Source organism: Scyliorhinus canicula, chromosome 20 (genome assembly GCF_902713615.1).
Source record: "Scyliorhinus canicula chromosome 20, sScyCan1.1, whole genome shotgun sequence".
NCBI classification, from domain to species: domain Eukaryota; kingdom Metazoa; phylum Chordata; class Chondrichthyes; order Carcharhiniformes; family Scyliorhinidae; genus Scyliorhinus; species Scyliorhinus canicula.
Genome location: NC_052165.1, coordinates 67,759,878 through 67,886,156, shown reverse-complemented (window position 1 = coordinate 67,886,156; position 126,279 = coordinate 67,759,878). Strand labels below are relative to the sequence as shown.

The window sequence follows — 126,279 nt, the reverse complement described above, 5'->3', positions numbered from 1 at the left end:
AGGGCCCGCAATGGAGACTGGATGGAGACGCAGTTGAGGGGGTGTGCGGTCAGGTGGGGGAGGCCACCCAGAATTATTTGGAGATAAATGATACGGGGGAAGTTCTGGCAGCAACGGTGTGGGAAGCGCTGAAGGCGGTGATGGGGGGAGCTAAATTCGATACGGGCTCATTGGGAGAAGGTGGAACGGGCAGAGAGGGATAGATTGGATATGGAGAGACTCCAGGTGGATAGAAGTATTCTGAAGCCCTGGAGGCAGGGTTATTGAAGGAGCAGCAGAAGCTGCAGATGGAGTTTGGGCTGTTATCTACAGGAAAGGCGGTGGGGCCGTTGAGGAAGGCGAGAGGGGCGGTATATGAGTATGGTGAGAAGGCTAATAGGATGCTCACACACCAGCTAAGGAAAAGGCCAGGGAGATAGGAAGAGTGAAGGACAGAGGGGGGAACACAGTCTTGGACACAGTGGGGGTGAATGGAATGTTTAAGGGGTTTTACAGTCAGCTGTATGAATCAGAGCTCCCAGCTGGGGTGGAAGGGATGAGGCAGTTCTTGGAAAGGTTGAAGTTTCCGAAGGTGGAGGAAGGGTTGGTGGAGGGGCAGGGAGCCCCGATCGGGATTGAGAAAATACTAGAGGGATTGGAGGCCGTGCAGTCGGGCAAGGCCGGGACCGGATGGCTACCCAGTGGAATTTTACAAGAAGTTCTCTGGGATGCTGGGCCCTCTGCTGGTGAGGGCATTTAATGAGGCAAGGGAGCAAGGTGTCCTTCCCCCAACAATGTCACAGGCCTCGATTTCACTGATCCTGAAACGGGAAAAGGACCCAGAGCAATGTAGGTTATACAGACTATGCTCCCTATTAAATGTTGATGCCAAATTGCTGGTCAAAATCCTGGCCTCGAGGATAGAGGACTGTGTTCCGGGGGTGATAGGGGAAGACCAGACGGGATTTGTTAAGGGTAGACAGTTAACGCCAATGTTAGACGGCTCCTGAAAGTGATCATGATGCCCTCCGAGGGGAGGGAGGTGGAGGTGGACCTCCACTCTGGACGCGGAGAAGGCCTTCGACAGGGTGGAATGGAAATATCTGTGGGAGGTTCTGGGATGGTTCAGGTTTGGGCAGGGCTTCGTTGACTGGGTTTGGTTGCTGTACCAGGCACTAGGGGCGTGCGGACGAACCGGGTGAGCTCGATTATTTTAGATTGCACCGAGGGATGAGGCAAGGATTTCCCCTCTCCCCACTGTTGTTTGCTTTGGCTATAGAGCCATTGGCGATGGTGCTGAGAGCATCAAAGAACTGGAAGGGGCTAGTCCAGGGGGTGCGGGGGGGGGGGGGGTGGAACACAGGGTCTGGCTATATGCAGATGACCTACTATATATTTCCGCCCCATTAGGCGGAATGGGGGAGATCATGCGGATCTTACAGGAATTTAGCCTAATATGGGTAAAAGTAAGGTTTTTGTGATCCAAGCGAGGGGCCAGAAGAGGAGACTGGAGGAGGAGTTGCCGTTTAAGGTGGTGGGAGGTAGTTTTCATTACCAAGTGTGGTAGTCACCACTGTTGTATTGTGTACACTGCATACAAGGGTATTACAGTAAGGCCCCTGTACTACAGGTACGGGGATAGATCCCTGCCTGCTGGCTCCGCCCAGTAGGCGGAGTATAAATGTGCGTGCTCTCCGAGCTGCAGCCATTTCGGCAGCAGATGTGGGAGGCTACACATCTCTGCTTAATAAAGCCTCGATTACTCTCTACTCTTGTCTCGTCGTAATTGATAGTGCATCAATTTATTACGCAGAGATTTTAAAATGATGGATCGCCTCATCAAGCCTGATTGCCTGCAGCTGCACCCTCAAGCAGACAACGCCAAATCGGCCTTCGCACATGGATCTGCGACTGAACCACCCTCAAAGGCACAGAAGCTCCAGATCCTCTACGCGCGGCTGAGCTCAGATATCTTCCCCCTCATCTGGGACGTGCTGACATATGCTGAGGCCATGGCGCAACTGAAGGAGAACTACATGCAGCAGACCAACAAAATCTACGCCAGGCACCTCCTCTCCATGCGGCATCAACTCCCCGGTGAGTCTGTGGAAGATTTCTGGCGTGCCCTGGAACTCCTAATGAGAGATTGCGATTGCCAGGCCGTTTCGGCCGCTGAACATTCTGACCTGCTACTTAGAGACGCGTTCGTTACAGGCATAGGGTCGGCCTTCATCTGCCAGCGACACTTAGAAGGGGCTACTCTCGACCTCGCGGCGACCGCTCACAGTCGCCTCACGCAATATTCAGGCGTATGCCCCCGACTGCACGGCCCACCCCTCCTGGACATTGTGGATCCCACCAGCGAACACCCTACCGTGTACTCCACCAGCGACCTCCCCCAGCCAACCCCAGGCTTGCGCCACGCGGCAACCAAATAACCCCGGGGGACCCAAGTGCTATTTCTGCAGACAGTCAAAACACCTCGACGAGATGCTGCCCTTCTAAGTCGAGAGCGATGCATCAGACGTCGCTCTGGCCGCCGCCCACAACCAGGCAGGCAGGCCCGTGGCATTCTTTTCCCGCACCCTCCACGCCTCCGAAATTCGGCACTCCTCCGTCGAAAAGGAGGCCCACGCTATCGTTGAAGCTGTGTGGCATTGGAGGCATTACTTGGCCGGCAGGAAATTCACTCTCCTCACTGACCAACGTTCGGGTGCCTTCATGTTTAACAACACACAGCGGGGTAAGATCAAAAATGATAAAATCTTGAGGTGGTGGATCGAGCTCGCCACCTACAATTATGAGATTTTATCACTTCATAAAAACCCGCAATCTGCCCTATCACCAGAGACTGCCAGGTCTGCGCGGAGTGTAAACCGCACTTGTACCGGGCAGACCGCGCGTGCCTGGTGAAGGACTCCCGCCCCTTTGAACGCCTCAGCGTGGACTTCAAAGGGCCCCTCCCCTCCACCGACCGCAACACATACTTTCTCAATGTGGTCGACGAGTACGCGAGATTCTCCTTCACCATCCCATGCCCCGCCATGATGTCTGCCACCGTCATCAAAGCCCTCAACACCATCTTTGCTTTGTTCGGTTTCCCCGCCTACGTCCACAGCGACCGGGGATCCTCATTTATGAACGATGAGCTGCGCTGCTCAACAGGGACATTGCCTGGAGCAGGACGACCAGCTACAACCCCCGGGTGAACGGGAAGGTGGAGTGGGAGAATGGGACGGTCTGGAGGCCGTCCAGCTGGCCCTATGGTCCAGAAATCTCCCAGCCTCCCGCTGGCAGGAGGTCCTCCCCTGTGCCCTTCACTCCACTCGGTCACTCCTGTGTACTGTGACTAACAAAACTCCCCAGGAACGTCTCTTTGCCTTCCCCAGGAAGTCCACCTCCGGGTTTCACTCCCAACATGGCTGGCAGCTCCAGGACCTGTTCTCCTCTGCAAGCACGTGTGGCTCCACAAGGCGGACCCGTTGGTTGAGAGGGTACACCTACTCCACGCGAACCCACAGTACGCCTACGTAGCGTACCCCAACGGCTACCAAGACACATTCTCCCTCCGGGACCTGGCACCAGCTGGGTCCCCACACCCCCCTCTCTGCCCTGGCACCACCCCCCCTCCCCCCAGCGCACCCCACCACAGCCCCCGCTCCAGGATTATCCGCCCTCCCCTTGGCCCCATCCATGGATGAAGAATGAGGCCGACACGCTCCTGGAGTCACCGACAACCGAACCGACGCCTGAATCCACACCACCACAGCGGCGCTCGCAACGACGGATCAAGGCACCCGACCGTCTAAATTTGTAACCTCTTACTTTTAAACAACCAGTAAATTGTTTAACAACCTATATGTAAATAGTTTCCAACACCCCCGCTGGACTCTTTGTTTAACAGGGGGTGAATGTTGTAGTCACCACTGTTGTATTGTGTATACTGCATACCAGGTTATTACGGTAAGGCCCCTGTGCTACAGGTACGGGGGTAGATCCCTGCCTGCTGGCTCCGCCCAGTAGGCGGAGTATAAATGGGTGTGCTCTCCGAGCTGCAGCCATTTCGGCAGCAGCTGCGGGAGGCTCCACATCTCTGCATAATAAAGCCTCGATTACTCTCTACTCTCGTCTCATCGTAATTGATAGTGCATCACCTGGGTATTCAGGTGGCACAGAGACGGGAGCAGCTACACAAATTAAATCTGGGCTGATTAGTGGAACAAATAAGGGGGACTTCCGAAGATGGGACATGCTCCCGTTGTCACTGGCAGCGAGGGTACAGACCGTAAAGATGACGGTTCTCGAAGAGTTTTGTTTGTTTTTCAGTGTCTCCCTATTTTTATTCCAAAGGCCTTTTTTAAGCAGGTGATCAGGGTGATATCTGGGTTTGTGTGGGCAGGTAAAACCCCGCAAGTAAAAGTGTTGCTGGAGAGGAGCCGAGGGGAGGGAGAGCTGGCACTGCCGAACTTTAGGAACTATTACTGGGCGACAAATATAGCCATGGTTAGTGGGTAATTGGGGAGGGGTAGGTGTGGAAGCAGGTGGAGGCGGCATCATGTAAGGGCACAAGTTTGGGGCATTGGTAACGGCACCTCTGCTGTTCTCGCCGGCCCGGTACTCCACAAGCCCAGTGGTAGTGGCGGCCCTGAGACTCTGGGGGCAATGGCGGAAGTATATGGGAGTAGAGGGAGTGTCGGTGTGGGCTCCAATCTATGGTAATCACCGGTTTGTGCTGGGCAAGATGGATGGGGAGTTTTGGAGGTGGCAGAAGCAGGTATTGAGTGGCTGGGGGATTTGTTTATTGATGGGAGCTTTCCCGGTCTGGAGGATCTGGAAGTGAAGCTTGAATTGCTGGGAGGGAATGGGTTTCGATATCTCCAAGTAAGGGATTTTGTGCAAAGGCAGGTTTTTACCTTTCTGCTCCTTCCGCCACACGGGATACAGGACAAGGTAGTTTCTAGAATGGGGCTAGCGGAGGGGAAAGTATCGGAAATTTACAAAGAACTTATGGAGTGGGAGGAAACCCAGATAGTGGAGACAAAACGTAAATGGGAAGATGAGTTGGGAAAGGAGTTAGAGGCGGATCTGTGGGAGGATGCCCTGAGCAGAGTCAATACGTCCTTATCATGTGCCATGCAAAGCCTGATACAATTCAAGCTGGTTCACCGGGCACACATGACGGTGGCCCGGATGAGCAGGTTTTTTGGGGTTGAGGACAGGTGTGGGCGATGTGCAGGAGGGCCCGCAAATCATGTCCACATGTATTGGGCATTCCCGAAGCTCAGGGGATTCTGGCAAGGATTTGCAGAGGTCATGTCCAGGGTGTTAAAGGTGAAGGTAGCACCGAGTCCAGAGGTGGCGATTTTTGGAGTGTCGGAAGACCCGAGGGTCCATGGGCAAGAGGGGCTGATGTTTTGGCCTTTATCGCCTTGGTAGCCCGGAGACGGATCTTACTAGCATGGAGGGACTCGAAGCCCCCAAAAACAGGGGTATGGGTTAGTGACATGGCTGGGTTTCTCAGGCTTGAGAAAATCAAGTTCGCCCTGAGAGGTTCATCATTAGGGTTCGTTCGGAAGTTTCTCGACTTCTTCGGAGAAAATTGAACCGTCAGCAGATTCAATAAAGCTGTTGTGGCGGGAGGTTAGGGAGCAAGGGGAGGTGTAGGGGGGGAGGGTTAGACTATGTCAGTCTAGCTTAGGCGAGAATTGTGGGAGATGGAGGGGTGTGTAACGTGTTGAACTATGTTTATATCTATACTAGTGTCTTTTGTTATTTTAAACCATAAATGCCTTAATAAAATGTTTTTTTTTAAATGCTTCGACATACCAAATCCCAGAAGGGAAAATGTAATTAGGTGATCATGTTGAAATCAGACAGTTACCTGCTGAATTTTGCTCTGGTTCCCAGAATCATTCGATCTTCCCAGTGTAGATGGCGGCCATTTGGCCCGTCGAATCTTCACTAGATCTCTGAAAGAGGATTCTACCTAGTCCCACTCCCCTGCCATGTTCCCCTAACCTGGCACATTCTCTCCTTTCAGATAGCTATCCAATTCCCTTTCGAAAACCTTGATTGAACCTGCTCCGCCCCTCTCAGGAAGTTGGTTCCAGACTCCAACCAACCTCTGGGTGAAACATATTTTCCTCAAATCTTTTCTACCCTTGAGAGGAAACAGTTTCTCAATATTTACTTTGTCCCTAATCCTCAGGATCTTGAATACCTCTATTAAGTGTCCTCTCAGCTTTCTTTTCTCCAAGGAAAATAGTGCCATCCTCTCAAATCCATCCTTTTGGCTGCAGTTCTTTATCCCTGGAATCATTCTTGTGAATGTCCTCTGTACTCTCTCCAATGCCTCACATCCTTCCTCAAGTATGGTGCCCAGAACTAGACACAGTACTCCAGATGAAGCCAAACTAGTTTCTTACACAAGTTCAACACAAGCTCCTTAGTCTTGTACTCTATGGCCCTACTAATAAAACCTAAGATATATATGCTTTATTAACTGCTCTCTCAACATGCCCTGCCACCTTCAGTGACATATAAGAACTAGGAGCAGGAGTAGGCCATCTGGCCCCTCGAGCCTGCTCCGCCATTCAATGAGATCATGGCTGATCTTTTGTGGACTCAGCTCCACTTTCCGGCCCGAACACCATAACCCTTAATCCCTTTATTCTTCAAAAAACTATCTATCTTTACCTTAAAAACATGTAATGAAGGAGCCTCAACTCTGTACTCTGATGTCCCTTTGTTCCTTTTTGTGCAAGCAGTGCCTCACCTCCCCACCTCTACCCACTCAGGACCGACTTTTGCATTGTGATCAGGATCCTTGGTTTACAAAACCATATTCCGTCAAATTAGGTGCTGCGTCCCCACTTTCAATAATACAAAACCTCTAATATATTTGCTTTTCTGGCTACTGCTGTTATCTTCAGTTATTAATATTTTGACTTATTTAGCCTGTTATAACTTTTGAGTTTTATCGATCTGTTTTTTTGTCTCGACTGATTTTCAGCAACAAAGAAACAGCTTTACTGTTAACAAGTACAACATCGTAACTTGCTTCCTGAAATCTGCCTCTACTTTCCAACTAAGTAACCCATATATTTCAAATACCTATCAACAATAAAGTTGTTTTTGTTGCTGCTTGCTTGATTCTGTGTTCAAATAAAAGTATGTTTTGATATAAAAACTGTCTACTGGTCAGTGTCATTACTCCTGTGGTACAGTAACATTTCTTCAGTTTTACCAAATGCAAATAGAAGGTTCTAATCCGGGATCTAAACCAAATTGGGGTTCTGGTCCGGATCTATAACAACAGTTGCGAGTGATATTGTGGTTGGGTTTTTTCATTTTAAATCTGAATAACTATGTTTAATAACATTTTTTGGCACTTGCTTAGATTTCCTTCCATAGTCCTCAACCAGGGAAGTTTCACAGCAAGTACATTCTGCCGTGCAGTCCATGGTCACATTAATTTAAAATGTTCAGCAACGTTTCCTTAAATGAATCCTTAGAAGGCATGAAGATTAAGGCTTGCACAAGATTTCATTTCACAAAATAATATTTTACCTTGTTTTCAACTCTCCTCCCACAAAAAAATAAAAGGTACAGATAAAGCTTTTATAGCAGTGCTTTGAATAGGGTTTAGGCAATAAATACAGTCAGAGCCATTTCTGTTTGGCCGCCAACCAAATACTTGAGTTGTTAAGGCTGTCGACATTTTCCACCCAGTTATTTTATTTTCCAAGAGATAAAGGGTCACGTGACGCTGTAACTTGTGGTACCGCAATCCACATGAATGATTTTTAGTGCCAAATCATTCTGGTGTCCATCAAGAACTTGAGCTCTGCAACATGATTCACAAAGCACCTCTGCACACAAACTTCCAGCTTTAGCTGAATGAGTCTAAAACAGTCATTAAGCATTTAATTTTGAGATGGTACTCCGGCGTCGCTGGGTTGAACGTTTACTGCTCCAAGATTTGAACACATAAGTCAAACAACCCTTCCATCCGTTATTTGAGAACGTGCCCTTTAGAAAAGATATAAAATTATCTATAATCTGTAATTATCAATATAGAAGCCAACTTTTTCTTTTGATCTGGTTCCTGTCCCTCTCCACATTCTGAGGTCACTTTATTTGAATTCCTTCTTATTTGTGTTTGTGCGAACATTACATTCCCGGTGACACTGAATGATGTCGAGTTTGCCAATCACCATGGAAGATTTCCGGCTGAATACTCACTTGGTGATAGCTGAAAAACAAATTTCCTGTTTTCAGGGTCAAAATAAGTCAACTGTCTATGACTATTGAAGTTTTTTACCACTTTGATTTGTTACATTAACCTTTTTTCTATACACAGTTTCTCGCTTTTTAAAATAAAAATTAACTCCATCTGACTGATACGCATTTCCGCCGGAACCGGGATACTGAATCCATTTATTGCTGCCACGGAACAAATGGTGTTTTATTTTCTATGACTGAATACAGAGCCTTTTATGACCCGTAACCACCCTAATGGAAGTCTGGCTATATGCATGTTTTCAGCTGCATTGAGGAATCTTGAGCTTTGTGGAGCGATAGTGATTACCCGATCCACAAATATGGTGTCAGAAATGGGCCATTTAGCATGCTTTAACCTATTCTGCTGCCATTCATTGAGATCATGCCTGGAATTCTCCAGCTGTTGCGGTTTACTTTTTCCGCCAGCGGTATGATGGTGGGGTGCGGTGGCTTCAATGGGAAATCCCATTGGCAAGCTGTGGGAGGCAGTGGCGTAATGGTATTGTTGCTGGACTAGTAATCCAGAGACCCAGGGTAATGTTTGAACCCTACCATTGCAGATGGTGAAATTTGAATTCAATACAAAAAATCTGGAATTAAAAGGAGATCGATGACTACGAAACCATTGCTAATTGTCATAAAAAATCCAACTGGTTCACTAATGTCCTTCAGGGAAGAAAATCTACCCTCCTTACCTGGTTCTGGCCGACATGTGACTCCAGACCCATAGATTGATGCGGCTAACTCTTAACTGCCCCGCTCTAAAATATTCAAGGGCAATTAGGGATGGGCAACAAATGCTGGCCCAGTCAGCGACGCCCACATCCCAAGAACAAATTTTTAAAAAGAATCCCTCCGGGCAGCACAGTGGTTAGCACTGCTGCCTCGTGGCACCAAGGTCCGAGGTTCGATGCCGGCTCTGCGTCACTGTCCATGTGGAGTTTGCACATTCTCCCCGTGTTTGCGTGGGTTTCACCCCCACAACCCAAAGATGTGCAGGGTAGATGGAGTGGCCACGCTAAATTGCCCCTTAATTGGAAAAAATGAATTGGGTACTCTAATTTTTTTTATATTTAAAAAAATTTAAATTTAAAAAAAGAATCTCAACACCAGCGAACGGCGCTCTGCTGAGAAACACACACTGGGGAACCAGAGAATCCTGCCCAATATCTGTTTATTGGCTGAACTCCACAAACCAGTTTTGCCCGATGTTCCTTAATAACTTTGGTGAATTAAAAAATTATTAATCTCAAATTTAGAATGAACTATCTTTTGTATTTGATATATCCTGTGGATCTCCTTAAATATATAGCTTTGTTTGGCAGTTCTCTCTGATTTGAAGGGGAATTTCACGCCCTTTCTTCTGCGGCATCTTCTAATTTGGAAGGGCTCCTTGGAGTTTACTTTTACCAGGTGGTCAGACAGCCTAAAGCAGTGTTCAAACTTTTTTTCCGGGGACCCATTTTTGCCAACCGGCCAACCTTCACGACCCAAGCCGGCCGACCTTCACGATCCATGCTGGCCGACCTGAGCGACCCACCATTTTCTCTTACCTTGTTTGCTGCTGATAAAAATGGAGGAAATGGTTTTGGGTCCCTTTGGCCCTCGTACACACTCCTCCAATGGAACCTGTTGGATGACGGTGAAGCCTTCCGGTGTCAGAAAGTATGGAGTCTCCATCTGTCCAAAGTTCTGCATTTTTTTCCTGTAAAATTTTATCAAATAAACCCCCCCCAAACTTGTAAAAATAAAATAAAATGTAAAAATAAATGAATAAAACGACCCGAACTCGTAAAACAAAAAGCTGCGACCGTTTAAAAAAATAGCGCATGGACAATGCGGCCGAATTCTTTTTTTACATGTTCACAGCCATTTTAAAGGCCGCTTGCAAACGGCGTTATTAAAAGCCAGCTGCTGCGCACGGATATGCGCGATCGGGAGTGCCGCGAAGGGCGGCTCCGTGACCCTCCTGACACGCCCCCGCGACCCACCTGCGGGTCGCGCCCCGAGTTTGAAGAACACTGGCCTAAAGAAGTCAGAGATTTGAAAGCCAGATAAAGACTGGAGGGCAAAAGGCCAATTTCGTTTTGAGTTTCAGCACAGGAGGGGCACTCAGATATTCCAAAGTAGAATACTAAAACATATATCCACCCATAATTAATGTTGTTACGGATTTATTTACTGTGCAATAAATCTGTTAAATAGTCTCAAGATTTATGGCCGTGCAGTTATACTTACCTACAGAAATGAGGGAAAGTACTCAAGGGGTAAAAAAAAAGCAAGTAAAATAGAATACAGTGACAAGGGTTATCTATTTAATTCTGAGGTTTTCTGTATTCACCTACATATTGGGCAGGTTAAGGCCCACTCCCCAGGTAAGGAACTTATTTATATAATGGTGGACTTCTTTCTGTGACCAAGAATTAACATGATCCCAATACTTTTAACTTGCTGTTCATTGTGATAGGAGTTTCTGTAAACACTCTTTTCTAAATGTTTGCTGGCCAATATTTATCCAACGTCAGAATGGATTACCTGGGCATTATCACAATGCTCTTGGTGGGAGGTTGCGGTTTGCAAACTGGCTGCTGCCTCTCCTTTCACTTTAACAATGACTGCACTTCACTTCATAAGCTTAAAGCATGTCGGGACATCTTGGGATAATGAGAGATACTGTATAAATATTACTGCTTCCTGTAATTACAAGCTGGTGTGCACATATTCATATTGATGGTTGTCAAAGCAACTCTAGTAGCACAGATTTTGAAACTCTTAAAGTCGCCACAATTACCGTGAGACCATAAGACATGGAAGCAGAAGTAGGCTATTCGGCTCATTGAGTCTGCTCTGCCATTTAGCGAGATCATGAATCATCCGATGTGATAATCCTTACCTCCACTTACCCACTTTATCCCCATAATCTTTGATCCTCTTACTGAACAAAAATCTGTCTATCTCAGCCTTGAACGTACTTAATGACCCTAACTCTACAGCTCTCTGCAGTAAAGAACTCCACAGGTTCACTACCCTCTTGAGAGAAGAAATACCTCCTCATCTCTGCTTTAAATGGGCAACCACTTACTTGGAGATTATGCTCTCTGGTCCTAGACTCTTCCCACAAGGATAAACCCCCTGAGAATCCTATATATCTCAATATGGTTGTCCCTCATTCTTCTAAATTAAAGGCCTAACCCACTCAATCTTTCGTCAAAAGAAAATATCTCCATACACAGTGTAAGGGTGCTTCTTGTTTATTCCTATTTCCCCTTTCTTTTTCTTTGCTGCTGCACTTTTGATCCTTGGATGATTAATGGACCTGTGACTTTAAGGCCAGTGGTCTGTAGTTTTAATTCAAACAGAAGAATCAATAAGGCTGTGCTCTGCCCGATAACAGGTGGTGATAGGATTTGATTCCACTGGAATGTTTTCCGAGTCACAAAGTTTTCAGTTTTGTTTCAGTTTGACTCCTGGACACCTAACGAGAAGACCCACTACTCTCTTCCCTCCATTTTTCTCCAGAAAGGCTGTGTTTCTGAGCTGGCCGAAAGCCTGTGCGAATCTGTTTACAGGAGAACCATTACAGGCTGTGCAGGTGAAGTCCAGAATCTGCTAATTCTCTTCAGAAAAGCTGGTGTGAACTGACTATCTTTCCCCAGAAGGCCTGTTGCCTGAGTGATTACTTAATTTGCTAAAACTGCAGAAGCCTTGAGATAGGCCATGAACTGAAAGCAAATTTTGCTGAAACAGAACTTTGTCTCCCCAGGAGAATTGTGAGTACAGGCTGCAGAACAAAGTCTGTAATCTACAAATTTACTGTGAAGAAAGCACACTGAGAACCAGCATCTGAAGCAGACTCTTTTCTCTTTCACTTACCTTGTTCTCCCTTTTTGCACCCCTCTGTGTTTGTCTATCATCTGTATGTGTGCAGAGGCTGGGAAGGTATGTTAGAGTAGTAATTAGTTACTTCTAGGGTTTTTTCCACAGTAACTTCATTTGAAGCCTAATTGTGACAATAAGCGATTTTCATTTCATTTCATTTCATGATTAATATTTAACCAATTGTATTTGCTGCATACTCCCGTTATCGATAAACAAATTAAGTTTAAACTTACAAACCTGGTGACTGTAATTATTGGGCAGCCAAGGGACAAAGATGTCAGGTATTTTTATTAGAATTATTGGTTAATTCACTTGTGTTGTGACTCCGGGGTGAGTGAGGCTGTAATTGACCGCGATTTTGCCCAGTGTCATAACACCAGGATCAACCTAGTGAACCTTCTTTGGACTGCCTCCAATGGCAGTGGGCAGGATGTTCTCCCAATGGAGCTGAATTACATCTGATTTGCATCAGACTGGGAGACTCAATCCTTTGCCACGAAAAGTTATGCATAGTGAAGATTGCAAGGGATTCCCGGTGGAATTCCGCCATCAGGCTGCAATTTTGAATGGACGGCCCAATAGAGAGGTCTACTGGCTTGGCTCCTCCCCCAATAGCGTAATCCAACCCCCATCTACACTGCAATTAACTATCTTTGATGTGATCCAGGAGCTGTCACTCAAAGCTAAATGTTTATAAACATTGTGTGTTAATTTCACAGCTGCGTACTTCAAAGCCACTCAAGTGTGTAGGGAGATAAATGAAACAATGCAGAAGCTGCCAATAACAGCCTAGGGAAGGCAATTTCACAGAGAAATGAATGAAAGGTTTGCAGAGGTTTAAACCCAGCTGACTGGTTCTCTCTTTCCAGGAATTGACAGGTGCTGGTTCCTCTGTCAGAGCCAGCAGGCGTATTGCACAGATCAGTTTTAAAGCAGTGTTTTTTTCACTGCCTCTGTCTGGACTGCTCTCTACCTTCCAGGGAGGTGCCGCTCTTATTTGGGGCTTCCAGACCGGGGTCTCTCTTATTTGGGGCTTCCAGGCAGGGGTCTCTTTTATGGGGCAGGGATCCAGACAGTGGTCTTTCTAATTAAGTGGTCTCTGGTAGAGATGTATCTAATTAGGGGGAGTCTCTCTAACTTGGGGAGAGGTGCGGGGGGGGGGGGGGGGGGGGGGGGGGGGTGGGGGGGGGGGTCTGGAAGGGATGGAGTGGGCAGGTCTTTCATTGAGGTGGGCTGGCCCTCCAATGGACTTTGGGGGCAATTCCTTTAAAGAGTTACCTCCCTTGGTCCACCACGAGGTCCAACACATGAGATCACGTTTGTCAAGACCTGCACCAATTCTCGCCCACGTGATTCCGGGCCATGAGGACCAGAGAATCATGCATGCCTGGCGAATAAGGTGCCTGGCCCGTTAATAGGATGGAAATGGGTCTTAATGACCCACTTGCATCCTCCCACTAGCACAGGAAACCATCTCGATCCCAACACCAGCAGAGGATCGGAGCATTGGAACGGTATCGGTGGCCTTTCTGCCGAACACTGGATTCTCTGCCGTATCGGGAATGCTGCCACCAGCGGCGGGCGACAGAGAATCCAGCCCAGTATATCTGTCCCTTAGATAAATGGACCAAAACTGTTCACAGTATTCGAGGCATTAAAATTTTAGTCCCACTCAGCAATCATTGATTCCATTCTGCAGAAGTAGAATCACTGGCTTATCCAGTGTTCAAATGCTCAACACTTTGAATTCCAATTAAATGAAGTACATTAGGTTCAGTTAATTATGAAAAGCATTGATTAAAATGGCTCATTTACTTTATTGCAATTTAATTTTTGGAAGAGCATGTTTTAGCTGACCCAAGATATAGGTGGACACAGGAAACCTTAGACTATGAGAACAGACCACAGAACAGCAGAAATAGGAGCAAGAGTTGACCACCTGGCCTATCGAGCTTCCTCTACCACTACAATCCTGGCTGATCTTGGGATTCAACTCAATTTTCCCGCCCACTCTCCATCTGTCTTAAATGTATTCTACGATGGAGCCTCCACAACTCTCTGGGGCAGAGAATTCCAAAGATTCACAACCCTTTCGGTGAAGCAATTTCTCTGTATCTCAGTCCTAAATGATTGGCCCCTTATCTTGAGCTTTTGCCTGGGCAGCACAGTGGTGTAGCGGTTAGCACTATTGCCTCACAGTGCCGATGACCTGGGTACGATCCCGGCCCCGGGCCACTCTCCGTGTGAAGTTTGCACATTCTCCCTGCGTGGGTTTCACCCCCACAACCCAAAGAATTGCAGGGTAGGTGGATTGGACACCCTAAATTGCCCCTTAATTGGAAAATGAATTGGGTACTCTAAATTATTTTCAAATCTTGAGCTTGCGCCCCTGTGTCTTAGATTCCTCAACCAGCAGAAACAAACTTTAATTAACACTTTTCATAATTAACAGAATCTAATGTACTTCATTTAATTGGAATTCAAAGTGTTGAGCATTCGAACACCCTACCAAGATTTTGTAGGTTTCAGTGAGGTCGTACCTCACTCTTCCAAATGCCAGAGAATATAAGCCCAATTTACTTAACCTCTCATCATAGGACAACCTGCTCATCCGAGGGACTCATTTAGTGAATCTTCGCTGTATATCTTCCAATCTGAGTATATCCTTCCACAAATGTGACGATTAAATTACACACACTATTCCAGATTTGGTCTCACCAAGACACTATACAATAGCAGCAAAACCTCTTTGTTCTTGTGCCCCAATCCCCTTGCAATAAAGTCCAACATGCCATTTGCCTTCCTAACTGATTACTGCACTTGTTTGCTAATTTTGTGTTCCTTGTACAAGCACACTCACGTTTTTTTTGATCATCAACACTGAAGTTTCACACCTTTTAAAATATATTTTGCTTTTCTATTCTTACAACCAAAGTGAATAACTTCATAGGTCCCTATGATATATTCCATCACATCACTCCGATATTCAAAAAGGGAGGTGGAGAGAAAGCAGGGAATTATAGACCAGTAGGTCTAACATCGATAGTGGGAAAAATGCTTCAATCCATTATCAAGGACTTTATAGCGGAACATTTAGAAAGCAGTGGCAGGATCAGTCAGAGTCAGCATGGATTGATGAAGGGAAAATCGTGCTTGGCAAATCTGTTCGAATTCTTTGAAGAGGTAACCAGTACAGTTGACAAGGGGGAGCCAGTCGATGTGGTATATTTGGACTTTCAGAAGGCGTTTGACAAAGTCCCACATAAGAGATTATTGTGCAAAATTAAAGAGCATGGGACTGGGGGATATGTATTGAGGTGGATAGAAAACTGGTTGGCAGAGCGGAAACAAAGAGTAGGGATTAATGGGTCCTTTTCAAATTGGCAGGCAGTAACTAGTGGGGTACCACAGAGATCGGTGCTGGGGCCCCAGCTATATTAATGATTTGGATGAGGAAACAAAATGTAACATCTCAAAGTTTGCAGATGCTATCAAATTAGGAGGGAGGGTGAACTGTAACGAGGATGCAGGGATCCTCCAGCAAGATCTGGACAGGTTGGGCGAGTGGGCAAATCAATGGCAGATGCAGTATATTTTGCAGAAGTGTGAGGTTATTCACTTTGGAAGCAAAAACAAGAAGGCAGATTACTACCTGAATGGTTGTAAATTGGGAGAGGGAAGTGTGCAGCGGGACCGGGGTGTCCTTGTGCACCATTCGCTGAAGGTAAGTATTCAGATGCACCAGGCGGTAAAGAAGGCTAATGGTATGTTGGCCTTCATTGCGAGAGCTTTCCAGTATAGAGGCAGGGATATGTTGCTGCAATTGTACAGGGCATTTGTGAGGCCACACTTGGAGTACTGTGTGAAATTTTGGTCTCCTTCTCTGAGGAAAAATGTTCTTGCTCTCGAGGGAGTGCAGCGAATGTTTACCAGACTGATTCCAGGGATGGCGGGACTGTCATATGAGGAGAGATTGACTAGGTTGGGATTGCTCTCGCTGGAGTTCAGAAGAATGAGGGGGGGATCTCATAGAGACATACAATTCTAACAGGACTAGACAGGGTAGATGCAGGGAAGATGTTACCAATAATGGGTGTGTCCAGAACTAGGGGTCAGTCTGATAATTCAGGGTAAACCATTTCGGACATAGATAAGGAGACATTTCTTCACACAAAGAGTGGTAAGCCTGTGGATTTCATTACCACAGGAAGTAGTCGATGCTAAAACTTTGAATATATTCAAGAGGCGGCTGGATATAGCTCTTGGGGAGAATGGGATCAAAGGCAATGGGGAGAAAGCAGGATTAGGCTGTTGCGTTGGATGATCAGCCATGATCGTGATGAATGGCGAAGCAGGCTCAAAGGGCCAAAAGGCCTCCTCCTGCTCTTATCTTCTATGTATCTATGTATCTTGTCATTTTGTTGCCCATTCACTACACCTGTCTATATCTCTTTGTAGCCTCTTGGTGTCTTCCCCACAGCTTATCTTCCCACCTAGCTTGGTATCAGCAACAATCTTTAATACATTATCCTCTGCCTCTTCATCAGTCATTAATATAGAGTGCAAATAGCTGAGGCCCCAAAATGGATCCTTGTGACACTCCATTATTCACTGCCTGCCATCTTGAAAATGCCCAATTTATGCCCCCTCTCTGTTTTCTATCCATCAACTAATCATCTGTCCATGCCAAAATATTACCCCCAACTCCATAAGTCCATATCTTGCCTATTAATCTTTTGTGCAGGACCTTATTGAAGGCTTTTATCTACTGGTTCTCCTTTATCTACCCTATTAGTTACATCCTCAAAAATCTCTTAATAAATTTTTCAAACAGGATTTCCCTTTAGTAAAACCATGTTGACTTGTTCTAACCATACAATGTTTTTCTAAGAGCATTGTTAAGAGCATTCTTTAATAACAAATTCCAGTATTTTTCCCAACAACTGATGTTAGGCTGTTTTCTCACACCCTCCTTTCTTGAAAAGTGGTGTAACATCTGTTTACTTCCAAATTAATGGGACTCAAATAATTTTGAGTCAGTACATATGCTGTCTCTGCAGAAATCTATTTTAGTACCTGAGGGTGTAGGCCATCAGGTCCTGGGGATTGGTTTCCTTCATTTCCTCATTCTTTTCACCCCTGGGTTACTGTCTATTTCTGGTATGAAACTGGTACATTTTACTGTGAAGACAGAAACAAGATATTTATTCAATAGCGCACTCCCCACAATTTCTTCTGCCTCTGCCTCTAAGGGGCCAAAGATCACTTTAGCTACTCTCTTCCTCCTTATATATTTATAAAAGTTCTTACAATTTGTTTTTATATTTATGGCTATTCTACTCTCATATTCTATTTAATTCCCCCCCCCCCCAATCTTTTCCACCTTTCCTGCACCTTTCTCCTCTTTGCTTCCCCCTTCCCCTCCCCCCACAACTACAGTTCATCCTCATGTTAGTTTCCCTGCTGTTTGCCCTTTCACATCTTTTGTCCTCTCTGGGGACTGCCATTAACACTCTTTCCCCTTGGTATCACTTCTTCCCTTCACTCCTTCTGTCAGAATTCCGCAGAGACCGTTCCCTCCGAGACAATCTAGTCCACTCCTCCACCATACCCAGTACCTCTCCCATCACCCATGGCACCTTCCCATGCAATCGCAGAAGGTGTAACACCTGCCCCTTTACCTCTTCAATGCTTAACATCCCAGGCCCAAAACACTCATTCCAGGTTAAGCAGAGCTTCACTTGCATCTCCTCCATTTGATCTACTGCATTCGCTGCTCCCAATGTGGTCTCCTCTATATCAGAGAGACCAAACGCAGACTGGGTGATCGCTTTGCTGAGCATCTTCGGTCTGTGCGCATTCAGGATCCTGACCTTCCTGTTGCTTGCCATTTTAACAAAAGACCCTGCTCCCATGCCCACATGTCTGTCTTTGACCTGCTGCAATGTTCCAGTGAAGCGCAATGCAAACTGGAGGAACAACATCTCACCTTTCGGTTAGGCACGCTACAGCCTTCCGGCCTGAACATCGAATTCAACAACTTCAGATGATCAGCCCCACCTCGACCCATTTGTTTTCATTTCATTTTAACTGTCTTTTACCATTTCTTTCTTTCTTAATATACATTTAATTCCCCCCCACCAATCTTATCCACCTTTCCTGCACCTTTCTCCTCTTTGCTTCCCCTTCCCTTCCTCCCACACCTACAGTTCATCCTCTGATGTTATTTTCCCTGCTGTTTGACCTTTCACATCTTTTGTCCTCTCTGGGGGCTGCCATTAACACTCTTTCCCCTTGGTATCTGTGGCCATTAGCACCCGGTTTCCCTGGGTTTCTGTGGCTATGACTCATCTTTCATTCTCACTCCACGGTTTAGATATTTCCCACTTCCGCTGTCTGTTAGCTTTGACAAAGAGTCATTGGACTCGAAACGTTAGCTCTTTTCTCTCCCTACAGATGCCGTCAGACTTGCTGAGATTTTCCAGCATTTTCCCTTTCGTTTCAGATTCCAGCATCCGCAGTAATTTGCTTTTCTCTCATGTTATATTTCCCCCCCCTTTTTATCAACATCTTGGTGGCCCTCTGCTGGTTTCTAAAATATTCCCAATCTTCAGACTTGTTACTTTTTTTTGCAATATTGCAAGTTTTTTCCTTTAATCTAATTCTATTCTTAACCTCCTGAGTGAGACACAGATTTTTTTTTTTTGCTGAGTTTTTGTTTTTCAATGGAATGTATTTTTGTTGAACATTTTGAATGGTTCCTTTATTTGTTTCCCACTGTTCATTTATCTCAATAACTTTTAGTCTACTTACCCAATAAATATTAGCCAGGTTTGTCCTCATAACTATGTAATTGGCTTTGTTTAAGCTTAAGATTCATCTTTGCAAATGGAGTGCGCCATATTCAAACTGAACATGGAATTCAATGATTTTCTGATCACTATTTCCCAATGGATCTTTTGCTATAACAGCACGGTAGCATTGTGGATAGCACAATCGCTTCACAGCTCCAGGGTCCCAGGTTCGATTCCGGCTGGGTCACTGTCTGTGCAGAGTCTGCACAACCTCCCCGTGTGTGCGTGGGTTTCCTCCGGGTGGTCCGGTTTCCTCCCACAGTCCAAAGATGTGCAGGTTAGGTGGATTGGCCATGATAAATTGCCCTTAGTGTCAAAATTGCCCTTAGTGTTGAGTGGGGTTACTGGGTTATGGGGATAGGGTGGAGGTGTTAATCTTGGGTAGGGTGCTCTTTCCAGGAGCCTGTACATGGGCCGAATGGCCTCCTTCTGTACTGTAAATTCTATGAAATTACTGATGGTGCAATATTCGCTGGGTCCTTGAATGATACTCAGGAGGGCTGACAAGCTGCAGCCGCAAATACACATTACAATCCCCACACACACTCAGTGCAGCCAACAAGTTGGCACTGGTTGTGCTGGAGCACGTCCATGCAGCTGATTGGTCAACTGGGGCCAGAGGGCATCTGCAGGTGTGACCTGGGGAGCACCTACATACCACGTGACCCTAAGTTCACAGTGGGCTGTCAGTGACATGTACAGCTGCATGGCTGCCTCTCTGGCTGCGACAATGGTGTTCGATGCCCGGACACCTCAACCCCACAGACCGCCACCTGGCCACGCCCTGCTACTCCTCTGGCCCTGGCAGAAGCTCTCTGACCAGCATTTTTCCCAATAGCTGATGTGAGACTAACTGGCCTGTAGATCACTGTTTTCTCACACCCTCCTTTCTTGAAAAGTGGTGTAACATCATAACTGTAAGCAAACTATGGCGATGTTGGACACCTTCCGTACCCCCACTCTCTCCCTCAGCAGCCACAATGCCGATTTAATGTTTTTTGAAAGCACAAGTGAACCGCACCATTGGGAACTTGGCTAATCAGAGGTGGAGAATCGTGGAGGCCCCGGAGAATACCAGGTCAGGCCCGCTAATGGTATGCAAACGGTGTTTACTGTACATGCATTCCAGATCGCATTGATGCCGCTGTCGAGGCACCGGAGATAAGCGATTTGGCGTCAAATCGGCGCCGCTGTGATTTTGCTGTCGGAATCTATTCTCCACCCAATCGTGTTTCCTAATTTTGGTGTCAGCCAATGGAGAATCTCGCACATAACATTTTACATTCTCACCATATGCAAACTAGCAATCTATTTTCTTGCACAATGGTATGAATATTTACAGCTCTAGTTGTATCATCAGATGTGATGAGCTCCCAGGCAACCGATAACCTCCAAATGACCTGTGAAGTGATTTAGAGGAAATTAAACAGTAAATCTGTGGAGTAACCTTTCTGACACCTAATGGTATGCACTGCAATTACAGTATTCAAAGTTTTAAATTCTGAATAATATATTTAAAACCAAGGGTTTAATTTTCACCATGTAGGTAGAAAATAGAATACAGGGTTGTTTTCAGGGCAGAATTGCATCTCTGGGGGAAATGATTAAAGCTAACGTTTTTACTGGGGTGAATCCAGTTATCTAGTTTGCCGGGTTGCCGCATATCTTACTTATTTATGAGCAATGACTTTACTTCTAAATTCAAACAGTTTATTTACGGAATTTCAAAATATCTCAGAACTTCCAGGATTTCCAACACACAACGTCACAGCTCAAAGCCTAAATCCTTTTTGAAACATTTCCTGTGTGATGTACCTTTTAAAAAAATATTTTACTGGAGGCATTTTCAAATATCTGCCAATAACCCCACATCCAACCTCCACTGTGGTCATTGGGGACCCCCCTCGCCACCCACAAATCCACCCATGTGGCACATGGCCAGACACCATGATTGCTGCATACTCTGATCCAACCACCCATGCCAGCAGTGCCTTGTCCAGGACAAAGAAGTCAATCCAGGAGTACACCCAGTGGAGAAATACGAAAATTACTTCACCCTAGGCCTCTCAAACCTCCATGGGTCTGCTTCTCCTATGCATTCCATAAACTCCAACAGCTCCTTTGCCATCACCAAACCCTTAGGGACTTGGGATACGACCGATCCAGCCTAGGGTCCAATACCATATTAAAATTCCCAACCCCATAATGAGCCAGATGTGTGTGTGTGTGTCCAGATCCGGAATCTTTGTCAATCTGCACCTCAAGAACTCCATGTCGTCCCAACTTTGGGGATACACATTCGCCAGCGCCACAGGAACCCCCTCCATCCTCCCACTCACCATCACAAAACTACCCACAGGTAGATTTTACTAATAATAATCTTTATTGTCACAAGTAGGCTTACGTTAACACTGCAATGAAGTTACTGTGAAAAGCCCCTAGTTGCCACGTTCTGGTACCTGTTCGGGTACACAGCGGGAGAATTCAGAATGTTCAAATTACCTAACAAGCACGTCTTTCGGGACTTGTGGAAGGACACTGGAGCACCGGAGGAAACCCACGCAGACACGGGGAGAATGTATAGACAATGACCCAAGCCAGGAATCAACCTGGGACCCTGGCACTGTGAAGCAACAGTGCTAACCACTGTGCCACCGTGCCGTCCCCACCTCCTTCTACTTCCCACCTTAAAAGCCACCCTCTTATTGATCAACACTGCCACTCCCCTTGTCTTCATATCCAACTCCGAATAGAATAGCTGCTCCACCAAGCCTCCCTCAACCTCGACTGGTCCCCCCACCTTTAAATGCCTCTCCTGAAGAACACGTCTGCCTGCGAACCCCTTAATTGAGCAAAAATGTGAGATCTTTTAATCGTCCCATTCAATCGCATGTTCCATGTAATCAATCAGATTGGGGGGGGGGGGGGAAATACCCCGCTCTCCCCATCCCCAATCAGCCATAAACCCACTTTAACCAGCTCCTCCAGATCCTCGCCTCGTTCACTCTCTGGGCCTCCCCAAGATGTCCACCACCATTTTCCCTCAGCCAACTGTGCCACGCCAACTCTGCCCAAGTCAATTCCCATTCCTTTGAACAAAGAAATAAAAAAACACCCCACCCCACCACCCCCTCCCCAGACCGTCTCCCCACTGCACTCCTATTAACTCGCCTGCTTGCCAGCATGGTGGCTCCCATTCGAAGCAACCATCTATCCCCCTTCCCCTCTACCATGCCTCAACAGCAATTCCCTAAAAACAGTTGGACACACTTACCTAATTCACACCCACACAGAATAAATGCAACAATCCACCCATCATACACACCCGCATTCCCCATACTGCCATCTCCAAAGTTCAGTGTCCTCACAAGCCTTCTCAGTCCATGGTCTCTCATAAAAATACTCGCCTCCTCCAGCATACCAAAATAAAATTAATGACTCTGATATATGTGACCCAACAAACAAACAAGCTGGATATGGAATTCCAAACTTCACTCTTTTCTTGTAGAGGGGTGTCGTTGCCTGTTGCAGGTCTGTAACGTTTCATCGGAACTGAGGAAAGGTAGAAATATAATAGGTTTTGCGCAAGTAAAAAGGGAGAGGTGAGGGGGTGAGGAAGGGAAGGGGAGAAGTACAAAAGGAAAAGTCTGTGAAAGGGTGGAAGACAGCCGAGATTAAATGACAGACGGTTTCAGACTACAAGCCAAAGAGAGTTGAAATGGGTAAAGAAACAAATGATGTGTCTAGTTGAGATGCGATTGGTTGCTTAGAAACCTTCTGAATGCAAAGTGAAAGAAAAAGAACAAATCAGCAAAACAAAAACAAATAAATAAAGGCAGGGTCATGATCTAAAATTGTTGAACGTTGAATCTAGAAGGCTGTGGGAGTGGCAAGTTGAAAGATGACAGGGCAGCACGGTGGGTCACGGCGCTGAGGTCCTAGGTTCGATCCCGGCTCTGGTTCACAGTCTGTGCGGAGTTTGCACATTCTCCTTGTTTTGCATGGGTTTCGCCCCCACAATCCAAAGATGTGCGGGTTAGGTGGATTGGCCACGCTAAATTGCCCCTTAATTGGAAAAAATGAATTGGGTAGTCTAAATTTTAAAAAGTTGAAAGATGAGGTGTCGTTCCTCAAACTTGTGCTTACACTGTTGCAGTTCAAGAACAGAACGATCAGAATAGGAGCACAGTATACAATTGAAATGACATGCGAAAGGAAGCGATCATGCGTGCAGATTGAATGGGGGGCGATCTGCAAAGCAATTGCCCAGTCTCCAGTATTTGGTCTCCTTTGAGTAAACAAAGACGTACGTGTTGGTTTTGTTCAATAATGCAAAAGGGGTGATAATGAGTCAGCAGCTTGATTTACATGTCTCCTGATTCATATTTCCATTGAAGTCAAAATGAGAACGTACAACATGAAGAAGTCACAGACTGAAATGTTAACTCTGTTTCTCTCTCCACAGATGTTGTTAGGCCTGCTGAGATTTCCCAGTACTTTCGTATTTTATTCCAGATTTCCAGCATCCGCACTATTTTGTTTTTATTACATGTAAAAGATGGGCTTTGACTCATTATCGCACCTTTTGCACTTTTGTACCAAGTCATGATCTACCTCAAACTATAAAATAATAACCTTTATTCGTGTCACAAGTAGGCTTACACTGCAATGAAGTTACTGTGAAAATTCCCTCATCGCCACACTACCTGTGGCGCCTGTTTGGGTACACTGAGGGAGAATTCAGAATGTCCAATTCACCTAACAAGCATGTCTTTCGGGACATTGTGGGAGGAAACCGGAGCACCCGGAGGAAAACCACGCACAGGGAGAACGTGCAGAATCAAACCTGGGTCCCTGGCACTGTGAAGCAACAGAAGTAACCAGTTAACAGAGAAACACTGGCGTGAAAGTGCCACTTATTCCGAGCCCTGCAGGAGGCTAGCAGAGAACCAGAGTAAATCTAGCAGCTTTTGCTGCAGATATGGGCACTTCTGGGTTGAAGGCTGCGCATTCACACAGTGGCCTCCAGTGGCCGCGCGGTGATCCATGGTGGACTCAGACCATGGAGCTGGACCCTGAACATAGTGTCCCCGATGGCCGGGCGCCTGACCCTGACCACCCGGCCAAACATTGCTCTGACGCATACAAGGCCCCCCAGGGCGGCCGCGGACTGAGTCCACAGCTGCCACGCTAGTATACCGACCGGCAGAACCATGTTAGATACACACCGTCGGAGCTTTGGCCGGTCGGGGGGGGGGGGGGAAATCATGGGGTGGGCCACCAGCAAAGGTCGCAGGTAGGTGATATGCAGCGCTGTGCACTCTCCGAGTATGTCGCTTTTTGGGGCCCAGAGAATCAGGGGACCGGTGCTGGTCCTGATTTCGTGCGTCGAAATGGATTCTCCACCTCGGCACCAGCCACGATTTCGTCATCAGGGTGCGGAGAATCCAACCCGTTAACTTTGATTGCGCAACTGGAAAAAGAAGTGAGTTTAGTATTTAAATGTAGACTTGTCCTTTGCAAGATGACTTAACAGCTGGTCATTACAGGTTCTAATGTGTATATCCAGCTGAATGACAGCTTGCAAAAAATCCATATGATTAATCACCTTGTTGGAACACCCAATAATGAGAGATCCTTAAATGGGATTAACTTCATTATTTAAAAGATAAAAAATATTTTATCCACTCAAAAACAGAACGTTATTTTTGGACTGCCTTTAGGAACATCAGAATCCTGAGGAAAGTTGTGTATGTCCTCGCGAAATGTAATTGAGCGGAGAATGGGTTCTGCCGCCAGAATCAATTTGACACCAAATCGCAATTCTCCGTCACCTCGGCAGTGACCTCAATACGTACCTGAATGCACATACAGTGGACAGGGTCTAGGACAACTCATCGCCGCCGACTCATCGCCGCCGACTCATCGCCGCCGACTCATCGCCGCCGACTCATCGCCAGCCCAACTCATCGCCAGCCCAACTCATCGCCAGCCCAACTCATCGCCAGCCCAATAAAAGCAGTAGTCAACAGACTTCTTAACAGCGCTCTGGAGTGAATGGAATCTATTTAAACCAACAGACTTCTTAATAGCGCTCTGGAGTGAATGGAATCTATTTAAACCAACAGACTTCTTAACAGCGCTCTGGAGTGAATGGAATCTATTTAAACAATTTAAACCTATAGAAAACAAAGGACATTTTAACATATTTTTCAGTAAATTGACTCTATTTAAAAAGTGCCCAATATAAAAATGATTGTATTTAACCAGAGACGGACGGAAAAATGCATCTAAACTTCATTTTACCACTGGTCGGCTGAGACAGACACTCCAATACAAATCAGATACAATGAGAAATTTCTGGTTTGAGAGGTAGAATTTAATAAAGATTTCTGTCACACTGCAAGGTTTGGCAAAATACTCACGGTGTTTTGTAGAAAAAAGTTTGTCCTTACTTATGTCCATTACACAACATAATTATATGTATATTCGCACCTGCCACATATAATTTTGTGCTTTTCGTCTGAATAGCTGAAATTGACAAACACCAGGGTTATGGAACATGCGAGCGACAAATGTGAAATTGATTAGGTTCAGATTTGGTCAGTTGACTGTTTACTGTAGGGCTCTATTGAAATAGACGCTGTTAATTGTAAGTTACTTTTTTTGTATTGTGTTTTCCGTCCGTCTCTGGTTAAATACAATCGTTTTTATATTGGGCACTTTTTAAATAGAGTCAATTTATTGAAAAATATACAGTAAACAGTCAACTGACCAAATCTGAACCTATGCAGGTGTGTGTGTGTGGATGCGTTTGCGTGGATAGATGTGGGAGGATTATCATGTTAATAAATATATATGCAATATATATATAGAGTCAATTTACTGAAAAATATGTTAAAATGTCCTTTGTTTTCTATAGGTTTAAATTGTTTAAATAGATTCCATTCACTCCAGAGCGCTGTTAAGAAGTCTGTTGACTGTACTGTTTTTATTGGGCTGGCGATGAGTTGGGCTGGCGATGAGTTGGCTGGCGATGAGTTGGGCTGGCGATGAGTCGGTGGCGATGAGTTGTCCCATTCCCCATTGGCACTGTTTGCACAGCACAGTGGGCCTGATCCGGTATTCTCCGAGGCCTCTGATGGGCCGAATTCACGATGGCACGGTTCATTTCTGATTTAAAAATCGTAAAACTGGTGTTGGCTGCTGAGGGAGAGAGGGGGTACGGAAAGTATCCAACAGCGCCATAGTTTGCTGACAGTTGTGCCACTGGGTGGGGCCTCTGCCAGGGCAGGGGGGCTGGGAGTGGGCTGTGGGGTCAGGGTGGATGTGCACAGAACACCATTGCCACAGCCGGCAAGGCAGCTATGCAGCTGCGCACGACGCTGACAGCCCGCTATGAACCTGGGGCCACGGGTTGCAAAGGTGTCACCGCAGGCCACCCTCTCCGTGTCCTCTGACCTCAGCCAACCCATCAGCTGTATGGGCACGCTCCAGCAAAACCGGCCATCTTGTTGTAGAACATAGAACATAGAACAGTACAGCACAGAACAGGCCCTTCGGCCCTCGATGTTGTGCCGAACAATGATCACCCCACTCAAACCCACGTAACCCATATCCCAACAATCCCCCCATTAACCTTACACTACGGGCAATTTAGCATGGCCAATCCACCTAACCCACACATGTTTGGACTGTGGGAGGAAACCGGAGCACCCGGAGGAAACCCACGCGCACACGGAGAGGACGTGCAGACTCCACACAGACAGTGACCCAGCCGGGAATCGAACCTGGGACCCTCGAGCTGTGAAGCATTGATGCTAACCACCATGCTACCGTGAGGCCCCTTCTGGGATGTCTGGGATGAGTGTGTTTGGCGAGTGTAATGTGTATGTACGGCTGCAGCTTGTCAGCCTCCCAAGTGTCAATTGTGGGCCAGGTGAAACCTGCACCATTTTCCATTGAAATCGATTGTGTTCCACGTGGCGCCGGTGCTACCCCTTAACAGTAGCGGAATCTGTCCAGGTGTGGCACCAGTTTTGCTGTCATGAAAGTCAAATTCTGCGTTGACATCAACACTTCGTCTCTGAAACAGAGATTTCTGCTATAGGTGTTTAATCAAACATGACTTGTAAAGCTATTACATCTGTTACATCTAGTAGATGGCAACTCAAATGATTGAACAGTGCTAAAATTGCATTCTGATAATAGAGAAACTTCTAGTTGCTGGATTAGTTAAGCAAAGGTGAGAAGGTGGCTGATGAAGAGGTTAAAATCCCTGATTGCAATTCACTACAGATGATCCAAGTGGGAAGTAGAACATTCCAGAAGGTGGCAAAACCACCCAATGATGCAAAGGTCAAATACAGAGAAGGACAAGGTCCTTTGTATGGGGGACTGTAAGTACTGGAAATATATCAATCACACCATAAACATAACCTTGCTAAACTGCACTGTAATCTGACAAAGGGCATAACTGTCTCATCATGGTTAAGCAAAACCCAAATAATGCTGAAATACTGTGGAACATGTAAACTATGTTTTTGCCTATGATCATTTAACCTTGTGATGCTATTAAATATATTGTCAAAGATGATGAATGCATTGTTAATTTATGTAATTTACTTTATCTTTAATTTTTAGCAGTAGGAGTTAACCACAATTTATTCAGTCTTACAGTGCATCCCTGTGCTGATTGGTTTGGTTTGACAGCTATTAATATAATTTAGACTGGATTATGCAAGATGTTTCAAAACCAAATTAGTTCAGGCAAGTTATGAATGGAAAATTAAAACTCATTCCATGATGTGTACACATTAGAAAATGGGGAAATAGTTTCACCAATTGGCACTTGGAATGTAAATTTTTAGCAATTTATGGATTTATTATTTTAATCAGTTTTATACATTGAAAACTCTGTTGCTCAAGATATGAGGGCCATTTTAAAGCCACAATCAGCCTTCAATATGTATATGTATTTTAGACCTTAACAGAGGTGGGAGAAGATTGGGTGGAGATAGAAATAAGGGAGCGGAGAACAGGAAAGAAGCAAAATAATTTCGCTATATTAAATCCTTTAGGTCTTTTGAGGTTTCACATTGACTATCCTACTTTTGGTTAGCACTGTTGCTTCACAGCACCAGGCTGCCAGATTCAATCCCCAGTTTGGGTCACTGACTGTGCGGAGTCTGCACGTTCTCCCCGTGGGTTTCCTCTGCGCACTCCTGTTTCCTCCCACAAGTCGCGAAAGATGTGCTGTTAGGTAATTTGGACATTCTGAATTCTTCCTCAGTGTACCCGAACAGGCGCCGGAGTGTGGCGACTAGGGGCTTTTCACAGTAACTTCGTTGCAGTGTTAATGTAAGCCTACTTGTGACAATGATTTTTTTTTTTAAATTTTAGTGTACCCAATCATTTTTCCAATTAAGGGGCAATTTAGAGTGGCCAACCCACCTAGCTTGCACGTTTTTGGGTTGTGGGGGCGAAACCCACGCAAACACGGGGAGAATGTGCAAACTCCACACGGACAGTGACCCAGAGCCGGGATCGAACCTGGGACCTCAGCGCCGTGAGGCCGCAGTGCTAACCCACTGCGCCACCGTGCTGCCCCTTGTGACAATGATAAAGCTTATTATTATTCTAACTGTAGGATTACTCTTGCACAGGCTATTGAGCAAGCTTAGCAGCCGTCTCTCAGCTGTTCAGTGGCCTTTCCTTGAATTGTCTCTTGTGCAACTGCTGTTCCCTTGAGCTGCTGGTCATTCGTTCTGGGAACTGTCCTGACTTCATTGATGAGATACTCAGAATTTGCCTCACTTCCTGCCTCGTCTTTGCTCTGTCATCAAGCAGCAATCAATTGTTTCCATGCAGCACCACCTCCTGGAAATGGTTAGGAATAGCACGCATATGGAAACATTGGCCGCAATTCTCCGCTCCCATGCCGGTTCGGAGAATAGCGGGTTGCGCCCATTTTCCCCGCGACGCCGGTCCAACGCGCTCCCGCTATTCTCCCCACCCACGACGCCATCCACACCTGGTTTTAAAATTCGCCAGCCAGTCATGCTGGCTGACGAGGAGTTAGGAGGTGAGCGGACTGTCCCGGAGTCTCCGCAGACTGGGGAAGGCATCCCCGAGAACGCTGCGGTCTGTGGGAGGGGGGCGGGGAGAGGGAGAAGTGGGAGGGGGGAGGGAGAGGGGGGGAAGAGAGAGAGACGGACAAGTGGGAGGGGGGGGGGCGTGAGAGGGAGGGGAGAGGGGGAGAGAGAGGGACAAGTAGGGGGGGAGTGAGAGGAGGAGGGAGAGGGGGGGAGAGAGATAGATGGACAAGTGGGAGGGGGGAGTGAGGGGGAGAGAGAGAGGGATGTGGAAGGGGTGAGTGAGGGGGGAGAGAGAGAGAGAGGGACAAGTGGGAGGGGGAGAGAGAGGGACAAGTGGGAGGGGGGAGTGAGAGGGGGGAGAGAGAGAGAGGGATAAGTGGAAGGGGGAGAGAGAGGGATAAGTGGGAAGGGGAGGGAGAGGGGGGAGAGAGAGAGGGACAAGTGGGGGGGGGAGGGAGAGCGAGTAGTGGGGGGGGGAGGGGGAGTGAGTCGACCCCCAGATGCAACATGTCAGCCGCCCTGCCATTGCAGGACGGTCACGAGGACACTGCCACTGGTTGCCCTGTGGCTGATGGCCACAGGCCACTGACACATCAGTGAGGAGGACGTGTTGTTAACTGCCCGTTGGACGCAGAAAGTGACCAGGGGTTAGGCTGGCCGCGTGTCAGCAGCGCGACCAGGCCCGGTACGGGGACACACAGGTATCCTGTGGCAGGCGGCTGCCGAGGTGTCGACTAACCTCCGTCTAACACATATATGTCAAACTCAAGGCCCGCGGGCCAAATCCGGCCCGCGGTGGAATTATCTTTGGCCCGCGAGATAATATCTAATTACTTTTTTTTAAAATTTAGATTAGCCAATTATTTTTTCCAATTAAGGGGCAATTTAGCGTGGCCAATCCACCTACTCTGCACATTTTTGGGTTGTGGGGGCGAAACCCACGCAGACACGGGGAGAACGTGCAAACTCCACACGGACAGTGACCCAGAGCCGGGATCGAACCTGGGACCTCAGCGCCGTGAGGCGGTTGTGCTAACCACTAGGCCACCGTGCTGCCCTAATAATATTTAATTACTATTAAAGCTGGCCCCAGCAATTGAAGCGCCTATGGCGTATGATATGGCTGATGCCGAGTTTATTCAGGTATAGTGTGAATCACAAAGTGTTGGCCTGTGGAAAAATGTTTTCATTAGAAATTACTCTGGAAAAGCTCCAGATAAAGGAGTAAGAAATAAATGCAACTAATTTTTTTATTTATTTAATATTTAATGTTGTTTTTATAGGCAATAACCTAAGCTTTATTAGTTCCAGGTTCAATAAGTTCATTTCAATAAGTTTTGCAAAAAAACATTGAACCAGTCCGGCCCTCGACTTGTCCCGATTTTTAAATTTTGGCCCACGGTGTATTTGAGTTTGACACCCCTGGTCTAACATGTTGTTTCTCTTCTGTAGGTGAGAAAAATGTATTCAAACATAACAGCTATGTTCAGCGCAGTGGTTGGGGCCACTGGGTGCACAGGTGCATTCGTGATGTGACCGACGCCGACCGCTACATCACCTTTCCGAAGAACGAGCAAGTCAAGATTCACGAGCTCGTGGATTTACCAACGTGGCCAGGATACCGATGGTGCAGGGTGCAATCGATTGTGTTCATGTCCCCATGCGCCTGCCTGTAGTTCACAAAAAAGAGGGGGACATACTCCATGAATATCCAGGTGGTATGCGACCCCCACATGAGGATCATGCACGTGTGCGCAAGTTTCCCAGGGAGTGTGCATGATGCGTACATTCTTGCGCAGTCGTACATCCCTGCTCTGTTTGAGGGACGGCCCCCCCCCCCGGCTGAGGGGCTGGTTGCTGGGCGACAGGGGTTATCCGCTGAGGTCATGGCTGATGACGCCTATACGGAGGCCTCAGACCAACGCGGAGACCCTTTACAACGAGGCCCATGCAGCAACCAGGGGTGTGGTGGAGCGCTGCTTTGGTCTGCTGAAAATGCGATTTAGGTGCCTGGACCGCTCCGGAGGAGTCCTGCAGTACCAGCCTGAGAGGGTGGCTCGCATTGTCGTGGTCTGCTGTGTGCTGCACAACATCGCGATGCAGAGGGGAGGTGCTCTGGTGGAGGAGGCGGAGGGAGAAGCCAGTGGCAGTGGTGCCAACACGGAGGAGGAGGAGGAGGTCGGTGGAGTGGCGGCCGCAGCTCGCAGACAGGACCCGGGTGCTGGTGATTTCCAGGACGCTGCACGACGGCACCGGCGAGGACAGCGGGCGCGCAACGCGTTGGTGGCAGCCAGATTCATGCGCCGCGCGCGACGTCCCCGCTGAACAGCAACACAACCACCTGCATCGCCAGTCGTGCAGACGGTCAACACACAACTCCCACCCCCCCCCCCCCCCCCCCCCCATCCCCCCACACCCCCGCTCTGCGTACACTGCTCCAGTTCTACATCATCCTTACCACTGGGGCCAGACGGTATGGCACGACATTGATGGCTGTGTCAGCGGGTGTGATCAGTGCCATGTTGAATGATGACAGCCCGCTCTGCGATGAGCTGTGAGCTCGGAATCGTTAGAGAGAGTCTGACCCATGGCAATAGCTGAACCATCCACCTTGGTGGTCGCTGAGTTCATCAGGGACACTCCATCACGTGCCCGCATGGGGAAGCTGTGGGAGGGGGTGGGGGGGGAAGGGACTACACACCCGGCACCGAAGTTTCACCGCTCGTCAACCCCAGCGACACTCGGTCACCATCACGATCCCTGTGGCTGCGGAAAAATCACACGGTCTTATAAGTTAGGTGCAACAGTGAGTTTAATGGTGAATATTATGTACAGATGCCCTAGCCCCTACAACTAATCTGTGCCCTTCACCCGTGCTAACTTACTCTGTGTCCCTCTTCGTTGCCTTACGGGCCCTACCACTACGTCTAGGTGGATCCCCAGATGGTACAGCAGGTGTGGAGGCGGACTGCTGAGAATCACCCCCTGCGACATGTCTCCCCGTCGGCACTCGTTTCCTGGGGCGACCCGGCCTTGCTGGGCCAGGCTGCTCCGCGGGCGTTTCGGTTGATGTGGTGCCACCCTGCCCTACCCGCTGCCCACCCGATGCACCAGGGATGGGACGGGGGGAGGCCGAGCGTTCTGGGACGTCCCGTGATGGAGTTAATGGGACGGACCCCAGAACATCCTCCTCCCTCGGGGAGCCCGGTGGCCCCCGGGCCTCACTTTGGGACAGAGGTGCGAGCGGGAAGGTGCCCCGTCGCCCCACCGACACCTGGCGCTGCCAGTCCTGGAGGCCTGCAACGGTCTCCACCAGGGTCCGAAGGTTCGCAGAGACGGAATCCAGGGAGTTAGACATTCCCGCCAGGGAGTGTGCGACCTCAACCTGTGAGTGCGCGACGCCATCCAGCACGTGCGTCAGGCGGTTGATGCTCTCCGCGACTGACTGCTGCGCTTGGGAATTGACCTGCTGGGACTTGGCCAAGGTCCGTAGCGCGCCGGCAATGTCATGCTGCCTCTGGCGCATTGCTCCCTGTGAGAGGGCAACCCTGTCCAGGGCCATGGATGACGCGTGCACGTGAAGCCCAACGCCTTGCATAACCTGACCCATGGCTGAAACCGTTTCACCCATTGCCTCGACCGCGGATGCCACTCGTGCTGTGTTGGCCTGGGTGGCTGCCATGAGCAGCATCTGCAGCTGCTGGAAGACAGCCCTCATCCCGACATTGTGTCCCTGGGTTTCAAAATGCATCGGCTGTGCGGGTGGGTCGAGTAAATCTAGGAACCCGGGAAACGTCTGGGAGCCAGCTGGATGCTGGGTCTGGGCTGCCCTCCGACAGTCCGGGCCCTTGGCTGCTCCGACCTCCACCTGCTGTACCTGCTCAGCTGTGTGGTGCACACGAGACCGTGACCCAGGAGCCTCATCACTTAATTGCCCAACCGAGTCGAGTGTCTCTGGGATGGTGGATGGGGGGTCCAGTGGGCTGAGTGTGTGGGATATAACAGTGCCGCAAGCTCTAGGTCCTCATCCATCATAATATATGTGGTGTCATCGTCCCATTAATATCTGGCCGGAGGGCGCACGCGGCCCATGTCATCGTCTCCCTCAATGGAGTCTCCTGAGTGTGGCGCTGTGTGTGCACCCTGCTGGACCGTCCCAGGTTGGGACGATGGCCCTCCTGGCTGACGTGCTGCCACTCTCTGGCGTGCGGCCCTGGGTGCGGTGGTGGTGGCGGATGTCCGGCTTGGTGTGGCAGCAGACGGCCCTGGATGTTCGTCAGTACGCCCTAGGGAACAGAATAAGACGGGGTTATTTAGTCACGCTCGGCCGGGCGTTGGATGGTCCAGTGGTCTGTGTGAGGGGAGAGAGGATGGGGGGGGTCCAGTGGTCTGAGTGTGAGGGGAGAGAGGATGGGAGGTCCAGTGGGCTGAGTGTGAGGGGAGAGAGGATGGGGGGGGTCCAGTGGGCTGAGTGTGAAGAGAGAGGATGGGGGGGGTCCAGTGGGCTGAGTGTGAGGGGAGAGAGGATGGGCTGGGGTGGAGGGGGGGGAAGGTTGTCATGCAGGGTTGTCTCACTTGGTTCTGCACCGCCAACCTCGCATTGCGCAACCTCTCGGGTGCCAGATCCCCCAACAAGGTCCAGACCCTCTGCTCAAATGCAGTCAGGGGGTGCATTATGGGGGAACCCCCTCCGGTCTTGTTGCGCTTCCGGTTGTTGTGCGCAGTCTTGTCCTGTTGGGGGGGGGCATAGATAGATCATTACAATTCGGCAGGTATCAGCAGGCCGTTCAGATATTGGCACAGGTTGGGGGAAAAGTTGCAGCTAAACCATGGCATCTCTCCAGGGGGTCGCAGCGCTCATGTGGGTCTGTGACAACTTTGTTAACCACCCTCCACTCACTCTCGCCCCCCCTCCCCCTCGTGCCCGGGGGGGGAGGTGGGTGATGAGGGGACTTGGGGGAGGGGGGGTTGTTGTGACCCGGGGGCACCCTCTGGGCACTTACCCTGGCAGCCCTGGTTAGGTCGTGGAGCTTCTTTCTGCATTGCTCCCCAGACCAAGGGGTCAGCCCCACAGCACTCACTGCTGTACCCACCTCACGCCAGGCCCGTCGCACGACACTGACAGGGAGGCGATGCCCTCTTCTAAGGCAGATGATGCTCCTCCGCTGCTCCACGGCATCGAGGAGGGTCTCCAGCTCATTCTCTGCGAACCTCGGCGCGGCCCTCCGTGGCTCCGTCATCCTCCCTCTCAGTCTGCTGACCTGGTCGCCCGCGCCTTTTTACGACACGGAGCGGCGTCATTCGGGCGTCGCACCATTCTGCCGTCATCGCCCACGTGTTTCCCGCGGCCCCGCTCCTAGCCCATTTCCGGGGCCTGAATCGCTCGGGAACGGGGCCGTGGGGAGCCGTCGTGAAACTCGGCCGAGTTCACGACGGCGTTGCCGATTTTTTCCGGGTGCAGAGAATTCCATCCATTACCTGAGCCCAGTTCTGGAGCGTCATAAAAGCAATTTACTGCGGATGCTGGAATCTGAAAGGAAAACAGAAAATACTGGACAATCTCAGCAGGTTTGACAGCATCTGTGGAGAGAAAAGAGAGCTAATGTTTCGAGTCTGGATGACTCATTGTCAAAGACTCAAAACTCTTTCTCTCTGAAGAGTCAGATTGGACTCCAAACATTAACTTGGTTTCTCTCTCCACAGATATTGCCAGACCTGCTGGGCTTTCCCAGCACTTGCTGTTTTTATTTCAGATTTCGAGCATCTGCAGTATTTTGCTTTCATTATCAGAGCCTCACTGTCATCAGCTTCACTTGCAGTTTGTGGCCCCTTCAATGACTTAAGTAAAAGATTTTGTAAACTGCAGCTGACGGCAAATTTGAACTCTTGCTGAAATTCAGGAACTGAAGTGAAGGCAAGTTCACAATAAAAGGCGTGCTCACAGGAAATGGTTAAAATGATAAGCTGCTTGGAGAATTGACTGTGAAAAGGGGATTGAACTCAAAAACAAACAGCAAGAGGAAATTAACTAGTCAGTAGCAGTAAGCAAAACGTAGAATATTCACAACTTCGACGCCATAATTCGGTCACATAATCTCTCCGTCATCATGCCGCCCACTTACACCCCCGCAATATTAGAACATCTTAATGGTGGAGAGAACAGCTGTGGCTTCAACTGTCTGACCCTCAGCTCAGGAATAGCCTCTGCTTTTATTTCACCTTTGTGATTATCCGAATAAAATCACTTTTGCTTTCCGCTCACCGCTAGCCCGGGACTATGGTCAACGTACCAAAGACACGGAGGACATACTGCAAGAAATGCCGTAGGCACCAGACCCACAAGATTACCCAGTAAAAGGAAAAGGATTCCCTATACGCTCAGGGTAAGAGACGCTATGACAGAAAACAGAGTGGTTATGGTGGACAGACAAAGCCTATATTTTGGAAAAAGGCTAAGACCACAAAGAAGATTGTGCTGAGACTGGAGTTTGTGGAGCCCCACTGTCGCTCAAAGAGAATGCTGGCCATCAAGAGATGCAAGCACTTTTAGTTGGGAGGAGTTAAGAAGAGGGAGGGCCAAGTCATCCAGTTCTAGGCTGCATTATTTTGTGTATTTTCGGGTACCAATTCAAAATAAAATTCATTAAAGGTTAAAAAAAAGTATCACTTTCTCCAAGCTATTGCTTACTTTATTTCCTTACATCAAAGAACAAAGACTTTTAACCACGTCAAATGTGCTGAACAATTGTTTGTGTTGCTGTTTATTGTCAATTCTTTTTAAATGCCCAAAAGAGGCTCAAACACAAAAGGTGTGGGAAAGACCAAAGAATAGTACAGCTATTATAATTATGTGCTGATGGATAACGGGAGTGTGTGTTGTTACTAGAAAAAGTCAAAAAAGAACAAGAATCCAATGAAAACAGCATCAGAGAGTGGGATAATTTTAAAAAGCAGGAAAGAAACAAGACAATGGAGATTTAGATGACATGTAAAAGCAACAAAAATCAGAAATTAGATATTACCAAACTCAGGATGAAATTAAGTGGTTTAATCATTTTATTCTTATGTGTCAAATTGTTATTGTAGCTTAAGAATGGCCCCCAGATCTTGGGTATCAGCATGCAATATATAAAACTGATCAAATAACACATCCATAAATTGCTGAGCCAAACTTGGATGCAGAATAGAGAACAGTATAATATCTTGAATGTTATCAAAGACACCCGTCTAGGGAAAGTAAACCATCCACCATGGCTTGTAATCTGATAGAGCAGAAAATGCCCAACTAAACGAAGCACCGAAACGGAGAGCAGCATCTTAACTGAGCGCAGGAGAAAATGGGGCATTAATCAGGAGTAGTATAGAGAGAACTGGAGATGTGGAGAAAGACTTGCCACTTAAGCCCAAGTCTGGAGGAATATATTTTTTTTATTACAGTTCAATGCAAACCTCTCTCTTTCCAGATACTGGCTCCTCCAGTAATATAACCCCTTTGGAGCTGGGCAATACCAACAGTTCACAACCTGCTTTTCCTCTTGAATGTGTATTAGTCTATCAATTCTAACCCAACTTGCACCCTCTTTCAAATCATGTGTTTTGGTCTCTTCGACCTTCTTAATGATTCAACTCTTAAATAATATATTCTGTGACTGTGGGTTGTTATTCCTCCTTGTTCTAATCAATCCCTGTAGCATTTGATAATGTGGATAATCCCATCCACTTCCATTCCCTCTCCCATTAGAATTATGAGGGAATAATGTGGACAGATCAGTTACATGGAATAATGATTTTCCCTTGCTTGAAGCTAATAATATCTTGGTACCATTTTGCTGCAAATGTTGACCCTCCTTCATAAATCATATTACAGAACCTAGCAATTAGAGGTATGCTGATGATTACTAAAGATTCCCTACAGTACCGCACACTATTCAAATATGAAGCTGCTGAAAAAGCTGTGATATTTCCCTTTCCCTGGGCTGTACAGCAGCAGCCAACACATTTTTATACACAAGAGTCTATTTTTTTACAAAATAATACAAGACTTCCTGTGCTGCAAGCTTTAACAATCTTGCTAACAGATCAAAATGTTACAGGTGAGTGATGTACTCATCTAAAGAGGCTTTGGCAATGTCTAAGCTCCGATAAACTTTTCTTCACAGCAGTGGTAAACCAGTTTTACTGTGCAGCAGTTATGTCATGGAGATGTGCACAACAGAAGTGATGAAATTTCTGTCAGAATAAATATCTACATCAGTGAAGGTCTATATCCCACACTTCTGTTCAGGAGTTGTACCGGGAAAGGAATATGAGCAGAAAGAAGAGTGTTTCAATATTGTGAAACATGTGTTGAGGATTAAAAAGGTTTTCTTTTAATCTTTGAAAAGATGACTCGGCAATGGGCCTATCTTTTTCCTCTTGCACATCAACACTTCCGCCAGTCAGCACCGCAGTTTTGAATAGGCCGTCAATTCCAAGTGAACTATGATTTTTCAAACTTATTATTTACATTCCCAACTGAATAAATGCCCCTGCAGCAACCTTACAACCAAGATTTTTTTTTTCCCCTTTTCTTTCTTCAGACGACTTTATTTCTACCATGTAGCTCACCGGAAAGCATTTAAAACATGATTTCTGCAGACGGCGCCAATATTTGTGCTGCTTAAATGGAGTAAATTTGCTGGACTCCTTCCTTTATAGAAAGCATTTCCCAACGAAACTGTAAGGAGTTCAATTATGAATAAACAACTGCCTCTTACTCCACTTTTGGAAAAGCAAATCCTCTTTCGAATATCCAGGTAGGATAGGATGTGAGAGTTTGAACCCTGCATTTTCTCCGGAAAACTGGTTCTGTGATGTGTGTCACCTGGAGGCCTGAAGGTTTTGTTGCTTTTTCTTCTGTATGTCCAACTGAATCTCTTCAGGGAATTGGTCTATATGTTCCTTCACACAGGGAATGCAGAATCGCTTTGTATAGAACAGGCTACAATCCTAAAAGGATTATTTGGGAAAAAAAAGAGAAGAGGAGAAAAGTAGTAAGTTAATAAAAATATACATCTTTCTAATCCACAGGTATGTTTGTGATCCCACGTTCCTCCCCCTCACATCCTCTATCACAACTGCTTCTATCTTCCTTTATGACGTTTAGGTTTCCCCCCCACTATTTTTACCAAAAAACTCCTGTTGTTTCTTGCTACAATACCACATGCTAATTATGTGAATTCTTCTGAGCACTTCAAATGGCAACTCAGTCTTTACAATGTATCAGACTAAAGTAATTCGAGGTAAGATTTTGAGAATCAGATATACAAGGAGAGTGTCTCAAAACTGGCAACCTCAGGGCTTAGTCCATGCCTGATTTCAAAACTTGTCGCTTTTCAGAAAAGAAATTGGAAACCCTCAACTCAGCGAATAGGGGAGACATGAGAACCAACTGTTATGATTGCAAAGCATCTTAGATGAATGGCCGCGTCTCTGCTGATATTAATTTGCAGCTCACGTATTGGATTTAATAACTCCCTTATGCCTCCCCGACCTCCCTACGACAATCAAACTGAAATGATGTTAATGCTGGAACTTAAAACTTTTATTTTGATTCATGCAAGGTTCAACACTACTCTTTAATAATGTTCTTTGAACTGACTTGCCCGGCTGCCCATGGAACGTAAAGGCTTTTGGGAATTAATTGGAATGGTTGGGGGATTCTACTTCGATGGCCTTAATGGCATCAAAACTCAATGCTGTTGCAAGAATATGTCCCGATTCCAAGTGCAATATAGAGCTAAATATTCTACCTCACTGGATTCTGCTGGAGTCTTTTAATCTTCCTGGGTGAGGTCAACATCTCCGACCGCTAGGAGCGTGGGAAACAACAGGCGTGCAAATCCGCACCAATGCAGCAACTCCACAAACTTTTCTGAACTGATTAGGTAGGGTCATGAGTCGCTAAGCCACTCAAAATGTCAGACAAAATGTATAACTGCTTGGCACTCCACCACACCTATCCAGCGACCAGCCAAACAGGCCAATGAACTTTTTAAACTTTTGCATGGCCCACCTAAACAAAGGTTTATTTTTCCGATGCCGTCGGTTTTCAAATAGCCAAATTTGAGGTACTCTATCTGCATTGATCAAATGTCAGGCCTTGGGGAGAAATGGACAACGGAGGAGGCTTACCTGTCCATAAGCCACATCAAAGAAAGATGAGGAAGGGGCAATCAATTGGGGACTTCAAGCAAGCAAGCAAAGGTATTGGAAGGTTAAGATAATGTCACTGAGAAGTTGAGAGGGTGCAGAATGGAATAACAAACAAGGAAGAAAAGGGCAGGCAGGCAATAATTCAACAGAAGAAGCCACTGGAAAATTGTGCAACTTGAGGCAGTGCAATACTCTGAGAGACAAAGCAGCCAGGTAATGTCTGTGAGAATAAAGCAGAGCAAAGATAATTTTAGAATTCTAAAACAAAGCGATGGGGTGGCAGCAGGGCAAGCTGAAGATGGGGCTGGCTGTTTGACACACTGGGAAAAGGCAGTACAATAATATAGGAAAAGGAGGAAGGGATAACTGCAATCTGGCTTGCCCTGGCATCAGCTCTGCAAGAGAGGAAGATACATTGCATAATGTTGTCCACTGTGCTTGCGATCCAAGTGGTTTTGCTCCTCAATTACTGATATATGAGCAATTATGCAGCAAACATACTTGCCCAACGCACACGGCATTGTTGCACAGACAACAGTGGGAGCCAAGGATGAGGAACGTGTCCTTTTGAGGGGTGAATGGATCATTCATGGTGTAGCACTCCTCCAACAGTCTATAAAAAAAAAATAATTGGTAAACATCCACTCTCCATGGTGGAGCTTCTGTATTTCACTCTCGTGCTTGTACCAGGCACTTTACATTTATTATATTTAATGGGCTTGAAAACCTTGCCATTTAATCCGCTAACCTTATCTTGTATTCAGGTAACTTGCACATCACAAAGAAAAAATATTTACAGGCCACAAGTTTATATTGATCTGGGCTGACGTAGTGTCCGCATATTTCATGGGCGAAATAGCCCCTTATACTTTACTTCAACACAGGCAAATTATTTTTAAATTAAATGTTCACTAGGGTTTCAAGGCAGAGAGGATGATAATGAGATAATCTTTAATGGGGATTAGGGAAGGGGGGGGTGGAATCCAATCTTTTCTGAGGGTCCAGAAAATCAAAATGGAGCAATGAAAAATATAGAATGAATGAGAATAGAACGAGTGCAAATTTAATTTAATGGAAGTTAGAAGCCTCAGGGCCATGGAAATGCATTACCTGAAAACAGCCCTGAACTAAAACAGCCTTTGATCAGAGGTTACTGGAAGTTTTGAATTTCTGATTTAAAATAAACCATGAAAGGTAAACAGGCTATACCAACGGGCTATATCTCTACTGTAGTCAACTGCAAGATCTAAATAATTTTTCTACCAAATCAGCATGGTGGTGTAGCTCCCACAATTTATTTACAAAGATAGTGTGGTTCTGTAAAGGAATTCTCAAATACGGTAAAAGGATACATTCTGCCAGGTCTGTCTCATCTTTTCTACCAAGCATTTCATAGCTCTTTTTGGGCATTTAACTGCGTTACTGTCATTGTCACACATCAAGAGGGCAGTCACGTGACACACTCCTGGACCTCTATCAATTCCATTACATAACCAACTATTTAGAGATTCTTAAAGGTGGTCTGGTCTTTTCCTGACAGTCTGATGTGATAACTTTGGATCATGAGTGGTCCAGGATTTTAAATCATAAAATTAGCCACGTAATGGGACTAATTGTTCTTTAGCTCTACAGTTATGGTTCAATATTGGACTAAGAGTAGGCCATTTAGCCCGACGAGCTTCTTTCATCGTCCACTGAGTTCACGGTGAATCTGTGACCTAACTCCATATCTCTGATTATCTTTGGATAACAAAAAACTATTGATCTCAGATTTAGCATAAACAAATTGGTCCAGCATCAATTGCCATTTGTTGAAGAGAGTTCTAAACTTCTACCATCATTTGAATCATAAAATTTACAGTGTAGAAGGAGGCCATTCGGCCCATCGAGTCTGCACCGGCTCTTGGAAAGAGTACTCTACCGAAGCCCATACCTCTATCCTATCCCCATAACCCAGTAACCCCAACCAACACTAAGGGCAATTTTGGACACTAAGGGCAATTTAGCATGGGGAATCCACATAACCTGCACATCTTTGGACTGTGGCAAGAAACCGGAGCACCCGGAGGAAACCCACGCACACACGGGGAGAACGTGCACAGGCAGTGACCCAAGCTGGGAATCGAACCTGGGACCCTGGAGCTGTGAAGCAATTATGCTAACCACTATGCTACCGTGCTGCCCATATGCTACCGTGCTGCCCAAAGTATATAAGTATTTTCTCAATTCACTCTGAAAGGCTTGGCTCATAATAATACTCTTTATTGTCACAAGTAGGCTTACATTAACACTGCAATGAAGTTACTGTGAAAAGTCGTTAAGCTATGTTCGCTTGTTCTGGGCTCTCCGAACATCGGAGATAGTTTTTTCCCATGTTCCCTACCAATCTCCATAATATCGTGAAAGCTTTGATCAAATCACCCCAAATTTTTAAACTCCTGGGGGAACATAACGTTAGTTTGTGTAATCTCTCCTCAGAATTTAACCTTGGTGTCATAGAACAGTACAGCACAGAACAGGCCCTTCGGCCCTCAATGTTGTGCCGAGCCATGATCACCCTACTCAAACCCACGTATCCGCCCTATACCCGTAACCCAACAACCCCCCCCCCCCCTTAACCTTACTTTTATTAGGACACTACGGGCAATTTAGCATGGCCAATCCACCTAACCCGCACATCTTTGGACTGTGGGAGGAAACCGGAGCACCCGGAGGAAACCCACGCACACAGGGGGAGGACGTGCAGACTCCACACAGACAGTGACCCAGCCGGGAATCGAACCTGGGACCCTGGAGCTGTGAAGCATTTATGCTAACCACCATGCTACCCTGCTGCCCCCAAGTATCATTCTGGTTTAAGAATGAACTTGTAGGCCTGAAGCCTTGGGTGTCACAGGTAATTGAGGCCCAGAAATATGCGCATTTTTGCCCTTATTTTGCCAACGTCAAGATACATCCAAGTATTGTGTCCAAGTAGTACTGAACTTAAATTAAATCATAAATCAAGGTAAACCAATCAGTGAAGAACACTCTTAAAATAATTGAAGTAACAGAAAGTTAGCTTTGTTTCTTGCTGAAAATGTTGAGTGACCTCCCTGAATGAGCACTGTTAAGATATTCCAGTTTGAGAGTTTGGTGGAAGGTTATTGTGGTTTAATGGAGTCTGATAGCTAAAGATCGAGGAGAGTTGGGCTTATTGTACATCTCTGGGTAATTTACATATGCCCAAAATTCCATGATGTTTTAAGCCATGTAATTGGTTTACATCTAGATTATGAGTGGATCAGGGTGCAAATTTGGAGGAGATTTCAGACCACAATGCTTAAATAGTCACTGCCTACTTTAAATATAAACATCAGGGATGAAGTATGTCTGCTCTATTAAACAGGCAGCACAGGCACAATGAACCAAATGTGCTGTAAGTTTCTATGATACTACGGAGTCTCTACTATCTGCTGCTGAATAACATATTGTTATAATGATCAAAAGTTACTAACACAACAGAGCATGCGTTTGGGGGCTTCTGTCCATGGTAACTGTACGGTGCTCTGAGTCCACACAACCGACATTCAAACACCCCTTCTGGCTCTTCAACGGACTGCATCTGAAACAAAGGTGCAAGAAGCCATTTCATTTATTATTACTCATGACAGATTTCCTATTTACATACAGCATAAGAAAATGGGATTGTTAGCATTTGTAACGGACTGAATTGGCAGCACAGGCTTTAGAAAGGAGCTTAGGAGCAACTTTTCACCCAAAGGGTTGTGAATCTATGGAATTCCTTGCCCAGTGAAGCAGTTGAGGCTCCTTCATTAAAAGTTTTTAAGATAAAGATAGATAGTTTTTTGAAGAATAAAGGGATTAAGGGTTATGGTGTTTGGGCCAGAAAGTGGAGCTGAGTCCACAAAAGATCAGCCATGATCTCATTGAATGGCGGAGCAGGCTCGAGGGGCCAGATGGCCTACTCCTACTCCTAGTTCTTAAATCAGTTTCTGGTTCGACCTGTGGTTGACTGAAAATAAACTATGCAGAGGAGGAAGGTCCACAGTCACATATGGATTTTCACTCAGTCAGCTCATTTTTATCGAGTATCACTGGGCAAAACAGTTGGCCTCGGCAACCACTGCAATTATTGGGCAGAAATGATCAGTGAGAGTTTCTGTTTTTAATTGCCATCCTGTAACCCTTGCTGAAAATACACTCACGTGGAACATCCAGGGTGAGAACAAGACTTGCTGACCTCCAAATGCTGACTATCCTGAAATCACTGAGTCTCTGGTCTCGAATAAGGAATAGTAGCTTGGATTCCGCAGTTTGTTAGTCTTCTCACTGTTACTGCTGCCGCCCCTTCATCCCATAATTCTGCTAATTCTTCCCAAATTGTTCCTTTTTCTTGAATATAGTTTTCTATTTTATCATTGTGTTGTGATCCAGTTGATATTATAGCTGGATGTGAAGATCCCAGAGTGGAACCTGGCTCAAAAGAGTATAACTTTTAAAAATAAAACATGGAGAAACAGTGTAACAGGAGCACTACACTTTAACAACAAGGAAACATTTATCAGACATGAAACAATTGGATGCTACAATACTTCTTTACTCTTTCTCAGCTTAACAAATTCACCCAGATTTAGAGATTAAATTGATTACAAAGTTCCTCTAATGATACAATGATCTCATTAATACAGTCCCATTTAAGCACATAAGCTGACTGTGGTCAAATACATGCACTCCGCTCTGAACCCAAGTTAGTGTGTGTGGTTTTCTCCTCAGAACCCCCCAGATGATTGACACGAGAGTTTCCAAACTCTACTACCAAAAACACGCTGTAAAATCTTCTCATAAGAAAAGTACTTTCCTTTAACGGTTTGCATTCAAAATCCAGTCCAGGTTTTCCAAATGACACTCTTAAACAAAGCTTCCACTCCATTTTTAACAATGAATTCATCCAGCATTTTACACCAACCCCTTTCGGATTTCTTTGTCTTGACTGCTGTGCAAACTACTCAACTGTTTTAACTCTCGATTCCCAGACTAGATTAAAATGGCATCACACGTTTGGTTAACCTTTAAAGGCCGCTGTCTCACTTTAAATGTGGTTACAACATATAATGAACTCCAATTGGCTTTATTGGTTGGCCAATTGGAGTATGAGCTCCCTCAATGATAGCTCATTGAGGGGGCCCATATAATCACCTGTGTAGGCTTTGTGAGCTAGTCTTAAGTTGACTGGACTGCTAGCTGCTCCTGTAATATCGTTATTGTAAATAAATATTGGTGTGGTGACGGAACTCCTGCCTCCCGTGGATTACTACAGTGGCGACGAGGTAAACTACGAATTTTGCGGAGACCAGCTTCCGCACTCGGAGGGTAAGCCTTGCCATTTAAAAAATGCCGTTTTTTGGGAGGTTAGAGGCATTCGACCCGGCTATTGAGGACTGGTCCCAGTATGTGGAGAGAATGTGTTACTTCTTCCGGGCAAATTATATACTGACGGACGAAAGGAGACGGCTTAGCCTGCTGTCGGCGTGCGGACCCTCCGCTTTCGCCATTATACATAGTCTGACTTATCCCGATGCGCCGGACACGAAAACTTTCCAAGAAGTAATGGAATTGGTGAAAGAGCACTACGACCCAAAACCACCCCTCATTTTGCATAGGTACAGATTCTACACAGCGAAGCGGGAAGACAGGGAGTCAGTCACAAATTTCTTGACCCGCCTGAGAAGGCTGGCGGAAAAATGTGAGTTCGGCCCGACGCTAAATGAAATGCTTCGGGACCGGTTAGTGTGTGGTATAAATGACCTCACAATACAGAAATGCCTGTTGGTGGAAACGGAGCTAGACTGCAGGCAGGCGTTACAGCTCGCACTGTCCCTAGAAAAGGCAGCAAGTGGGGCGCAGGAACTACAGGGCACGCCAATGGAGGTAGATACCTGTGAGAGGGACTACCACAACGGGTCCTGCTACCAGATAGCCACACTCAGGAAAAACCTGAGGAATAGAGGGAAAAAGGAAAACCCCAGAACTGCCCCCAAGTCTGCCAGGACTAACTGGAGACCGAGGGAAGTACCGGCTGAGGCTCCCCCAACAGAGAAGGACTGTTTCTGGCACCCGACAGAGTGGGGTAACAACGACAGAAACCCTAGAAGGAGGTGGCAAAAGAGGAATAGCAGGTGGGGACGCAGGGAAGTGCACAACCTAGATGCCCCATCCTCTTCCAAAGGGGAACAATTATATAATATTACGACGAAGAAAGCAGAACCCATTCGGATTACCCCACGGGTGAATGGGCGGCCGACAATAATGGAAATAGACACGGGTGCGGCCGTATCAGTAATGGGAGTAGCACCATTTAGAAAAATCAAAGATGGACTCCAGCCACTAACCCTAACAAAAACATCGACGAGACTTAAAACCTACGCGGGGAACCCCTGGAAGTTCTAGGCACGACTCATGTACCTGTGGAATATGAGAAAGAATTGCTCAGATTACCGTTGACGATAGCATACCAGTTCTACAAACATCACCATATTTGCCAGATATATAGAAGTGGTACAGTGGCACAGTGGTTAGCACTGCTGCCTCACAGCACCAGGGACCCGGGTTCAATTCTGGCTTTGGGTGCGTGTCTGTGTGGGTTTCTTCCGGGTGTTCCGGTTTTCTCCCACAGTCTAAAGATGTGCGGGTTAGGTGGACTGGCCATGATCAATTGCCCCTTAGTGTCCAGGGATGTGCAGGTTAGTTTACAGGTAGAGGGCGGAGTGGTTCGGTGCAGACTCGATGAGCCGAATGGCCTCCTTCTGTACTGTCGGGATTCTATGATTCTACAACAACATAGCCTCCGCAGTAATATAGTGGCAATAAACAACACTACAAATCCCCTCTTGCTGGCCAAGATGCCAAGAAATGAATGCACACGCAGGGCATTACATGTGATTTTCTATATCATAGCACAAACCAAGAAGCAAGTCACTATCCTGCCACCTTGCCACACCAACACTTAAATAGGAAAGAAGTTAGTTGTGGATGAATTGCTGCTATCTGACTGGGAGCCAAGGACATTGACACAAGGCCAAGAAAAACAAGGAAGAAAAGATTGAGTCAGAATATTTCAAATGTCGGCAGAGTTTCACTTCTGTTTTACTGTGCAATCAAAAGTGAAAGTCTGCTGAAGTATTTCAACACTTGTGATGACAGTGCTTAATCATTGAAAGTTCACTCCCACAGTTTATACTGTTATATGAAATTCTTGACTCTTAAGAATCCATTATCCACTATATAGCCACAACCCAAATCCACCAATATCCATTTTTCAGTGAATGCTCTCCACTCCTTTCTGGAAGGTACTGAGGCATGCCAGAAGGCAGTTTCAAAATCACATTTCCAATGCCAAGCTCCATTAGCTTTACTTCACGTGTGACTGCAGGCAGTGCTGGCAGCATAGGTCTCTAGGTGGTAATCCAGAGCAAATTTTTTTCCTTCGGTGATGCAAATTTTGGAATGAGCCCCTTACTGCACGTAACACTACTTATTCAAACCAGACCAAAGTGATTTTCAACTAATAGAACATAGAACATTACAGCGCAGTACAGGCCCTTCAGCCCTCGATGTGAAACCCCTCTAAAGCCCATCTACACTATTCCCTTATCGTCCATATGCCTATCGAATGACCATTTGAATGCGTTTAGTGTTGGCGAGTCCACTACTGTTGCAGGCAGGGCATTCCACGCCCTTACTACTCTCTGAGTAAAGAATCTACCTCTGACATCTGTCCTATATCTATCTCCCCTCAATTTAAAGCTATGTCCCCTCGTGCTGGACATCACCATCCGAGGAAAAAGGCTCTCAATGTCCACCCTATCTAATCCTCTGATCATCTTGTATGCCTCAATTAAATCGCCAGTGCAATACTCTCTCCAAGGATTCAGTATCTTTAGTTCACATCCAGTCTTTTTTCCTTAATGAAAGTCAATACATCGTCTGGTCGTCTGGTGTTTCAAAGTAAAAATCCCGTTCCTCATATGTAACCCACAGACGGGCTGGGTACAACATCCCGAACTTCACCCCCTTCTTAAAGAGGGCCGTTTTTGCCCGATTAAACCCAGCTCGCCTCTTGGCCAAATCCGCGCCCAGATCTTGATAAATGCGCAGTTCTCAATTCTCCCACCTGCTGCTCCATTCTTTCTTGGCCCACCACAATCTATGCAAAGGTACCACCATCGCCCTCGGCGGATCATTCGCTTGGGGCTTCTTCGCGAGGGCTCTGTGCACTCTATCCACTTCCAGGAGCCGAGAGAACACCTCAGCCCCCATCAATTCTCCAGCATGATCATCACATAGGCCCTCGCATCCGATTCCTCATTGCCTTCAGGGAGGCCAATGATTCTCACGTTCTGCCTCCTGTTCTCCAGGTCCTCCAGCTTCTCTTGCATTCTTTTCTTCTTTTAAAAATATTTTTATTCACCATTTACATATTTTCTTCAGAGTTTACACCCCACCAACAAACAGTAAACAGTAATAAATACAATGTCTATCCCCTTATCAACAACAATGATCCCATCCTCCCACCGTTCCAAACAGCAGCCCACCTGACAATATAAGCATCAAATAAAACAAACCCTCCCACGGTGGGAAAAAGAAGAAAAAAGTGGGAAAAAAAGGAATCAGGAATCGCCTATGGTCATCATTAACATATAGAGTCCACCCTCAACCCCTCCCCCTAATATTCAATGCCATCCAATCCCCGAAAGAGTACCGTGAATGACACCCATGAATTGTAGACAGCCCCCACCCCCCAAACCTCCCCCACCCCTCCCAGACTCCTCCCCCTCTTGTAAACTCCTCCCCCAACCTCAGTTCCTTCCCCCAACTTTTCACCCCGGCTAGACTCATCGGAACCTGTTCTACCAGGCTCTGATGGCCGCAGCCCCTCCCCCCACCTCGCTCCGTTTCACTGGTTGGCTTAAACCGGCCAGCGAGGAGACCCCCGCCCGGGTCTCCTTCCCCCTTTCCTGGTCCCAGGAAAGGATGTCCCGAAGCGTGGTACATTGGCGAGACCATGCAGACGCTGCGACAACGAATGAACGGACATCACGCGACAATCACCAGGCAGGAATGTTCCCTTCCACTTGGGGAACACTTCAGCAGTCAAGGGCATTCAGCCTCTGATCTCCGGGTAAGCGTTCTCCAAGGCGGCCTTCAGGACGCGAGACAATGCAGAATCACCGAGCAGAAACTTAGAGCCAAGTTCCGCACACATGAGTGCGGCCTCAACCGGGACCTGGGATTCATGTTGCATTACATTCATCCCCCACCATCTGGCCTGGGCATGCAAAATCCTACCAACTGTCCTGGCTTGAGACAATTCACACCTCTTTAACCTGGGGTTACCCCTATCTCTGGATCTGTAACGACTTAATCACCTGCTAATGCTTGCAATCTAAGCATTGTCTGGCATCTTTGAATTTGTCTATATAGGTATTTCTGGAACATACCTCTTCATTCACCTGAGGAAGGAACAGTGCTCTGAAAGCTGGTGTTTGAAACAAACCTGTTGGACTTTAACCTGGTGTTGTAAGACTGGTCCCAGGAAAACCAAGAAATCCCCTTTAGCACACAACCGCCGCATACACACCCAAGCCTCAAAGAACTATCATTGCAAATGAAAGCCCCATCTCTTCCCTTGTCCAAATATATACAGCGTTGACTCATTTAGTACATCCACCAACATGCAGTGAAAAACTAAAGTTACATGAGGCTACATCGGTACACAACCATTTCTCAATTCTGCCACAGTCCTTCTGCCTTCTCCTGCATTATTTTCTGACGGTCATTCATCATCTTCACCTTGGTCTCCAGCACGGTTAGGTATTCCTCGTGCTCGGACACTTTTTCTCCACCTCCTGGATCGCATGTCCATGGGTTTCTTGATTCTGCACCATCTGATCAATTGAAGCCTTGATCGGGTCCTTCTTCAGCTTGGTGAAGCAATCTTCAAAAAACTTCGGCAGCTGCTCCGTCGACCACTGTGCCATTTCCTCGCGGCCCTGCTTCTCCGCCATACTTTCCCGCGTTGCCAGTTCTGCTCGCGTCTTCCTTGTAGAACTTTGTCTTCTCACACGGCCACTTCTGGTCCAATTCTCCATACATTGGAGGGGGATTTCTCCTCACTGTCTCACTCTTCACCGATTTATCCAATAAAATCCAGAAAAAAACGCGAGAAAAAGGTCCAAAAGTCCATCACAGGTGGGAGCTATCAAATGTGCGACCTATTCCTCCATGGCCGCCACCGGAAGTCCCCCTATAATATTACTTATTAGTTAATTAATTCATACTTATTAAACCATACAGAATTTAGTCCAGCCTTGAACATTTCGTAAAATGCCTTTCATTCCGACAGCTATGCGATGCAACATTGCTGTCAAATCATATAAAAGGGACTGTGCAACAAAGATTGACTCTTTGTACTCAAACTACTTTCAATATTTTGTACAATTTATCAACAATTATACATAGTATAACAGTTGGAAACATACATTTTGCAAAAAGTTTTTATCAAATAAAATTGTGCATAGTTTATTAAGCATTCTATTAATTCTGCACCAAGACATACAGACTAGGGATCAGAAGTGTGATGAATGTAGAAATTATTATATGTTTTATATTCAGTTGTAGCAATGTTATTTAAAAACCCTGGTTTAAAATACATACCGGTAGTGATCTACTAAAGCTGTAACTATAAAGTCGCTAAAGGGGAGGGAACCATTAATTCCAGACACTTAATTGGCTGCACATCAAATGCTGTGATTGCTGGAGATTCCCTGCAACGTAGATAATTTATGAGATTGTATTTAGTCCTAGCTAAGCTGGTCATGGAACGTATTGGGATACAGATCATTTAATTAATTAGAGGAGCCAGGTGGGTCTGTAGTCTTGCAGTCTGTTATAGAGGGCGGTATTCTCTGGTCGCACGGTCAAGTGTTTCTCAGCAGTATGCAGTTTGCTCACGGTGGGATTCTCTCTTCCCACCGCTTGTCAATAGGATTTCCCAGACTTCCAGTGGCAGTACGTAGAGGTAAAACATAGTGGCTCCCACTGGGATACTTTTTAGCCCTTCTCGAACAGTTACTGGGGTATTTTTGCTGGAAATCCCACTTGTGCGATGGTATAAGGTTCCCACATAAGGAAAATGTTCAGAAGGACCAGGGCAAAGTAAATTGAAGCCTTCTCAGTGCTATTCATTGAATCAAATGGTGGCGGATGCTGGGACTCTGGCAGCTCCACTAACAGCGGGTTGTGGCTGAGGACCTTCATAAGTCAAAGGGGTTGGCATTGGAGAAGACCAACCAGTCAGTAAAAGTGCACGGCACTGTGATATGTGATAAAGGCGGTGGAAGCAGCTCTCTGTTTTTTAAATTTTAGAGTACCCAATTCATTTTTTTCAATTAAGGGGCAATTTAGCGTGGTCAATCCATCTAGCCTGCACATCTTTGGGTTGTGGGGGCGAAACCCACGCAAACATGGGGAGAATGTGCAAACTCCACACGGACAGTGACCCAGAGCCAGGATCGAAACTGGGACCTCGGCGTGTGAGGCAGCACTGCGAACCACTGCACCACCGTGTTGCCCCAGAAGTGGCTCTCTTGACGCATAGAGCCTAGATTGCCTCTCTGAAATCTAAGATGTCTCAGATGGCTGGTGTGAATAAAGCACTGAGGGCCAAAGTGGATGATTTGGAGAATCGTTCCAGGATCGGAATACTCAGATCAGAGGGATGCCAGAGGGAATGGAGGCCCAACTCCCAGTGAATACTTTTGCAAGATGTTTGGGAACATTGTGGGGAAGGTGGATTCACATCTGGTAGCACAGTGGTTAGCACTGTTGCTTCACAGCGCCAGGGTCCCAGGTTCGATTCCCGGCTTGGGTCACTGTCTGTGTGAAGTCTGCATGTTCTCCCCTTGTCTGCATGAGTTTCCTCTGGGTGCTCTAGTTTCCTGCCACAAGTCGCGAAAGACGTGCTGTTAGGTCATTTGGACATTCTGAATTCTCCCTCTGTGTACCCGAAGAGGTGCCGGAATGTGGCGACTAGATGCTTTTCACAGTAACTTTATTACAGTGTTAATGTAAGCCTACTTGTGACAATAAAGATTATTATTATTATATTATTATCTACACCAGAGCTGGATCAAGCCGATCCCCATCGGACACTCTTAACAGAAGTCATGCCCAATGAACCAGCACGGGCTGTTAGAGTGAGGCTCTACAGCTTCCACACAAAGGAATATCGCGACTATAAATGGGAAGGCCATTCCATCAGGCTTTATCAAGACGTTGGTGCGGATATGGCAAGGAAGCGGACGACGTTTAACAAGGCGAATGCCATCCTGTATAAGAGTGGAGTTCGATTTGGGGTGGTGTAGCCGGCGTGGCTGAGGGACTTCTGAGGCAAAAGACTATTTTTTGATGTGTCCATAAGACATAGGAACAGAATTAGGCCACTTGGGCAGACAATCGAGTCTGCTCCGCCATTCAATCATGACTGATGTTTTCTCATCCCCATTCTCCTGCCTTCTGCCCATAACCCCTGATCCCCTTATTAATCAAGAACCTATCTATTTCTGTCTTAAAGACACCCAGTGAATTGGCCTCCACAGCCTTCTGCGGCAAAGAGTTCCACAGATTCACCCTCTGGCTGAAAAAATTCCTCCTCATCTCGGTTTTAAAGTATCGTCCCTTTAATCTGAAATGGTGTCCTCTGGTTCTAGTTTTTCCTACAAGAGGAAACATCCTCTCCACATCCACTCTATCCAGGCCTCACAGTATTCTTGTACCTTTCAAAAGATCCCCTCTCATCCTTCTAACTCCAACGAGTACAGATCCAGAGTCCTCAAACGTTCCTCATACGACAAGTTGTTCATTCCAGGGATCATTATTGTGAACCTCCTCTGGACCCTTCATTCTTCCTTAGATATGGGGCAATACTCCAAATAGGGTCTGACCAGAGCCTTATAGAGCCTCAGAAGTATATCCCTGCCGTCTCGACATGAATGCTAACATTGCATTTGCCTTCTTAACTGCCAACTGAACCTACACATTAACCTTAAGAGAATTGTGAACAAGGACTCCCAAGTCCCTTTGTGCCTTCCGAAGCATTTCTCCATTTAGAAAATACTCCATGCCTAGATTTTCCTTCCAAAGTGTATAGCCTCACACTTTTCCACATTGTACTTCATTTGCTACTTCATTGCCCACTCTCCTAGCTTGTCCAAGTCCTTCTGCAGTCCCCTTGCTTCCTCAATACTACCTGTCCCACTACAGATCTTTGTATCATCTGCAAACTTAGCAACAGTGCCTTCAGTACCTTCTTATAGATCATTAATGTATATTGTAAAAAGTTGTGGTCCCTGAGGCACACCACTAATCACCGGCTGCCATCCTCAAAAAGACCCCTTTATCCCCACTCTTTGCCTTCTGCCAATCCTCTATCCATGCCAGGATCTTACCCTTAACACATGGGCTTTTAACTTATTTAACAGTCTCCTATGCGGCACCTTGTCAAAAGCCTTCTGGAAATCTAAATAAATCACATCAACTGATTCTCCTTTGTCTAACTTGCTTGTTATCTCCTCAAAGAACTCAAACAGATTTGTCAAACACGACCTCCCTTTGACAAAGTCGTGCTGACTCAAGTCCTATTTTACCATGCACTTCCAAGTGCTTCATGATCTCATCTTTAATAACAGACTCTAAAACTTTACCAATGACCGAAGTCAGGCTAACCGGCCTATAATTTCCCGTCTTCTGCCTCCCTCCCTTCTTAAACAGTGGTGTTACATTAGCCACCTTCCAGTCCTCTGGGGCCCTTCCTGCCTCCAGTGATTCCTGAAAGATCATCTCTAATGCCTCCACAATTTCCTCAGCTATCACTTTTAGGACCCTGAGGTGTAGTCCATCCGGTGACTTATCCACCTTCAGGCCTTTCAGTTTCCCCAGTAATGGTCCTTAGTAATGGTGACTGCACTCACCTCTGCCCCCTGGTTCTCCTGGAGCTCTGGCATCCCACTGGTGTCTTCCACCGTGAAGACTGATGCAAAGTAACTATTCAGTTTATCTGCCATTTCTTTGTTTCCTATTATTACTTCTCCAGCCACATTTTCTTGTGGTCCAATGTCTATTTTTGCCTCTCTCTTACCTTTTACAGATTGAAAAAAATCTCTTCCTATCTTCCTTGATATTACTCTGGCTCACTGGGAGAACTCACTGGGAATGAGTTAAAGTTGCTCTTTTTAAATTGGCCTGAGATGTCACCCAGAGTGGTGATGTCAGTGGAGATGGAATCTTTTGTTAAAAAATATGGGCTGGACAAGATTGATGGAGGTTTCTCTGAAGTTTCTGGAGGTTTTGGGGGCGGGAGATGTTTTTGGGGCAGGGTAAGTTTTGGGGGTGGGGGCAATGTGGAAATGGGGAGTTGTTGGAGTTTCTTGCACATGTTCACATTTCTTTGTTCTTATGTGGGATAAGTATTTTGAAAGGTGGATTTGGAGGGGGGCTCACTGGTATGGGGGTCTTGTTCTTTGTGTTATCACTATTATGGGAATTATATAGCTCCCTGTTAGAGTATTATGCTTTAAGGATTTGTTTTACACTTTGTGTCTTTTCCTTGTTGGTATTTTTCTCCACTCTGGGCAGGGGCTGCCCTGCTGAAGAGTTAGCTAACGAGAGAAGGTGGTAGCTTCAGTTCATTATATTAATTTGGGTTTAGATAACGAGCTTTGTGTTTTTATTCTGTTTGGTGTTAGGGTTGGTAGAAGTAGGGTTTCGTGGTTTTTGCTCACCTCATGGTTATTTGTATGTTCATTTGAGTGTGGCACTGTTTGGGGAGGTGGGAGAAGGGGGTAGGGATAGTTTGCTGACGGTGACTAGAGATTTTTCTTTGTTTTGTCTTGTTGGTGGGTTTGGCAGCCATCTTGGGTGAGCCTGGTGCCTGTACTCTCCACGTAATTATTGGATAACCCCTCTTGGTGGAAATGGCTGCCTCCGTATCGAGTGGGAGTGGGTGGCCCCCATTTTGGTTGGCCTCGTGGAATGCAATGGGGTTGACTACCCAGTGAAAAAGGTCAAGGCTATTTGCTCCTCTTAAACATTTGAATACTGATGTGGTGTTTCCACAGGAGGACTCATTTGCGGATATCGGGCCAGACAAAGAAGGGGTGGGTGAGTCAAATAAGTCACTCGGGCTTTGATTGTAGGGTCCTGGGTGAGGGTGGGGGGGGGGGGGGGGGGGGGGGGGGGGGGAGCATGGCAAATTTGATCAATAAAAGGGTTCAATTTTCGGCCGTTAAGATCTTGGTGGACCCTAATGGCAGACGTGTGATTGTCAATCCTTGGCGGGCACCTCGGGAGGCCTGATTAATCTCTATGCGGCGAATTTCTATGCGGGATGATACAGGTTTTATTAATAAGTTGCTAGTCTCCATTCCATTGGATTCACATCAGATAACTTTGGGGTGGGGGGGGGGGAGAAGGGGGGATTAAACTGTGTTGTAGATACAAGGTTGGATGGATCCAGACCCAAATCTCTGACTCCATCAGGTGTGGCAAAAGCGTTGTTGGCTTTCATGGGCAGAGGGAGGGGGGGGGGGGGGGGGGGGGGGGGGGGGGGGGGGGGGGGGGGGGGAGACAAATCCGGGGCTTTTTTTTTTCACCAAAGAGATAAAGAGTTTTCTTTCTTTTCCCATGTCCATCAGGTTTACTCACACATTGAATTTTTTGAGGTGGGTAGGTCTCTCCTCCCATGGGTGGAGGAAGGATGTTCGATGATTGTGATTGGGTCATGCCCCACATTTTGTAGCTTTGATGCTGGAGTCAGGTCCCTCCCAGTGCCCGCCATGAAGATTCATGATGTTGGCGGACAAAAGATTTTGGGAAAGAATGTCCTCCTCCATTGGGGAAGATATTAAATTTAATAAAAGTGATTCTATCTCACCTTCTACGTTGTGGGAAGCCCTTAAAGCGGTCATCAGGGGGAAGATAATTTCTTTCAAAGTATACATGGAAAGGACTGTGCGGATGGAGTGGCAGAGGCTGGTGAACTCCATCCTCAAAGTGGACCATCGCTTGTCCACACCCCGGAGCTGCTTACAAGCAGGAAGAAGCTGCAGACACAATTTGAATTGCTATCATCAGGTAAAGCGCTGAGCCAGCTACGACGTCTGAGAGAGACTTTTTCTGAACACGCGGAGGTCAGTCGCCTTTTAGCTCATCGGCTGAGGCGGCTGACGGCTACCTGGGAAATTGTGGAGTTAAGGGATTCGGGTGGCAGTTTGGTTTCCATTCTCTCTAAGGTCAATGCGACATTTGAAACATTCTATCGGAATCCCTATAGGTTGGAGTCCCCAGAGGAGAGTTCAACAATGACGAAGTTTTCGGATGGGTTATCCTTCCCATAGGTGGCGAGGTGGGAGGAGTTAGAATCCCCGCTGGATCCTGAAGAAATTATGAAATGCGTTGGGTTAATGCAGATGGGTAAAGATCCCGGCCCTGATGCATTCCCGATTGAGTTAGATATTTCACAGTAACTTCATTGGGTGGCACGGTGGTTAGCACCTCTGCCTCATGGTGCTGAGGATCCGGGTTCAATCCCGGCCCCGGGTCATTGTTTGTGTGGAGATTGCACATTCTCCTTGTGTTTGCATGGGTTTCACCCCACAACCCAAAGATGGGCAGCACGGTAGCATGGTGGTTAGCATAAATGCTTCACAGCTCCAGGGTCCCAGGTTCGATTCCCGGCTGGGTCACTGTCTGTGCGGAGTCTGCACGTCCTCCCCGTGTGTGCGTGGGTTTCCTCCGGGTGCTCCGGTTTCCTCCCACAGTCCAAAGATGTGCGGGTTAGGTGGATTGGCCATGCTAAATTGCCCGTAGTGTCCTAAAATGTAAGGTTAGGGGGGGGGGGGTTGTTGGGTTACGGGTATAGGGTGGATATGTGGGTTTGAGTAGGGTGATCATTGCTCGGCACAACATCGAGGGCCGAAGGGCCTGTTCTGTGCTGTACTGTTCTATGTTCTATGTGCAGAGTAGGTGGATTGGCCACGCTAAATTGCCCCTTAATTGGAAAAAGAAATTGGGAACTCTAAATTAAAAAACAAACTTCATTGCAGTGTTTATGTTCGGCTACTTGTGACACTAATAAATATTATTATACTATTATTATTGTGAGAGGTTCATAGGTCAGTTGATCCCTTTAATATCAGATATGTTCAATAATTCCTTGTCCTGGGGTTTGTTGCCCATTACACTAGTGCAGGCCTCCATTTCCCTATTCCTGAAGGAGGCCTAATGCCTTGAGCTCGGGTTATTTTCCATTGAATAGGGGTACGCAGAAATCCATTGTCTCCTCTTCTATTTGCTTTAGCACATGAACCGCTAGCCACAGCGTGAATGTCTTCCGGTGAGTGGAAGGAGATAAATCAGGGAGGGAGAGAGCAAAGGGTGTCCTTGTACGCAGATGATCTGCTTCTTTATATAATGGACCCAGTTTCCACTACAGATGAGATAATGAAGCTACTTAGGAGTTTTGGCTCCTTCTCGGGGAATAAGCTGAATTTGGACAAGAGTGAACACTTTCTAGTTGACTCTTGGGGAGGAGAGTTGATCAGGGAATGTTGCCCTTTCGCCTTGCCAGATCTAACTTTCGTTATCTGGGAGTCTGGGTGGCCCATGATTGGGCCTCGCTTCATAAATTAATTTATGCCAGTCTGGTTAATAGTGTCAAATCTAACTTGCAGGAGTGGGATAACCTTCTCCTATTCTTGGCGGGCAGGGTTCAGACTATTGAAATGAATGTCCTCTCGAGGTTTTTATTTCTTTTGCAGTGTCTCTCCACTTTTATCCCCAAATCTTTCTTTATTAGTGTCAATAAATTAGTGTCCTCTTTTAATTGGCGGGCAAGGCCCCAAGGATCCGTAGGGCATTCCTCCAGAGAGATAGACAGGTGTTTTCAATAAAAATATATATTTTTAAAGTCAATGGGATTTCCCACTGAAGCCAACCCATGGCCGAGGGTGCGCTGTCAGTGGGAAAAGAGAATCCCAACGAACGGAGAATTCCAGTCAGGATTTTAAGTTGAACAGTAGCTTTATCAAATGCTGTTAGGTTGAGCAGAAGTGTACTGGAGGATCTGCTCTCGAAAGGTCTGCAAGGCTGTGCAAGTAAACCTGTTTTGTTAACTTTATTTAAAAGTGATATTTGAACTGTAGAATCTTGGAATTATTATACCGCAGAAGGAGACCATTCAGTCCATCGTGTCTGCACTGGCTCTTCAAATGAGCCATTTAGAGTCATTTCCCTACATTTTCCCCCGTAACCCTGCATATTATTCCTATTCATTTAATCATCTAATGCCCTCTCGAATGCCTCGATTTGGGCAGCACAGTAGCATGGTGGTTAGCACAATTGCTTCACAGTTCCAGGGTCCCAGGTTAGATTTCCGGCTTGGTTCAGTGTCTGTGCGGAGTCTGCACGTTCTCCCCGTGCGTGCGTGGGTTTCCTCCGGGTGCTCCGGTTTCCTTCCACAATCCAAAGATGTGCAGGTTAGGTGGATTGGCCATGCTAAATTGCCCTTAGTGTCCAAAATTGCCCTTAGTGTTGGGTGGGGTTACTGAGTTAAGGGGTTAAGGTGGAGGTGTGGGCTTGGGTAGGGTGCTCTTTCCAAGAGCCGGTGCAGACTCGATGGGCCGAATGGCCTCCTTCTGCACTGTAAATTCTATGATTGAACCTGCCTCCGCCACACTTCCAGGCAGTGCATTCCAGGCCTGGACCACTCGCTGTGCGAAAAAGTTTTTTCTCACCTCACATTTGCTTGTTTTGCAAATCATTTTAAATCTGTGCTCTCTCGTCTTGATCCTTTTACAAGCAGGAACAGTTTCTCCCTATCTCCTCTGTCCAGCCCCTCTCAGGATTTTGAACATCTCGATATCAAATCTTCTCTTAACCTTCTTCTCTCCAAGGAGAACAGTCCCAAACTCTACAATTTATCCTCAGAACTGAAGTTTCTCATCCATGGAACTCTTCTTGTGAACCTCTTCTGCACTCTCTCCAATGCATTCCCATCCTTCCTATAGTGTGGCGCCCAGAACTGTACACACTATTCCAGCTGAGGTCTAACTACATTCAGCATAGCCTCCATGTTCTTGTACTCTGTGTGCTTCTATCAATAAAGCCGAGGATAATTATTCACTTCATTAACTGCTCTCCCCAACTGTCTTGCTACCTTCTCCTGCAACCCTCGAGAATGTTATTGCATTGGGTTGCTTAATTGGAATTAGTGGCAGGTGTAGCTAGTAACTAAGTTTTTCCTTTTAGTTAAGAACTGTTGAACTGACAATTGTAAAGCTATTTATTTGATGTTAATATGGTTAATTCTGTGTTTAAATTAAAGTTTGTTTCAAAAGATACCTATTGGTCAGTCATCACTCCTGGGGTGAAGTATCTTTTCCTCACAGTTTTACAAATTGAAAAATTGTTTGGGGTTCTCGTCCGTTATTCTAACAGAAGTTGGGGTCTGGTCCGGTATCCTAACAGAATTCAAATCCCTGGCCTGAATCAACCGGCAACCTCCTCTTCATTATCCAGTTAATCGTGTGTGTATTTGTGGGTGTTGTGTTAGTTTTAGCTGTGACATCTTCCACAATTGAATAGTCTGCAGTCACGCCTGCAGTGTTGGCGATTCAGCACGCCATAGTTAAGTTATCATGGGGCTATACTTTGACTGGCCGGGGTGAGTAATACCACAATTTCCTTCATCCTCATCCACAAAGCCTCCGTCTCCCTGCTTCAATCCCGCACCTTCTCCGCTTTCGACGCCAAAAATTGTATAACAGTTTCAGAAGGGCCAAGCCCCCCACCCCACCCCCGCCGACTATTGCCCTCTTGTGAAGTACTGACCCCCTAATCCTTGCCACCTTACCTGCCCGCACAAAAGACAAAACCAACATATCCACCCCATTAAAAAAAACAATTTCGACAAAAAGATCAGTAAACAGTGAAACAAAAATAACTGCAGAAAAATGTTCATCTTAACCTCCTGCACCTGCCCTGCCTACGATAGGGGAAGACTGTCACACCTGGATAGATCTGCCTTGACCCTGCCCACCAGACTTGTAAAGTTCACTTATGGAACTGGGCCCAATTCCGAGCCACTTGCACTCCCAAATATTCAGATGAATTTGTATTTCTTCATTTTTTATTCTTTTAAACTTTACCTTTTTCTTTTTGGCTCCTGATTTTGAAAGGATGTATCAAAATAGTTTTCCTACCTACAAGATTCTGGTTAAGGGGCCACAAAATGCTATCTTCATACAGAAAATCAGTCACAGTGCCTGCACAGGTTCTATAGGTGGTGGGCATCACAGGGAATCGTGTCTGATGGACACAGAGAATGAGGTTAGGGTTTGGATTGTACATCCTTTGGGCTTTGTTCAAATTAGATTTGATGTTTAAATTCTTCTTTTAGCTGTGCCTCATTCCAAGATTAACTTTGTTTTCCTGCAGCCAAAGCAAAACAGATGCTGGAGATCTAAAATAAAAACAGGAAGTGCTGGAAAAACTCAAACAGGTCTGATAGCATATGTGCAATGAGAAAACAAAGTTAACGCTTCAAGTTCATTCTGATTTATTTGGATTATACTTATCTGTTTGGATGAGATTTTCCACACACCTCCGATCAGGAAGGGGTGCATTTGATTTGATTTGATTTATTGTTACGTGTACCGAGGTAGAACGGAAAGTATTGTCCTGCGTACAGTCCAGACCGATCATTCCACACATTAAAAACATGGAAATGGAAATCGCTTATTGTCACAAGTAGGCTTCAAATGAAGTTACTGTGAAAATCCTCTACTCCCCACACTCCGACACCTGTTCGGGTACACAGAGGGAGAATGCAGAATGTTTAATTCACGTCTTTCGGATTTATGAAAGAAAACTGGAGCACCCGGAGGAAACCCATGCAGACACAGGGAGAACGTGCAGACTCCACACAGACAGTGACCCAAGCCAGGAATTGAACCTGGGACCCTGGAGCTGTGAAGCAACAGTGCTATCCACTGTTCCACCATGCCACCCATCTGCAAGGATTCCATGGAACTATTTCCAAGAAAAGCCAGGAGTTATTCACCCCTGGCCAATAATTACCCCCCTCCCCCAAACAGATTATCTGCTCATTGCCACATAGTGAGAGCTTGGTGTACTCAAATTAACCGCTACCTTTCGTACAAGGCACTGGTACCTCGATGATTGAACAGAGCTTTAAGACATCCGGCGATCCTGGAAGTCGCTATACAAATGCAGGTCCTTCCCTCCGCCGTCAGCCCACATGACAACCTGACCGGCTCCTCACCTGATCACGTGATCGCCCTTGCGTACGCGTCGCTGCGGCGCCTGGGGGCGGGGCTAGGTCGTCCAAAGAGAAGGGGCGGGGCCAGAGTGTCGTGCGGGGCGAGAACGTCATGGGGCGGAAAGGTGAAGGGGCGGAACCTGAGGCGCGGACCCGCACCCCAGTCTCGCGAGAGTGACACGCGCCGCTGCGCTGCCCAGCGGCGAGGGGAAAAGGGCACACGCGCGCCGCTGCTGGGCCATTCGGCAGCGGTGGGAAGCTGCAGGCGGACGGGTGTGACCGTTGTGTACAGATTGCCGCTTCTCGTCACCGCTTTATCATCCACTACGGAGAGACGTTAGCGGCTTGAGATGGACAGTCGCAACGGCGATTTCAATATCCTGCTGGCCACCGACTCATACAAGGTACGCACACCACACCACAACACCAGGCTTGCTGCTATCGCTGAGCTCACCGTAGGCCGCGGGAGCTTCAGCTGGAATAGGTTCAAAAGCCATCAGGTGCTCCTGACCCCCCCCCCCCCCCCCCCCCCGATGGATACCAGGACACTCCGCTCGCTGCCTCGTAGCGCCGGGGGGGTGGGGGTGGGAATGGATGTGAAGACTGTCTCTCAGCCCGGGAGGGCACACGGGTTGCTCACTGCCGGCTTTCATTGATTTTGGGGAGATGGAAGAGAGTTCTAGGAGGATCCACTCCTTCGCCCCCCAGAACCCACTTTCTCGACCCCCCCCCCAAAGGATCCGCCAACTCTCCCACCCCCAGGATGCACCCTCTTCTCCCCCCCCCCCCCCCCCAGGATGTGCTCCCTCAGGATGCGCACGCCCCCTCCCAAGGATCCATTCTCTCTTCCCCCCCCCCACGATTCACTCTCCTCCCCCTCCCCACGATCCACTCTCCTCTTCCCCCCCCCATCCACTCTCCTCTTCCCCCCCCCCCCATCCACTCTCCTCCTCCCCCCCCCATCCACTCTCCTCCTCCCCCCCCATCCACTCTCCTCTTCTCCCCCCCCATCCACTCTCCTCTTCCCCCCCCATCCACTCTCCTCTTCCCCCCCCCATTCTCCTCTTCCCCCCCCCATTCTCCTCTTCCCCCCCCATTCTCCTCTTCCCCCCCCCATTCTCCTCTTCCCCCCCCCATCCACTCTCCTCCCCCCCCCATCCACTCTCCTCCCCCCCCCATCCACTCTCCTCCCCCCCCCATCCACTCTCCTCTTCCCCCCCCATCCACTCTCCTCTTTCTCCCCCCCCATCCCACTCTCCTCTTCCTCCCCCCCATCCACTCTCCTCTTCCCCCCCCCCCATCCACTCTCCTCTTCCCCCCCCCATCCACTCTCCTCTTCCCCCCCCCCATCCACTCTCCTCTTCCCCCCCCATCCACTCTCCTCTTCCCCCCCCCATCCACTCTCCTCTTCCCCCCCCCATCCACTCCCTCTTCCCCCCCCATCCACTCTCCTCTTCCCCCCCCCATCCCCTCTCCTCTTCCCCCCCCCCATCCACTCTCCTCTTCCCCCCCCCCATCCACTCTCCTCTTCTCCCCCCCCCATCCACTCTCCTCTTCCCCCCCCCATCCACTCTCCTCCCCCCCCCCCCCATCCACTCTCTTCTCATCTCCCCCCCCCCCATCCACTCTCTTCTCTCCCCCCCCCCCCCCAATCCACACTCCTCTCTCCTCCCCCCCCCGGATCTGCGCTCTCCCCTTCCCCGGATCTGCTCTCTTCCCCCCCCCCCCCCCGGATCTGCTCTCTCCTCTTTCCCCCCCCCCCCCCCCCAAGGATCTGCTCTCTTCCCCCCCCCCCCCCCCCCCCCCCAAGGATCTGCTCTCTTTCCCCCCCCCCCCCACCCCCAAGGATCTGCTTTCTCCCCCCCCCCCGGATCTGATCTCTCCTCTTCGTCCCCTCCCAGGATCCCACCCCCGCTGCCCAAGCCTAGCTCAGTAATCTACCATTTGTCATCTCATGATCAAGTCCAACTGACCCGCTCTCGACTCTATTGCTGCTGCCCAGTCTCAATCAAACTGCTTGCCACCTGTAAATGCAGACCAGGGTCTGTCTCCCTCTTCCCACCCACCCACCATCCATTGTATAATTCCCTGGTCAGTGCAAACGTTGCGGGGGGGGGGGTCAGATAACTTAATCCTGTTGGAAGAAACTGCAGGCTGAGCAGTTTCCGATTAGTCTCGGGTTTGGTCCTGCGAAACCGGGAAAGGAAACTGAAAGCTCCTTTCCTTTCGTGCCTCGCGCACACCCTTTCACTAATTTATTATTTCTAAATACCCTGTTGCAATGCTATGCTTTCAGCTATCTGTTCCAGATGTCAAGGCTGCATAATTTTTTAAAAAAGGATTGCAATTTTTATTTGCCATATGAATAGACGAGCACTTTATACATGAACTAGACAATGAGACAAATCGAAAGTCATTCTGTGAGTGCTGTTGAATGATAAATTTGGGGATTTTCCACTCTTGGCCTTTTGCACCTGTCATTGCTCACGTCAGACTTTGGTCCCTTAAACTGTCTCAAACTCTCCTTTCGATTTACGTGAAGTTGAATTGGGTGAAATGTAAAAGCCCTTGCTCTTCGGTTGTTTTTATTTTCCCTCTGGCTAGGTGTTCTTGTTTTTTCTGCGTACCAGAATTGGTTAGATTTTAATTATTTTTCTTGTACCAATTCTCATTAAAATTCCATCCGTGTGGAGTTTGCACATTCTCCCCGTGTTCGCGTGGGTTTCGTCCCCACTACCCAAAGGTGTGCAGGGTATGTGGATTGGCCATGCTAAATTGCCCCTTAATTGGAAAAAAAAAAATGAATTGAGTGTTCTAAATTTAAATAAAAAGAGAAAAAAATTCTATCCCTTATCAGCCGAAAGGAGGCGGTGTTTCACCGTAAAACTGCTCTAGAGTTAAATCATGAAAGAGATGTGATTGACACATTTGTGTCCTGAAGAAAGAAATGCGTCCAGACAAGTTATACCGTCATATTATTATTATTGACTTGATTATAATGTACTTTTTTGCTGTTAATAGTATATTTTACAAGTTGCCGAACTGAAAAAAGATTGAAATTGCTCATCAGCTGCTAAATGCATTCTTTGCCTGCCAGCCTTTTGGTGTCTGCAGGTAACCACATCATTGCAATGTTGACTGAACATTCACTGTTATACCTGCTTCTAATTTTCACCTTTTTTAAAACAATTTAAAACGTGTCCTAATATGGGTGAACTCCAATATATATATATATATATATATATATATATTATATATATATATATATATCTATCTATCTAGAAAGCTTAAATGCTTGGTAGAGTCGATGATTGGGATTCTTGTGGTGTCCCACTGAAGTGAAGTTTAGAACACTGGAAAACATGTTCAAAACAATCTTCCATGAGGGGAGTGGGGCAATTTTCAGGTTTAGTCTTTAGAGGCTGCACTAGTGAATACTTCTTCTCAATGCAGACCAGTGTCCGAGAATGCTGTGCCGGCTTGCTGAGGTATTAAGTTTCCCACAAATTGTTAACTTGGAGACCAGCAAAGTACTGCGGATTCTGAAAGTTTGAAATTACTGTGTAAAATGTTGGAAATACTCATCAGGTCTGGCAGTGTCTGTGGTGAGGGAGACAAACAGGAAACATTTCATGTTGATTATTTTTTGACACAACTGTCGGACAAAGTCGTCAACTTGAAATGTTACCTCTTTTTTACACAGATAATGCCAAATACAAGAATTTCTAACATTTTCTGTTTCATAAACTCTGTTTGAAACTTCCATCAGGATCATCATCTGGACGTGCCTGGATTCCTAAGAATCACTGTTTACCTTTTCTTAGTTTCATCTCCAACCCTCAGGAGATTGATCTAACCGATGGATCTAACCAAGTGCTTCACAGGAGTGTTATAAAGTTTGACACAAAGCCAAGGAAGGAGATATTAAGGCAGAGGGTCAAGTTGATTTTAAAAAAAAATTATTATTAAGGAGTGTTTTAAAGGAGGATGACAAGACTGCAAGATTTAGGGAGGGAATTCCAGCGCTCTGGTCCTTAGCAATTGGCTGCACCATTGGTGCGTCTTCAGTGTAATACCCAGCACTGTATCCCACTGGTTCAAGATGATTAGGAGAAAACTGCCCGTTTGGTAGGCATTCCATTTACCTCTTAAACATTTACTTCCTCCACAGTGGCAACAGGGTGTACCACATACAAGATGTCCTGCAGAAACTCATCAAGGTCCCTAAGACAGCACCTTCCAAGCCCACAACCTCTACCACTAAGAAGGATAAGGACAGCAGATGACAGGGAACACCACCAACTACCAGTTCCTCTCCCAGCCACACAATATCCTGATTTGGAACTATTTTGCTGTTTTCACTGAAGGTCATTCAAATCCCTGGAGCTCTCTGACCGAGTGGAAATATGATATTGTAGCAATCACTGAGACATGGTTGAAAGAAGGGCAAGACTGGCAGCTCAACATTCCATGGTATAGAAGTTTCATGTGTGATAGGGGTGAGAGGAGGGGGCATTACATTATTGATAAAAGAGACCATCACTGAAGTAATGAGGGATGATGTCTTTGAATGCTCTTCAAATAAGGCCAAATGGATGGCGCTCACTTTGCTTGGATTATACTACAGGCCTCTCAACAGTCAGAGAGAGATAAAGGAACAAATATGTAGGCATATCAGAGGTGTAAGAGAAATAGTAGTAGGAGGTTTCAACTTTGCCAATATTAACTGGAATCACCTTTAGTGGGAAAGGATTAGATGAGGTGGAATTTTTAAAGTGCATCCAGGAGAGCTTTTTGTGCCAGAATTTAGATAGTCCTACTAGGGATGGAGCATTGCTCGACTTAATCGTAAGAAATTAAGCCGGGCAAGTGGCCAAAGTGTCAGTGGGCAAGTATTTTGGCGATAGCGATCATAATTTCTACATTTCAGGCGGTTAAAGTGAACGTGTTGCGTCGATTTTTGTTTATTTTCCAATGCCTGCTGATTATTTTCCAATGCCTGCTGATTTTCCTGCCAAAGGCATTTTTTAGAGAGATTGAAGGAATGATTACCTCGTTCATATGGGGAGGGAAGGTGACCAGAGTTGGAAAGATGCTGCTACAGAGGGGAAGGCAGGCGGGGGGGTTTGCGTCTTTCAAACCTAATGTATTATTACTGGGCGGTGAATGTGGAGAAGGTGCGGAGCTGGGTCAGAGGGTTGATTCCCAGTGGGTCAGAATGGAGGAGAGTTTGTATCTGGGTCGGGATTGAAGGTGCTAGCAATAGCGCCACTCCAGGGAAATACTCTGGGAGTCTGGTAATAGCTTCATTGAGAATTTGGAGGCAGTTTCGCCAACGCTTCGGGTTGGAGGCAGGGTCAAGGAAAATGCCGATTTGGGGGCACCACAGATTTCAGCCAGGGAAGTGGGACGGAAATTGAAGGAGAAGGGGATTAAGACACTAAAAGATTTGTTTCTTGGGGGTCGGTTTGCAGGATTGAAGGAGCTGGAAGCGAAGTATGGGCTGGAGCAGGGGGAAATGTTTAGATACATGCAGGTTCGAGATTTTTCCAGGAAGGAGATACAGAGCTTCCCGGTGGAACCAGCCTCCACATTGCTGGAGGAGGTGCTGACGACGGGGGGGACTGGAGAAGGGGGTAGTGTCTGCGGTTCACGGGGCTATTTTGGAAGAGGATAAGGCACCACTGGAAGGGATCAAAGCAAAGTGGGAGGAAGAATTGGGATGGTATGGAGGACGGGTTCTGGTGTGAGGTACTCCGGAGAGTGAACGACTCCACCTCGTGCGTGAGGTTGGGCCTGATACAGCTGAAGATGGTATATAGAGCACACCTCACAAGGGTGAGGTTGAGCCGGTTCTTTGAGGGGGTAGAAGATGTATGCGGACATTGAGGGGGAGGGATCAATCACCTTCGTAGGTTTTGGACCTGTCCAAAGCTGGAGGATTCCTGGAAGGAGGTTTTTAGGGTCAACTCTAAAGTGGTGCACTTGAAACTGGACCCGAGCCCTCGGGTGGCCATATTCGGGGTGTCAGACCAGCCAGGGTTAGGAACGGGTGCGGCGGCAGATGTAGCTTTCGCCTCGTTGATCGAAGGTGGATCCTGTTGGGATGGAGAGCAACCTCTCCACCCTGTGCCTTGGTGTGGCGGAGGGACCTGTTGGAATTCTTGACGAGAAGGTTGGGTTTGAACTGAGGGGAAGGATGGAGGGGTTCCACAATTCATGGGTGTTATTCATTATGTACTTTCAAGAATTGGATAACATCGAACATTAGGGAGGGCTGTGGGGAGAGGTTCTCTTGTGTTTTTTTTTTATTTTATAAATAATTTTTATTGAAGTTTTTACAAAATATAAACATCATAACTCTATTAACGTACACCTGCGGTAACACCCCGTAAACAGTGCCCCCCAGCTGCAAGAGCAACTTCAAACAAACGGAAAAAACAAAACAGAAACCAAAAGACAGAGAAAAGAAAACAAGGGAGAGAGATAGCACCCTCCACAAACCCATGTGTACAGTTCTCCCTCACTCCCCCATCCTTGCCGCCCCCCCCCCCGGTTGCTGCTGCTGTCGGCCTATTTCCCTACCGTTCCGCCAGGAAGTCCAGAAAGGGCTGCTACCGCCTGAAAAACCCTTGTACTGATCCCCTCAGGGCAAATTTCACCCTCTCCAATTTGATGAACCCTGCCATATCCGAGATCCAGGCCTCCACGCTTGGGGGCCTCGCATCCTTCCACTGGAGCAAGATCCTCCGCCGGGCTACTAGGGACGCAAAGGCCAGGACCCCGGCCTCTATCGCCTCCTGCACTCCTGGCTCCACTGCCACCCCAAAAATTGCGAGTCCCCAGCCTGGCTCGACCCTGGATCCCACCACCCTTGACACCGTCTTTGCTACCCCCTTCCAAAACTCTCCCAACGCTGGGCACGCCCAAAACATATGGGCGTGGTTCGCTGGGCTCCCCGAGCACCTAGCACACCTGTCTTCGCCCCCGAAAAACCTACTCGTCCTCGTCCCGGTCATGTGAGCCCTATGTAGCACCTTGAACTGTATGAGGCTACGCCTCGCACAGGAAGAGGAGGAATTCACTCTCTCCAGGGCATCCGCCCATGTCCCCTCCTTAATCTCCTCACCCAGCTCCTCTTCCCATTTACCCTTCAGTTCCTCCACCGAGGCCTCGTCTATCTCCTGCATCACCCGGTATATGTCCGAGATCCTCCCTCCTCCGACCCACACCCCCGAGAGCACCCTATCCCGCACCCCCCGTGGAGGCAGCAAGGGGTACCCCTCCACCTGCTGCCTGGCAAACGCCCTCACCTGGATGTACCTAAACATGTTCCCTGGGGGGAGCCCAAACTTCCCCTCTAACTCCCCCAAGCTCGCGAACCTCCCCTCCACAAACAGGTCCCTCAACCTCCTGACCCCTGCCCTGTGCCAGCCCCGGAATCCGCCATCAATGCTCCCTGGGACGCACCGATGGTCCCCCCGTATAGGGGCCTCCATCGACCCCCCCCATTTCTCCTCTGTGCAGTCTCCATTGCCCCCAGATTTTGAGGGTAGCCGCCACCACCGGGCTCGTGGTATACCTCGTTGGAGGGAGCGGCAACGGCGCTGTTACTAGCGCTTCCAGGCTCGTGCCCACACAAGACGCCGCCTCCATCCTCTTCCACGCTGTCCCCTCCTCGCCCATTACCCACTTACGCACCATCGCTGCGTTGGCCGCCCAGTAGTACCCACAGAGGTTGGGCAACGCCAGCCCCCCCCTATCCCTGCCTCATTCCAGGAACACTCTTCGAACCCTTGGAGCCCCATGTGCCCACACAAATCCCGTGATACTGCTGTTGACCCTCCTGAAAAAGGCCTTTGGGATAAAGATGGGGAGGCACTGGAACAAGAACAAAAACCTCGGGAGCACCGTCATCTTGACGGACTGCACCCTCCCCGCCAGTGACAGCGGTAACATATCCCACCTCTTAAACTCCTCCTCCATCTGCTCCACCAACCTTGTGAGGTTGAGCTTGTGCAGGGCCCCCCAACTCCCAGCCACCTGGACCCCTAGGTACCTGAAGCTCTTCCCTGTCTGCTTCAGTGGGAGCCTACCTCTTGATCCCCGGATGCACCACGAACACCTCGCTCTTGCCCAGGTTCAGCTTATACCCCGATAAACCCCCGAATTCCCCAAGGATCCTCATCACCTCTGGCATCCCCCCACGGGTCTCCCTGGCCGCGTCTTGCTTCCGGAGCTGGTGCGCCAGCATCCTGCTCGCCTTCTCCCCGTGTTCATACACCGCCCCCTGTGCTTTCCTCCACTGGGCTTCCGTCTTTCTGGTCGTCAGTAGGTCAAATCTGGCCTGAAGGCTACGCCTCTCTCCCAGCAATCCCTCCTCTGGGGCCTCCGCATATCTCCTATCCACCTGCACCATCTCCCCTATCAGTCTCTCCCTCTCCCTCTGCTCCCCCCTCTCCCTATGGGTTCGGATGGAGATCAATTCCCCCCTCATCACCGCCTTCAATGCCTCCCAGACCGTCCCCACCCGAACCTCCCTGTTATCATTGGCCTCGAGGTATCTCTCAATACACCTCCGGGCCACCTACTCCTCTGCCAGCAGCCCCACCTCCATGCGCCAGAGCGGACGTTGGCCCCTCTCTTCCCCCAGCCCGAGGTCCATCCATTGCGGGGCATGATCCGAAATGGCAATGGCGGAGTATTCCACTTCCTCCACCCTCGACACCAGCCCCCTGCTCGGGACAAAAAAGTCAATCCTCGAGTAGGCCTTATGTACATGGGAGAAAAACGAGTACTCCCTGGCCCTTGGCCTCACAAAACCCCCCCCCCCCCCCCCCCAAAATCTGGTCCATAAATCCCCTCAGCACCTTAGCCGCCGCCGACCTCCTACCCATCCGGGACTTGGATCGATCCAATGGGGGATCCAACACAGTGTTAAAGTCTCCCCCCATGATCAGGCCCCCCACCTCCAGGTCCGGGATGCGGCCCAGCATACGCCACATGAACCCCGCATCGTCCCAATTTGGGGCATAAACATTCACCAACACTACCCGCTCCCCCTGCAGCTTGCCACTCACCATCACGTACCTCCCGCCACTGTCAGCCACCACCTTCAACGCCTCAAACGACACCTTCTTCCCCACCAGGATCGCCACCCCCTTACTCTTCTCGTCCAGCCCCGAGTGGAATACCTGGCCCACCCACCCCTTTCTCAGCCGGACCTGGTCCACCACTCTCAGGTGTGTCTCCTGGAGCATGGCCACATCCGCCTTCAGTCCCTTCAGGTGCGCAACTACTCGGGCCCTTTTGACCGGCCCATTCAGCCCCCTCAACGTTCTAGGTTATCAGCCGGATCCGAGGGCTCCCTGCCCCCTTCCCCTGCCGATTAGCCATACCCCATCCCTTGCCTGCCCCCGGCCAGCGTCCCACGCTCTGCCAGTTTCCCACGGCGGCACCCCCTGCGTCCTCCAGCTCCTTCCTGACCGTTTCAGCAGCAACCCGGTAACCCCTCCCCCCACCCCCCCAGGCTAGGACCCCTCCTAGCCGCGCCCCCCCCTCTACAGCACTCCCGTGAGCCAGCTATCTTCTGCTGACCCCGGCGGCTCCCGCCCTACTTTCGGCTCCTCCCAACGTGGGACTGCCCCTCCTCCATAGTGCCCATCAACCAGTCCACCGCTCCTGCGCGGGAAAAGAAAACCCCGCCCCCTCCCTCCCAGCGCGGGGACCCCGCAGAAAGCCCGCGCTTTCGCCCTGTCGGGCCCCGCCGCCTCCAGGGCCACTCCCATTGTCGGTCCCCCCCACCAGCTCCCCAAACACCCCGTTTACCCCTCAGTCCAAACCCGTCCACCCAACTCCTGCTAGAAAACCCATAAAGAAAACACCCGTACGGCATCACCCCACCCACCCTACGGCCACCCCACATCATACCCTAAACCCCGCAAATACACATACAGTATAAATAAATACAGTATAAATAAATACAGTATTCTACAGCATCCCCCATCCAGGGGACCCTCAGTTTGTGTCCAATTTCTCGGCTTGCACGAAGGCCCACGCCTCCTCCGGGGACTCAAAATAGTGGTGCCGATCCTTGTAGGTGACCCACAGACCCGCCGGCTGCAGGATTCCAAACTTCACCTTCCGTCTGTGGAGCACCGCCTTCGTCCGGTTAAACCCGGCCCTCCGCCTCGCCACCTCCGCACTCCAGTCCTGGAAGATCCGCACCTCCGTGTTCTCCCATTTGCTGCTCAGCTCCTTCTTGGCCCACCGGAGCACACACTCACGATCCACGAACCGGTGGAACCTCACCAACACCGCCCGCGGCGGCTCGTTCGGCTTGGGCCTCCTAGCCAGAATTCTGTGGGCCTCTTCCAACTCCAGGGGCCCCTGGAAGGACCCAGCCCCCATCAGCGAGTTCAGCATCATCACCACATAGGCCACTAGGTCCGCCCCCTCCAGCCCCTCCGTGAGGCCCAGGATCCGTAAATTCTTCCTCCTCGACCGGTTGTCCAACTCCTCGTACCGCTCCTGCCATCTTTTATGGAGCGCCTCGTGCACCTCCACCTTCCCCACCACGGCCACGACCTCGTCCTCTCTTTCGGCGGCCTGCTGCTGCAGCTCCCGGATCGCAGCCCCCTGGGCCGTCTGGGTCTCCATCAGTTCCCTGTTGGTTACCTTGATGGACTCCAGCAGCTCCACTTTCAGATCCTGGAAGCAGCGCAGCAGAGTCGTCTGCTGCTCCTGGACCCACTTCTTCAGTTCTTCAAAACTTTTGCCGGCCGCCATTTTGTCCTTCGGGTACCGATTTTTTTCAAGAGTTTTTCCTCCCGATTCTCTCCCTGCTCCGCTCCTGGTCTGCAGCATGGGACGTCTGGGGTGACTCCTGGCCTCCTTCCCTCGTCGGGATTTGCCTCTCAAGCTCCGTTGGGAGCCTTTAAAAAAAGCCCCGAAGTCCGTTTTGTTCGGGAGCCTCCGAACGTGCGGCTCAGCTGGTCATTTCCGCTACTGGAAGTCCGGTGCTCTTGTGTGTCAATGGTGACTATGGATGATTCCTGATTCCTTTTTGTTATTTGTTTATGTTAACTTGCGGGTAGTTTTGGGGTTTGCGGGAGGATGGGATTGTTGTTGATATGGGGATTGACATTATATTCATTATTGCTTATTGTTTATTGTTGATGGGTGTAAATTTGGGAGAAAATGTGAAAATAGAGGAGAATAAAAATATTTTTTTTAAAAGATTAATAAGGATGAGGTTTTAGATTTTTTAGCGGGCATAAAGGTGCATAAATCCCTAGGGCATGATGAGATGCATGCATCCCAGGCTGCTGTGGGAGTTCACCTGGGGAAGGAGCAGTGTTCCAAAAGCTCGTGTTTGAAACAAACCTTTTGGACTTTAACCTGGTGTTGTAAGACTTCTTACTGTGCTCACCCCAGTCCAACGCCGGCATCTCCACATCGTGGGAGTCAAGGGAGGAGCTTGCTGGGGCCCTGAGAGATATTTAAATCTTTGCTGGCCAGTGACGTGCCAGACGACAGGAGGATTGTTAATGTTGTACCTTTATTCAGGAAGAGCAGCAGGGATAAGCCAGGTAATTTCAGGTAGTTAGTGTAACGTCTGTGGCAGGGACATTGTTGGAAAAAAATGAGGGACAGATTAATTAACACTTGGAAAGGCAGGGATTGATCACAGATAGTCAGCATGGATTTGTTGGTGGGAATGGATTTGTTGGTGGGAGATCCTGTCTAACTAATTCAAAGGTAACTAAATATATAGGTGAGGATAGCACAATTGATGTGGCTGACATGGACTTTAGTAAGGCCTTTGACCAGGTCCCACATGGAAGGCTGGTCCAAATGGTTAGAGCTAATGGAATCAAACTAAAGTTCCCAAATTAGATTCAAAATTAGCTTGTTAATAGGAGGCAAAGGGTACTGGTGGAGGGTTGCTTTTGTGATCGGAAGCCTGTGATCATTGGTGTACCACCAAAATCAGTGCTCGGTCCCTTGCTGTTTGTTATCTGCAGTAATTATATGGAACGGTATAATTAGCAAGTTTGCAGATAACACACAAATTGGTGTTGTTGATAGCGAGAAGGATAGTCTTAGGATACAGACTGATATTGATCAGGTGATAATTTGGGCAGAGCAGTGGCAGATGAAATTTAATCCTGATAGTGAGGATGCATTTTGGGAGGGCTAATGAGGGTAGGATCTACACAATAAACAGTAGATCCCTATGGAACATTGAGAAACAAAGGGATCATGTGTACAAGTGAATGGATTCCTGAAGTTGGCAGCACAGGTAGATAGAATTATAGAATTTATAGTGCAGAAGGAGGCCATTCGGCCCATCGAGTCTGCACCGGCTCCTGGAAAGAGCACCCTACCCAAGGTTAACACCTCCACCCTATCCCCATAACCCAGTAACCCACCCAACACTAAAGGCTATTTTGGACATTAAGGGCAATTTATCATGTCCAATCCACCTAACTTGCACATATTTGGACCGTGGGAGGAAACCGGAGCACCCGAAGGAAACCCACGCACACACTGGGAGGATGTGCAGACTCCGCACAGACAGTAGAATAGGGTGGTGAAGAAGACATACGGAATACTTGCCTTCATTAGCCAGAGTCTAGAATATAGGAGCAGGCGGAGTCTTGGTACAACTTTATAAAACATTGATTGGGCCACAGATAGAATATTGTGTGCAGTTCTAGTTGCTACATCATTGGAAGGATGTGATTGCACTAGAAAGGAGCAGAGGAGATTAACCAGGATGTTCCCTGGGATGAAAAGTTAAAGCTATTAGGAGAGACTGGATAGGCTGGGTTTGTTCTTCTGGAGCAGAGGAGGCTGAGAGGATCTGATAGAGGTATACAAAATTGAGATGCATAGATAAGGTAGATCATGAGAATCAGTTTCCATGGCAAAGGTGTCTAAGGAGGGCATAGGTTTACGATGAGGAGGTTTAAGATGAGGAGTAAGTGGTTTAGAGTGACCTGAGGAAACATTTTTTCACCCAGAGGGTGGTGGAGATATGAAATGCGCTGCCTGAGAGGGTGGTGGAGGCAGGTGTACTCAACATTTGGGAAGCATCTAGATGAGCACTCAAATTGCCATGGCAAAATAGGCAATGGATTAAGTGCTGGTAAATGGATGCGTATAGATTGGTATTTGATGGTATTTGACGTGGTGGGTTGAATGGCCTGTTTGTGTGCTGTCTGACTCTATGGGCACTGTGGGGATAACTACACATGGAATGTAGTAGTTCAAAAAGACGACTCACCACCACCTTCGGTCAATTTGAGATGGACAAATGCTGCCACAGCCACACCCAAATCTTCTATGGTGCATCCTGATCCCCAGGTAAGTTTGCCAATAAACAAATTTCCCTTTCAAAAATGAACTCCTTTTAGTAATGCACATCCCATATATTGCTGACCACTTGAAGAGAATGAAAAGTAACCACGGGCAATCTTATCTTAACTTTTCCATCTGAAAACAAATGGTTTTGGTGAGACTACCACTGCATGAATCTTGGTGCTCTAAAGCTAAAGATTTAGCTCTGGTCGTCTTTGTGAGCTGCAAGTGAAAGTAACAAGAATATATGCATAAAATATCGAGTGAAATAATGCCTGCCCCTTTTTAATTACTTGTCCCTCCAGCGTCTGATACCACATCCGAGAGTGACTGGTTTCATTAAAAGCAAATTACTGCGGATGCTGGAATCTGAAACGAAAGAGAAAAAGCTGGAAAATCTTAGCACGTCTGGCAGCATTTGCAGGGAGAGAAAAGAGCTAGCGTTTAGAGTCCGATGACTCTTTGTCAAAGCTGTCATCGCTTTTTAACAGGATTTTAAAACTTTCATTTCAACCATAACTACTGTAATCTTACTGTATGTTTTCTCTGCCCTGGTTTTGAATAACTATTGCACTATCCATATGTTGCCAAATAAAGGTGTTACTTTGCAACAAAGTTCTTCATCTGGTACTGGCATATAATTATCTTATTTTGATTCAATGAATCCTTGCCTTGAGATTGGATGAGTCTTTGGTAGTTTTGGACTTGCTTCAATTTCCTTCTGGAACTGAAGTGTGGTGCTTACAGACTGTGTTGTGGAAAGTTGGATAGATTGCTAGCTCTGAAATTTTTGTCCTCTACCTAGGAAATGTATTTTATATTAAAACCCTAATATTATTTTCTCCCAGCAATTTATTACATTCTGTTGACAGTTTATGAACTATTCTGGCTGCATTAATTGTTTTATGTACCCCATTCCTCTAGTGTAACTTGGTGTATTTTAAATTAGCTTTCAATTAATTTTTAAAATTGTATTTACTGTTACATTTTCTCCATTTACACAGGTGACTCACTATCTGCAATACCCACCAAATACAAGCAAGGTATATTCTTATTTTGAATGCCGTGAGAAGAGGAAAGAAGATATCAAATCCAAGAAGGTGCAATATGATGAAACTGTGTTCTATGGTTTGCAATACATTCTCAAGAAATATTTAGCAGGTGACTTTTTGAAACTTCTTGCTATTAAGCATGTGAATCAAGTATAGATCAATTTTTGTATTACCATCTCTACTGCAACATATTGTTGTTAAGATTTTTAATGCTCATTCTCAGTTGTGCTCATTGAAAATTTGAATCATTCAATTTGAGATGCATATTGTAATGTTTAGATGCATGTAGTGATAATGTGGGCACATTCAGACATTGAAGAATATGATACTAGTGCAACCTTCACTATGGATCCAATGACTTTGGCCCAGATTTTGCTGTGCTTGTCAAAGGAATGGTGGCTGCCATTCGCCTGCTGCCAACTTTCGAAGCAGCATTCGAAGCAGGTATCTGACCCAGCCCTGGATCACCTTCAGGAAGTTTGAGCATGACAAGTCACAGCTTTTGTGGTATTGGCATTAGTACTGCAAACGTCTTGCCATTTAAAATGCTAAGCCTATCAGCAGGAACTGTTGCACTGCACCCTTTGGAAGAGCAGGATATTCTTGATCTAAGTTTATGCTTTTAACATGAGATGTAAGTTGCTGTATGATTTAATCTGTTAGAACAAAGAACAATAATAGCCTCTCCTGTATGTTCAAAGCAAAATCCTGAGTCACATTTGTTCTGGCCACCCTCTTACTGACGTCCATCTTAAATTTTACATTTCAAACCCCTGAGCTTAAATATTGAAGTATTGTTTCCAGTCTGCTTTTTCTATCCCATGAAGAATGTTGTGCATCTCCAAAGGTCCCGTGCAGACATGTCTTTTGAGGCTAAAGACTTATCTAGTTGTGTTCATGGTTGTTCTGTCTGACATGACTCCAACTAAGTTGACCCCACTGTACTGTCTGGAGCCCAGATGTTCCATAAATACAATGGAGAGTACTCTGGGTACAGACTGACCAACACTTTGATTTCTGGGAGTGTGAATGAACTTGCATGATTGGATCAACTTTATTATCATAAATTCTCTCTTGTCCATAGAATACAACAACATGCTGTTAGTCTGGAATGAAGTAACTTAGTTAATCATTAACAAATGTTCGGTTCCAGATAAAGCTTGTTTACCACATCATATCTTGTCTGCCACCTTTGAATCCGCAGGCTTTCTCGCTTTGTGTCAGATAGAAACTTGCATTTAATTGGCCATTCACTAACATTAGTTTGAACCTAAATATTGCTTTGCTCTCATAATAATATCTTTATTAGTGTCACAAGTAGGCGTATATCAACACTACAGTGAAGTTACTGTACAGAGAACATTGTCTTTATATGGGTGACGCAAATCGCTTGGTTACCCATTCGTTGCAAAAATATGGTGTTTTGATTTATCATGACATGATTCAAAAATTGGTATGATACAATTCTTTGACGTTAGCAGCAGTAAACCAGCTTGTCCAAAACATCCCTTTCAGGAAAAAAGTGGTATTGTTATTTCTTTGTGTAAATAAAAAAATTCTGAAGATTGGGTCTGAACTGCATGGCAAAAAAAACATGATTAATTGTTTAATCTGAATGAAAAGGTCTTCCTCTAAATTTTCCTCTAAATTTTTAACAGGCAGAGTTGTAACAAAGGAGAAAATTCAAGAGGCCAAAGAGGTTTACAGAGAACATTTTCAACATGATGTATTTAATGAGAGTGGTTGGAATTATATTCTTGAGGTAGGAGATTTATGTTTTTGTGTGCTGCAGGAATTGCAAGTGTCAAGAATTATTGATTTTATTCCTTGAACCAGATGTTTTTGGCTTTTCTTCCCACTTCCTTGGCAAAGCATTTAATTATTGTGAGGCTACAGTTTAAGTTATCAATTGGCCTCCACCTTGTGATTATTTATGTATCAGCCTTGGTAAAGATTGTGGACTCTTTGACTGCAAGAGATTTCATGGTCCAACCAGTACTATCTCCCGTTATATGTCATATTTCTAAATATGATTTCTGGATAGCTGTTAGATTTCCTGGCATTACTTTTATTGATACCATCACTTCACCCCTCCTTAAACCCAGGGTGCTGAAGCCATTTGTTCCACTATATATAATAGCAATGTAGTTTGGAGGCTTGCTTTCTCATTAAATGGGGGGGGGGGAGAGGGAGGGTTGGAAAATCTTCTGGATAATGGTTGTTTAATTCTTTAACCGGTTAAGTGTCAAGAATATGAAATGTGAAACATTTCAATGCACCCACAACAAATGGCTTGGCATCAGTAATAATGGGTAAGATATTGGAGTGATTCACCATTAGTCAACGAGAGGCTAAAATCGGGATACAAATAAAGGCCTGGATTTAAATTAAAAGGATGTTCTTGCCTTTTGAGAGGGAAGAAGTGAATAGTTATCTGGCTTGTCATGTGAGAGTACCTTTAAGAAATGGGTATTTGTAAATGGGTGTGTATATAAATATCTGCAGTAAGAGTACCTTTAAGAAATGGGTGTTTACTACTGCAGTGATGTCAGAGTGGGTGGAGCTGGGCTGTCTGTCAACTTTTTACTTTCATTTTTGAGCAGGCTGCAGGGTGTGTTTTAGTTTCGTTTTCAGAGCTGGATAGCTGCAGTCACAGCCAGAAGGTGTATGAATCTCTCTCTGTAATCTAAAGACTCTGTAAATCGATCCTGGTGATTTAAAACTAATAACAGTAGTGACTTTAACCTGATGTGCTTCTGTTAAAAGTTCTATTTTAAGTCTTGTGGATGTTAAAAGGAAAACTTAAAGGATTACTTAGTGTTGTATTCTTTGGGGGTTGTATTTGAATTAATGGTTGCTAAGATGTTCACTATGTTTCAAAACGGTTAACTTGAGTTCATAGAATAAACGTTGTTTTGTTTTTTAAATACTTTTCCATTTCTGCTGTACCACACCTGTAGAGTGAGCTGTATGCTCCCCATACCACAATCTAGTAAAAGTTGTGGTTCAGATGAACTCCACGATACACTTTGGGGTCTCTAAACCCTGGCCCATAACAGGCTTGAGTGAGACATGTTGAATAATAGTACCTCATTCAACATTATATACCAGGTTTGTGGTGGTTGGATGCAGAGTAATGGCCAAATGAGTATATTAAATTAGGAACTTTGTCAGCTCCAGCTGCCAGGTTGTAGCACATATGGTGTTTCTCTCCTGGAGCCAACTTATTTTAACTTCAGTAGAATTGGTGTAGGCAGTTGGTCAAATTCAGTTTTTATAATTTCTTGGGAGTTTGTTACCAGTTTAGCATTAAAACTCCAGCAGAGGAAGAATGGAGAATTTTGTAAATTAAACTTCAGACTTTTTAATGAACAGTATAAATTGTATTTTAATTAAACTGTCAGGTGTTTAAGAAAGAGATGCCGAACCAAAGGTGATATTAAGAGGGATGATGATACTTGTTTACAGAGGTAGGTTTTAAGGACAGTCTTACAGAAGGCAACAATGTTTTAAAAATCTTTAGAAAAAGATGTTGGAAATGGTGCAGTAAATTTGCAAGGATTAAAGGGCTGAATGTGTTTTAGTTTTCTGGAGTGGGCTGAATGACAGTGATTTTAGTCCGAACAGTGGCTATTTAGCACAAACTATTATTCATGTAAGTTTCTGTGGGACCAAGAAGGGAAGTCAGTGAGTAATTGGAATGGGATCAAGTGAATTTCATGCACTAGGTAAGATTGAAGTACAAAAAATGGGATTAAAACTAGAAATGGGAGTTCAAAGCAGAGTTGGCGGGGGGAGGTAGATTTAGCTTGGGGAAGAGATAGAACCGAGGCAGCTCAATGGATGGTCTCTTGCCTTTGGAAATCAATGAGCTCTTTACATAGACATAGAATTTACAGTGCAGAAGGAGACCATTTGGGTCCACACCGGTCCTTGGAAAGAGCACACCACTTAAGCCCACACCTCTGCCCCATAAACGTAACCCAGCAACCCCACCCAACCCCTTTGGACACTAAGGGCAATTTAGCATGGCCAATTCACCTAACCTGCACGTCTTTGGACTGTGGGAGGAAACCGGAGCTCCCGGAGGAAACCCACGCGCACACTGGGAGCACGTGCAGACTCCGCACAGGTAGTGACCAAGCCAGCAATCGAACCTGGGACCCTGGAGTGACAATGCTAACCATTGTGCTAATGTGCCATCCACACTTTACACTTGTTGAGAGCATAAAGCAGTGGGTGCTTTAAGATGTGGGTGTTGAGAAGCTGGGTTATCTTTGCTCTCCTGGATGATATTGGACAAGTTGGCAGTTTTAGTAGAAGTGAGAGGTCCAGTAGAGCTTGATGTCAATACAATTAGACTTGGTGATGGATGGCTAAGTCTGTTAGATGCAGTATACTAGCAAGGATACAAGTTGTGTTCAGAAACACCGATAGTGCATCAACAACTGAGGTCCATGTAAGAATTTGTTTTTAAATTAAAGACTCTAGCTGAATGCCTGAGGCATTCATAATAAGACAGATGAACTAACAGCACAAATAAAGAAGAATAGTTTGTATCCAATTGCCTTTACAGAGATATGGTTACAAGGCGACCAAGGTTTGGAAATAAATATTCCAAGTGGATTATGAAAGACGGGCAGATTAGAAAAGGAGAGTTAGCCCTTGTACTGAAGGACAATATAAGGACGGTACTCCAAAAGGATCTTGGCTCAGAAGATCTCGAAAGTAGAATAAATAGTGGGAGTTTGGACTCCCGAAAAGTAATTATGTTGTTGGACAGATCATTAAGCAAGAAATAATTGGAGCTTGTAACAAACGCAAGGCAATGTAATAATTGTGTGGGGCATTAATCTTCGTATAGACTGGTCAGATAAATTGGGAAAGGAAGTGTAGAGGATAAGCGTGTTGAATGCCTGAGCGATAGTGGAAACAACTATTGCTAAAACTATTTTAGACCTAGTGTAAAATGAGGGTTAATTTGTAATCTCTTAATAAGATTCTCTGGGAAAAATTATCATATAAATTAATTTGGTATTTAATTTTAAAGAAAACATACTCCAATCAAAAAATAAATTTAAAACCAATTAGAAAAGTATGAGGGCTAAGATTAATTGGGTAAATCAACTGAAAGGTATGGAGGGAAAATTGAATATGGGAATAAAGTAGCCAAGAATATAAAAACCAATTGGAAGAAGCAAATGTCTCCATTATAGACCAATATAATTGGGATGTAATTATGACGGGGAATGGAAAGGCAGATATTGAACAGATATTTTGTTTGTCTTCACAGTGGAAGACAAAAAAATATATACTATAAAGCGTAACCAAGAGTTAACAAGATAGAGGAACTTAAGATAATTATTAAGAGAAAAAGTATTGGATTAAAATCCGACAAATTCCTAGGACCTGCTGGCTTGCGTTCTAGGATGTTATTATTTCATAGTTCCTTAGATTAGCAAATGTGAGCGCAGCACGGTGGCGCAGTGGGTTAGCCCTGCTGCCTCACGGCGCCGAGGTCCCAAGTTCGATCCCGGCTCTGGGTCACTGTCCGTGTGGAGTTTGCACATTCTCCCCGTGTTTGCGTGGGTTTCGCCCCCACAACCCAAAGATGTGCAAGGTAGGTGGATTGGCCATGCTAAATTGCCCCTTAATTGGAAAAAAATAATTGGGTACTCTAAATTTAAAAAAAAAAAGGATTAGCAAATGTAACAGCTATTCGAGAAGGGACAGACCGAGAGAGAGCACTGTGTATAGGCCAGTTAGCCTGATAGCAGTTAAAATGGAAAAATGCTGTTACATATTAGTAGAGACACCACTGCAGTTAGAAAATCCATTGTATAATCAGACAAAGTCAATGAGATTATGTCAAAAGGGAAATAATGTTTGACAAAATTATTAAGAGCCTTTTGAGGATGTAATTAGGTTAGATAGGTGAACAAGAAGATAGTGTGCTCCGATTGCCAAGGGCATTTGACAAGGTACCTCAAAAAGGCTAATATACAAGACAAGGGTCCGTGGAGCTGGGGATTGGTTAACAGAGAGGAAGCAAAAAGTAGGGATAAAGGTATTTTTAAGTTGGCAGGCTTGGAGTACCACAAGAATCACTGCTGAGGCTGACAAAGAGACAGTAATACATCTAAGTTTGTGATACAAAACCCCCAGGTAGGAATCTGGAAGCTGTGTGTTGGACACAAGCTACAAAGAGATACAGATCAATTAAATGAATGGAATATAATATGGGGAAGTGTGCAACATGTGAAACTTGTAAATGCTGATGCTGAGACATTTGAGTGTACCTCTTACACGGAAAACAAATAAATATTATGCAGGTACAGAAAGCTATTAGAGGCAAATGGTCCCGAGTCCAAGAATAAAGAAATCTTGCTAAAAATTGTACGGGGCTTTGGCAAGACCACACTTGGAATATGTGCTCAATTTTCATCTCCGTAAGGAAGGAAATACCTGCAGTGAAATTTCACCAGATTAGTTCCTGGGATGACCTATGACAAGAGTCTGGTAAATTGTTCCTATTTTATATGGAGTTTAAAAGAATGTGAGATGATCTCATTGAAACTTACAAGATTCTAAAACGGCTTCCGAGACTAGATACTGAGACATTGCCTGGATTTTTCCGGTCATTGCAATTCATTTTTCCCGCTGATGGCGCACCCTAGTCTGCGTGTTTCTTGGCGGTGTGGGCTGGTTATAAAGGGAAATCCTATTGACAAGCGGCCTGAAGATAGAATCCCACCGCCAGCGAACTGTGCCCGGCCGAGAAATGCACGGTTGTGGACTGGTGAATCCAGCCCATTGTTTCCCTTGGTTGAGGAATTGAGAACACTGGCACAACCTCAGGATTAAGAATTACTCTGGACTAAAACTTCTTCACTCAAAGGGTTGTAAAACTTGGAATTATCTACCCCTGAGGGTTGTGGATACTCCCATCGTTAATTGCATTTGAGACTGAGAGACACAGACTTTGGTGCTGGGGAAATCTGGGGATGCGGTTGGGAAAGTAGATGCAGATCATCATGCAGTGAGGTAGTTTACCAGCCATATTAAATGGTTGAGAAGCATCAATGGGCCATTTGGTATACCCCAATTTTGTTCCGTTCAAAATGGAAATTTCAGAAAAGTTGTTTCTCAACATTTTCTTGTTTATTGAGGAAAGTTTATATTCCATTAAAGAGAACAGATGATTGCTGTGAATTTTCTTTTTCTGTGTTAATACTCAGGAATAAGATAGAGGTTTGACTAAACAATTGAACAAGTTTTAAACTAGGCATAACATGCATTAATATTTCTATCCTGGGGTAAAAGCTAAAACAAACAAAATGTGAAGTGGGGAACAATCAATGCAACCACTTTTTTTTAGAATGTGGAATTTGTTACCTCCCCTTCCAAAGAGATGCTAAAGATTACAGACAAGCATTAGTGGGATGTACTGTATTTTGACACACTGCTTCGATTGGGCAAGCCTCTTTTGGGCTTGGTGTAATCCAATCAAAAGCCAGTTTAATAAATCTTGGCTTGTACGACAACAGTGAATCATCTGGTATCTGTATTTGCCAAAAGACCATTGCTTTGCTTAGTACATGTTTGATATTATATTCCTTTTTTTTTTATATAATTTTTATTGGAATTTTTTACAGAAAATATAAAACATAACGACAAACAATGAAATGCAACAAAATAACCCATAATAACTGTGACACCCCCAGACCGTATCGGCGCATGTATCACATCCCCCCCCACCCCCCCAACCCTAATGAACAACAAAAGAACTTAAAAAATATTAAAATTAAATAAACAAACATAGCCATTGTCGGCCCCCCCCTTTTCCCTCCCCTTTTCCCTCCCCGGGTTGCTGCTGCTGCTGTCCCCGTACCCTATCGTTGAGCCAGAAAGTCGAGAAAAGGCTGCCACCGCCTAAAGAACCCTTGTACCGACCCTCTCAGGGCGAATTTGACCTTCTCTAGCTTAATGAAACCCGCCATGTCATTGATCCAGGTCTCCACGCTTGGGGGCCTCGCATCCTTCCATTGTAGCAAGATCCTTCGCCGGGCTACTAGGGACGCAAAGGCCAGCACACCGGCCTCTTTCGCCTCCTGTACTCCCGGCTCCACCCCAACCCCAAAATCGCGAGTCCCCATCCTGGCTTGACCCTGGATCCCACCACCCTCGACACCGTCCTCGCCACCCCCTTCCAGAACTCCTCCAGTGCCGGGCATGCCCAGAACATATGGGCATGGTTCGCTGGACTCCCCGAGCACCTGACACACCTGTCCTCACCCCCAAAGAACCTACTCATCCTCGTCCCAGTCATGTGGGCCCGGTGCAGCACCTTGAATTGGATGAGGCTAAGCCGCGCACACGAGGAGGAAGAATTAACCCTCTCCAGGGCATCAGCCCATGTCCCGTCTTCGATCTGTTCCCCCAGTTCCCCCTCCCACTTAGCTTTCAGCTCCTCTACTGACGCCTCCTCCGCCTCCTGCATAACCTTGTAGATATCAGATATCTTCCCCTCTCCGACCCAGACCCCCGAAAGCACCCTGTCGCTCACCCCCCTCGCGGGAAGCGAAGGGAATCCCTCCACCTGCCGCCTAGCAAATGCCTTTACCTGCAGATACCTGAACATGTTCCCCGGGGGGAGCCCAAATTTCTCCTCCAACTCCCCCAGGCTCGCAAACCTCCCATCAATAAACAGGTCCCTCAGCTGTCTGATGCCCGCTCTGTGCCAACCCTGAAATCCCCCATCAATGTTCCCCGGGACGAACCTATGGTTCCCCCTTAACGGAGCCTCCATCGAGCCCCCCACTTCTCCCCTATGTCGCCTCCACTGCCCCCAAATCTTGAGGGTAGCCGCCACCACCGGATTCGTGGTATACCTCGTAGGAGGGAACGGCCACGGCGCCGTTACCAGGGCCCCCAGGCTTGTATCGCCACAGGACGCCCTCTCCATCCGTTTCCATGCTGCCCCCTCCCCCTCCATTACCCACTTGCGCACCATCGACACATTGGCCGCCCAATAATACCCCGAGAGATTGGGTAACGCCAGCCCCCCACCATCTCTACCCCGCTCCAAGAAGACCCTCTTCACCCTCGGGGTCCCATGCGCCCAAACAAAGCTCATGATGCTGCTAGTCACCCTTCTAAAAAAGGCCCTAGGGATAAAGATGGGCAAACACTGGAAAAGGAACAAGAACCTCGGGAGAACCGTCATTTTGACGGACTGCACTCTACCCGCCAACGATAGCGGCACCATGTCCCACCTTTTAAATTCCTCTTCCATCTGCTCCACCAGCCTGGTAAAATTAACCTGATGGAGAGTCCCCCAACTCCTGGCCACCTGCACCCCCAGGCATCTGAAACTCTTCACTGCCCTCTTAAATGGGAGTCTCCCGATTCCCTCCTCCTGATCACCCGGGTGTACTACAAATACCTCACTCTTGCCTAAATTTAACTTATAGCCCGAGAAGCCCCCAAATTCCGCTAACAGCTCCATCACCCCCGGCATTCCCCCTTCTGGATCCGCCACATACAACAGCAGGTCGTCCGCATACAGCGATACACGATGTTCCTCCCCACCCCGCACCAGACCCCTCCATCTCCCTGACTCCCTCAACGCCATAGCCAAAGGTTCAATCGCCAGTGCAAAGAGCAAGGGGGACAGGGGGCACCCCTGCCTGGTCCCACGGTAGAGCCTAAAGTACTCCGATCTCCTTCCATTGGTAACTACACTCTCCATCGGAGCCGCGTAGAGCAGCCTCACCCATTTGATGAATCCCTCCCCGAATCCGAACCGCTCCAGCACCTCCCACAGGTACCCCCACTCAACTCTATCAAATGCTTTCTCCGCATCCAGCGCCACCACTATCTCAGCCTCCCCCTCCACTGCCGGCATCATAATAACATTTAGTAGTCTCCGCACATTCGTGTTGAGCTGCCGTCCCTTGACAAATCCTGTCTGATCCTCATGTATCACCCCTGGCACACAGTCCTCTATCCTGGTGGCCAGGATCTTCGCCAGCAACTTAGCGTCAACATTGAGGAGCGAGATAGGCCTGTATGATCCACACTGCAAGGGGTCCTTATCCCGCTTCAGGATCAGAGAGATCAGTGCCCGCGACATCGTCGGGGGCAAAGCCCCCCCCTCCCATGCCTCATTGAAGGCTCGCACCAACAGGGGGCCCACCAGATCCGCATACTTTTTATAAAATTCTACCGGGAACCCGTCCGGCCCCGGCGCCTTACCTGACTGCATTTACCCGATCCCCCTGACTAGCTCCTCCAACTCTATCGGCGCCCCCAGCCCCTCTACCAGCTCCTCTTGAACCCTTGGGAAGCATAGCCTGTTCATGAAGCTCTCCATCCCCCCTCTCCCCATCGGAGGTTCTGACCGGTACAGTTCCTCGTAGAAGTCCCTAAAGACCCCATTTACTTCTGTCCCCTTCTGCATTACATTCCCACCCCTATCCGTCACTCCACCAATTTCCCTAGCCGCATCCCGCCTGCGGAGCTGATGCGCCAACATCCTGCTCGCCTTTTCCCCATACTCATATACCGCGCCCTGCGACCTCCTCCACTGTGTCTCTGCCTTTCTGGTGGTCAACAAGTCAAATTTGGCCTGCAAACTACGCCGTTCCCCCAGCAACCCCTCCTCCGGTGCCTCCGCGTATCTCCTGTCCACATCCAGGAGCTCCCCCACCAGTCTCTCCCTCTCCTTCCTCTCCCTCCTTTCCCTATGGGTCCGTATGGAGATCAGCTCCCCCCGGATCACTGCTTTCAGAGCCTCCCAGACCATCCCCACCCGGACCTCCCCCGTGTCGTTGGTATCCAGATACCCCTCAATACTTCCCCGGACCCTCCTACACACCTCCTCATCAGCCAGCAGCCCCACATCCAGTCGCCAGAGCGGGCGCTGGTCCCGCGCCTCCCCCATCTCCAGATCAACCCAGTGCGGAGCATGGTCTGAAATTGCTATGTGATATTATATTCCTAATGTCTTAATAGTCTTTGCCTTCCACTTGGTATACTTCACAACAAGATGTTTTTTTAGTTTGTTTTTAATTTAGAGTACCCAATTATTTTTTTTCCAATTAAGGGGCAATTTACCGTGGCCAATCCACCTAGCATGCACATCTTTGGGTTGAAGGGGTGAAACCCATGCAAACATGGGGAGAATGTGCAAACTCCACATGGACAATGACCAGGAGCCGGGATCAAACCTGGGACCTCAGTGTCGTGAAGGAGAAGTGCTAACCATTGCGCCACCGTGCTGCCGATAAAGTTTTTAGTACGTGAAATAACTGATTTCCCTTGTTTGTTTTGTGCCCCCCTCACCCTCAATGCAGATGTTTATAAAGGAAAATTTTGTACCATGCTGCTGGGGCTATTCAAATGATGTGGAGATGCCAGCGTTGGACTGGGGTGAGCACAGTAAGAAGTCTTGCAACACCAGGTTAAAGTCCAACAGGTTTGTTTCAAACACAAGCTTTCGGAGCACTGCTCCTTCTTCAGGTGAATGGAGAGGTATGTTCCAGAAACATTTATATAGACAAAGTCAGAGATGTTGGACAATGCTTGGAATGCGAGCATTTGCAGGTAATGAAATAATTACAGATCCAGAGATAGGGGGTGATCCCAGGTTAAAGAGGTGTGAATTGTCTCAAGCCTGGACAGTTGGTAGGATTTTGCAAGTCCAGGCCAGATGGTGTGGGGGGAGAAATTAATGCCCCCCACGAACTTGGGGGGGGGGGGGGGGGGGGGATTAATGCCCCCCACCATCTGGCCAAGATTTGCAAAATCCTACCAACTGTCCTGGCTTAAGACAATTCACACCTCTTTAACCTGGGATCACCCCCTATCTCTGGATCTGTAATTATTTCATTACCTGCAAAAGCTCGCATTCCAAGTATTGTCTGGCATCTCTGACTTTGTCTATATAAATGCTTCTGGAACACACCTCTTCATTCACCTGAGGAAGGAGCAGTGCTCCGAAAGCTTGTGTTTGAAACAAACCTGTTGGACTTTAACCTGGTGTTGTAAGACGTCTTGCTGTACTCACCCCAGTCCAACGCCGGCATCTCCACATCATGGCTACCATCGACACCGCAAACTGCCGGCTCAAAGTGGAGAGGATCTCCAGGAAGATCGTGCATATAGACACTGACATTAAGTTTCTACAAAGATGCAAAAAAGCAGACAAGATCCCGAAAGGGCTACAGATCACAAACCCACTCAAGTCGACCTACAACACAGACTATGCTGAAAGACTCTGCCGCCACACCTCTGTCACACTCCTCAAACACCTTGTACACCAGCTCTACAGCAGTCGACGCAACCTGGAAACCAAGATAGAGGCCATATTCTCAACCTGTGTTCAGGACACAGCAGACCAGCTGCGTAACACCGCCAAACAGATGAGACAACGATACTATGCCACCTATAGGCACACCAAGAACAGGAAGCTTGAGAACCTCAGTATCACCACCAGCAGCAACCAAGCTTCCCCCGGTACCACAGTAGAAAACAACACAGGGAAATGTATTGTCAACTTGTCGGACTACACCCTTCAACCAGACGAAATCAAAGTCCTCAGCAGAGGGCTCAATTTCTGCACCACCACCAAAATGGACCCCATCAATCTCGCGGCAGACACAAAGGAATTCATCAGGCGAATGAGGCTCCGGGAATTTTTCCACAGACCCCAAGAGGTCGACAGCGAACCCAAGGAGACAACCAATGAACCGGAACAGCAGACCGCGAGATCTGCGGTGCAGCAATCGAAAAGGAAAGAGTCGAATTGGACCCCTCCGGAAGGCCGCTGCCCTAGACTCAACATGTATGCTCAAGCCGTCAGGAGTCGTGTCAATGCCAGATTCATCAGTCGCATTCACAAGGCAGCCCTGAACGTCACCCAAGCACAACACAACACCATCCACGCTCTCAAGACCAACCGCAACATAGTCATCAAACCAGCAGACAAAGGGGGGGCCACCGTCGTACTGAACAGAACGGACTACTGCAAAGAAGTGTACCGACAACTCAACAACTAGGAACACTACAGATCCAACCAAGGAACACATCCGCCAACTCAACAGACTGATCAAGACCTTGGATCCAGACCTTCTGAGCACCCTATGTACTCTCATCCCACGTAATCCCCGCATTGGAGATCTCTACTGCCTCCCGAAAATACACCAGGCCAACACACCAGGCCATCCTATCGTTTCAGGCAATGGGATCCTGTGAGAGAACCTCTTGCCACATCGAGGGCACCTTGAAACCCATGGTACAAGGTACACCCAGCTTCTGTCGCAACACGACGGACTTCCTACAGAAACTCAGCACCCATGGACCAGTTGAACCAGGAATATTCCTCGTCACAATGGATGTCTCTGCACTCTACACCAGCATCCCCCATGACGACGGCACTGCTGCAACAGCCTCAGTCCACAGCTGCCAATCTCCAGATGCAATTCTGCAACTCATCCGCTTCATTCTAGATCACAACGTCTTCATCTTCGACAACAAATTCTTCATCCAGACGCACGGAACTGCCATGGGGACCAAATTCACACCTCAATATGCCAACATCTTCATGCACAAGTTTGAACAAGACTTCCTCACCACACAGAACCTTCAACCAACGTTATACACCAGATACATCGATGACATTTTATTCCTTTGGACCCACAGCGAAGAATCACTGAAACGACTACACGATGAGATCAATAAGTTCCATCCCACCATCAGACTCTCCATGGACTATTCTCTAAATTCAGTTGCATTCTTGGACACTCATCTCCATCAAGGACGGTCACCTCAGCACTTCGCTTTATCGCAGGCCCACAGATAACCTCACAATGCTCCACTTCTCCAGCTTTCACCCGAAACACATTAAAGAAGCCATCCCCGATGGCCCAGTCCTCCGTGTACACAGGATTTGCTAAGACGAGGAGGAGCGTAACAGACACCTACAGATGCTGAAAGATGCCCTCGTACAAAAGGGATATGGCGCTCGACTCATCGATCAACAGTTCCAACGCGCCACAGCAAAAAAGCCGCACCGACCTCCTCCGAAGACAAACGCGGGACACAACTGACAAAGTACCCTTCGTCGTCCAGTACTTTCCTAGGGCAGAGAAACTACGACATAATTTTAGCAGCCTTCAACACATCATCAATCTTGCCAAGGTCATCCCCACACCCCCACTACTTGCTTTCAAACAACAGCGCAACCTCAAACAAACCATTGTTTGCAGCAAATTACCCAACGACCGCGGCGCCGCACAACCCTGCCAGGGCAATCTCTGCAAGACATGCCAGATCATCGACATGGATACCACCATTACACGTGGAAACACCACCCACCAGGTACGCGGCACATACACGTGCGACTCGACCAATGTAGTCTACCTCATACGCTGCAGGAAAGGATGTCCCGAAGCATGGTACATTGGTGCGACCATGCAGACACTGCGACAATGAATGAACGGGCATCGTACGACAATCACCAGGCAGGAATATTCCCTTCCAGTCAGGGAACACTTCAGCAGTCAAGGGCATTCAGCCTCTGATCTCCGGGTAAGCGTTCTCCAAGGCGGTCTTCAGGACACGCGACAACGCAGAATTGCCGAGCAAAAACGTGTAGCTAAGTTCTGCACGCATGAGTGCGACCTCAACCGGGATCTTGGATTCATGTCGCATTACATTCATCCCCCACCATCTGGCCTGGACTTGCAAAATCCTACCAACTGTCCTGGCTTGAGACAATTCACACCTCTTTAACCTGGGATCACCCCCTATCTCCGGATCTGTAATGATTTGATTACCCGCAAATGCTCGCATTCCAAGCATTGTCTGGCATCTCTGACTTTGCCTATATAAATGTTTCTGGAACATACCTCTCCATTCACCTGAGGAAGGAGCAGTGCTCCGAAAGCTTGTGTTTGAAACAAACCTGTTGGACTTCAACCTGGTGTTGTATGACTTCTTACTGGGCTATTAAAATGATGTTTCTTCTGAGTATCCGTTTTTTGTCTTTCACTTTCTTGAGGGAACAATTTAAAGCATTTAACTTTAAAATTTTACTTTTGGTTGTTTGCCTTGGGTCAGTAAAAATGGTGGTTGTTAGTGAAGTGTACCTGGATTATGAGAGCATTTGGAAGTATATGAAAACTAATTAGACTTTTAAAAAATTATAGTACAATTGCTGACCTTGTTTTGGATTTTGATTCTCCATTTTAGAAACACGATGGACACCTTCCAATAGAGGTAAAAGCTGTCCCTGAAGGGAGTGTCATCCCCCGGGGAAATGTTCTCTTTACTGTTGAAAACACGGATCCAGAATGCTATTGGCTGACTAATTGGGTTGAGGTATGTATGCACTTTGCAGGATATTCAGTCTCATTTAATTTTATGCAGTTTCGCCTTTAGTCTTCCTGTAATTTGGGTGTGGGCAGAATGTAGTCTTGTGGACGGCAGTGACATTGCATTTCCTTTTATTCTTGTTTTTAGACTAGTCTTGTTCAAACTTGGTATCCCATCTCTGTGGCCACGAATTCCAGAGAGCAGAAGAAAATTTTAGCCAAATACTTGATGCAGACTGCTGGTAATTTAGATGGACTGGAGTACAAGCTTCATGACTTTGGTTACAGAGGGGTTTCATCACAAGAGGTAAATACTTTGTGCAATGACCCATGTGTTTTACTAGTGAAAGTTTAACTGAATAAACAGAATGGCTTGGTTAAGATTTCAACCAGGTCTTAAAATCCTACAACCTCGATCTTTCTACTTGTCATTACTGTCTAACCGAGCAAAGTGATGATGTAATCACTCCTGAGTTCACATTGCCCTGGAGTTAAGACCATACGCTGTTTGCACAACGGGATGCATGGTTGGAATCTGAATTACGTGCAAAATTATGTCCCCCACCTTGGAAAAATTGCATAACCAGGGTACAGGGCTTGATAAAAAGCAAAATTTATTGAATTTAAAATAATGGTGCCTATGAAAAGGCTGAGATGTAGTTTTGAATAGGTATTTATTCCAAAACCATGACTAAATTTGTACACCTTCACTTAATCATCTGCATGTCATAACATCTCTTTTAGACAGCAGGAATTGGGGCATCTTCACATCTAGTAAACTTCAAAGGAACAGACACCGTTGCAGGAATCACCGTCATCAAGAAGTATTATGGAACAAAGGACCCGGTGCCAGGCTTTTCAGTACCAGCAGCAGAACACAGGTGAGCACTTTCATAATTTAACTTACTATTGGGAAGCTGCATTAAAAGTTTTGACAGTAAATTTCACAAAATGCTAGGAGGAACACTTTGCCAAGTACTTGTAAGTATTAAAAGTATTTATGTTGTGCAAGTCTCCCGTTTTGAATTCTCATTTATATTCTAGTTTATTTCTCCTGGGAGTTGAGGAGAAAAGTTCTTAACTCTGATTTTTTGAGATGTAAATTTCTTCTGTGTATGCAAGAATTTGTTTATATTCCCCATTTTTTAATATTTTGAACACAGTCTAGAAATGACACCATTTGCTGTTTGCAGGACAGACTGACACTTAAAAGGATTTGTCAGTATATAAATCCTCAGGATTCTCCAACTGTTAGCTACCCCTAATTAATCTTGCATAAGTGTCAATCTTATCACCTGGTTGCACCATTGCGTTATTCTCTATTTTATTGTAAACTTGATCTTGAATAGTTTCCTGTGATTTTATTTGTCTCTGTCCACAAGAGCTGATAAGAGCAGTGAGTCATTGAGGTTGCTTAAAATATTTGTTCTCCACATTGTTTTGAGGAGCTTTGTTGTCTTAATTCTGATAAAATTAAGTTTGAAAAGAGTTTTTTTTTACAATTAAAGCAGTTTGCAATCAAATGTTGGTCTGTATTTAAGCGCTTGAATGGGTTCTATATTTTATTCCTTTGAGCAGTACAATTACAGCATGGGGAAAAGACTGCGAAAAAGATGCCTTTGAACACATAATGAAGACGTTTTCCACAGTGCCTGTATCAATTGTTAGTGACAGTTATGACATTTATAATGCTTGCGAAACCATCTGGGGTGAGGACTTGAGAAGTTTGATAGAAGCAAGAAGCCCTTCAGCCCCACTCATTATTCGGCCAGATTCAGGAAATCCACTTGATACAGTTTTACAGGTAACATATTCTCTTTTTTTAGAGTGTAGTTCCTTCTTTATGATCTCCTCAGTAATAATATGACACAGAAGTATCAATGTATATTTAAAAGTAAATAAAAGTGCAAGTTAAATTTATCAGAATGGGAGTTGAAATGGCGAAATAAAGTATACTAAATATTTAAGAATATACTTTTTCAAGCTCTTCAGTGGCTCAGACTGACCTAATTCCTCCAACTAATTAGTTCAGACTGCATCTGAAGTTGAACCCAAAGTTTGGGGTTTCCTTTAAATGTAGTCCGAGACTGAGAGGAAAGAAAAGCATGGCGGAGATTATTCGTGAAGCCCCACTTCGCAATCTTGCCCCATGCCCGAGGTGATAAAAGTGAAATTAAATTGCAAGCATTTAATTTGCAAGGATATCTACGCCAATTTATAAGGGTTGCTTTACCAAAAAATCCAGAGGAACAGATTATACATCTACATGAATACTGTACTCCCCTTGAGGTTTTAAAAGGAAAACCTTGGTAGAAGTTTAAAAATATAATTGGCAATGGGTATATATACCTATCATGCGAAATCTGCATAAAATATCATAACTGATGTTGTCTCTTGATATGCATGCTGATACTTGGGATGAAAACTATAGAATGCTGGCACTTATGATGAGGAAGTCAATTTGCCAACTCTTGAGATGGATCACGGTCTGCTAAATGGTGCCAACAGATTATGAAACTTTTGAATCTCATTATTTGCTGGATTTGATCCCAGAGAAGGAAATTAATGGAACCAGGTTCCCCAGCTCCGCCTCCACAAATTGCACTGGTCTGGTCCAGACCAACATCAGTGGTAGGCCTTGTTCAAATTGGGCTGGAGAGAAGAACTAAATGACTGCGGACTAATGAATATAAAAACTAATTCACTGTTCTGTAAGAGATGATTTGATGCTTTGATCTTGAAGTAACAAGTCAAATAACTAATCTTTGTGTTGCCGAATTATCAAATTGTCATTTTTCTGGCCTTCAGGTTCTTGAGATCCTTGGAAGGAAATTTCCACCAACTGACAACTGTAATGGTTATAAAGTTCTTCCTCCTTACTTGAGAATTATTCAGGGAGATGGTGTGGATATAAACACTTTGCAAGAGGTAAGAGTGCACAGTCCAGCAAAGGTTTTCAAGAGATATAATAGTGAGATTTTTGGGAAACTGATTGCATGACTGAAAGATCCCCAGTCAGTGAGTGTAATGCAACATCAATTTCATACCAAAGCAGATGATATTGGGACAGATGTTTGTGTGGCTTTAAAGAGGGCCATAAGGTAAGAGAATGGAGAGAATTGAAGAGAGCTTTCCAAGAGCATGGGGCCTATATCACTGAAGGCACAACTGCCAATGATGGCCAAATGGAAGGACACCAGTGGCATAGAATTTAATGAGGAGAGAGTGAGGAATGTTGCATACAAGTGCCAGTTGTCACAGCGATGGAGACTGGTGAGATTGAGGAACTTGAATGGTATGGAAAACGTTGTAAATGGTTTGGAAAACGTTAATCCAGAAAACTAGTTTTGAATTAAACCAGAGACAATGCAACATGGTTTCAAACAATAGAAGTAACTTGAAGACTGACATCAGAAGTTTCTTTATACAAAGTGATTAACTTGGAAAGGACTTCAGCTTAGGATGACGGATGCAAAAACCTTCTTTAAGAAACAACTGGATATACCTATGGGAGGGATGCAGGATTATTACAGATAGAGAAAAGTATGTTGCAGCATGCTATCTTTTAAACTGCTAAAAGTTATATGTGTTTTTTCAGATTGTTCAAGGCATGAAAGAGCATAAATGGAGTATTGAAAACATTGCCTTTGGATCTGGTGGTGCTTTGTTGCAGAAGATAACGCGCGATCTTCTGAATTGTTCCTTCAAATGCAGTTATGTGGTAACAAATGGACTTGGGGTATGTTACACTGTATAGAGTTTTTGAACTGCATTTTAAACACCTGTAGTTTTTGGGTAGAGCATTTCCCACATGTATCGAGCATATGAATCAAATCTCTATCCAATCAATTCTAAATCTACTTTACTGAATAAGTAGGCTAATATCTCTGTGCCCATTCTGGCCAGTTGCACTATACATAACCTTTGAGTCCATCGTTCACTAAATGTCAGTTCACATTAATATCATGTTGGACTTAACTTTACACAATTCTGCTGAATAAGCTGTAACAGTATAACTAAGTAATTCATAGAATGTAATCTCAAACATCTAGGCCTGTTTTGTCCACCCTCCATATGGCTCCTAATCTAAGCCGCTCCTCACGTTTCATGCCCTTTCAGTCATCCTCTTTGAAGCAACTGTCTAATTCCCATTGTGTTTATTGTTGCGCTCTACAGCTACAACTGTTTTCTCGAATTGCTGACGTTCACTGGAATATAATTTCAAAAATAAATAAATATAAGCATCTTTATATTACCATTTCTCAATTTGACAGCAGGCATTTGAGTGTTGACAGACTTATTCATGGATGCACTTTCCAGTGCTGGTTATTGGGGATAGCACTTATGAACCTTCCATTGATGCAGATACTTGTTACATTCACAAAGTATTGTTGTTCTGTTTTTCATGTGTATATTTTTCTAAACTAGTAACTGCTTTCTAGTTCAAGTTATAAATGGTACTACTTCATGTCTGTAAATTGACTTCTCTTGTTTTAGGTAAATGTTTTCAAAGATCCAGTTATGGATCCAAACAAGCGATCTAAGAAAGGACGTTTGTCTTTGCACTGTACTCCTTCAGGGGATTATGCTACACTTGAAGAGGGTAAAGGAGAGCTGGAAGAAAATGGTCCTGTAAGTAAATTGGTACCTTCTTATACTCTGCCACTAAAACATGACAAGTTTAACATGACCTAATAACAAGGTTAATTAAGCAGATTAGAAGAAAACATTGGCATTTAATCTTTTCAGAGAGCCAGTCACATGCAGGCCTGACGAGGTAAGAATTACAGATTTCCTTCCCTAAAGGACATTAAGGAACCGGCTGGGTTTTTTCGACAATTGACAAAATTGGTCCATGGTCACCATGACTTTAGTTCCAGATTTTGTTTTTCTTTTTTGAATTGAAATTCCACAATCTGCCCAGGTAGGATTTGAACACTGGTCTCATGAGCATTATCCTGGGTATCTGGATTATTAGTCCAGTGACAATACCACCACGCCACTGATAGTTTGTAGGTAAAGGAACAAGTGATTTTTCAAGTTTGCTGACATAAGTCCTGGACCCCTGTTAAATTACTTGAGAATAGGCACAAGATGGTTGATGCTGGTATTTGCCATTAAGTAAGTGTGAGCTTCAACATAGGAGCACCTAGACCAGATGATGTGCAAAAGGGTTGTAAAGGCAGTTTAATGCATAGAAATGTGAAATTGTAACTTTGGGGGGGGTGGTGGACAAAATTCATGGACATTTGCAGCAAGATTGTTTTTGTTTTTTTAAAGTATTTTTATTAAGGTTTTGCAGAATTTTTCATAATAAAACAGTTGTAACAATAATAACAAAACAAACTAGTGAATATTAAGAGTGTAAAAAGAGAATATACAATAACAATTAAATAGACATTAACCCCACGCGACCCAGTCCCCACACCATCCCAATGAAGCACTTACCCCTCCCCCCACGGATTGCTGCTGCTGCTGCTGACACTAATTTTCCCCGAGAAAGTCGGCGAACGGCTGCCATCTCCAAGAGAACCCTAGCTCTTAACCCTCTTAAGACAAACTTTATTTTCTCAAGGCTAAGGAACCCAGCCATGTCGTTAACCCAAGTCTCTACACCCGGGGGGGGGGGGGCTTTGAGTCCCTCCACGTTAATAAAATCTGTCTCCGGGCTACTAGGGAGGCAAAGGCCAAAACATCGGCCCTGATCTCCCGGTCTTCTGACACTCCAAAGATCGCTATCTCTGGACTCGGCACCACCCGTGTGTTAAGCCCCTTGGACATTGCCCTCGCGAAACCTTGCCAGAACTCTAAGCTCCGGGCATGCCCAAAACATGTGGACGTGGTTTGCAGGGCTACCCTTGCACCTCATACAACTGCCTTCTTCCCCAAAAAACTTGCTCATTCTCGCTGCCGTCATGTGTGCTCGGTGGACCACCTTGAATTAGACTGAGCCTGGCACATGATGAGGAGGAATTAACTCTGCCCAGGACCTCTGCCCACAGACTTGCTTCCAACTCCTCACCTAGCTCCACTTGCCCTTGAGCTCCTCCACCGGGGTTTCCTCCGCCTCCTGTAGTTCCTGGTAGATATCTGACACCTTCCCCTCTCCCACCCAGGGGCCGGGACCACCCTGTCTATCCTCCGTGGTGGCAGCGTCGGAAAGGCCACTAACTATTTTTCAGGAAAGCTCGTACTTGCAGATATTTAAAGGTGTTTCCTGGCGGCAGATTACATTTGTTCTCTAGCACCTTCAAACTGGTAAAGCTTCCGTCTATGAACAGATCTCCCATCCTTCTGATGCCTGCCCTCTGCCAGCTCTGGAACCCACCACCGGTCGTGTCGAGTAACGGGTCGGCAAGAATGGCAAAGGAGCCGATCTCCCAGACTAGTACCTTTACATGACGCTGCCTCCAGCTGCTCCCCCTCCCCCCCGCCGACTCGCCATTGCCCTTTTTTGGCCAACCTCGAACCCACGCCCTTCGATTCCTCGAGCGCCCTCACAGGGAGCCACTGCCCCGACCCTCAATTGGTACCCCGAAATTGATACCTCCTCTGTCAAAGCAGCATCACCCCCCCCCCCCCCCCCTCCTCCACCAAACACCAACTGAGCACTTGCTCCCACCCCCCACTACGCTCCTGAGAGTCAGCTGACCCTGGCAGCTCCTGCCCCTCGCACCGATCAGACTGTCTCCTCATTGTCCGGACCCCTTGTGGTGAATGTAACTTAATAATTCACACTGTATTTAACAATACTATTGTAAGCGCAGCAGCGTTATCCGACCACTAGGGGGAGTAGCTCTGGGAATGCTCAGGAGTTTGTACAGGGCTCCACCCTTGGCTCCGCCCACGACTCCTCCCCCCTAGACTGCTGTATAAATAACCGTGTCCAGAGCCAGCCTGAGTTCATCGAGAGTTCAACGGGTAACAGGCTGGCTCTAGAAGTAAGTAGATTAAAACCACTGTTCATATCTGAAAGCACGTGTCCTATGAATTGATGGTTCCATCAATCCTCTCCAGCCCCAGTGAGTAAATAGTAATACGACATGAAAACTAAACAGAAGACACTAACATTGCCCCATGAGGAGACACTTGTTGAACCAAGGCTTCAACTTCTTGAAAAATCGCACTAAGTACAGGGCCCCCTCCACCCTCCATACATCAACTTCGCCGAAAACACTGCACCCTCCAGCCACCACCACAGCCCTTACACGCACCCAATGTTGTATACAATCTTATATTAGAAACAGTACCGTGTTACCCAGTCCCACCGCCGCATTGCACCAAAGCTTAACGGTCCTTTAATTCGAGTCCAGCTTTTTTTGTCTGACGAATAACCGCGCTTCGTCTAGCGTCGCAAAATAGTGATGCCATTCCTTGTACGTGACCCATAGCATCCCAAATTTAACCCCCTTGCGGAAGAGGGTCGCCTTCACCCGGTTGAATCCAGCACGCCTCTTGGCCAGCTCCGCACCCAGGTCCTGGTAGATGCTGTTCTCCCACCTGCTGCTCTGTTCTTTTTTTTGCCCACCGCAAGACAAGTTCCTTGTCCGAGAAGCGATGAAATCTCGCCGCCATGGCCCTAAGCGGTTCATTCGCCTTGGGCTTCCTTGCGAGGGCTCTGTGCGCCCTGTCCATCTCCAGCGGTCGAGCCAATACCCCCGTCCCTATCAGCGTTTCCAGCATCTTGGACACAAATACCCGCATCCGGACCCTCCACACCTTGGGGAGGCCCACGATTCTCAAGTTCTGTCTCCTGGACCTGTTTTCTAGGTTCTCCTGCCACTTCTTGTGGAGGTCATCCTGCACCTCCACCTTAAGGGCCAATGCGACCAACTGATCCTCATGGTCGTATAGCTTTTTCTCCATCTCCTTAATCGCTTTCCCTTGTGTCGTCTTGAGTTGCGATCATTGGGTCTATTGATGCCTTCATCAGGGCCAGCATGTTCTTTTTAAGATCAGCAAAGCCGCCCCTAAGGAACTGTTGCTCCTGTGCCCACTGCGCCCATGCACCCTGGTCTATACCGGCCGCCATGCTGTGCCTCGGCACCCGCTCCGCATGCTTTTGTCTGTTGGGACTTAAACACTTCACCCGGCCATTCCTGGTTCAGCTATCCATACAGCAGTGAGGGAATCCTTTTGGCAGTGTTTGCTTCACCAATCTGCCCCAAAACGTCCGTGAGAACCCCTGAAAAATAGTCAGAGTCCGTTCCAGACGGGAGCTGCCGAATGCGCAACCTACTCCTCCATGGCCGCCACCCGAAGCCTCATCACCGCTTCTTCAATGGCCTGGCGAGATCTTTTCACGGTTTTTCCCTCTGCTGCTGGAGTTCAGCTTTAATAAAGGCCCTCCAGTCAGCTTGAAGCCTTTAAGCTTGCCTATCCCCCGCCTTCATGCTGGAAGAGGCTTTTGTCTTTGCTGCAGCTCCAGCCAAATATTTCACTGTTTCTGCCAGGTCTGGTAACCAAGAGACATGCCATTCCTGGGGGAAAGTACTCCTCCAACATTCACCTACATCTTTTCATCAAAATTCCACCCTGTATTGATTTTTGTTTAAAAAGAGCTCTTTTCTCTAACCTTGGGCAGGAGCTGCCTTGTGTGTGACCACTCACTCCATGGTCCACACCGGAAGTCTTGCAGCAAGATTGTTAACGAGAAGAGAACAAGGAGGCAGATACATGAATCTTTAAAGATGAGTGTGCAATCAGGAAAGGACAGGATAAAGTTGGGGGAACAAATTAGATTCTGCACTTTTAGGTATAGAGGCATTAACTACAAAAGTAAGTGATACTAAATTTGAGATTTTCGCTTTGGGCATCTGATTTCATGGCTCCCAATATCTTTCCTGTTATAAAAAAAAATACATATATAATAAAGCTCGCATTCCAACAAGAATGAAAATCAAATTCATAACTTACCAATTAATAAATAAGGCAAGAGCAACTATTCGAACTATTTTTCATGTTAAATGGGGAATATCGCCACTAGAAGGTGAATTAGAAGTGTGTGGGAAGATAAGGTGGGCATAAACTTCATTCCTTCATCCAACCCCCACCTCAAAACCTAGAGCATGCCAAATACCTCCCTTTCCCCTCCACACATCGATCTGCTGTAGCCACTCTGCTCTTATGCTACCATTTAACCCTTCTAATGGGATCAGTTTATTTACTTCTGACCAATTCACCCTCTTGTGGATAGAATCCTGAAATGAGAGTTTTGCTGTTCTGCATGCCCTTGATCCATTGTCGACCTGCTCTAGTTTGCTAAACTGGCATTGGATCTTGAATCACGCATAGTGCTATAAGTGCTTTAAAAAATAAATGAGCAACATAGATCCCTTGAGATTATTCTTGTCGTTCAATTAGATTATAGCTGGTCTGTACCTCAGCTTCATTTACCCGTCTTTGCTCCATATCCTTTTATATTGATCTTGAAAATTCAATTGATCCAACACTTGGTGGTGCTAAAGTGTATTAAGATGCTTCTTGATTTAATTTGTCCGTTGCTTCACCATTATGCGAATAGTCACATTTAGATGACCTGACACTAGTTTCTCTCGTGCCATAGTTTGGTTCACTAATTTAGTGTCTCTACTTCTCTTTCTAACATTCTTCTCTCATTTTCATTTCCTGTGCCGCCTCGTATCGTATCATGTGCATTATTGTCTATAAGCCCATCGCTCCAGTTATTACCATAACTGTTGAAGCTGAGGTCCCAGTTCTCCAGCAAAAGGCTGAGGGAGGAACGTCGATTAGAGCAGGACTGGACGAGTCGGCAAGAATGTCAGTGCAATACTGCTTCTAACTAAATTGTCATGACCCGTAGTCGGTTATTTCCTGTTTGCCTGTTAGGAATGCTAAGTAGTTTGAGGTTAGAGGGATGATGGGAAAAGACAGTCAAAATCAACAGAAAAGTGATGCATGTTTAGAGCAGGAATTCTTCATAATCCTTTCTTCTGAATTCCTTCACAATCTTCACAAATAGTGGCTAAGAACTGGCTGCAGATGGAGCATTAGTGAGAAGAAAGGCTTGCATTTTATTTACTGTCTTTCACAATTACCTGACTTTTCAGCCATTTAGTGGAGTCACTGTTGCATTGTAAGAAACCTAGCAGACAATTTGCGCACAACTCCCTCAGACAGCAATGCAACAGTTAATTTAAGGCATAAATATTGGCAGGAATAACTCCCTGTTCAAAATAGTGTCATGGAATCTTTTTTGCTCACTTGAGCAGGCAGACGGGGCATCATTTTACTGTCTCAGCTTGTGGCTTTTCGTAATTAGTTAATCCACAGTTCAAAAGGCAGCATGATTCTATCTGATTTTGAAATGTTTCTTTATTTATAGGATCTGCTGCATACGGTTTTCAAGAATGGCAAAGTTATAAAGAGCTACACCTTTGATGAAGTGAGGCAAAATGCTCACCTGAAGCCAAGGGATTGGAGAGAACTCCCATAAATTCAAGTTCATGTCAAATATATATATATGTACACAATGTCAAGTCTGTTGCGGGTTCAATGCACAGATGTATGTATCATAACTGTTTTAGAATTTACCTATAAAGTTTAAAAAAAAATTATAACTATGCTGCGCCACATAAAACAGCAAATGACACCCACCCATACCCTGATCATCCAGTGCAGTTTGCATTTTTAACTGACGCTGGACACAAATTTTAAAAATGTGTTGCTTTGAACAGCTGCTGCTTGTGTTGTGATTTGTACATTGTGGGGTATAATAGTGGTAACTAGAAATTATGAACATGTGCAAATGTTGGTCAGATGTTTGAACTGGACAACCAACTTCAGTGAATAATGTTGGCCAATATTGGAAATAATTTAAATATATATATTTTTTAGTGTACATATATACCAAACCCCTTTTCAATCTTCCTATTTTATGAAGTTTTTGCTTTCTTTTTCAGGGGATTCTATTTTATAATTACAGACTTTGTTCTGGTTTGGGACGAAGGACAGTTTGCCGATAGGAAAGAGTAGTTGTGACTGTTGTACAACCATTTGGTATTGTGGTGAACAAAACCTTTTAGCACACAAATGTGTTTAGATTTTGAGGGGATGGGTAGTTAATAGTGCACTTTTTTTATAGACCTATTTGTGTGCTGAAAAATGTAGTCTTTTAAAGAAGGTAAGCACTGAGAAAAGAAAAGTATCTAACCACAATGAAATTTCTGCAGTTTGATGGAACAATCAAAAGTAAATTCACTGTTGAAGGACTTTGTAGTTTATCAATATTCACTAATTCTGATGAGACTTGCACTGCACTTGTTGAACTCCAGCCTTCTATTTCTTCTTTCTTCCAAAATTGATAGGAAGGACACTTTCTTTTGAGATGCCAGGTTTGTTTTGCTTTTTTTCCTTCACATTTTTAAAATTCAGCTAATCATCCCAAATAAATGTTTGTACACTGAGGTAACAATGAAAGGGAGGAAGAAATTAGGTGTCTCAATTAATATTCTGATGGAACATCAAAGTAAACATAACTTTTACAATGACGGGAAGAGGCAATAAAAATATAAATGTTATTCCAAAGTGTAAAATTGCCCTTAAAATTCTACCTTCTACCCTGTTCCACAGAAAATTCAAATCCTGGGACTGTTGTATGCACCAGCAGTGTTGCAAGTTTCCTGTATTCTGTACTATTGTTTAATGTTCCCAGATTTGAGTATTGCTTTTAATATTGATATTTCTTACTGTAGCAATATACCTAAACAGTAAACCAGATTGCTAGACTATGCAATAGGATTCTTTTTTTTTTAAACCATATCGATTCCATACGTCTGTGAAATGACTGGAGAAGAACCTTTTTTGAGTTATTTGGGTGTCGTGAATTCAGTTTTTGTCCCACCATAGGTGTAAAGCAGAAGTATATTTGCTACGGTTCAAAAAGACAATGATTTACTCTCAAATGGTTCATCAAATTTGAACATTTAGTAATATTGTTTTCTCCAATCTATTTTGCTGCTGATTCACTAATCATTAATACTAGGAAAAACGTGCAGAATATTATCCAGCTGTTCAAAAGCAATTCTGGGACATCAAATGATAGAGGAAATGAAAGGGTTGTCACTGGAACATTCAAAAATATCCTAGAATGCTTTAATACAAAAACACACCATTTTAAAATTGTTTTTTCAAAATGACTCACATGTCCAATTACTGTTTCTAAACTGAACCGCTTTACATAGTGATTCAGTTTAGATTATTCCAAATTGAAAAATGTTACTGTCTTTGCCGTCCCGATTTAATAAATTTAATGTGAATAAATGTGTTAAATGAAAACTTTGGAGTTAATGCTCCTTGAAAATGCATTATTGCCATTTAGCTAACCTTGAAGAATGAGTTCAATGAGTGTGCCAGCAATTTGTTTGAGGTTTTGATGAATGGCAAGTTAAAGTTATGGAGTTGCATAAGTGATGCAAATCGTTACAATCCAACTTGATCTGAATTGAATAATCAACACATGGGGATACTGCTTTAGAGAGAAAAAAAAATGCATGTCAGCGGTCATAATATTAATCAAGTGAGTAAAACTTCCAGTGTACCAACCAAATATTTAATTTTATGTGTGATTTCAAACTCTTCAATAAGCCCATCAGGCTTAGAGTTGAAGCATTATTGTTACAAGCCTTGTTTTGAATTGTTAGTTGTCTGATGATGCTGCTCACCTTTTTAAATGAGTTAATTAACAAAGCAACATACCTTCACCTGATCAAGAAACATCCCATACAGGATCTGGTTTCCAAGTGGGTTTTGTTAACCCAATTTTCAGTAGTGGTAGTTCTATTAGTATTGGTTGGATGAAGCTTTAGAAGCTCTGAAGTGGAATGTTAATGAATATCTTCTTGCCTGTCCTTCAAGAATTCTTGTAGATTTCAGTGACTACCTGTTTCCCATATAGTTTTAAATCTTGTTTAGTTGGGATATTGGTTGCATCAATATAATTCTGTTGAGCATTTTCCCTCCCACTATTGTAGATAAACCAATCTGCAATTCCTTAGTGTTTTACTCGCCCTACATTTGGAGTTGTTAGATGTCCTGTGTAGCTCCTTTTTAAAGTTTTTCAATATAATCCTTTGATTTTCTGAGTGTATATTATGTCGTGAGGAGTTTTGAATAAATTTCTACAGCTTTTGCACAATGTATGCTTACTGCTTTTAGACCAGAAAACCACTTACTGCATTTGTAATTCATGGGCAGTTATGTCTTGCTGAAAAACTTGACGTTCCTTTGGCCTAGAGTTCGATTGGTCCTTCTGGAGAAGATTAGTAAAAATGCTCTATTTAATTACTCGCTGTCATTACCACGAATTGTTACATTTGGGTTCACTGGACCATATATTCTCTGAAAGCACAAGTGAAATATTCAGAGTCCTTTATCTTCATAATTAAATCAGATCAAAGTGAAGCTCTATAAAACAAAAGAATCATATTCTCAGTAGCTGAAACATTAAGCTTAGTCAAAATACATAAAAATGAATAATCCAAATTATGCAGTCAGTGGTGAGGGGTCAGCACTTGCCATTCAACTACGGGGACTTTTGAGGGACAGTTTGCTGTCGTCAGGTGTTTGATTTAGAGCGGCTCATTCAACAGGCGATCTGTGAACAGAGCAAGCCAACAGCATGCTTCATCAGAATATTTAACTTGGCTGTATAATCATTTTAAAAAAAATATTTTGGAGTACCCAATTCACTTTGTCCAATTAAGGGGCAATTTAGCGTGGCCAATCCATCTAACCTGCATATCTTTGGGTTGTGGGGCGAACGCACGCAAACACAGAGAATCCACACAGACAGTGACCCAGGGCTGGGATTGAACCTGGGACCTCTGTGCCGTGAGACAGCAGTGCTAACCACTGCACCATCGTGTTGCCCCAACTTAGCCATATAATAATGCAAAGTGAAATAGAGCTGAGATCAAAAGTAAAAAATGACCTCCCAACAATTAGTTCTGAAGATATGACACTCTTAGCTGGTTGGTTGATAGTAAGATGCAACACCCAATTTTAAAAAAAAAAGTAACTTGCATGCAAAAACAGCAATAATGTTTTCCTGTGTGTTTTATATGTAGTTAAGTATAGCAACTTCATGTTCTTAAATCCATTTCAAAGCTGAGTCAGGCAAAATACCAGTAATGGAGCAGCAGGGCAAATAGGGCTTCTGTGAATGTGGAGACTAGCAGTTGCTGTCTGATTTACTTCATGATATGTGAGCACTATTATCCTCCGTTATTAAAATAGGTTATCATGGACTAATTTTCCTTGAAATTGGGGTTTCACTGCACTCTTAGTCCATTTATCCTTCATTTATTTCACTTTGAAAATTTAACCATGAAGGTATTATTTTAACTTACTAATTTGTTGTTTCAATAATTCAATGTGATTTGATACTTTACCTGTTTATTGATATTGCTGCTGCTCACCAAGATATTGCCTTGACCTAGGTGCCAGATTTCAACTCCCTTCAGGAGTTGGCGGGGGGGAACCATAGCATCACTCTATCGTTTGTTGGCAGCTTCTCTTTACGGTCAGTAGCACGTGCAATATCCAGACCATGCAAAATCCAGACCAATCTCGTATTAGCAAATAGATTTCCATTTTGCTCATAAATATCTATTTATAAGTCAATTTAATCAATATCCGATTGAGACAGAAAGTAAAAAAATTGCAAATGTTGAGAAATAAATAAAAACTAAAGAAAGAATTAGCATTGTAGGCTGATGATCTTTTGTCAGAAATAGGCAATTGCTTTCCAAGGAAACATTTTTTTTCTCCCCAACTTCAGCTCCATGACATTTCATCAATTTCTGTGCAGATGCTCCCAAACCTGAAATATTTCCAGTACTTCCTGTTTTAATCTGATGGTTTTCTAGAATTGTAAGTAGTGTGCGTAAAGATTAAGGGTCACAGTGGTGAAGAATGAAGCTGGATAATAATTGGGGCTTTTGAGCCCAGTCAAAAGGAGAAAGCTTAACTAAATTTTAAAATTTGCCTTGAAACTCATGGGCAATAGGCGAAGTTACCAATTGCAGCAGTCCCAATTATGTAAAATGCTAATAGCCATAAGGTGAAGGAAACAAACAGTCTGTTTTGGTTTCTAAACCAACAAGACAATAAACATGAATGCTAAACATAAGCTGTTTATTTATAATAATAACTGATTATTGTCACAAGTAGGCTTCAATTAAGTTACTGTGAAAACCTAGTTGCCACATTCCGGCGCCTGTTCGGGGAGGCTGGAACAGAAATTGAAACCGCGCTGCTGGCATTGTTCTGCATTAAAAGCCAGCTGCTTAGCCCACTATGCTAAACCAGCCCCTGATACAGGTCAAGACAGTAAATGAGATCAGGTGGCAAATTTAAGAAAATGTTTGGGGTGCGATTTCATCAAAAGACTTCCCAAGTGCATTAATGCTGAGGGGGCTGCAGAAGGATTTGTACAGGCAAGGAGAGTGGGCTGCAGAAGGATTTGTGTAGGCTAGGAGAGTGAGCAATGCAGTGGCAAATGAAATACAATGTGGAAAAGTATATGGCTATGTACTTTGGAAGGAGGAATTTAGGCAGACTATTTTCTAAATGGGGAAATGCTTAGGAAATCAGAAGCACAAAGACAATTCTCTTAAAGTTAATGTGCAGGTTCAGCAGTTAAGAAGGCAAATGCCATGTTAGTATTCATGTCAAGAGGGCTAGAATACAAGAGCAGGGATGAACTTCTGGTCAGGCACCATTTGGAGTATTGTGAGCAGTTTTGGGTCCCGTATCTAAGGAAAGATGTGCTGGCCTTGGAAAGGGTTCAGAGGAGGTTCACAAGAATGATCCCTGGAATGAGGAACTTGCCGCATGAGGAACGGTTGAAAACTCTGGGTCTGTACTCATTGGAGCTTAGAAGCATAAGGGAGGATCTTATTGAAACTTACAGGATATTGTGAGGCCTGGATAGAGTGGACATGGAGAGGATGTTTCCACTTGTAGGAAAAACTAGAACCAGAGGACACCATTTCAGATTAAAGGGACGATCCTTTAAAACAGATGAGGAATTTCTTCAGTTAGGGTGTGGTGAATCTGTGGAACTCTTTGCCATAGAAGGTTGTGGAGGCCAAATCACTGAGTGTCTTTGAGACCGAGATAGATAAGCTTTTGATTAATAAGTGGATCAGGGATTATGGGGAGAAGGCAGGAGAATGGGGATGAGAAAAATGTCAGCCATGATTGAATGGCGGAGCAGACTGCGCCGAGTGGCCTGCTTCTGCTCCTATGTCTTATAGTCTTAACTGCCGTGATATTCCCAATGTTTGGCCTGGCGAGGCCACCACAGGTGTAAAATGTTAATTGATCCACTTAATAAGGCCCCACACGCTTCACACTGCAAATGATATGTTTTCTCACCCCCACCCCCACCCTGCCTGCTTGATTCGCCGGAATTGTGCTGACCTAACAAGGGAGAGCAGCAATCGATCCTCTACAACCAAACCGACTCGACACACAGCCATGAATGAAATGAATAAGGAGCCATGCCTCCGAGAAGACCAGCAATCTGGGCAGATTGTTGGATGCGTTTGAGTAGACAGGATGCCTTATCCCCCGAGGGCCCTAAAGAAGCAGCCAGTGCTGCCTGGCAGGAAGTGGTAGTAGACGTTAGCATGGGGAGTGTGACCAGGAGACCAGCACCCAGTGTTGTAAGGTCAACCACCTCTGGGTTGGCACCTGACCCTTCCCCTACCAGGAGTATGTGCTTGGCACCAACCCACACCGTTCCATGCTCTGGCCCATCCCATGTCCAGATGTGCTGACCATGCCATCCTCCCCTCTTTCTCTCTCTTCCCCCCCCCCCCCCCCCCCATTCTCTCTCTCCCCACGATGAACGGTGGTGCCCCTGTCTCACCACAGGAGAAGTTGGTTCTCAACAAGCAGGCAGTGGGGCGCCGGACATCAGAGTCCTCACTTGCTGTAATGAATGGATCCTGAAGGTCAAGGGGTGGCAGAGGACATCTGTCCCCAACGTAGAGGTTGCCGTCCAGTGCAGATGTGAGGCTCCACTGGCCCCCACATAAATGACCTGTCGCACGTGAGTTGTTAATGCCACACAGACTGACTCATCCCTCCCATTGACCACATGTCCATTCTCTCAGGATCTCCATCCGATGGCACCAGCGCATTAGGGGGGTGGTCACACACCTCCCATGGGAACACCTCAGAGGAGCTATCATTCCCCACCCTCCACCAGCGCAGAGGCACGCACCTCGGAGGAAACGGTACTGGAAAGGTTTCTGGGGGGACATCAGGTGGGAGCAGGAATGCCCAGTCGTGACAGCAGTTGGACCTCTGCCGGATCCCAGGACCCAGCTGGGTCCTGTTCCGATGTTGAACCTCGGCCAGGTTTACCCGGAGCTGATGCTAGGGTGCAGCTGTGAAATTCCAAGGGGGATGTCAGTGACCCCCCACCCAGGTCCCAGAGGCCATGGGGCACAGCAAAGGGTGCAGGCAATGCATGGCTCCAAGGCAAACACTACCACTGTGGGTCCAGTGCACAATGTTGGCAGCATGTGTGGAGGTGTCCAAGGCATGGCACAGTCGGTGACAGCCATGGCTGAGTGTCTCAATAGTGTGACCCAGTTGCTGGGGGATGTGTCCCAGTACCAGGTGGATCTTGAAAAGGCGCTGCGGGGCATATCCCAGTCTCAGGTAGGTATTGCCAAGGCCTTCCAGAGCTTGCCCCCGTCGCAAGGGGAGATCGCCCAATCCCATGTGGGCATAGCCGCGGCACTGCGATACATGTCCTGGTCTCAGGTGGGCATAGCTGCCGTGCTGCAGAGCATATCCTGGTCGCTGGGGTACATGGTCCCAGTGGCAAGTGGGCTCCAGAACATCTCAGTCACTGAGGAGCATTGCCGAGAGCATCGACTATGCTGCAGACGTGAGGGAGCCGCTAGGGTTGGCAGAGCCAGATGATGCAGGGGCAGCCAGGGCTGGATCCAGCTAGCCCTCAATCCTGAGGTGAACCCCAGGGCGCTATGGGCACCAACCGGGTGGAGGGGCTGCTGTGTGCCAACCCTGAGCCACCCTACGGAGTGGCAATGGCAGCCACCCGTTCTCCCCTGAATAGCCACTGATTGACACTTCTTGGAGTGAGCACCCGGACAGGTAGAGGCACACACCTCTACACGATGGGCCATGTTCTGCTGGCAACTATGCCGGGGCCGTCTAGCCCCCAGAGTATGCCCACTAAGGGCATCAAAGCCCACGGGACACGATAGGCAGCAGACTGCCTCCACTGGTGTGTGCATCCAGCAGCCACACCTAGACACTGTAGAGAATGGGAGGTCATGGATCACTGAGTGGAGAGGGGGCAGCACCATCGGGGAGGGGGGATTGGGCAGTGCGGGGGGGCACGTGTTAATTAATAAAAGTTGTTGACCTCGACCAAGATGTTGCCTCTGGTACTTTTAAAAATATTCTTATTCAAGGTATTTCACATAAGAATATCAGACCCTAACATCAGCATGAACAGAAACCACAAGTCCTGGACCTCTCCTAAAGCAACACTCCACTGTCCTAATTTCCCTCACTTATTCCCCCCCCCATCGATCCCGCTGACCTCTCAATCCACCTTGAAGAAATCGGTGGAACGGTTTCCACCTACAGGTGGACCCCTACTCCGACTCCCGCAAAGCGAACTTGACCTTCTCCAATCGTCAGCATTCTGTCAGGTCATTCACCCATACCCGCGCCTTCGCTGGCTCCGAGTCCCAAGATCTAGCTCCAGGCTATCGGGGAGGAAAAGCCCGAAACATCGATCTCTCCCCACCTGGACTTCTGGATCTTCTGACACACCGAATATTGCCACCTCTGAATTCGGGCCACCCCCATGCCCCAGAATCTCAAAACATAACATCAGAGAACCCCCTCAACAGTGGACACGGCCAAAACATGTGGACATGATTTTACGAGGCCTCTGGCACTTTCTTCCGCAATGCGGGCCGAGCACCAATCCCATCTACCCGACGTGGAGGTCCTGGATGCCCCCCCAACCCGTGCAGGTGATAGATGTGAGCGAACACTCAGCAGAGAGGCAGGGGTCAGACAATGACACTAAATAAAGAGCACCAGCACTCACCTCGCAACGAGTTATCATCAGCCTCCCCCCACCCCGCCCTTGACAGTAACCCACTGACAGTGCTGACACAGTCACCCTGGGAGGGTGGGAAATGATGAGGGAATGGGGGAGAGGAAGGATGAGGGATCGATGCAGGCGAGGATGAGTGCCTCCCTGGCCCCGGGGCATGCCGGACCTTCACCACTGCCGCCTGTCGTGTGGGTCCTCCCTGGGTTCGTCCTCCAGCTCCTCCTGGTCTGGTGCCTCCTCACCCTCCTCCTCCTGCGGTGGACACCTGTTCCCCCTTCACCTCCAGCACATCGAGCTCATTGCCCAGAACCACCCTCATGTCTCTGCAGCTGCCCTTCTGCCAGCTAAAAAGGAGTACTAATTGGTGCCCGCATGACTACTTAGATCGGGAATCGCTCCCGTTAATTGTATGGAGACTTGGCTTAAGCCTTGATTGTTGGTTTGTTGAAACTACGGTTGGATCCCCAATGGGAGCAGGCCGTTTAGATCGCAAACAGATCGATGCCTGGCATCTCCTGCAATTTAATGGCCTTGTGCTTTCGCTTAAGCTCCATGTGGCCATTGAATTGTTCCCATGATGCCTAAATGTTGCGGCCCCCGACCGGAGCGGTGTGATCCCCGCCCCTGCCAAAAAACCGGTGCCAAAGAATTCAGCAGCCAGCGGCGGGGCGGGATTCATGCCACTCCCCGGCGCTCTTCCGACCCAGCAGGGGGTCGGAGAATCCTGCCCCAGGGTGTCGGCACAAAAGCAGTTAAATGTGGAAATCCTGGGAGCTGCTGAGTCATTCCCTCCTCAGTGTCTGCTGTTGAAGTTTTGCAGATGACAACCTTAGAAACCACTGAAAGCTCACCCTTTTACATTGTACAGGGATTGAACCCTCAACACTGGCCTTATTCAGCAGCATGCTCTAGCCATCTGAGTTAATTTGAGTTTCTGAAGTACTTCCTCGTAGATGTGTGTCCCAACTTGCGAACGGCTAATAAAACTTCGGGATATTTTGAAATGGGGATAGTGAGCAAAGTATAAATCCCACTCCCACTCTTTGTAGTGTCCTTCCCTTGGTAATGAAATGTAACTGGTTGTTTAATGGCATACTTAGCCATAGCTACTGCTGAATCTCTTCCTTGGCCCGGGAAAATAATTTTAGATTTGTAGAATATCATTTTTTTTCTGTTTTTACTCCTTTTAAATGAAACTTCAGCTTCCAATGTGTGTGCCCAATCTTGATTTTGCTCTCTAAAATGTATTTTGAAATAGAGTATAATCAGTGAATTTTACTTCCTGGTTTTCTGTCCATTAGAATTCATCAATGTAGGGCAGCACGGTGGCCTAGTGGTTAGCACAACCGCCTCACGGCGCTGAGGTCCCAGGTTCGATCCCGGCTCTGGGTCACTGTCCGTGTGTAGTTTGCACGTTCTCCCCGTGTCTGCGTGGGTTTCGCCCCCACAACCCAAAAATGTGCAGAGTAGGTGGATTGGCCACGCTAAATTGCCCCTTAATTGGAAAAAATAATTGGCTAATCTAAAAAAAAAGAATTCATCAATGTGATTGGCTATCTATCCTGCTTTATTTCATCACTTGTTGGGATTCTGGAGATTCCTTTCAACTGGCACCAGATTGAATTTGACATCTGGATAGGTGAAGCCCAAATTCACAGAGATTGCTAGATCTTTGTGGACGGCATTATTTGAGGTCAGGGGCGAGCACCTTCACTTCGGTGCTGACTGTCTGCAAATCTGAGCTATTAAGTAATGGTTGCTGGTTTCAAACATTCCATCGTGATTCCTGTAGGTGGGGCGAAACCACTTCTATTGGCAGGAATATTGATAACCAGAGGACAAGATGGTTGGCAAAAATACAAAGGTATAAGGGGACAAATTGATTTTTATTTTAATGCAGTGAATTATCTAGAATTCATCATTTGAAAGCAGATTAAATCATTCCTTTCAAAAGGGAGTTGGGTAAATACTTGAAAATGGGCTACGTTGAAACAGTAAGGTGGTGGGAATAATTGAAGCTGGGGTGGTATGGTAGCACAGTGGTTAGCACTGTTGCTTCACCGCACCAGGGACCCGGGTTTGATTTCTGGCTTGGGTCACTGTCTGTGCGGAGTCTGCACGTTCTCCCCGTGTCTTCGTATGTTTCCTCCTGGTGCTCCGGTTTCCTCCCACAGGCCAAAGATGTGCGGGTTAGGTGGATTGGTCATGATAAATTGCCCTGTAGTGTCCAAATGTTAGGTGGGGTTGCTCGGATATGGTGGAGGTGTGGGCTTAGATAGGGTGCTCTTTTAGGGGCCATGTAGATTTGGTGGGCCGAATGGCCTCCTTTTGCACTGTAAATTCAGAGCTAGAATATGCACAATGAGTAAAATGGCCTGGTAGGCTGCAAAATTATAGGCTTTAGTATTCAGAAATATAATGATGTACTTTTCTCTTAGTGACTGAAAATATGTTCTCCCTACTTCAATTGGTTTCACAGTATGGGCAAATAAAGCACAGATAAAGCCATTTGACCCATTGTACCTACTGACTTGTTGAAAGAGCTCTATCCCGATTCTTTTTTTCCCAAATATTTTCAATGCTTACCACTGTGGTGCATGAGTATTGGAAGCTCCATGTTTTGCAGTTGTTTGGAGGAACAAATCACTTGCTCAATACATTGGAAAGTGGGTATGACAGATCGCATGGTGTTTCTTGATACTCTTGTATAGAATTCGGGTGATTGGGCAGCCTCAAGACCCTTTGGAGCTTGATTAAGGCTTGCTGCAAGTAGCCTGTCTCAGATCCCAGTGCCATTTCACTGATGAGTGGATTACCTCTGTTTCACTACTACCTCACGAATGTTGGACATGCAGTTCACCCAGGTATTATCTGTTGACTTTTGTATATGCCCCGTTAGAAAGGAGGGGTCCTTGGCTATGTGCTGAACAAAACTAAGAAGTCTTACAACACCAGGTTAAAGTCCAACATGTTTTTTTCAAACACTAGCTTTCGGAACACTGCTCCTTCCTCAGGTGTTTGAAACAAACATGTTGGACTTTAACTTGGTGTTGTACTGTGCTCACCCCAGTCCAACGCCGGCATCTCCACATCATGAACAAAACTGTTAGCTGGTCCTCCAATTGGTTCACTATCATTTTATTGCTTATGTTTGCACCCTTAAAATAACCAGGAAGTCCTGTAGATTCTGTTTTATAAAGCAGTCGAGCAGGTTTTAATCATTGTGAAAGATAGCCTTTTGCTCTTCCTTTTGTGCCAGTTGTGTAATGTTGCTTTATTTCCTCGTGCTTCATCAGTTTTCAAGCAGAGGTTAACAAAGGATTAACCTCTGAAAATCTAAGAAAGATTTTTCTTCCACCATATAGTGCTCTAGTCTGAGACACTAATCTTGGCTCACATCCTGATATCACTGAGATAAGAAAGAAGAGGTCCCAAGAACTACCCCAGCCAGTACAGGGATTGAACTCTCAATACTGGCCTTATTTAGCAGCATGCTCAAGCCATCTGAGTTAACTTGGGTCTCCGAAGTATTTCCTCATAGTTGTGTGTCCCAACTTAGAAACGGCTAATAAAACTTCAGGATATTTTGAAATGATGATAGTGAGCAAAGTATAAATCTCTCTAGGTCTACTGTTCAAGGCGCTGGCTAGGAATTAGTTTCATACCTCAGCTACAACAGTTTTTTCCAATTTTTGTCATGAAAGGGCAGCAGGTCCGAACAAAGTTGAACAAAATCTTCATATTTCCTGGCCATTATATTTTCTTGGGATTGATTTCAGGAGGTTACACATCAATCTGCACTACATTCCATGAGCTTCAGTTAGATGCATTACCTACCATGGCTGTTGAATTGTATTAGTTATTTGGTGATATTTGCCAAACCTATTTACGTCTCAACATTGACTACAAGTTGAACTTCGTCTAATCTAATGAATTCCACAAGGATTCTCTAACTAAAGCCCAGTTTATGTGGTTCTGTTATTATAATCCCAGACGGGACCCCAACAGTGGCTAGGATACTGGACTGAAACCCTCATATTTTCGTTTAGTTGGATGACTGTGTGGAAAGAATGATTCGCGCCAGGAGTGACTGCATTAAAATATAGGGATTGGGTATTTTTAAAACAAACTTTATTATGAATACAATATTAAAACTCTTAACTTCAAAAAATAAAAGAACAGCTGACCATTGCCCCTTAAATACTACTACTCAATTTATAATAATATTTATTATTGTCAGAAGTATGCTTATATTAACACTGCAATAAAGTTAACAATCAGAAAAGAAGTACGGCTCTCAATCCATCTTACTGTGGGAGAATTGTGGACTCGGTATCAGGCAGATCAGGGGCTGGATTCTCCGACGCCCTGCCGGGTCGGAGAATCGCCAGGGGCCGGCGTGAATCCCGCCCCCGCCGTCTCCTGAAGTCTCCGGTACCGGAGCTTCGGCGGCCTGCGATGGGCCGAAGCCCCGCTGCTGTAATGCCGGTCCTGCCGGCGGAAATCAAAACACCTCCCTTACTGGCGGGACTGGCGGCGCGGGCAGGCTCCGGGGGGCAGGGGGCGCAGGGCGATCTGGCCCCGGGGGGGGTGCCCCCATGGTGGCCTGGCCCGCGATCGGGGCCCACCGATCCGTGGGCGGGCCTGTGCCGTGGGGGCACTCTTTTCCTTCCGCGTCGGCCATAGACTACGCGATGGCCGACGTGGAAGTGAGCCCCTCCCCTGCACATGCGTGGGGATGACGTCAGCAGCCGCTGACACTCCCGCTCATGCGCGGACTTCCGCCAGCCGGCGAAGTCCCTTCGGCCCCGGCTGGCGTGGCGCCAAAGGCCTTCCACACCAGCCGGCGGGACGGGAACCACTCCTGCGCAGGCCTAGCCCCTCAATGTGGGGGCTTAGCCCCTAAAGGTGCGGAGAAATCCGCACCTTTGGGGTGGCCCGACGATGGAGTGGTTCACGCCACTCCATCCCGCCGGGACCCCCCGCCCACCGGGTAGGGGAGAATCCAGCCCCCGAATTCACCTCCTCTCTCCAAAGCTTTCTCCAAAAACCTGCCTCTCTAAAGCTTTTCAAAATGTCTCTCTGCATCCCTGGGCTCCACCCATCAATGACCTCCTCTTCCCAAGCTAAAAAACAAATGATCTCTGCAGGTAGCAAAGTACATTAACTCCACAGAGACTTTCCCAGTCAAACCACATTCCATTTAGTCCAAACTAAAAAACACAACCCTTTGTCAATTTCACTTTCTGGCTGCTAAAGGCACCCGAATCCTGCAAAGCAATTCTTTCTAAAACAAAAGCATGACCATCGCAGTTAAACACACTCTAACCCCAGGATTTTAACCTTTAAAATTACCCAATACCTATAATCCAATATTCCTAAAGATTTTCAGTCGTCACACTGTGGGAAAACTAAGGATTATTATGAACAATGCCTTCCAATCCCTTTTTAGTGTTGTGAAGTAAACTGATATTAGTTCCCCCTCTTCATAGCTGGGATGTATTTATTTTGAAGTTGGATACTGTCTGGCATGCTTCATAAATGAGATTTATTAAAGGAATGTTGACCATTTTTCACCTTGTTAGTTGCTTGTTCTGCAGTGAATGGATTACCCCAGAGTGAACTTGTACCAGTGACTTATTGTCTGCGTGCTAGTGTTCCACTGTAACTCAATATCTTTGTATTGAGTGCTACTGTACCTTTGGTAGCACAGTTGGCTTTGGGAGGAACACCTGAAGGTAAGGAAGTTGCAACTATACAAGGCATTGATAAGACCGCACCTGGAGTATTGTGCACGGTTTTGGTCCCTTTATTTGAGGAAAATGTAGTGGCCTCAGAGGCAGTTCAGAGGAGGTTCACTAGATTGATTCCAGAGATGAGTGGTTTGGCATATGAGGAGAGATTGAACAGTTTAGGCCCATACTCTCTACAGTTTGGAAGAATGAGAGGAGATCAAATCGAGGTGTACAAGGTGCTAAAAGCTGTGGATGAGGTCGACGTGGAGCAGATGCTTCCTCTCAGAATAAGAGGTAGCAAATTTCAAACAAAGTTGAGGAGAAACTACTTCTCCAAAAGGGTTGTGAATCTGTGGAATTCACTCCCTCAGAGTGCAGTGGATGCTGGGACAGTGAGTAAATTTAAGGAGGAGTTAGACAGATTTTTAATTGGTAATGGGTTGAAGGTAATGAGATTGGTAATGAGAACGGGCAGGACGATGGAGTTGAGGCCATGATGGGATCAACCATGATCGTATTGAAGGTGTTTAGGCTTCTGCTGCTATATCTTATGAACTTATAAAAGATTACAAACTGAATGGAAATGAACATTTTTCACAGTGATGCCAAGGACTACACCTTGCTTGTGTAATGGCCCTCTTTGGAAAGCTAGAATGGAAAGGCTGCAGGTTTGAATGATTGGCAAAGGCCCATTACTGTCTGTACAAATAATCTAACCTACAAATAAACACTTGTGTTATAGAATCACTTAACCATGGGCATATGGATTGGTCATTGGATTGAAGGCTTCTAATGTAATTAGATCTTGGTACTATACTTTAAAAGTTAGCAGACATTTGGAGGCAGCACCTGATAAGATTTAAAACAATATTTCCTTTCACCTGACACACGATAAAGGCATCAAAATACTTTGGTTTACTTTGTAGATCACAACGGGACCTGGGAAAATCTGTGGCATTTCTCATATTGGAGCGATGTGGAGCTGTAGTTCCCAAATCATGAAAACTGCTGCTGAATAAAATTGCCCAGATCTACAAGGGTACACTTTTTTTTGAATGGTTCAGGATTCTGAGATTCTCCTGCATATCAGATATTTCCCCCACCACCCAAAGTGATGTTCCATTTCTTCCTGTGTGATACCCAATTTCATCCAACCCAATAAAATATCAGACTAAACTGGTATACACTCTCCAGCTGCTTTCTGGTCTGACAGACTGTCAATCTGATGTGTCAGTGCTGCTGCACTGCAACTACTGCACTATTCTGCTGATAAGGAAACTCTCCCACTCTTAGCACTGATATAAGGTGTATCAGATAGATTAACATAGATTACCATGCCATACCATGAAATGAAATGAAAATCGCTTATTGTCATGAGTAGGCTTCAAATGAAGTTACTGTGAAAAGCCCCTAGTCGCCACATTCCGGCGCCTGTTCGGGGAGGCTGTTACACCTTCCCTGGCCATCAAATCAAGGGGTGGGATTCAAACCTAAAACTTTTGGCTTCAAGGTAGGGTGCTTCCCACAGTGCCACAAGATCTTCAATAATAATAATCTTTATTGCCACAAGTAGGCTTACATTAACACGCAATGAAATTACTGTGAAAAGCCCCGAGTCGCCACATTCTGGCGCAATTTCAAGTACACGGAAGGAGAATTCAGAATGTCCAATTCACCTAACAACAGGTCTTTCGGAAATTGTGGGAGGAAAATGGAGCACCCGGAGGAAACCCACACAGACATGGGGAGAACGTGCAGACTCCGCACAGTGACCCAAGCCGCCAATTGAACCTGGGACCCTGGTGCTGTGAAGCAACAGTACTAACCACTGTGCTACCGTGCCACCCAAAGCCCTAACGAGAAACTTCCAAAGTTCTCTCAGTTGGGAATCAGTCCTTTAAATTGGAAATTTGAAGATGCCAATCGAGGCAAACGGAAATCAGGCAATTTTGACTAACCTCCAATTAGCCTAAGATCTGTTATTGGGAAATTAGTATGGTGTATAATTATGGTTTGAGTGAATGAGCACTTTGAACATTTACAAATTCATGCTAACTCCGAACATGATAGGAGGTCATGAGGAGGTGTTTAAAGTAATGGTTAAGAGCCTATCTTAGGGGTGCTTTTTGAATGGACTTTCAGAAGGCATTTGATAATATCTTTAAAAGACTTCTGGCTAATGTGAAGCTCTTGGAATTGAAGGCAAATTATTGACCAGGTTATGGAGTTAGCTGAGTGGTCGGAGACAGAGTAAGCCTTATGGACCGGTGCTCTAATTGACAGGATGTGACTACTGGTACACCACAAGGATCCCTGTTGGGGCCTCAACTACTCACACTGTTTTTATTGATGACTTAAATAATGGGATAAAAGGCCACATTTCCAAGTTTGCTGCTGACACAAAGGTAGGTGCCATTGTAAGCAGCCTAGATGGAAATTTACACTTATGAAGATATATTAACAGGTGAAGCAAATGGGCAAATTTGTGGCCAATGGATTTCAGTGTAGGAAAATGTGAGGTTATCCACTTTGTACTTAAAATGACATAAAAATATCAAAGAAGTAAAAAATGTGGAAATGCAATAGTTATAGGGGATTTCATTGTAAGGGGAATAGATAGGTGTTTCTGTGCCCCAAATCAGAATCCTGGATGGTATGCTGCTGCCCAGGTACTAGGGTCAAGGATGTCTCAGAGCGGCTACAAGATATTCTGGAGGGGGAGGGTGAACACCCAGTCGTCATGACCAATAACATGTAAAGAAAAGGGATGAGGTCCTAAAAGCAGAATATAGGAAGTTAGGAATTAAGTTGAAAAGTAGGACCTCAAATGTAGTGATCTCAGGATTACTACCAATGCCACATGCTAGTCACTGTAGGAATAGAAGGATAGATGAGATGAATATGTAGCTGGAAAGATGGTGCAAGGGGCAGGCTTTCAGGTTCCTGGGACATTGGAACTCGTTCTGGGGGAGGTGGGACTAGTACAAACTCGACGGGTTACACTTGGGCAGGACCGGGGCTGATGTCCCAGGGCGAGTGTTTGCTAGTGTGGTTGGGAGGGTTTAAACTAGAATATCAGGGATGGCAACCTAAGCAGGGTGACAAGGGAAAGAGAAACAATGCCAGTAAGAAAGAACAGTAAAATGCAGAAAGGTAGGGTAATCAAGGGCGAGAGGCAAATAGGGTCACAGTCCAAAGAAAAGTTAGAATGATTAAAAGTGGCAAAACGGCAAGCCTAAAAACGTATCTTAAATCACAAAGCATTTGGAATAAGGTAGATGAACTGCCATGCAAATTGAGGTAATGGATACGGTCTGATGTCCATTACGGAAACACAGTTACAAGGAGGTCAAAACTGGGAACTTAATAAACTGGGACTATTCCCCTTACAATGAAATCCCCTATAACTATTGCATTTCCACACTTTTTACTTCTTTGATCTTTTTATGTCATATTAAGTACGACATGGATAACCTCATATTTTCCTACATTGAAATCCATTGCTGACCTTTCAGAAGGACAGCAGGGAAGGAAAAGGTGGTGTTACTAAGACATTAAATGAGGACAGTTGTGAGGGATGATTTAGACTCGGGTGATGGAAAGTCCATTTAGGTGGAGGTAAAAAACAGCAAGGAAAGAAGACATTGGTAAAAATAGTATATAGACCCCTGAACAGTGGTCACACTCGGAAAGGGTATAAATCAACATATAATAGGAGCATGTAAAAGAATAGAGCAATAATTATGGATGACTTTAATTATTATCTTGATTAGTTGGGCGGCACAGTAGCACAGTGGTTAGCAATGTTGCTTCACAGTGCCAGGGTCCCAGGTTCAATTCCCGCTTGGGTCACTGTCTGTGTGTGAGTCTGCACAGTCTCTCTGTGTCTGCGTGGGTTTCGTCTGGGTTTCTTCCGGTTTCCTCCCACAAGTCCCAAAAGACGTACAGTTAGGTGAATTGGATATTCTGAATTCTCCCTCAGTATACCAGAACAGGCGCCGGAATGTGGCGACTAGAGGATTTTCACAGTAACTTAATTGCAGTGTTAATGTAAGCCTACTTGTGACAATAATAAAGATTATAATTAAACTAAAGATTATCAAGTTGGAAATGGTAGTTCCAACAACAAATTCATCGAGTGCATTAAGGATATTTTCCAAATATATATATCATGGGGCCAACCAGGAAACAGACTATCATGGATCTGTTAATAGATAATGAGGCAGATTTAATAAATTACCTCAATGTAGAAGATCTCCTAGGAAGTAGTGATCATTACATGGTAGACTTTTATATTCATTTTGGAAGTGAGAAACTTGTGTCAGAAACAACTGTGTTTAAACTAATTAAAGGTAATGACAATGCAATGAGGATAGATTTAGCTAAGTGGATGGTTCAATCAGCAGGAAATACAGTAAACAAGTAGTAGACAACATTAAGGAGATAATCGATGATTCTCAGCAACTCTGTGACACAGTGGTACACTGTTGCCTCCCAGCTCCAGGATCGCAGGTTCAATTCTGGCCTCAGGTGATTGTCTGTGCGGAGTGCTCCGATTTCCTCCCACAGTCCAATGATGTGCAGGTTAGATTGATTGCCCATTAGTGACCAAAAGGTTCGATGGTGTTACTGGGTTATGGGCATAGGGTGGAGGCATGGGCTTCAGTACGGTGCTCTCTCCAAGGGCAAAATGGCCCCCTTTTGTACTGTTCATTCTATGATTCTAAATCCCAGTGTGAAGACCCTGGAGGCCCGAGTAGTTAAGTAAGATGGTGGTTTATTTAAGGTCAAAATAGATCAAAAGGTTAGGTGGGGTTGCTGGGTTACGGTGATAGGGTAGAGCTGTGGGCTTAGGTAGGGTGCTCTTTCCAAGAGCCAGTGCAGACCCGATGGGCTGAATGGCCTCCTTCTACACAGTAAATTCTATGATTCTATGAAAGGAACAGCCACTACAGTGACATATGCACTCAAGTCCCAGTCAGGACTACCAGAGTGACAGTCCCTATCCAGGCCGTCTTTTATACAGTCTAATAACGAGCCCCAACTGGGTGGGCCTCCACCAATCGCGGGGCAGCTCATATTCCACGCGTCCCATGGGGAGATCGATTTGGCTATTACACCCAGTAAGGGGGAAAGATTCTAAGAGGGGGATAAACCAACCATGGCTAACCAAGGAAGTTAAGGAGAGTATTAGTTTGAAAGAAAAAGCATAACAAAGGAGGCAAAAGTCTGTGATAACCCCAAAGACTAGGATAAATTCAGAATCCCGCAAAGGAAGATTTAAAAGATAATAAAGAGAGAGAAAATAAACTGGCGAGGAATATAAAAACTGACAATAAGAGCTTCAATAAATATATAAAAAAGAGAGAGCTCAAAGTGAACACAGGCCCCTTAGAAAATGAATCTGGGAGATAGTTATGGAGAAGGAGAAAATGACAAAGAAGTTATTAGATATTTTACATCATTCTTTATGATGGAAAATACTTTAAACATCCTAATAATCTTAAAGAATATGGGGGAGAAATTAAATACAACTACCATCACTAGAGAAGTAGTATTGGACAAACTAATGGGGCTAAAGGAATGGAAGTCCCCTGGCTCTGATGGCTTGCATTCTAGGATTCTAAAAGAAGTAGTTACAGAGGTAGTGAATGCATTGATTCTAACTTTCCAAAAGTCCTTGGATTCTGGAGAAGAACTGAAGGATTGGAAAACTGCCAATGTGACACCCCTATTCAAAAAGGGAGGGAGGCAAAAAGCAGGTAACAATCGACCGATTAACCTAACATCTATTGTTGGAAAAATGTTGTAATCCATTATTAGGGATGTAACAGCAGCACATTTGGAAAATCATAATTTAATCAGGCAGAGTCAGCATGGCTTCATGAAAGTGAAATTGAACGTGACTAATTTATTATATCAATTTATTATAGTTTTTCGAGAAGTCTCAATCAGAGTGAACAGAGAACTAGCAGATGTGTTGAATTTGGATTTTCAGAACGCATTCAACGAGGTAACTCACAAACGGTTAAGTCATAAGATAAGAGCCCATGGTTTGGAGGGAGTATATTATCATGGATAGAGAATTGGTTAATGGGCAGGAAACAGCAAGTGAGGATAAGGGATTTCTTCTTGGGTTAGTGACCTGTAACCAGTGGGGTTCCACAGGGATCAGTGCTCGGATTGCAACTGCTTACAATTTATATTAATGACTTAGAACATAACATACAGTGCAGAAGGAGGCCATTCAGCCCATCGAGTCTGCACCGACCCACTTAAACCCTCACTTCCACCCTATCCCCGTAACCCAATAACCCCATCTAATCTTTTTTGTCACTAAGGACAATTTATCATGGCCAATCCACCTAACCTGCACGTCTTTGGACTGTGGGAGGAAACCGGAGCACCCGGAGGAAACCCACGCAGAAACTGGGAGAACGTGCAAACTCCGCACAGACAGTCACCCAGCAGGGAATTGAACCTGGGACCCTGGCGCTGTGAAGCCACAGTGCTATCCATTTGTGCTAGAGGAAGGAAGCGAATACACTGTAGTCAAATTTGCAGACAACACAAAAATTAGCGGAAAGTGAAGTTGTGAGAGGGATGCAAGCAGTTTGCAAAGAAATATTGATAGGTTAAGTAAGTGGGCAAAAAGTTTTCAGAGTATAATGTGGGAAAATGTGGTTCGTTTTGGAAGGGAGATAAAAAGAACCGAGTATTATTTAAATGGAGAAAAATTGCAGAAAGCTGCCACACAAATGGACTTGTGCACAAAACACAGAAAGTTAGCACACAGGTACAGCAGGTAATCAGGAAGGCTAATGGAATGTTGGCCCTTATTTCAAGGGAGTTGGGAGTATAAAAGTAGGGAATTCTTTGTGGAATGAACGATGTGCTGGTGAGACCACATCTGGAGCACTGTCAGCAGTTTTGGTCCCCTTATTTATGGAAAGATATTGGCCAGAATTCGCCAACCGTTGCCATTCTTTTTTTTGCTTTCTAAATGTTTTTTATTGGATTTTTGCACAGAGTATATTTTGCCGTTATATACACAGGATATGATATATCTATATATATGTAAGTCGGCATCCGTTTGTGCCGGTGAGGCACTTCCGGAGGGCAATCCTCGAGTGGGTCTGGTGCCGGTGTTGCCCCTCGCTTCTCCCGGTCGGATTTCGCCGCCGTTGTCTTCTCGTGCACGCTGCCGCTTCAGCCGGCCCTCCCGTCCTCCGCCTGTATTCTCCTTTTTCTCTGTTCCTGTGGATGTCAGGTTCGTTAACGTTTCCCTGCCTCGCCCCCCCCCCCCCCCCGTCTCCCCACCTCCCTGTCTCCTTACACCCCTTCCTGCGGTTCGCCTTTCCTTTCCTCCCTCCGCCCCCCTCCCCCCCGTGGTTTGCCTTTCCTTCCTCTTAGACTGAGTTGTCCCCCCCCCCCCCCCCCGCTCCCCTCGTCCCGGTCTATCCTCCCTCTCATGCGTTGGCTGCTTTACCCTGGTTCCTGGCTATTCTGCTTGTTTGTTGGCCACAAACAAGTCCCGGAACAATCGGGTGAATGGCTCCCACGTTCTGCAGAAGCCGTCGCCTGACCCTCGGATGGCGAATTTGATTTTCTCCATTTGGAGAGAGTCTGAGAGGTCGGACAGCCAGTCTGCAGCTTTGGGTGATGCTGCTGACCGCCAGCCGAACAGGATTCTACGTCTGGCGATCAGGGAGGCAAAGACAAGGGCGTCTGCCCTCCTCCCCAGAAACAGATCTGGCTGGTTTGAAACACCGAAGATCGCCACTTTCGGACATGGCTCCACCCTCACCCCCACCACTTTGGACATTGCCTCGAAGAAGGCAGTCCAGTACTCCCCAAGTCTGGGGCAGGACCAGAACATGTGGGCGTGGTTCGCCAGGCCTCCTTGGCACCGTTCACATTTATCCTCCACCTCCAGGAAGAACCTACTCATACGGGTTCTTGTTAAGTGGGCTCTATGTACCACTTTTAGTTGCGTCAGGCTGAGCCTTGCGCTGTGGAGGTGGAGTTGACCCTATGCAGTGCTTCGCTTCAGAGTCCCCACCCTATCTTGATCCCCAGGTCCTCTTCCCATTTCCTTCTTGTTGCGTCCAGTACGGTGACGGCCCCTTCTACCAGTCGGTCGTACATGTTGCTAGTTTCCTCTCTCTAATATGCTTGCGTCCAGTAACTCTTACAGTAATGTCTGTCGTGGCGGTTGTGGGTAAGTCCTTGTCTCCTTTCGTAGGAAGTTTCTGAGCTGCAGGTACCTTAGCTCGTTCCCCCTGGCCAGCTGGAATTTCTCCATCAGTTCATCCAGTGTCGCGACCCTGCCGTCGTTGTACAGGTCCCTGACTGTCAGTGTCCCCCTCGTCCTGTCTCCACCTTTTGAAGGTGGCGTCAGTCAGTGCTGGTGTGAACCTATGGTTGTTACAGATGGGAGCTTTGTCTGACATTTTGGTCAGGCCAAATTGCTGCCGTAGCTGGTTCCAGGACTGGAGGGTAGCTATCACCACCGGGCTGCTGGAGTGTTTTTTGGGTGGGGATGGGGTACTGCTGTGGCCCGGGCCCGGAGGGAGGTCCCCTTACAGGAGGCCTCTTCCGCGCGCACCCACTCGGCTTCTTGCTCCTTGATCCATCTCCTTATTTGCTCGGCCATTTTTTTTAACTGCTGACAGCGTCCTCCCCCACTTCATGGGTTTCCCAGCACCGTGGGGTGTACTGGACTGCCTTCTTCGAGGCAATGTCCAAAGTGGTGGGGGTGAGGGTGGAGCCATGTCCGAAAGTGGCGATCTTCGGTGTTTCAAACCAGCCAGATCTGTTTCTGGGGAGGAGGGCAGACGCCCTTGTCTTTGCCTCCCTGATCGCCAGACGTAGAATCCTGTTCGGCTGGCGGTCAGCAGCATCACCCAAAGCTGCAGACTGGCAAGCGGCGGGAAGCGAGTATCCCGCCCCGAGCTAATGACGCATCGCCGCGAAACACGTGGTTGTGGAATCGGAGAATCCCACCCATTATTTCATTGGAGGTGGTTCACAGAAGGTTCACTGGGATGATCCCCGGCATGGAGGGATTGTCTTATGAGCAAAGGTTATACAGGTTGGGACTCTACTCATTGGAATTTGGAAGAATGAGAGGTGATCTCATTGATCAATACAGGATTCTTGAGGGGCTTGACAGGATAAATGCTGAGGGGATGTTTCCCTTCATGGGGGAATCTAGGCCCAGAGGCATAGTCGTATAATAAAGGAGTGCCAATTTAAGACTAAGATGAGGAGGAATTCCTTCTCTGAGGGTTGTGAGTCTTTGGAATGCTTTGCCACAGAGAGCTGAGGGAGCAGAATGCTTGTGTATATTTAAGGCTGAGATATATAGATTCTTGATCAATAAGAGAATCAAGGGTTACGAGGAAATAATAATCGCTTATTGTCACAAGTATGCTTCAATGACGTTACTGTGAAAAGTCCTTAAGTCGCCACATTCCGGCGCCTGTTCGGGGAGGCCGATACGGGAACTGAACCCGCGCTGCTGCCTTGTTCTGCATTACAAGCCAGCTGTTTAGCCCACTGTGCTAAACCAAGATAAATGGTTACTCCCCGTAACTCTATCTGATCTGGATACTAAAGAGCAATTTAGCATGGCCAATGCATCTAACCTGCATCTTTGGATTGTGGGAGGAAACAGGAGCACCCGGAGGAAACGCACGCAGACACGGGGAGAATGTACAATCTCTACACAGTCACCCAAAGTCAGAATTGAACCCGAGTCCTTGCCACTGTGAGGTAGCAATGCTAACCCCCTGTGCCAACATGGCACAACCATAGACCATAGAATTTACAGTGCGGAAGGAGGCCATTCGGCCCATCGAGTCTGCACCGGCTCCTGGAAAGAGCACCCTACCCAAGGTTAACACCTCCACCCTATCCCCATAACCCAGTAACCCCACCCAAAACTAAGGGCAATTTTGGACACTAAGGGCAATTTATCATGGCCAATCCACCTAACCTGCACATCTTTGGACTGTGGGAGGAAACCGGAGCACCCGGAGGAAACCCACGCACACACGGGGAGGATGTGCAGACTCCACACAGACAGTGACCCAAGCCGGAATCGAACCTGGGACCCTGGAGCTGTGAAGCGATTGTGCTATCCACAATGCTACCGTGCTGTATTTCAAGTGGCTGTATTTCAAAAATAACTTCATTGATTGGTACATTGAGGTCTGAAACGTATTATACAAATTCTAGAAACTTAGAATAGTTTCAGAGCAGATCATTCATCCTGTCGTGTCAATGCTGGCTCAGCTAGTCGCTCTCTCTCCCTCCTGTTGCCCCGAACCCTGCGATATTCTTCTCTCCAGGTTCTGTACGTGCTCCAATTTCCTTTCGAAAACCCCAATTGTTTCTGCTTCCACTACACTCTCCAGGCAGTGCATTCCAGATTCTATCCACCGTTGGTTCTTTTGCAAATCACTTTAAATCGGTCCTCTGATTCTTGACCCTTCTGCCATTGGGAACATTTTCTCAGTACCTACTCTGTCTAAGCCCATTGTGATTTTGAACATTTATTTTACACCTCCTCTCAGTCTTCTCTTGAGAACAATCGATCCCAGCTTCTCCAATCTATCCACGTAACAGAAGCTCCTCGTGCTGGGAATAATTCTTGTAAATCTTTTCGGAACCTTCTATAAAGTCTTTAACATCGATCCCAAAGTGTGGTACCCAAACTACCCGGTTAAAGCTGAACTGGAGATGTAGAAGAAAGTTTGCTTTCACTTCCCGTTTGTACATCATGTCCTCATTACAAACCCCAGGATCTGGTATGCCCTTTTCAACCAAATTTTCAATCTGGCACTTTCAGCTATTTACACACAAATTGCTCCTGTACCACCTTTATTTAATACTGTCTCCTCATCCTGCCCACCAAAATGCAGC

The 126,279-nt window shown here is 46.2% G+C and overlaps 2 protein-coding genes and 1 pseudogene across 8 annotated transcripts; 2 read left to right on the top strand and 1 right to left on the bottom strand.

The window, feature by feature from the left end:
- The first annotated feature begins 35,369 nt into the window (after positions 1 to 35,369).
- LOC119955049 lies at positions 35,370 to 35,687 on the top strand (annotated as a pseudogene).
- Positions 35,688 to 35,763: 76 nt separating this feature from the next.
- On the bottom strand, positions 35,764 to 60,732 carry cdpf1 (cysteine rich DPF motif domain containing 1). Of its 5 annotated transcripts, none has more exons than XM_038780885.1 (5): positions 60,554 to 60,680; positions 55,278 to 55,446; positions 42,784 to 42,890; positions 39,788 to 39,899; positions 35,764 to 38,080 (listed from the first exon to the last, which is right to left on the bottom strand). In XM_038780885.1, the coding sequence occupies exons 3-5, from the start codon at positions 42,888 to 42,890 to the stop codon at positions 37,952 to 37,954; spliced, it is 348 nt and encodes a 115-aa protein (XP_038636813.1). In that variant the 5' UTR covers positions 55,278 to 55,446; positions 60,554 to 60,680; the 3' UTR covers positions 35,764 to 37,951. The 5 variants fall into 5 exon arrangements, with proteins under 5 accessions (XP_038636813.1, XP_038636810.1, XP_038636814.1 ...); XM_038780882.1 differs by lacking the exon at positions 55,278 to 55,446 and adding an exon at positions 43,495 to 43,762 and having other exon boundaries at positions 60,576 to 60,680; XM_038780886.1 differs by lacking the exons at positions 55,278 to 55,446; positions 60,554 to 60,680 and adding an exon at positions 60,687 to 60,732.
- Positions 60,733 to 60,859: 127 nt separating this feature from the next.
- nampt1 (nicotinamide phosphoribosyltransferase 1) lies at positions 60,860 to 103,633 on the top strand. 3 transcript variants are annotated; one of them, XM_038780160.1, is made up of 12 exons: positions 60,888 to 61,087; positions 64,855 to 65,156; positions 75,053 to 75,209; positions 76,759 to 76,862; positions 90,356 to 90,484; positions 90,626 to 90,784; positions 91,222 to 91,358; positions 92,056 to 92,281; positions 93,286 to 93,405; positions 94,076 to 94,216; positions 94,975 to 95,109; positions 100,823 to 103,633. In XM_038780160.1, the coding sequence occupies exons 2-12, from the start codon at positions 65,115 to 65,117 to the stop codon at positions 100,931 to 100,933; spliced, it is 1,461 nt and encodes a 486-aa protein (XP_038636088.1). In that variant the 5' UTR covers positions 60,888 to 61,087; positions 64,855 to 65,114; the 3' UTR covers positions 100,934 to 103,633. The 3 variants fall into 3 exon arrangements, with proteins under 3 accessions (XP_038636087.1, XP_038636088.1, XP_038636089.1); XM_038780159.1 differs by lacking the exon at positions 64,855 to 65,156 and having other exon boundaries at positions 60,860 to 61,087; XM_038780161.1 differs by lacking the exons at positions 60,888 to 61,087; positions 64,855 to 65,156 and adding an exon at positions 73,904 to 74,054.
- Positions 103,634 to 126,279: the final 22,646 nt, after the last annotated feature.

What these genes read in the sequence shown, in the direction of transcription:
- cdpf1 (XM_038780882.1), bottom strand. An exon ending in CCAAACGCATGCTCTGTTGT is followed by an intron (nt 39,900 to 42,783) that starts GTTAGTAACTTT and finishes TTTTTTTTATAG; the next exon opens with ACTGTTGGAGGAGTGCTACA. An exon ending in ATGCCGTGTGCGTTGGGCAA is followed by an intron (nt 38,081 to 39,787) that starts GTATGTTTGCTG and finishes TAATCCTTTTAG; the next exon opens with GATTGTAGCCTGTTCTATAC.
- nampt1 (XM_038780159.1), top strand. Translation starts at nt 61,034, where the DNA reads ATGGACAGTCGCAACGGCGATTTCAATATCCTGCTGGCCACCGACTCA. An exon ending in GTACCAGCAGCAGAACACAG is followed by an intron (nt 91,359 to 92,055) that starts GTGAGCACTTTC and finishes TCCTTTGAGCAG; the next exon opens with TACAATTACAGCATGGGGAA. An exon ending in TGGTAACAAATGGACTTGGG is followed by an intron (nt 94,217 to 94,974) that starts GTATGTTACACT and finishes CTCTTGTTTTAG; the next exon opens with GTAAATGTTTTCAAAGATCC.